The sequence below is a fragment of the Odontesthes bonariensis genome, chromosome 11 (genome assembly GCF_027942865.1).
Source record: "Odontesthes bonariensis isolate fOdoBon6 chromosome 11, fOdoBon6.hap1, whole genome shotgun sequence".
Lineage (NCBI taxonomy): Eukaryota > Metazoa > Chordata > Actinopteri > Atheriniformes > Atherinopsidae > Odontesthes > Odontesthes bonariensis.
The window spans coordinates 4,365,654-4,509,832 of record NC_134516.1 but is presented as its reverse complement, the minus strand read 5'-3'; the positions used below and the strand labels follow the sequence as shown (position 1 = coordinate 4,509,832).

The following is a 144,179-nucleotide window of genomic DNA, read 5'->3' as shown; positions in this document are numbered from 1 at the left end:
GGTTCCAAACGTTTTCATTAAATCCTTCATCAAACAGAATTTAAACCAGGCGCAGATCTTATTAAAAGAAGAAGTAAATTAAACCTGGAAACACGATGCCAAGGAGGAAAGACATCAGCAGCTGTTGCTGCCCATCAACCTGGGAAGGGTTGGAAGGCCGTTTCCAAACTATCTGGAGTCCATCGTTCCACAGAGAGAAAGATTATTCACAGCTGGAAAACATTCAAACATTAGCATGTTAAAGGTTAAAGGTCACCCCAAGGTCAGAAACCCAAGAGCTACATCTCAGACTCTGCAGGCCTCAGTTAGCATGTTAAAGGTTAAAGGTCACCCCAAGGTCAGAAACCCAAGAGCTACATCTCAGACTCTGCAGGCCTCAGTTAGCATGTTAAAGGTTAAAGGTCACCCCAAGGTCAGAAACCCAAGAGCTACATCTCAGACTCTGCAGGCCTCAGTTAGCATGTTAAAGGTTAAAGGTCACCCCAAGGTCAGAAACCCAAGAGCTACATCTCAGACTCTGCAGGCCTCAGTCAGCATGTTAAAGGTTAAAGGTCACCCCAAGGTCAGAAACCCAAGAGCTACATCTCAGACTCTGCAGGCCTCAGTTAGCATGTTAAAGGTTAAAGGTCACCCCAAGGTCAGAAACCCAAGAGCTACATCTCAGACTCTGCAGGCCTCAGTTAGCATGTTAAAGGTTAAAGGTCACCCCAAGGTCAGAAACCCAAGAGCTACATCTCAGACTCTGCAGGCCTCAGTTAGCATGTTAAAGGTTAAAGGTCACCCCAAGGTCAGAAACCCAAGAGCTACATCTCAGACTCTGCAGGCCTCAGTTAGCATGTTAAAGGTTAAAGGTCATGACAGCACAGTTAGAAACAGACTGAACCAGTACGGCTTGTGTGGAAGGGCTGCAGGAGAAAGCCTCTTCAGACCAGACCAAAGTGGAGATGTTTGCTCATAATGCACAGCAGCACGTTTGGAGGAAACCAAACACAGCATATCAGCACAAACACCTCACACCAGCTGTCAAGCACGGTGGTGGAGGGCTGATAATCTGGGCTGGTTCTGCAGCCACAGGACCTGGGCACCTTGCAATCATTGAGTCCACCATGAACTCCTCTGGATACCAAAGCGTTCTAGAGTCAGATGTGAGGCCGTCTGTCCGGGCTGAAATGATGTTGAATTGTCATGTTGCTTGTTTATATTCTCATCTGTGAAGTGTTTCATTCCCGTTATCTTTATGGAGTTGACGTAAGACTGACTCTGTTTGGGATTTCAGCTGAAACTTGTTTCCTCATTGAATCAGTAAGGATAAAAAAACAGATCAATAAGAAGCATCACTAATAGCAATGGTGCCAATAAAATGTCATCGATTTCCATCGCTAGTAAGTAATAAACTGATTTTTATTATTATGTCACAACACAGAAAGAGGGTGTGTTTTTTTTAAGTCTGGTGATATAACAAGATACAGCGAGCAAAGTGCTATTTTCTTTCTGTATAAAACAGAGGCTCATCCGCTAAAGGTGAGTGGTCCTCATTGATTCTGCTCAGGTAGATGGGTAGAGGTGCCAAGGACCCAAAAATAGGTCAATTCCACGTCCTGATCCAGATGAGCAACTGAGATTGCACCAATGCAGAACCCATGGATCTGTTGTGGGACACAAGATTGTGCAAAACTACATGTACGACCAATTAAATGAGATACAAAGCAGTAAAACCAAAGTATAACCAAAGCTTTTAATGAAAAATGGTCCATTTCACCAAATGGAACTCACCGATGGCTAACACACAGCTAGCAGCTAGCTGTAAAAAGCTAGCAGCTATCTGTATGTTAGCCATTTCACCAAATGGAACTCACCGATGGCTAACACACAGCTAGCAGCTAGCTGTAACAAGCTTGCAGCTATCTGTATGTTAGCCATTTCACCAAATGGAACTCACCGATGGCTAACACACAGCTTGCAGCTAGCTGTAACAAGCTAGCAGCTATCTGTATGTTAGCCATTTCACCAAATGGAACTCACCGATGGCTAACATACAGCTAGCAGCTAGCTGTAACAAGCTAGCAGCTAGCTGTATGTTAGCCATTGAGGTGAGCGTCTTTAAGTTGCTCTCGCATTACGCTGCCCCACAAACACAAAGGATCATGGGAACAACTGGGAAGTTGTTAATGAAAGCAGACTCTCATTTAAAAGTGTAAAAGACCAGATGAATGTGTTAAAAAGTCTAACAGTCGAGGGGAAAATGATGACCTCATTGTCTTGCCATACATTTTAAGCAAAATTCAACCCAGAAAACTGTTGAAAACACTTTAATAAAGTAACAATAATTTAAATTTCTCAGCCATTTTCTCTCCTTGTGAGAATCAACAAATTCAAAGATTTTGGTGTCACTTGGAGTTAGTGGATATGTAGCCTTTCATATCCAACCGTATGAGCAGAGATTAATCCTATGGAAGCCAGGTGGAGCTCAGGGATGGATGAAATGTAAAGTCCTTCCTGTAGGTTTGGACAGAAACGTCTCAGGTTGCTGGCTCAGTGGCCTTTGTGTCCTCTGATGGACTCAAACTGGGAACTCTGTCTCCGACACACTTGAATTTACACCCTGAGTCTGATTTAGCACTTATTCGCACTCTGGGAACAGACGGCTCTGTGAAAGTCATCAGTATCAGATGGCAAAGATGGAGAAAAGATTTCTCACGTAATACTTTTAAAAGATACTCAATATTATTATTGCTTCGAGGCAAGATTATCTCCATATGGCAGACCTTCGCTTTTTAACAGTTATGATTTAACTGGTGTTTTATTTTCATTTGGTTTGAGACATTTCATCATTGAGGATTTGAGCTGGCCGACCACACCGATTCAGTCGGTGATCAGGCAGCAGATGGCCATCAGTCCGGCCAAATGTTTAAACAGATGAAGACTTTCACCCACTTTGAGCTTTCAGGAGAAAACGTGATCCGTGGAGACGAAGGGAACTCACGAGGAAACGTGTCAAAGCCGAATATTGGTTTCTAAACAGGAAGAAAGGCAAAATAACTGGAGAAATCCAGTTTGTGGGGTTTAGGTTGATCGTGTTCTGCGTTTATTTGTATTCTTCAGTTCTGGTGCTGAGGTATCGTGGGCCAAATGGGCCCCAGTTCGTCCCCTTTGCCACGTCTGATGCATTTAAAACACCACAAGGTTTTCACTGAATGAGGAAATAAGAAGGACAGACCCTAATATCATGTACTGTGTCCATGTTCTGGGTCCAAAGTGGTTCTGGTTTACTGACTTTATGCAGATGTGGTTCTGTTGGCTTCTTCATGACCTTCACTTCACAGCTGAGTGTGCCGGGATGAAGGTCAGGTCCTCCAGATCTGAGGCCTCAGGGGGAGGAGTCTCTGCCTCAGGGGGAGGAGTCTCTGCTTCAAGGGGAGGAGTCTCTGCCTCAGGGGGAGGAGTCTCTGCAGGCATGAAAATGGGTCAGGGGTTAAAAAGGTGAGAAGAGCGCGCGTGCGGCCCAGGGGGCGGGGTATGACGAGCTTTGTTCACCAACACTGTTTCACTGATCTGCAGGCACCAAACACACACAGACACACACACACACACACCACGTGCATCTTGTGCTGTCCATATTTCATTTAAAAGCGAACAATAATAATTCAAAGTTGATCTCTTTCTGGCAGAGGACACACCTGGCCAGTCCCGGTTTGTTTATTTTCTGGAAAACATCCCCTATGTTGAAGGACACCTCCTGCCCCTTCACGCAAACCTTTCCCTCAAGTTTGACCCAAGCCCATCTCCAGCTGCACTTGATCCCTGAGTCTATCTGCTTCACAGCTGCAGCATCCTCCTCTGTTAATACACTCATCCTGCAAGAATATTTTGTGTTAGTTCAAATGGAACATCAGTATTAACTGTAAACAGGGCTCGAAATTAACTTTTTTCACCACCACCCAAAATGACAAGAAGATATTAATGTTACTAGCCAAACACAAAATGGCTAGTACGTTTTCTTTTCTACCAGCCACACTAAGCTTAAATTTACCACCATTGGGCCAGTGTTAAAAGAAGAGCTGGTTTCTGTAACATGGTTACCCAGATGTCAGAACAGTAATTGGTCGTAAGTAAATGTCACTCTTAATTTAGATTAGTTGTGTGGTGTCATAACACTAGCACTTTTGAGAGCAAATAGAATGGCCAATCACTGTTTCTCACATTTGGGTAGAACTAACCACTGGACTACCAGATATCATTTCACTCTGGTGTTTAATTTAGAGCGAGACGGGCGGTGTTCGCTAATTTTAGGCGGCTTGAAACCATTACATTTCAATGAATAAATAAATAAATAACATTACTGGCGACCAGTGTTTCTGTTACGTAGCGTTAAAAACAAGCTTGACACTAACTGTATTAACAGTGTCGAGCGAACAGGAGCTAATCATTTCTACCGGAGCTTTAGCTAGCTCTCACGGTGTTGTAGCGAACAGTGACTTAACCCATGTCAAGAGAGCTCCTCAGTTGAAAAAAAAACAAAAAACAATCTCGGCTTTCTAACTATCAAAAAACGCCCAAATCAAGTCTGCTGTTTTTAAAACCATCCAGCGTGAACAAGGAATTTCTCCATTCAACACCACTGAGCTTAGTTTCCATATCACTCGTCCTGCAAAAGCAGGCTAGCAGGTAACAACTAGCAGCCGTCATGAGCTAGATAACGTGTTATGCCCTAAACTTGATTTTCAGCACGCATGTTGGAATAACATTTATGTACATGTTTGCCACAGTAAGCGAGTTACCTCAACACGTAACAGCAACACAACCGTGCGACTTTTCCATTTAGCAGCTTTCACCCTAAAACGCATTGTTCAGATCCAGTGTTGCGGATTATTCCATCAGTCAGTTTAGATCCAGCGGGAAATGAGGTTGCCATGTCAATCAATAAAAATGTGACTTTGCTGTCTGAATCAGTGGAATATTCGTAGGCGAGGACTGGCAACCAGGAGTGGGTTGTACCAGCTGATCAGAACACCAATAGAAAAGAAGCGCTAGTTATTATGGCTATTAATCTCGATTGGCTGTAACCATTTGTAGGCTATGCGTCAGTGGATGTACCCCCCCCCCCCCCCAAAAAAAACCCAAAACTCTTCGGATCTACACGATTCACACAAGTCACCTGTTTTGGGACCAAAACGGCAAATTTCGCCGAAAGGTGAGGGATTATCATGCCTGAGTCTCTGCCTCAGAGTGGATGCAGAGGAAACACAGCAGAAGAAACACAGCGGAGGTCGCCCCACTATTCACACGTTGAATCTTGGGATCAAAACATGTTGGTCAAGCAGGTCAAATCTCAGCTCCCATTAATTCAAACAACCCACAACGAGCAGAAAAGTGTGGCTGCAGCTCAGGAGCCTGAAACTCCCCCAGCAGTCAATAGGGAAGTGAGGCTGTAACTCCACCGTTAGTCTTATGCTGCGTGAACAACAAGAGGTCGCTGGAGAAGCTTCGCTTGAGAATTTGCTTTGGTAGCTCGTGACGTCACATTTAGAATGTTCAATTCTTAAAGGCCCCGCGGCTGTGCAGCACCCCCGCGAGAAAAAAACATGAGGAAAGAGAGGGCAGGGACACGAATAAACGTGTTGTTATTTACAATTTGTTATACAAGATATACATCACGTTACAAATTATGTAAAACTACATTAGGTACACCTGAGAAGAGCAGGAATAGCAGAGGCAGCTGTGAAAATAAACTAAATTCGAAATAAAATCCGAAATAAATCCGAAATAAATCCGAAATAAAACGTAATTGCAGTGAGAAAGGTATGCGTGGGGTTACTACACTATTGTATTGAAGCACTCGACACGGCAATTGCAACAGTCTCAGGATTAAACGACTATTGTTTGGATAGGAACCAAAGTTTACACGTTTGTTTCCGCGAACCCTGCGGATTGTCGGACCCCTACAATCTGTGGATTGTCATTGGTTTTCGCCGAAACGCGTCATAGCTCATTACCATAATATTAGCTTGAGTTTAATCGCTGGAATCCGCTCTGGTAGCTCAGGTAGCTCACCCTCCGTAGAGAAATAATGATTTCCGGCGCTCAGGTAGCGTAGGTCGCTCTTGGTGTACACGCAGCATTACAGTTTGAAATAATCAGAAAAATATGGACGAATTCACCAAATCCAGCCTTGTGCCATTGTGGGAACAGGATTTTCTCCAGGCTGCACACAAACTGCATCAATGATTTCCTCATTGGGAGAAAAACACTCCAGCTCATTGGCTGAGGCTGGAGAGCATTATTAGTTCTGTTAGTTAACCTGGTGGTGATGAATAGACGCCACATGGCATTTTGGACAATGGGCAAGGTGAGTGAATTATGACCCTTGTGACATTCTATACATTTCAGTTATTTGTTTCTAATGTTTTAAAGTCATTTTGAAAGAGCAAATCTTGGGAATACATTTAACATTCTTTAATTAATTATTTTTAATGGTAAATTAGACAAACTCTTTTATAGATATTGCACATTTGTACTGTATTGTATCTTTTTTGATGTATGACGGTAACATAGATATCATTCGACTTTCTCTAGGAGCTCCATCTTGTTCAGTCTTAAATTGTGTCAAATAGTTTTTTAAAAAGGGATAACTGTCAATCAGGATGTCTCAGACACCAAGAAATGATCAAACCGAATGATTAGTTCACAGTTAATAGATCAGTGTTAATCAGCAGCTACTGTGACTGCATTATATTCATGAGGCATATTTATACACAACCGGCTCATGAATGAACTACGAAATACTTTAATGTGAATATTTACGTGAAGTTAATGATTTAGTCTAATCTGTAGAGATGGATTTATTTACAGCTGATGTCTTGTATTTACTTAAAAATGGGTTCTTGAAACAGTTGTAATTGTATCGTTTGTCCACCAGATGGCGATATTTCATCTAATCCTGGAACATGGATAAAGTATTCATTTAATTGATTTAATTTTTGTTTTAACAGAACAGTTTCAGTTATTTAACCACAAAATTTCTCATTTTCTGCTCCCACCCCAACAGAAAAACAGACACTGACATGTCGTAGTTCTGTAGGTTGAGATTCTCAGCCAAACTGATAATCCGAAGAGTTTAGATAAGGGCAGCTGGACCACTTCTTCTTATTGGTTCTTATATATGTTTCACCTCTAAAACGCCCTTTATCAAGCTCTTACGACCCGTGTAGTCGTTAGTTAAAAGTTTAAATTCAGGAACTTTTTACACAAGGAAGTATTCACATTTATAGTGACATTTAAGTTTTAAATATGACATGAAACTTTGTTGGTTTGTGTAAAGGAAAAGTCAAAGATCCAAATGTGAGCAAAGGGACTTGGTGGATTATTACTGCTTCCTTCATGGGAACCAGCTGTAATTTACTGCCTTTGTAGTAAAACTTCTCATCATCTCCTTCATCCTGTTCTTTTCTTTAGAGATGTCTCTTAATAATCCAGAAACATCCCATGTACTTTCATTGTTCTGGTTCCATTGGGCCCTGCGTCGGACTGGCGAGCCCTGAAGGATGCGGTCGGATTTTTGGGGTCGGTTTGTTGGGGTCAGTTTGTTGGTCGGATTGTTTGGGTCGGATTTTTGGGGTCGGATTGTTTGGGTCGGTTTGTTGGGTCGGTTTGTTGGGGTTGGTTTGTTGGGTCGGTTTGTTGGGTCGGATTTTTGGGGTCGGTTTGTTGGTCGGATTGTTTGGGTCGGATTTTTGGGGTCGGTTTGTTGGGGTCGGTTTGTTAGGGTCGGTTTGTTGGGGTCGGTTTGTTGGGGTCGGATTGTTGGGGTGGGTTTGTTGGGTCGGTTTGTTGGGTCGGATTGTTGGGTCGGATTGTTAGGGTCGGTTTGTTGGGTCTGATTTTTGGGGTCGGTTTGTTGGGTCGGTTTGTTGGGTCGGATTGTTGGGGTCGGTTAGTTGGGGTCGGATTGTTGGGTCGGATTGTTGGGTCGGTTTGTTGGGTCGGTTTGTTGGGGTCGGTTTGTTGGGTGGGTTTGTTGGGTGGGTTTGTTGGGTGGGTTTGTTGGGTCGGTTTGTTGGGTGGGTTTGTTGGGGTCGGTTTGTTGGGTGGGTTTGTTGGGGTCGGTTTGTTGGGGTCGGTTTGTTGGGGTCGGTTTGTTGGGGTCGGTTTGTTGGGTCGGTTTGTTGGGTCGGTTTGTTGGGGTCGGTTTGTTGGGGTCGGTTTGTTGGGTCGGTTTGTTGGGTCGGTTTGTTGGGGTCGGTTTGTTGGGGTCGGTTTGTTGGGTCGGTTTGTTGGGGTCGGTTTGTTGGGTCGGTTTGTTGGGGTCGGTTTGTTGGGGTCGGTTTGTTGGGTCGGTTTGTTGGGTCGGTTTGTTGGGGTCGGTTTGTTGGGGTCGGTTTGTTGGGTCGGTTTGTTGGGGTCGGTTTGTTGGCGTCGGTTTGTTGGGGTCGGTTTGTTTGGGTTGGATTTTTGGGGTCGGTTTGTTGGGGTCGGTTAGTTGGGGTCGGTTAGTTGGGGTCGGTTAGTTGGGTCAGTTTGTTTGGGTTGGATTGTTGGGCTCGGTTAGTTGGGGTCGGTTAGTTGGGGTCGGTTAGTTGGGTCGGTTTGTTGGGGTCGGTTAGTTGGGGTCGGTTAGTTGGGGTCGGTTAGTTGGGGTCGGTTAGTTGGGTCGGTTTGTTGGGGTTGGTTAGTTGGGGTTGGTTAGTTGGGGTCGGTTAGTTGGGGTCGGTTAGTTGGGGTCGGTTAGTTGGGTCGGTTTGTTGGGTCGGTTTGTTGGGGTTGGTTAGTTGGGGTCGGTTAGTTGGGGTCGGTTTGTTGGGTCGGTTTGTTGGGGTTGGTTAGTTGGGGTCGGTTAGTTGGGGTCGGTTAGTTGGGGTCGGTTAGTTGGGTCGGTTTGTTGGGTCGGTTTGTTGGGGTTGGTTAGTTGGGGTCGGTTTGTTGGGTCGGTTTGTTGGGTCGGTTTGTTGGGGTTGGTTAGTTGGGGTCGGTTTGTTGGGTCGGTTTGTTGGGTCGGTTTGTTGGGTCGGTTTGTTGGGTCGGTTAGTTGGGGTCGGTTTGTTGGGTGGGTTTGTTGGGTGGGTTTGTTGGGTGGGTTTGTTGGGTGGGTTTGTTGGGTGGGTTTGTTGGGTCGGTTTGTTGGGTCGGTTTGTTGGGGTCGGTTAGTTGGGGTCTGATTTTTGGGGTCGGTTTGTTGGGGTCGGTTAGTTGGGTCGGATTGTTTGGGTTGGTTTGTTTGGGTTGGTTTGTTTGGGCGTTTCTTCACCTAACGCTGTGATGGAGGACCGGTTGGTTCCAATCATGCTGTCCACTCAAACTTTTTACTTCTCAGCCTCAAAAGAAACAAGAACCTTTAAATAAAAAACAATCCTGAAGATAAAGATCTTCCATTTGAATCATAAATGGCTGAATTTTCCCTTCTGTTGATTAATATTTAAACAACATTGTTCTTCTGTCTCATGTTGAAAGGGGAAACATTTGTTTCATCCACTCTGGATGAATAAAAAACATTTCTGCTTCACGTCAGAGAATATTGAACCTACTGAGACTTAAGGAAACATATGAAAAGCAAAAAGAATGATTCAAGCGTCCTTTGATGGCGTAAAATCCACGAAAACATTTGATGCTCAGAAAGGTTTATTACTTTAATTTCCATTTCTATGAAGCGATTGTATTAAAGAAGTTAAATTGAATCGTTGTGAGTTTCATGAGATCCAGATAATGACAGAATCCATCTTCCCAGACATTCGGACCAGTCACTAAATCGCAATCAGTCGCTAAATTACAATCAGACTGAGTTATTAAGTGCATGTAGGCACCTTAATCTGACTAAGAACTGGATCGGATGGGATTCAGACCCCGAGATAACTGGGTTGAAAGTCACTCTAAACCTGCTTGTAGACGCTGAAGCTCGTGGTGAATCAGACTTTGCGTTCTGCGCATGCTCCAGATGTTTTCCCGGGGTTGTGACCCGGAAGTCAAAGGAGACGATATTCCTGTTGTTGTCGCCGTCAGAAAGAAACAAACAACGCGATGGAGAATGCTCCGTTGGGCATCGAGTTTGTGCAACAAGCAGCTCATCACAGAGCAAATGTAGAGGGACGTAGCTTCATCTGGCTCTGCGTTCTCCATCTTTCTCCAACGCCTGAGTTTGTTGTTGTTGTTGGTGGTGAAGAGGTCAACAGGAAGTGGCTCTATTAGCAACAGCTGGAATGGGTACAGCGCCACCTATCATACCGGGGTATGAGACGCTTTGTGCCTCTGATCCCATTCATTCACCGCCAGATATCCAAGGAGAATTACCCTTGCTCAGCTCATTCTGACTGTAATTTAGCCAATAATCTAATCCTAAACCAAGCCTGGTTCAGGGGCCTCACAAAGCATCTGAGATACAGCCGAGTTCACCATTACTGCACATTAGGGACACCCACATCCGGCCTGGAGGGCCGTTTCCCTGCAGGTTTTACACGTTTTCCTGCTTTAACGCACCTGGTTCAGATGAAATGGATTGTTCAGTTCTGCAGCCGCCTGCTGATGATGCATTGAGACAGAAATCCTGGCCTCATCAGCACCGACACTCAGAAACTTCCAGGTTCCTTCTCACTAGGGTTGCCAATCGTCCCTTGAAAAACGGAATCATCCCGTATTGAGCTGAAAAGGGACGCACTTTGTCCCATATTACTGTGAGAATCTAAAAATAGTCAGTATCATGCCAATGGAAATTAATAACAGGGCTTTATATGAAAATGTACGGTAAACTTTTTCCCAGTCCTGCTCTGCAACTGACCAATGAGTTGACAGCATATTCACACACGGGAATACGCTCATCCCATTGGTCGAGGAGGTACTGAGAACATATATATATATATATATATAAAATGGCAGTTACGCAGACGCTGACACTACTTTAAGCAGTGGTGGACAAAGTACTCAACTCCAGTACTTGAGTCAAAGTATTGATACTCATGGTCAAATCTTACTCAACTACAAGTAAAAGTTGCTCAAAATTTTACTCAAGTTAAAGTACGGAAGAACTTCCTTTTAAAAGTACAAACTACATTTTCTAATATCAGTACATTGCTGTATTGTTTTCTGAATGCTTTTACAGAACCATGTAACTCTCTGAAACCACTTAATGTAGACTTTTTGCACCACTCTGCTACAAAATAACAACAACACGGCAGCTCTGAGCTAACAGTGCAATAGTACTTTTACTCAAACAGGGGGAAAAACATTTTTTCATTCATTCGTCTTAAAGTATTGGTGAAATAAAGATACAGGTCCAGGTTAAAAAAAAAACGAACTTCTCCTTTAAGAAAGATACTTATTTTATTCAGTTAATTTTGTTATTTTATATTAAAGTGAATTGCTGGATAATAATTAGTTTTCCATGTGTTCATGTCACTCAATTCAGTCTAATTCAATTCAGGTTCGAGTCAAATAGTTAAAACTCACAAAAAAGGGGCTAAAAAATTCACCAGGCCAGGAAGGGGGAAGGCAGTCGGGTCGGCCGGCCCTTCTAATGAGGTGTCCCTTATTTATTTTTCAGGGAGTTGGCAACCCTACTTCTCACCCACCTGAGTCTGCAGAAGGTTTCTCAGTTTTCCACATCCGACCACCAGAGGTCCTCAGTCTCCTGATTTAAACCCTAAACTCACCCTTCCGCCGCCTGTTTCCCTCCTCCTGGGTGTAATTTGACCTCTTCTAAGCTTCTGGCTTCATGTTTTTGGACCAAATTAAGTCTTTGGTTCATCACCTGCCTGTTCGGGGGCCTCGTCTCACATCTCATTCACACTTTGATTTATGAAACCGTTCAGCCATCATCATCTACAACACCTCTCCTCTGGCTGGAAGAGAACTTCAAGCTCAATAGTCTCTCCTAAAAAAACAATAATAAAAAATTAAAAAAACTCTTCATACTGTAGATTTGTATATACTAATGTTTATTCACTATTTTTATTTAATTTTTTTCATTTTATTCTATTCTATTTGCCTGTTTTTACTTTATTTGTGTACATATCTTTTACTGTATGCTGCTGCAACACAACAATTTCCCAAATTGGGATGAATAAAGTACTTATCTATCTATCTATCTATCTATCTATCTATCTATCTATCTATCTATCTATCTATCTATCTATCTATCTATCTATCTATCTATCTATCTATCTATTCCTGAAAACATCAGATTTATGGGGTGACTAACAGATTTTTAAACATCTCTTCTGGAAACATTTGAATGCCTGATTGGCACTTTGAAACGTCCTAGGAAGCCCTAAGACCCTGAAGCTCATGCTGGAGACATTAAGGCTGATCTTCTCCACAGGAAAAGTAAATCTGCAGGTTTTTCCTGTTTTTTCCTGTTTTATTGGAGCCAGAACTCCTCCAAACACACGTGTAGTGCACTGAAACCACCACTAGGTGTCAGGGCTGACTCCCTTCTTCAGCAGAGGGCTGAAAACTGTTAAAACCGTTTAATGAAAAGGTGCGTTCCTGTGAATGCAGCCTTTACGCGGGCTGATTGGAGGGAAATATGTCCTCAGTATTTGGATTTTAATCAGTTTATCATTTATAGAACAACAACAGGAGCAGAAGAAGCTGAAAAAATGAACCATTGCTTCTTAAATAAAGGATTTAAGGACGCATCCTGAGATAAAAACTGTTCTCTAACATGATTAAACTGATGGAAATAAGACAATTAAAGTGTACTTATTTGTTTAAGTATTTATTATTTAAGGTTTAGGAGTTTCACTGCAAATAAAGCAAATTATAGGACATATGAAGCAGATATAAAGTGTCTGATGAAAATAAATGTTTGATTAATCGTTCTGTGTGACAGAAAACTAATGAACCACTGCTTTAAAATGACTGATAATCGATAAGCTGATCATCTTTAGAGCCGGTTTAGGATATGTGGTGATGGACAGGTCTGCGGGGTCCGTCCCATCTGAAACCGGAGAGGAGGAGGGGGGGGACGGGGGGAGGATGGGGGGAGTCAGAGGTGGAGGAGGAGGAGGAGGAGACGAGGGGCGGTGAGAAAACGGCGCATCCTGGAAGCTCCGCAGCATCCCGACACTTTGAAAACAAGAGGAAAAGTTGCTGCTCTCCGCTCCCAAACTTCAGCTCTGATGGAGCCGCCAGCCGCGCGCCACTGAGCCGGGCACAGGAAGCGCGCCCCGGGGCCCGTGCGTCCCCGCTGCGGATGGGATTTCAGGAGTTTGGAGCGTTTCTCCCGCAGTGAGAGAAGAAAGTTTGTCGAGAGTGAAGAAGGAAAAAGGGGAAGGAAGGAAGGAGGCAGCGCGGAGCAGAGGGTGAGTCCCGTCGGCCATGTGCTCTCACGCATCCTTTACCCGCGCAAAGAACACTTTTTACCTCCTCTCTGACTTCTTTAAAGCCTCGTTTCCCCGTCAGGATTTCATTTTTTCTACAGTATTCCTCAGATCTGAAACACTCTGCAGCTTTTAAACACAATTTAACTTGAGAATCTTCCATCCTAAAACGTCCTCTTTGACATTTAGAATTTAATTTCTCCCTGAAACGAACATCTGCGCGCAGCAGAGAGACATTTAAAAAGTGTCCTTCTGGACAGTTTTCAGGTTATTTGAGGTTTGCACAGACGCTGGAATTCCAGGAATTTGCAACCTGATATTTAAGATGCTGTCCAGTAAAAGCGAGTCGCCGTCTTTTCTTTAAAGGATATGTCGTTTTTTAAATTCGATTTAAAGAGTTTTAACGTCAAAGTTTCTTGTTGTGACAGTAAAAAAAAAATAAAAAATTAAATTTCCTGCCTTATAAACTCAGAAATGTAAAAGTTTTAAATGAAGAAAAAGGCCTAAATTTGCTCTATTTGGATTTATTTCTAAGCAAAAAAAAAAAAATGTTTTAAGCATTTTTAATGAAAAATTAGAAGGTGAAGCAGCTAAATGATGCCTGTAAATAATTCTTCTGCTCCGGCGTCGGAGTGGATTTTTTTTTTCTAATTCTGAAAGGCCGGTTGCATTCATTTGCATCAGAAAAAAAGTTTTAGTGCATCTGCTTTTGTGCAGGATGAAGAGTTCCAGCAGTCAGGGCGCAGAGGAGGGGCTGGAAAAGATGTGAGGAAATAATGGGGGCCCTTCACATTATTCAGGGTGACATGGGGGGCTTCCCGAACCTGTGACGGGGATGTCACTTTCATCCTGCCTCGTTGTCATTTCCACACATCTCCGCCCCCGCGGCCCGTCCTCACCCACCGCGCATCAGCCTCTCCGGCGGAGCCGCGGAGGGTTTAATGAGTGGAAGAGGGAAAAGGAAAGTAAAAGAAGAGGGGAAGAAGGGGGGAAGAAAGGCATGGGGTGCGAGAAATGTGAATTGGAAGTGAGTAAAACGCCCCGCTGTGAGGACTCAAAAGTCTCTTATCCCTCAAAACAACAAGTCCACACCAATTGCACCATGTGGCCCCTGGGCAGTTGTTCCTTGTGGGTTTTTGTGGAGAAAAGAAGCATCAGTGGCTTTACACAAGCAAGGGGGAGTAAATCCACCGAGGCCAAAGGGAAAAAAGGCCCCCACTGAAACCTCCAAAACTGCCCCAACACAAGTCTTAAAGCCGCAATAAGTGGAGGCTTCTCTGTCAGAAATAAGGATCAACCGGCAGCCTCCGTCCCTGCCAACGAAACAATAAAGTTCCTCAATCATTCGGGAGCTTTTTAACACGTGCATTAGATTTTATTTCAACAGAAACCTTTAATCCTCTCAGTTTACCTTCATATCTACAAGCAAAAAGTCTTAAGAGCTGCCTGTTTTATGCCACCGAACAGAGCTGAGCGAAAGATAAAAAAGGGGCTCGTCCGGGATCATCAAGATAATTCCTTAAGATAAGATAAGATAAGATAAGATAAGATAAGGAGGTTTGGAAGTGTCACTTCGATCGGACACGTAATTAAGAAGACAATTTGATTGGCAGTTGCTTGTTGAATTGACGAATCCAGAATCCAGAAAATTCAGCGAGAAATCCGACTCGTACGTGCGTTTCCCCATCAGAGCGTAAGTCGATCTGAGGTGTTTTCTTTAACAAGCATCGGAGTCCTTAAAAGGAGGAACGATGGCCGAGCAGAAAGAACAAAAGGTTAAAGGTTAGGAGACATTCAAAATGTGAACCCTGAAGGATTGCCTGATTTAAAATGTCGCCACGCCGCCAAACAACAACTTGTTAAGGATGTTAATGTCCCGCCATCGAGCTGCAGGTCTCTGTTACACCCGGCTGGTTGGGTTCTTTGGTTGGGTTCTTTGGCTGGGTTCTTTGGTTGGGTTCTTTGGTTGGGTTCTTTGGTTGAGTTCTTTGGTTGGGTTCTTTGGTTGGGTTCTTTGGCTGGGTTATTTGGCTGGGTTCTTTGGCTGGTTGGGTTCTTTGGTTGGGTTCCTTGGTTGGGTTCTTTGGTTGGGTTCTTTGGTTGGGTTCTTTGGTTGAGTTCTTTGGTTGGGTTCTTTGGTTGGGTTCTTTGGCTGGGTTATTTGGCTGGGTTCTTTGGCTGGTTGGGTTCTTTGGTTGGGTTCCTTGGTTGGGTTCTTTGGTTGGGTTCTTTGGTTGGGTTCTTTGGCTGGTTGGGTTCTTGGGTTGGGTTCTTTGGTTGGGTTCTTTGGTTGGTTGGGTTCTTTGGTTGGTTCTTTGGTTGGGTTCTTTGGCTGGTTGGGTTCTTTGGTTGGGTTCTTTGGTTGGTTGGGTTCTTTGGTTGGGTTCCTTGGTTGGGTTCTTTGGTTGGGTTCTTTGGTTGGGTTCTTTGGTTGAGTTCTTTGGTTGGGTTCTTTGGTTGGGTTCTTTGGCTGGGTTATTTGGCTGGGTTCTTTGGCTGGTTGGGTTCTTTGGTTGGGTTCCTTGGTTGGGTTCTTTGGTTGGGTTCTTTGGTTGGGTTCTTTGGCTGGTTGGGTTCTTTGGTTGGGTTCTTTGGTTGGTTGGGTTCTTTGGTTGGTTCTTTGGTTGGGTTCTTTGGTTGGGTTCTTTGGTTGGTTGGGTTCTTTGGTTGGGTTCTTTGGCTGGGTTCTTTGGCTGGGTTCTTTGGTTGAGTTCTTTGGCTGGGTTCTTTGGCTGGGTTCTTTGGCTGGGTTCTTTGGCTGGGTTCTTTGGCTGGTTGGGTTCTTTGGTTGGGATCTTTGGTTGGTTCTTTGGTTGGTTCTTTGGTTGGGTTCTTTGGTTGGGTTCTTTGGCTGGGTTCTTTGGCTGGGTTCTTTGGTTGGGTTCTTTGGTTGGGTTCTTTGGCTGGGTTCTTTGGCTGGGTTCTTTGGTTGGGTTCTTTGGCTGGTTGGGTTCTTTGGTTGGGTTCTTTGGCTGGGTTCTTTGGCTGGTTGGATTCTTTGGTTGGGTTCTTTGGCTGGTTGGGTTCTTTGGCTGGTTGGGTTCTTTGGTTGGGTTCTTTGGTTGGTTCTTTGGCTGGGTTCTTTGGTTGGTTTCTTTGGTTGGGTTCTTTGACTGGGTTCTTTGGTTGGGTTCTTTGGTTGGTTCTTTGGCTGGGTTCTTTGGCTGGGTTCTTTGGTTGGGTTCTTTGGTTGGTTCTTTGGTTGGGTTCTTTGGTTGGTTCTTTGGCTGGGTTCTTTGGTTGGTTTCTTTGGTTGGGTTCTTTGACTGGGTTCTTTGGTTGGGTTCTTTGGTTGGGTTCTTTGGTTGGTTCTTTGGCTGGGTTCTTTGGTTGGGTTCTTTGGCTGGGTTCTTTGGTTGGTTTTTTGGCTGGGTTTTTTGGTTGGTTCTTTGGCTGGGTTCTTTGACTGGGTTCTTTGGTTGGGTTCTTTGGTTGGGTTCTTTGGTTGGTTCTTTGGCTGGGTTCTTTGGTTGGGTTCTTTGGTTGGGTTCTTTGGTTGGTTCTTTGGTTGGGTTCTTTGGTTGGGTTCTTTGGCTGGGTTCTTTGGTTGGGTTCTTTGGCTGGGTTTTTTGGTTGGGTTCTTTGTTTGAGTTCTTTGGCTGGTTTTTTGGTTGGGTTCTTTGGTTGAGTTCTTTGGCTGGGTTCTTTGGCTGGGTTCTTTGGCTGGGTTCTTTGGCTGGTTGGGTTCTTTGGTTGGGTTCTTTGGCTGGGTTCTTTGGTTGAGTTCTTTGGTTGGTTCTTTGGCTGGGTTCTTTGGCTGGGTTCTTTGGTTGGGTTCTTTGGCTGGGTTCTTTGGTTGAGTTCTTTGGCTGGGTTCTTTGGCTGGGTTCTTTGGCTGGGTTCTTTGGTTGGGTTCTTTGGCTGGGTTTTTGGTTGGGTTCTTTGGTTGGGTTCTTTGGCTGGGTTCTTTGGCTGGGTTCTTTGGCTGGGTTCTTTGGTTGGTTTCTTTGGTTGGGTTCTTTGGTTGGGTTCTTTGTGTTTCTGCTCTGGTTTAGGGATGTTCTGGTGCTTTGTTTTTTATCTTCGTTCCGCAGGATTCGATTCTGTTGTATTTCCTAAAGTTTGGAGCTTCTTATCGAGTCCTCAGTGTCGTCGCGTCTTTAACTCTGTTTGTACTTGTGCTCGCCTCAGTTTCTGGTTCTCTTCAGTCTTCGCCAGTTCTTGTCATCACACTGAGACGCTCTCGGGTATCTTGGTGTCAGTCCACATCTGTCTCCCGGTGGTTACTCATCACCCCTCCCAGTAGTTATAGCTCTTCGGTCATCCCGGGATCCCTAGGCGTCCTCCCCCCGTGGTTCTACGTCTTCTTCTGGTCCCGTTTTCTCCTGGATGTTGTTTTTTTTTACCTTGTTATCCTGCCTCGGCAGCGCCTTTAGTTTCAGATAAATCATCCTTCATCCTGGTAGTCCTGCGCTGGGGTCCTCCCCCCTCTTTGGTTTAACCATAAATCCTTAAATCCTTAATGTTGACACGTCACATGCAGCTGCTTTTATGTCCACTTCAGGTCTCATATTTTTTCAGAAGAAGAAGAAACTAACTATGTGGTGGTTTATTATAGGACAGTCTGTTATGTTTGCGTCTATAATGACAAGAACTAAAATATCAGCTTCTTCCTCCTCATATTTGTAGGATGTTTGAAGCCACCAACATTTGATGTAGTTTGATTAAAACATTACTTTTATATGATTTAAATATTATGTTCGGAGCCTGACGAGGATTTCCCTTTTTTTGTTAAATGTTAAATATATTTAAGCCCAAACAGAAAAGGTTGAAAGCAAATAAAGTGGATCTTCAGGGTCTGATTGGAGGATTAAGAGTCAGAATAAAAGATTCTGATTCTTAATAGCTTATCGGTTCATCTCCAGTTCTGTTTTACGTCCAACACGTTTGGCTTTTCGTCCTCTCAGAGAAGGAAAGACTCTCCACTCTGTGGAACACAAACATTTGTGCTGCAGTAAAACTCGGGCTGCCGATCTTCACGCCACACTTTCTGCGGTGTGTTTGGACTTCAGCCGCTCTGGTTTTATGTGGAAGTGGATTACACTGTTTGCTTTTCTCACTGACCCCGGCTAATCGCTGGCAAACAGCCTGCGAAGTGAAAACAGGATCGGATTATTTTCACAGAAACTGCTGGAGAAATAAAGAGCTGCGGGAAGCAGAAACTCTCCGGCTCGCTCGGCTCTGTAAACATTTATTTTTAGCGTCGCTCTGAAGATGTTTTTCCACCAGATCCGACAGAGGAAAGCAGCGTTCAGGCGGCAGCAATTAGACACGATGAAAACGGGAGTGTGTTCAGCGCGGGCCGCGAGAAATCAAAGGTCCAGGGGCCACCGGGGGCCCGCGGTTCCTCCTCTGGATCAGCTTTGAAGCGCCTGTTAATTAACTCCTGAAGGGACGGGGCGGACATCATGTGAAGGACGCCCCCCCCGCCGCGAGGAAGAGTCGTCAAAGGTTAGCGTCGCCGCGGTTATCAGCAGATCAGCGATCTGAGCAGCAGTCAGATCAGGAGGGATCTGCCGGCCCCCCCGAGGCCCCCGGCTTCATGTTTCCTCCCCTGGTGACGGGGCCTCAGCGCCGTTAGCTTCCAGGTGAGGCCCAACCTGAGAGCCCGTTCATGTCACCGCGTGTTTGAGGGAAAGAGATCCTTTAACGAAGTTTAACGAAGCAAAAACATCCAATTTACTGAGATAAATCACTGGAGATACGACCCGGGAGTGAGAACCGAGGCCGTATTCTGCTCACATGAGCAGGAAACGAACCGGTTTGTGGATCAAAACGCAGAAAAAGAAAAGAAAAAGAGAGCAAAAAGCAGCAGAAATTTAAAGAAAAACTGCATGAATCCTACAATCTGACTGCAGTGTTTCCTTTGACTTAATCAAACATCTGCAGGAGCAGCTGGAGCGTCCCGCTTTAAAGACGACCCGTGTCTTATTTTTACATATTTAAACTAAGTGTTGAGGCGGATTTACAGTTTCTGCTGTAAAATCTTTGGGAAACAAAGCGGTCGCGCTCGCGGCTGCTCGTGTTGTTCTGTCGTTTCTTTCAGAGAAAGAAAGAAATAAAACGACAGCTGATGGTTAACCCTTTTGTTTTTAAAGAAAAACTCTTTAACAACCAGATTTCTGCTGAATGCTCAGAGATAAAGTTAAAGTGTGAATCTTCCTCAAAGATTTGAACCGAAACTTCTTCTCTTGTTAAATATTTTCATTTAATTTACTCATATAAACACTTCCTGTTAGCTGCGTGAGCTAATTAACAAACACTTCTTGTTAGCTGCATGAGCTAACGACCAAACACTTCCTGTTAGCTGCGTGAGCTAACGCTCAAAAACGTCCTGTTAGCTGCGTGAGCTAACGCTCAAACACTTCCTGTTGGCTGCATAAGCTAACGGCCAAACACTTCCTGTTAGCTGCATAAGCTAACGGCCAAACACTTCCTGTTAGCTGCATGAGCTAACGCTCAAACACTTCCTGTTAGCTGCGTGAGCTAACGCTCAAACACTTCCTGTTAGCTGCGTGAGCTAACGCTCAAACACTTCCTGTTAGCTGCATGAGCTAACGGCCAAACACTTCCTGTTAGCTGCGTGAGCATTTTGAATGTGAAGACACCTGAATTCAGGGGATAATTCAGATAAAACGTCTGTTATCTAATGTAATTTGGGACTTTCAGCCCGTTTTATTCAGGGTTGGGGGGCTTAAAAGGTTTTATCTTCCTGTTGGGAACTGAGTTTTCTTTAAAAATGGAAACCAATCCAGCCTCCAGGCCCCTCCCCCTTCCTCTCTGCTGTGCTCAAGCTCCTCCCCCGCGCAGTCCGGTAACCATGGCAACGATAGAAGTAGCAGTGATCAGATACAGTTTAGATCTATTTGTGATCTCTGACTGTTAAACTTGAATGAATTATGGAAGTTTTTATGCTCTTAAAATAAAATCAGACTGTTTTTGATTCGCATTTAGAAGATTTAAATATTGTACAAATTAATTGTACGTTTACGAATATTTGTTTGAAGAAAGGAAACGACTTGATGAATCTCCTTTGACCTGTTAAAGACTAAAATGACGAACGATAAACTGACCGGATACGATTTAAAAATCCCAGATTTCCACATAGTTCAAAGCAATTCCTGAAGAAGAGCTCCCTCTATTTTCTTCTTCTGGATGTCCACCACAGTTGTTCTTGTTGTTTAATTCCAAATTTAGTTTTTTTCCAGTTTGAACAACTACTTTTTCTACTGAAAAAACATACCGTCACCCTACAGAACCCAGTTTATTCACTTCAAACCGGTCAATGGATTCACTTTCTGAAAAGATGGCTTCAGACAGGGCCGTAACCAGGATGTTGTAATAGGTGAGGTCCATGATGCGTGCGCGCGCCGAAATTTTTACAATAAATATATATATATATATATATATATTTTAAATTATATAGTTTTTAACATATAGCCTACATTTATGTATATGTACAATATATATATTTCTATGTTTTAATGTATTTATTAAATTACAGGTCACACAAGAGTTGTATTGTTTAAATGTCTTTTAATTGTATCAACCAGCATTTATTTTTTTTAAATGTACTGTACTAAATTTACATTTTTTTATAGTACACCACCATGTTTTTAAAGAATATAGGGGGTAACTTTGAACTTGTTGAACTGAATGATGAATGGTAGTGATATTCCAAAATAAAATAATATTCAAGTAGAAATAAATCATTGCAAATTACAGCCCCTAAAAGTACAAATGGCATCACCTAAAATCTCAACAATCAACTTTTTCATCAAATGCATGCTGAATCCTCCTATGACCAGAGGCATCAGTCTATGCTTTTACATGAGCCTATGTGTTCATATTTTATGCAGCTGATGGTGTCAGTCGGTCTTTTTTTTTCTCCACTAACCAAATGACGGCTTCTTAAAAACAGTGACTTATCAAATTGCTTCACAAAGTTGTCAAAGAAGACATCATAGCCTACTCATAACTCATTATGCATAGGCTACTGTTTTAAAACTGTTGGCTTTGTTGCGCCCAAGTGCTGCGCTGCGCAGGCTTAATCACTTCCGATTTCTGCTGAATTGCGTTCTCTTCCACGAGTCGCACCACTCCACTCGCACAGTCTTTTTCACTCACACAGGCAAAAAACGAAATGTTAACCACAATCTGCAAAGCACGTTTCACAGAGGTTTTGAGGTTTTTTATGTTTGATTCAGTTGGGCATTTTTGGCGGTCCAAAAAAAAAAAAAAAAAAACCTCGGATGAAATAAGGGAGGTCCAGACCTCGCTGTCCTCTAATGTCGCTACGGCCATGGCTTCAGATTTGCCTTCCTGATAAATGTAACCTGGGTGTTAGGTTTAGGTTTAGGTTTAGGGTTAGGTTTAGGGTTAGGGTTAGGTTTAGGTTTAGGGTTAGGTTTAGGTTTAGATTTAGGATTAGGGTTAGGGTTAGGGTTAGGTTTAGGGTTAGGATTAGGGTTAGGGTTAGGGTTAGGTTTAGGGTTAGGTTTAGGTTTAGGGTTGCTTTCCGCTTGTCCCTGTCTGTTATAAAATCTGATGCTTTCAAACTCACTCGACAAAGGCTCCCCTTGTTCAAAACAGTTGTTCTTTACTGAGGCCAATAACTCATCTGTAACGACCCAGGAAACCAGCAAACGAGTTTCCTAAACCTAACCAAAGACACGGTTATCTTCCTTTCCCTCCCGGTCCTGACTTATATATAGTTTTATTGTGCGTTCCAGCATTGATTAGAACCTTATCTTTAATACTTTTAAAGGTTAAAAGACATTCCAGTGGTTTGAAATTCACAACATGTTCTACAATGTTGTTAATTTCTCAGTCAGCTCATGTTCGTGAGAGTCTGGAATTCAGGGTAAAGAGTTTGGAGTACATCCAGCCCTTATGGGCACATTAAGGAAACACCTGTCCGGCGTAATGCACTCCTGTAGAGCGTCCTGCTTTACATTTGGGATGCAGTGAAAGCAGCAGGAGGCTTATTCAGGATCTCATTGCAGGCAAACACTTAAAAGATGGAAATTCAAGGTCGTGTTGCAGAAAACAGTTTTAACCCTCCTGTTGTGTTGCGGGTCAAAAGTGACCCACGACCATGTTTAGCTGTAGAAAAAACACCTTAAACTATCTTTTTCCAACTTGAAATGTTATGACTTTTCCTAAAGGGACCCCATCATTAGAAAAAGTCACACTTTATTTGTGTTTATGTTTCCATGTGGGCTGTACACCACCAGGGTACAAAGATTGTCTTATGGGTCATTTTTGACCCGTGAATTATAAAAACATTTAAACACCAGAAAAAAGTTCACTGTTTTTTTCCCTTTCAATATAAGTAATTCAGAAGTAATTACTTCACATTTTTATAATAGCAATAATAAACCTTTATTATGTAAAAGAAAACTGAGAAAACAAGAAAACTGTTGGTCCAACTGACAAAAAAAAAGTGTAATCCTGAAAACTACTGATTGTCTTTTTGTATTGTGTAACAAAAAATAAATGATACAAAATGTATTGAATTGAGTTGAATAGATAAATAACAGGTGGTTTCATCATACTTAATATATTTTAGATTTAAAATTCAATTAAGTTGCTTTATTTTGGGGCTTTGGTAGGGCGGGTCATTTCTGACCCGTAGGACAAAGGGAGTAAACACGATGTTAAGACTGCACAAAGGGTTAAAAAGCAGCTCATGTGTCGAGAATCTGAACATATCTGAACTACAGGCTCAGAGGTCCTTCTGGGTATTAAAGGCAGGTAATGTCCCGGTAATTCAACGAATTTAATACGTTATTTACTGAGCTGTGTGAGAGTTTTTCTTTCCTAAAATAAGACAAACATTTGCTGGATGAGGAAGACTGACCGTTGTAAATGGGAGGGTCCGTCCGGGCGGCGGTGGAGAGGAAGCGAGCGGCCCAAAGCGAGGCCGTAAAACAGCGAGTGGCCGGACCATTTGGCCGAAGGTCGGGGATCAAAGCCGCCGCCCGGCCGATTTCACGCCGCCGTCAGCACGCGGAGCTGCGAAGACAAACACGAGTTCCTGATGAAGGCCGAGGAAGAGGAGCAGGGGTCATACTTCAGGCATTTAACTGACTTTAAACCTGCAACACGTTTAAGTTTAACACGTAAAAAACGGAGAAAGGTTTCTGCATGGATTCAGATAAACTGTTACCACCATTCGATCGTGTCAACAGCGTTTGGACACATTTATATTAGGGCTGGGCGAGTTAACTCGTTATTATCGCGTTAACTCATTAATTATTTGACGACGATAAATATGTTATCGCACATTAACGCAGGTTTTTTATTTATTTATTCAATTTTCTTTTGGGCTTTTGTGTCTTTAATGGATAGGAAAGTTCAGAGAGACAGGAAGCAGGGGGCAGAGAGAGGAGGAACAACATGCAGCACAGGGCCGTCCGATGCGGGACTGGAACCGGGGCCAGCTGCAGCGAGGACTATAGCCTCTGTACATGGGGCGCCTGCTCAGCCCACTACGCCACCGACCGCCCCTGTTTTATTATTTATTTTAATATTGTAAAAGTCTGTTGCTCACAGGCTTTTATTTTGTAAAAGTCTGTTGCTCACAGGCTTTTATTTTGTAAAAGTCTGTTGCTCACAGGCTTTTATTTTGTAAAAGTCTGTTGCTCACAGGCCTTTATTTTGTAAAAGTCTGTTGCTCACAGGCTTTTATTTTGTAAAAGTCTGTTGCTCACAGGCTTTTATTTTGTAAAAGTCTGTTGCTGTCTGCTGTGGAACAGGAAAAGAAAGTAATCGGCGGATCCACCAAACATGGAGAAGGGTACGGAACTTTTACTCGGCCATTTTCATGTTAAAGTTCTTCCAGACGGCGGAGTCGACAGAACCAAAGTCATCTGTAAACACTGCCAAGTTGAATTGTCTTCTCAGCGTAGTAGTTCCAGTCTAAAATATCACTTAAAGGCAAAACACACAACTGATAGCAGCAAGTCATTCAAGAAAACAGACAGTGGAGCGAGGCTTCTACATAAAAACTACAGAAAGATGCTGATGTTAAAAGTGTGTTTGCACAACAAATGTTATGGCACTTTCATTCATATGGCAGCACATTTAAAATAAAGCTAAATGCTAAAAGCTATACACTACTTTTGGATTAATTTTTTGATTTTGCGTACAAATGCGATTAATCGTGATTAATCAGGGAAATCATGTGATTAATTAGATTAAAGATTTTTAATTGTTGCCCAGCCCTAATTTATACCAAAGAAGAAGAAACATGAGATGTTTCCAGCTCCTCTGATTAAGATTCTTTTAAATTTTCGGGCCAATTCCAAACAGTTCCACTCCTGTTCAACAGGTGGCGCCAAAAACCACGACGAGCAGAAGGAGGACAGATGGGCGCTAAACCCGTCTCTGGTGCTGTTTTTCATTTTTAGAACTTCTTTTAAATCTCACAGGAAGCACAGGAGCTGCTCATCACTTAGCGGTGAAAACTCGTGTTTTTCTTTGCTAAACTTGGCCGTTGATGAACCAGCCTGTCGACACGTTACTGCCCCCTACTGGATCTGGATAGTGTTGCATTGTAGGCAGAAGCGGGTGATAGAATGACCCACTTGTTGGCGGTCGAACTCAGGTTATGAGTTATGTGGACGTGGTTTGGCTTCAGTAGAAACGATGAACAGATTAATACAAGAAATGGGAAACACTTGAAAAGGTATCACCCCAGAAAATCCACTGCCTCTGCCCACAAATCTGCACTTTCTCCACCGAATGGACTTTGTGAGTTTGAGCTTGTATTCTGCAGAATTTAGATCGAGTTTATTGACTAGAAATGGACCCAGGTGTGATTTTATGGGTTATTCCAACAGTGTGTACATAAAAAAAAACAGCTCCGAACCACCAAATTACCCAAAAATTCTCAGGATGACGCCAGTTTTCAGAGTTTTACGAGGGTCTGCAGCATAAACCTGCTGGCGTCTCTGAAAAGTAATAAATTAGATAAAGATTGTGCCCAGTTTTGACTTGAGTTAGGTCAGAAACAAACCCAAAAAGGTCTAAATTTGATTGTTTCTTCATGCTTCGTGGTCTCGTATCATTTTATTTGAACCCTAAAACATTCGCTGCTCGAAACATTCAAAATCGTCTCCAAAAATTGTAAAAAATAGAGATTATTACTGCAGATTACTTTAGGAAACCTACAATCCAAAACTAAAATGTAGTAATTTTCTTTTAATTTAGACTAAAATGAAGCAGAAAATAGGTAAATATTCTGATATTTACCTATTTAACCATTAAAAGTTTCTACTTCTGTCATCATAAACCTTTGGAATCAGTTTGAGTCTGAATGGTTACGGTGTGATCAGGGTTTGCTTATTAAATTAGTAATAATTATAATTTATAATTAATTATAATAAGAAAATATATATAAATATATATATTCTATATATTTTTTATATATATATATAATAAAATATAATTATTAAATTATAATTTATAATATAATTATGAATTATATTATAAATAATTAATAATCCTTTAAAGGTTGAAAAGAGCCCCATTTTCCCGAGTAGCCCGGCAACATGTCGGGTTTTCGTTCACGTGAGGACGAAATAGCAGAGATGGGGACTCAAGTCACTGTGACTTGGACTCAAGTCGACTCGAGTTGCTGTTTTGATGACTTGTGACTTGACTTGACAAAAAATAAAAGACTTGAGACTTGACTCTCACTTGGAAGTTAAAGACTCGGCACTTGACTTGACTTGAGACACGACTCGGACTTGAATGACTTGAGTGTTAAGCATCTAGCATAACTTCCAACTTTGTTCGTCATTTAAAGATCCATTCTGACCAGTAAGTGCTCGTCAAATTAGCTAATATTATCCTGTTAGCCTCGTCGGTAGTTAGCTAACGTTAGCTTGATATGACACGGGGTGGACAGGTTGGACACATTGGCCAATGATGTTTACTGACAGTTAGTTATATCTTTGTGTTTTCACTTTATTAAGATCAGATTCTGCAGGTAAAACTGCAATAATAAGGTGACTTGGACTTGGACTTGACTTGCCCAAGAGGAAATTACTTGGGACTTGAAAGCTAAGACTTGAGACTTACTTGAGACTTGAAAGCTAAGACTTGGAACTTACTTGAGACTTGAAAGCTAAGACTTGAGACTTACTTGAGACTTGAAAGCTAAGACTTAGGACTTACTTGAGACTTGAAAGCTAAGACTTGAGACTTACTTGAGACTTGAAAGCTAAGACTTAGGACTTACTTGAGACTTGAAAAGCTAAGACTTGAGACTTACTTGAGACTTGAAAGCTAAGACTTGGGACTTACTTGAGACTTGAAAGCTAAGACTTAGGACTTACTTGAGACTTGAAAGCTAAGACTTGAGACTTACTTGAGACTTGAAAGCTAAGACTTGACACTTACTTGAGACTTGAAAGCTAAGACTTGACACTTACTTGAGACTTGAAAGCTAAGACTTGGGACTTACTTGAGACTTGAAAGCTAAGACTTGAGACTTACTTGAGACTTGAAAGCTAAGACTTGGGACTTACTTGAGACTTGAAAGCTAAGACTTGAGACTTACTTGAGACTTGAAAGCTAAGACGTGAGACTTGAAAGCTAAGACTTGAGACTTACTTGAGACTTGAAAGCTAAGACTTGAGACTTACTTGAGACTTGAAAGCTAAGACTTGGGACTTACTTGAGACTTCAAAGCTAAGACTTGGGACTTACTTGAGACTTGAAAGCTAAGACTTGAGACTTACTTGAGACTTGAAAGCTAAGACTTGACACTTACTTGAGACTTGAAAGCTAAGACTTGAGACTTACTTGAGACTTGAAAGCTAAGACTTAGGACTTACTTGAGACTTGAAAGCTAAGACTTGAGACTTACTTGAGACTTGAAAGCTAAGACTTGGGACTTACTTGAGACTTGAAAGCTAAGACTTGAGACTTACTTGAGACTTGAAAGCTAAGACTTGGGACTTACTTGAGACTTGAAAGCTAAGACTTGGGACGTACTTGAGACTTGAAAGCTAAGACTTGGGACTTACTTGAGACTTGAAAGCTAAGACTTGAGACTTGCACATGTGTGACTTGGTCCCATCTCTGCAGGCATGGAATTCCTTCCTGCCTTGCAGGAAGCGTTAAGCCGCCTCAAAGCGAGGCCCACAGGTGTGAGGCGGCCGCTCGTTTCAGGTCGAGGCGGCGAGCCGAATCCGCCTCTGAACTCGGCCGCCACATCTGTTTGCTGTTGCCGAGGCCGGGAGGAGATCAGCCACAGGATATTGAACATCCATTCTGACGAGTGCGAAGCTTCCCACTCTGAAAGTGGTGAAACTACAGATGCAAACGGGAGCTTTGGCCATGTTCTCGAGTTCCAGTTTCAGCTTTCGGATCGGGGATTTCGGGTCTCGCTGCTTCTCTGGAAGTTAAGAGAAGCCAGTCGGTATAAATTCTGCACTGGAAAAAATCAAAGTCTTACCAAGTATATTTGTCTCATTTCTAGTTTAAATATCTCATTACACTTAATATAAGACACAACTGCCTAACAAGCACCATTTCAGCCAGATATAGGGACTTGTTTTAATACAATACATCTGGAATATCTTGTTAAATGAAAAAGTCTTGATATATGAGTCACATATCATATGAAACAAGCTTTTTTTTTTTACATTTGAAGAAGTTTTTAAGCTAATTTCAAGATCACTTTTAACTCAAAAGTCCTAAATATCACATCTTATTTCAAGAAATCTGGACAAGCTGATTTTCACTAGTTCCATTGCAGATTTTTTTGCTTATTTCAAGCAAAAACGTCTTTTATTTGTTGTTTTTTTTACTTATTTTTGGAGGGGCATTTTTCCCAGTGAGATGTCAGCGTTAGCCTCTATTTGTGCGTTTTGCGCCTCACACAATAAACAACCCCCCTTCAGTCGAGGCTGCGTTCTATTTTAAACTCGCACCGACCTGGGCTCCTTTTTACGGGATGGCTATTATTCAAAGGCAGAATGGGCGTAGGGCCCCAACCATAAATTCCAGCAAGTGGCCCTTCGGAAAAGGGGGTGAATTGACTGCTCGCTCTGTGATTTTACCCTGCTACGCCGTGACCTTTTGAGTTCAGACAGAGTCATTTGTTTGCTCGACAATAGCCGCTCTCATAATTCAGGGGGGCGCTGGCTGCCGGTGACACCCCGTGACGAGCCCGACTGTACCCCCGCACACCTGGACAGCCCAGCCATTTGTTTCCCACCTCTGATTTCTGGAAGTTGTGGCCTTCTTCCTGAGTAATGTGTCACTTGCTGTTTTTGTGTTTCAGAGTTCTGGGTTTCTTTCGTTCGGCGTGTCCTCCGAGGGAAACAAATAAATAAAAAAGAAATGTAAAATAAATCAACGTTTGTCAGATTCATGCAGGAATAAAACAGAAGCAGCAGCTTTCTGCCATGTTGGGGCGTCACATGAGCATGTTAATCAGCAGGTGAGAGCGTTTTAAAGAGGCAGTGGTGTAGTCCAGGGCATGGGCGTCGCACCTGTGGGGGATGGGGGTGTTTTGACACCCCCACTTTTACAGCAAGATGATTTCATCCCCCCACATAATCAAATCAAATCAAACTTTATTTATATAGCACCTTTCATACTAAAAAAGCAGCACAAAGTGCTTTACATAATAAAATCAATAATCAAATCAATTCATGCATAAACTCACACACAACATCACACCAACAACCACACTGCACACATACTACCCCCCCACATCCCCCAACATGAGCAACATCAATATCAACAACAATCAACATTAAAATCAACATTAAAATCTGGCTTGACGCTGAAGTGAGGAAACGGTATCTAGTCCAAAGGTAAACCCGTTTGCCCCACGGATGTATTATATTAACGGTTTGCCCAGATTTGAGCAGTCTAACTAATGTAGTTTCCATACAGGACCTAGTTTAGGGCGATCAAAATGCAAAAATGCAGTGAAATGGCCCTTTATGCCCATCCATTTAATATGCGAATCGGATGCCAACTTCAGCGTGGTGTCTATGGGCTTGATGTGGGGAACACCCCCACATTTAAAATCACTGCTCCACCCCTGGTCCAGGGTATACGCGGGTATACGGCGTATACCTACTTATTTGTCAGTCAGCATTGCGTACCCACTTCTAAATCCCCCCTGGTGCGGCCGGTACTTGCTGCCAGCGCCTTCACTGTTTAAACCGGTTCATTTTAGGCACGAGGACTGGTGAGATAATCAGAAGCAGTGGGGTGAGAGATGCGCTGGCCACTTCTGGAACAAGGTGCCACTCCAGTTGATTGACAGGCATGTCTCTTAGAGAGATGCGAATGAGAAACGCGGCGTCTTTGAAATGCGTGGCAGGCGTAGAGAGTGTGGTGCTGAAGCTACTGTCGGAGTGAACCTACTTTCGTGGAATTCATCATTTTGAGTTAAAGGAGAACTGCGGTATTTTCAACATTAAGTCTCTTTTCTGAGTCGTCTGCAATGTTTTAAAACCCCCCCTCACCGCTTTTTTGATGTTTACTGCTGTCTTCGGTATTTGCCTAATTTTGATTCTTCTCAACCTGCTTCAGAATGGCAAGTCATGCGCATGTACAAAAAGGTCCGTAGAAGCACCATAAACGTCCGTTTTCAAAATCATCAACTCACCGGAGTGGTTACTGGTGTGCACTGGTAATCCATATCACATTTTGTTGCGAAAAGTTGCTTCTGTCGTGTTTTATTTGACATTTTGTACTGGATGTTCGTTGATATTACTCCGCCACCGCGAAGAAAATAGTGCGAGCATGAACGAGCTGCCAAATAAAACACGACAGAAGCAACTTTTCGCCACGAAATTTGATATGGATTACCAGTGCACACCAGTAACCACTCCGGTGAGTTGATGAGTTTGAAAACGGACGTTTATGGTGCTTTTACGGACCTTTTTGGACATGCACATGACTTGCCATTCTGAAGCAGGTTGAGAAGAATCAAAATTAGGCAAATACCGAAGACAGCAGTAACCATCAAAAAAGCGGTGAGGGGGGTTCTAAAACATTGCAGACGACTCAGAAAAGAGACTTAATGTTGAAAATACCGGAGTTCCCCTTTAAGTTTTAATGTGATTTCCAAATGAGTCATTGTTTTTTAAAGACACTGCACATTTAGAGAAGAGATTTTGTTGCCAATTGTTACACTGTATGAGTTGGCTAAAGTTGTGAAAGGCTAACGTCACGTTAGCATGAAGCTATGTAGCACTATGAAGTGGTACCTTGAGTTACGAGTGTCCCGACATACGAGTTTGTTTTAGTTACGAGCCGTTATTCTGTCGATTTCCGTCGCCGCTAGTTGAAAAGTGAATAGTTAGTTTCAATGTTTCGACAGTGCACTTTTGAGTTTATCTGATTGGTTTTGATGTTTGGAAGGGAATGAGTTTTGGTGAAATATGGTGAAATATGAACAAGGATGCATTGTCAACTTCATATTTTAAGTATTTTATTTAAATAAATGCTGAAAAATGACCTGAAACACCATGTTTACCTCATGTTGAATATATTTTACGTTCATGCAGGCTGCTTGTGTGACCAGAAACACCTACAAACTGATCAAGTCATGATAGTTTTGTAATAGTGAGTAAATACTACTGACAGATTTTTGTCAGTGGATCTAAAACGGTTCATTTTTCTGGACTTTTAAAAAAAATTGGGGCAAAATTGAGAGTATAGCCACTTCTCCAGGGACCACTACACCACTGGAAAGAGGGACTCGAGTGAAGGAAAAAGGATGAATCGAAAGAACAAACATTCATTGACTCCAGCACAAAGAGGGGGGGATGGTCACTCTGAAGTTGTTGTTCCCTTAAATAACCTTATTGTAAGGCTCTCTTTGTCAGTTGTTACACTCAAATAAATCATTGTGTCTCTTTGAAAGAAGCCTACAGTCAACAGAGGGAGGTCACGGTTAATTACACCACTGAGTGAACTATTGACTTGCTAACCTGGTTGTTAAATACTCCTACAAGTAAATTCACTGATGTTTCTCTCCTGTGTCTGTGTGTCCACGGCCTCATCTGCAACTTCATGTACTTTACGACTCCACGTGAAACTAAATCACTCGTCTTTCTCAAAGTAAACACAAATTAAAACATGCAAGTTGCTCTAAGCTAGCCTAATTTCTGTTAGCACTGTCTGGTTGTTAAATACTCCTACAAGTGAATTCACTGATGTTTCTGAGGCCGCTCTCCTGTGTTAGTGTGTCCTCATCTGCAACTTCATGTACTTTAAGACTCCACGTGAAACTAAATCACTCGTCTTTCTCAAAGTAAACACAAATTAAAACATGCTAAGCTAGCCTCGTTTCTGCTAGCACTGTTAGCTAGCGTGCTGTCTCTAAGATGACCTAAGCTAACCTGTTCATTCTCAATTTTAGCTGCTTAAAGTACAGCAAATAAATGTTAATTACATTAATATTTACATTTTCATTAACAAACTGGTGACCAGAAGGTAATTATAACTACATTATCTTTATTTCTAGCATGTGTAAGTTCCAAGTTGGGTACAATTTTCATCCTGAAAAAAGATAATTTCTGTGTTTTTTTGGGATTGTTCAGACTAATGTTGTGATACTGGATTTGATATTGAGAGAGAGGAGCATATGTTCCCAGTTTTAAATGAATCCTCATTTGTTTGGGTGAAATTTGACCCATTTCCATCTTGGAAGAAAGCTTTTAATTAACTGTATTTTAAGACAGCAAAACCAAATGTTCAGAGATTAAAAACTTGCTCTTCAAATTCCTTTTAAGGAACACAAGAGATTAGATTCTCGGGACAAACGACCATTAGATCATACGACCCTGGAAACTGTGTATTATCCTGGGAACAGATATAGAATATTGGGAACATAGCAGCCTTCAAACAGAAAATGTGACTTTGGGAAGAGAAAATAGGACCTTGAGACCAAAGTTTCCTTAGAATACAAAACATCTAGTTCATAGTAATATGGGAACAGAAGATTTTTGGCCCCCTTAGAAAATGTGATATTGGGAACACGATCCTCAGAATGAACATCAGATTTTTTGTAGTTTTCGGGAGCAAAGGCCCGTTTTTCATGTTCCTGGGTTCTCTGTTTCTGGGTGGAGGCACAGCGACTTCGACTCAACTTTGACTTGGTAATTTAAGTAAATTGGAGCCGTAAAGAAGCCCAGCTGCTTTAAGAAAACAAACGTTTTGAATCGCTGCGTGATAGCGCAGTTTAAATGTTATTTCCGGCTGTGTGCCAAACACCACTCTGCTAACTGTGGGAGCAGCAAATGTTAAGCCTGACTAATAATGATTTGCGAGGGCAGATCAGAGGATTGCAAGCGTAAAAGAATCCCATTATGTGCCTCATATATCACCTCAGCTAAAGAGGCTTTGTGTGCACGTGGGTGTGCATGTGTGCATGAGTGGTGAGGGGCTTCCCATGAGGCCTGTCCTCTCACACCTGTTAGCTGATTCATCAGCAGCGATAAAGACAACTCCAGGCACAGCTGTCAGTCAGAAACTCGGCTTTGAACCGGATTCTGCTCGCTTACAAACTCTGGAGCTTCATCAAAGTGTGAGACCGGCGGCTGCTGGACTGTCCCTGATATCGCTGCTTCGGGAAGCCGTTAAAGCAAGAAGTTTAACTTCATTTCTAAAAGAATTCTCTTTCAAACATGCATCAAGTTGCATTCTAACCTCCCCAGATGTTTGATTTAAGGCAGGACAGCTGTGCAGATAATCTTTATCATCAGTGATTGTTTCATGTTTTCACTTTAAGAACATGGTGACAAATACTTTCCCTTAATTATAAAAAAGTAGATTTCTTTGCAAACCAAAAGCCTAAACCTAAATATGTTAACTCTATGATGAAATAGGGAAAAAAGCAGCAAAACGTGATATTTAAGAGCCTGAAGTTGTTTAACTCATCTTTATATTAACATTTTGAGCCGTAAATAGAAAATAAGACAAAGTTTCTCTTCATAAATGGTTTAAAAAACCATCTGTGATAAAGTTTTTCCAGTTAAATGATGAAACTGCTCTTTAGAAGCTGTTCAGATGGTCCGAGCTGATCTGATCTGCCAGCTTTGGTAAAGAAGCTGGGAAAGCAGTTTCCCAGATGTTTAGGTTTTCATCCTAAAGAAAAGAAAGCTGGATGAAGAGTCTTCCTTATTTCCATACCGGCTTTGAAGATAAAGCAGTATTGTTCAGACTGTTCAGGCCCCAAAGCCTCTCTGAATGGCGCTGCGGAAAAGGTCAATAGTCAAATAAACTTTGATGACATGCAAGCTAAGGCCTCCACCTCTTTATCCCCCGTGCCCTTTGACCCCTGAACCCCCCGCGCTGACCCCCACATCCCTGCAGATTGAGCCGTGGAAGGCGGGAGTTTGCAGGACCGAATCCTCCGACATGTTTGTGCGGCGCTCTGAGATCAGCTCGCAGATTCCAGCGAGATGAACAAGTGCCGGCAGGCTCGGTGCCAGTCAGGCACCACGTGGAGCCGCTGATTTACACCGAGGTTTAAGGCTGCCGTGCACGCCCGGGTAACACCAGTAAATAAGCCCGGCAGATGTTCACCTTTAACCCCCTGAGAGCAGGAACATCTTTAAGCAGTGATTTATATCCAGCTCCTCAAATACACGCTGGGCTGTTGACATCCAGTCAGGAGAACAAATTGTTTTTACATTAAATACATTCATTTTTATTGTTTTTACTTGTTAATTACATTCATTTTTATTGTTTTTACTTGTTAATTACATTCATTTTTATTGTTTTTACTTGTTAGTTACATTCATTTTTATTGTTTTTACTTGTTAATTACATTCATTTTTATTGTTTTTACTTGTTAATTACATTCATTTTTATTGTTTTTACTTGTTAATTACATTCATTTTTATTGTTTTTACTTGTTAGTTACATTCATTTTTATTGTTTTTACTTGTTAGTTACATTAATATTTATTGTTTTTACTTGTTAGTTACATTCATTTTTATTTTTTTTACTTGTTAATTACATTAATTTTTATTGTTTTTACTTGTTAATTACATTAATTTTTATTGTTTTTACTTGTTAATTACATTCATTTTTATTGTTTTTACTTGTTGATTACATTCATTTTTATTTTTTTTACTTGTTAGTTACATTAATATTTATTGTTTTTACTTGTTAGATACATTAATTTTTATTGTTTTTACTTGTTAGTTACATTCATTTTTATTGTTTTTACTTGTTAATTACATTTATTTTTATTGTTTTTACTTGTTAATTACATTCATTTTTATTGTTTTTACTTGTTAATTACATTCATTTTTATTGTTTTTACTTGTTAATTACATTAATTTTTATTGTTTTTACTTGTTAGTTACATTCATTTTTATTGTTTTTACTTGTTAATTACATTCATTTTTATTGTTTTTACTTGTTAATTACATTCATTTTTATTGTTTTTACTTGTTGATTACATTCATTTTTATTGTTTTTACTTGTTACTTACATTCATTTTTATTGTTTTTACTTGTTAGTTACATTCATTTTTATTGTTTTTACTTGTTAGTTACATTAATATTTATTGTTTTTACTTGTTAATTACATTCATTTTTATTGTTTTTACTTGTTAATTACATTCATTTTTAGTGGAAGAGGAGGGTTAGATCTCAAAATGATGCTGTGAAATGTGGAAGCCAGGAACCTTCCATCAAAGAAATCTGACTTCTGGAGACTTTTTCTATGATCAGAAATCAGAAACTACAATTTCCCAGCAGCCCCTTAAGCAGCTTAAAACCCGTTTAAAGGAGAGCTTGAAAAGTTGAGTAAATGGTCGATAAAAACTATTTTGCATTAAAAGGTTTGAATCCGAGTCCCTGAATGAACAAAACAATCAGCAGGCGGAGGGAGTCTCTAACGTCAATCACCTCTACTTCTATTGTTGTCATGGTTACTCGATCATGCGGGGGTGGGGCTTTGGAGGCAGAGCTTAAGCACAGCAGAGAGGGAGGGGGAGGGGCCTGGAAGCGGTATTTCTTCACATTTTTCTTTGGTTGCTTCTACCACTGCATGTTTTATCTAAATTAAGGTGAATTAATATTCAAAATGTTCCAGTAAACTGATGAATGAAATAAAACGCTGTATCAGTGACTGTCGTTAGCTCATGCAGCTAACAGGAAGTGTTTGGTCGTTAGCTCATGCAGCTAACAGGAAGTGTTTGGCCGTTAGCTCATGCAGCTAACAGGAAGTGTTTGGCCGTTAGCTCATGCAGCTAACAGGAAGTGTTTGGCCATTAGCTCATGCAGCTAACAGGAAGTGTTTGGCCGTTAGCTCATGTAGCTAACAGGAAGTGTTTGGCCGTTAGCTCATGCAGCTAACAGGAAGTGTTTGGCCATTAACTCATGCAGCTAACAGGAAGTGTTTGGCCGTTAGCTCACGCAGCTAAGAGGAAGTGTTTTATTGTTAGCTCATGCAGCTAACAGGAAGTGTTTTATTGTTAGCTCATGCAGCTAACAGGAAGTGTTTTATCGTTAGCTCCTGCAGCTAACAGGAAGTGTTTAGCCGTTAGCTCTTGCAGCTAACAGGAAGTGTTTGGCCATTAGCTCATGCGGCTAACAGGAAGTGTTTAGCTGTTAGCTCACGCAGCTAACAGGAAGTGTTTAGCGGTTAGCTCATGCAGCTAACAGGAAGTGTTTAGCTGTTAGCTCACGAAGCTAACAGGAAGTGTTTGGCCATAAGCTCACGCAGCTAACAGGAAGTGTTTAGCTGTTAGCTCACGCAGCTAACAGGAAGTGTTTAGCTGTTAGCTCATGCAGCTAACAGGAAGTGTTTATATGGAAGATGTCCGGGTGAAATTTAGAGAAACTGAATCAAAAGATGTTTTGGTTCAAATCTTTGATCAGGATCTGATCTAAAGATGTTTCACTGATTCTTCCTGACGTTCATTTCACTGATTTTCTGTTGTTTTTATGTGTATAAAATGAGAGAAAAACATGAAAAAGATCAGAAGTTGGAACAGCTTTGTTCATAGTTGTGTTCATGAGTTCAGAAAAGGATCAAAAAGGAGAAAATAAAAATGTGGAAATGTGTTCGAAATCCAATGTGATGTCATCAGTGATGTCACCAGATGCAAATTAACCACCTTCCTAAACTTTGGTATTTTTCCCCTTTTATTTCTGACCGTTTCTAAGCTGCAGATGTTTGAAAACGGCGCCCAAAGGGTTCATTTAGACATTTTAATAAACCTAAAATCATTTGTCCTTTTAGTCCCAAAACCAGCCTGTAATTATAATGAATAAAACTGTGTTTGAGCTGATACAAAAACAAGATTTTTTGTGTGGCTCCGTCACCAAAGCCAATTATTTCTTTCTTCGTGCCTGTGCTCCAATTTTCCACTAATTAGCAGAACTTTGGCTTTTTAAATTTCTCTATAATCTTTCAAACTTCCCACACCTTAAATGAATAAAAGCATCCAAAGTGTTCCTCTGAGGACCCCGACTTCAGCTTTAACGTCTCCTTTTCTTTTCGCAGAGTTATGGAGACCTCGCCGCCGAGAGCCACGCAGAAAAAGGACAAAATGGACGGCTTCACCGACCTGCCGAAGAAGCCCTCCGAGACCAGAGGTAACGCGCTTTTTTCAAACTTTCCGCAGAGCCCGAGCCCGACCCTGAACCCGGCGTCCGGTGGCCTCTCGGGCCCAGAGTGAGCCGGGGTCTCAGGTGCTCGGCCGGGGGGCCAAAAGGGGCACGAACCAGAGCCATGAAATCTACATTCCAAAGATGAAGCGCCATCTTGGGAGCTGGTGCTGGTGGCTCTCCTCGGGCCGGCTGAGGGGCCCCCAGCAGTCAGAGGTGACTTACAGTAGGCGTCTGACAGGAATCCTAAGCAGGGCCGGACCTAGAAACAGCATCATTAATGCATCTCGGTATGGAGGCTCGCCGCAGGATCGAGGAGTGTGGCGCCGTTTGAGCCTGTAAACGAGTAGAAAACATGACACGAGAGGCGAGGTGTCGGGGGGGTCGGCGCAGGTGAGGACGAGTGTTTGTGTTGTTGAACTAAATGAAGAGTAGCAGCGACGCTCTCTGAGCCGGGCAGAAAGAGAGAATCCATGTTTTAAAGATGTCAGAGGACGTGTGATGAAAGCCGGGCGTAATGAGCCTGAAAGACCTTGTTCTTACCTCCAGAGATTTAAAAAAAAAAAGAGAGCCGGTGGAGGCCGGGATGACACGGCTGCCGATTGACAAAGATGCGAGCCGATGGGCCGCCTTTGAAATGCAAATTAAACGTGTGATTTAGTGACATTTTTACTCATTCATGAAGGGCTTGGTGGCCTGCCATTAAAAAGAAACACTCATTAATTGATAAAGAAGAGACAAAGCTGGAAACGGAGCCCAAAAGGACGCGCTGTGCCAGATCACTGCGGACCTTTATAGTTTGGTACAACTTGGGTTGTACGCTGTCAGGTTTTATTGGACGAAGCGTCAGCGAGTCGAGCGTCCTCTAAGTAGGACGAATCCCGTCCCTACCCAGCCATGAGCAAATGTTTCATCTGCACACATGAAGCACATCACCAACCATTGGGTTAAAGAGCTAACTCAAAGATGCATTCTTTCTGGGAACCATTTTTACCACTTTTATAGATTCAGAAATGATAAACGCTTTAGGAAAGACCCTTTTTTTAACTTATTTATTGGCTGAATTGATGTCAAACTTTAACATTTGGCTCATGGACTGAAGATCTAGGACAGTGATGCTCACTATTTTTCTCACAAGAGCCACATTGGCAGCAAAATCAAGGGAAGAGCCACTTTTACCACAACATACTAAAGTCCCCTTTTGCAAATATGCATTTCTACATATAAAACATCCCAAAAAAAAGAAACAACACAGCCAATACATTTTCAATTCAGACCACATTTACCTTAATACTGGGCTGAGTGGAAGCTGGCGTGCATGTCCTCGACTTTCTTCATGTTGTATTTGTAGTTTGTTGTTGTAATCATAGTGAGACATTCAGGATGAGCATGGTTTTTGTGCTGGTTTTTGCCCTTTTTTAATTAAAAACCGATCCATGTTGCCTGCATCTCGCGCTGGCTAAAGGAGCTAGCGTGCTGTAAGCGGGCTGCGTTGCCAGGTTTAACAGAGCCCCCTTTAGGAAACACCATTAAGCCTTAATTAATACTTAATAAAAATACTTAATACTACAAAAACGCAAACTTAATAAAAATACTTAATACTGTGCAGTATTCTCTGTATGTTATTTGAAAAATGTATTGTTATTATTAGCATATTGTTATAAGCTACTATGCGAGTGCGAGCCGCCAATTAAAGCTTGAGGAGCCGCGCAATGAGTATCTCTGATCTAAGGGATTAGTGATTCTGTAGCTGAGGAAATCAGTTCTGGGAAAGTGAGTCGTAGCGTGGAGGCATCTTTAAGGCAACTTTAGCCTCAGTTACACTTCAGTTTGAGCTGGGAAAGAACTGGGGGGTCAAAGCTGGGGTCCACCCATTCTTCGGTTTTGGTCCCGACCCGTTCCAGGCCAAGCGTTGCCGACGGGAAGTTCCCTCCGACTCCATCTGTGAGCTACACAGGAACCTGGATGGTGAACGAACACCAGTGGTACGATGAGCAGCAAACATCGCTTTGTTCGGTCTTTGTGGTGCATTGAAGCGCTCTTCGTTTCGTCGGGTTGGTGACGATCTGAGGAGGCCCAACAGGGGCCTTTTCCTCTCATTTTCCTTATATATCCCATATGTGTCGGGCAGTGTGGGGCCAAATTTGATTGGATGTGGAGTCATTGGATTGGTGGGAAAGTCCGTAATTACCTGAATCTTTACAATGTATCTTTGCCACTGTTCAGTGACAAATATCCTTGGTCTGCCCCCTAGTGGATCCCTTTGGTAAAAGGTGTAGTCGGCTGGAAGTAAGTGAACCGAACAATTACACCCAGGGTTAAAGTTCATTATGAGGCCGTGTGATTAAAAAACAAGTATATTCCCGACCTGAACCGCAGATAAACTGGATTTACTCATTAGGCTCATTCAAACCACCGTGTTTGGAGTAAATAAACTGCCGTAATAACCAGACTAGCGGTCGCTAACTGACAATAAAGATGAGAGGATCAGCTGGTGTGATCGGCCATGTAATCAACTTCAGGTCAGAACCGGTTCACTAAAGCCTCTTTCTTCCCCTAATTCACATCAACTTTACAGAAAAAAGGCCTGAAGTTAGCATCAAAAAGAGGTTTTTCGTCATTATTTTTTCCATCTACATTTATCTGATGTCCCAACAACGCAAGCATAAAATAAAAGGGAAAATACACCAAAAGGAAGCTTTTTTCCTGAAAGTCGTTTTTTAACGAGCGTAAAAAGCATGTGCTCTAATTTTAGTATAAATTTAAAGTTAAGCGAATAGCTGCCCAAAACATTGTGTAGTTCAAATTCGTAGCTTCTCAAGCACAGACTAAGGTGCTGTTTACACATACCCGGGTATTTTGATAAATGAAGACCTTTCCCTTCGTTTGTGCCTTTCGTTTATACACAAACGGAGTTTTTTCCTCCGAAAACGAAGCTAAAAAAAAACTCCGGCAAAAGTGGAGATTTTTTAAAAACTCCGTTTAGCGTTTGTGTGTAAACTGGTTGAAAGAGATAAAAACGGAGTTTTGGGAATGGAATGAGGAGTTGTCGTCATAGTACAGAGCCCCGCCCCTATCCGCCATGTTGGCAGGATGCTAGCGTGAAAACGCCATTCTCTCCGTCCATTGTTTATCTGGCAAGCATGGAGGTACTAGCAGCATTTCTGTTGTTGAGAGCTATACTCGCTTGTGTGATTTTGAAAATTACAGTCATACAATGTATTGAACAACAAAGACATTTTTCACGGCTTTAGCAGTTTTATAGTCCAGCGCAACGTGTAAAAGTACCTCAGTCTTGCTATCAGTCCACACACATGAGCCTGGCGCCATATTTTCTTCTTGAAAAGGATCCGGAAGTTCTTCCTGTCAGCGGTTCTCTATTAGGCTTCTGATTGGCTTGTGTGGAATTCTCATTGTTCTAACACTGCCACCGTCAGGCTTGGCGTAATTTAACAGCTCTTGATAGCGTATTTATGCGGATCAATGTAGAAGTGTTTTTTTTTTAAAACGGGGCTGTGTGCACCTGTTTTTTTTTTTTAAACGGGGCTGTGTGCACCTAGTTTTTTTTTTTAAACGGGGCTGTGTGCACCTAGTTTTTTTTTGCAAACGAAGGTTAGAAAATATGCGTTTATCAAAATACCCGGGTATGTGTAAACAGCACCTAAAGATAAAGAAAGTCTGTAGTCGTGCTGTTTTGGACGTGAAGCTGATGCTGAAATTCTTCGGGATGCAGTACCACCGATGACCACTAGATGCTAGCCGAGATATAATACCATCGATGACCACTAGATGCTAGCCGAGACATAATTCCATCGATGACCACTAGATGCTAGCCGAGATATAATTCCATCGATGACCACTAGATGCTAGCCGAGACATAATTCCATCGATGACCACTAGATGCTAGCCGAGATATAATTCCATCGATGACCACTAGATGCTAGCCGAGATATAATTCCACCGATGACCACTAGATGCTAGCCGAGATATAATTCCATCGATGACCACTAGATGCTAGCCGAGATATAATTCCACCGATGACCACTAGATGCAAGCCGGGATGTAATACCATCAATGACCACTAGATGCTAGCCGAGATATAATTCCATCGATGACCACTAGATGCTAGCCGAGATATAATTCCACCGATGACCACTAGATGCTAGCCGAGATATAATTCCACCGATGACCACTAGATGCTAGCCGAGATATAATTCCATCGATGACCACTAGATACTGGCCGGGATATAATACCACCGATGACCACTAGATGCAAGCCGGGATGTAATACCACCGATGACCACTAGATGCAAGCTGGGATGTAATACCATCGATGACCACTAGATGCTAGCCGAGATATAATTCCACCGATGACCACTAGATACTGGCCGGGATATAATACCACCGATGACCACTAGATGCTAGCCGAGATATAATACCACCGATGACCACTAGATACTGGCCGTGATATAATACCAACGATGACCACTAGATGCTAGCCGGGATGTAATACCACCGATGACCACTAGATGCTAGCCGAGATATAATACCACCGATGACCACTAGATGCTGGCTCCACTGTGTCTCTGGCTGCCATTCAAGCCAAGCATCAACTTCTCTGATGAAATACATTCAAAACACAACTCTCGTAGGTCATTAAGTAGATTCACTCCAATCGATCATTATTCTACAGATATTCATCCACATGGATTTATGTACGTTCGCGTTTCAAGCCTCACTTTCCAAATATTTTGGCTTCAGGAGGCTGTGAGTGGGGATGGGTTTTGCTTAGTTTTTCCTTGTTTGCTCTCGGTTTTAGTTCAGTATGAGTTGATTTCACAGAACTCATTCCAGGAAGACTATTTTAAAAAAGGCCCGTTGAGATAAACGAGGCTCGGAGAACTGATCTGTTCACTGAAACTACATTTTATTCTCCTGTTTGAGACCCATGTGAGGCAGTGGCCGTCCACCCAATGCAGGTGGAGCTGAGGCAGAAAAGAGACGTACAGTTATACTTTAAAAATATACAGCACAGCTAGGACATGTTGATGAGTTTTAAATAAGTTTTAACTTTTGCTGCCGTTTTTACATTTTAAAACTCCTAATTTCACATATTTTTCATACAATCTTCTCCAAACGTGGTACGAACACAGCTATTATTTCTGACATCCTTGATAAACTATTTAAAGAAATGTAAACGTCTTGATCGTTTTTGCTAATTGCAACCAAATTTTGGCTCGAGTTTACAGAGTGTAAGCCTAAATATGACAGCTGAACTTTAGGTGTTTAGCTACAGTGAAGAAACAGCAATTGTTGCACTCTATTTAAAAAAGGCCCGTTGAGATAAACGAGGCTCGGAGGACTGAGCGTCTGATCTGTTCACTGAAACTCTACATTTTATTGTCCTGTTTGACACCCACACTGGAAAAAATCTAAATCTTACCAAGTATATTCGTCTCATTGAGTATCTCAATATAACATATTACACATTACACTTAATATAAGACGCAATTGCCTAACAAGTACCATTTCAGCCAGATATAGGGACTTGTTTGAAGACAATACATCTTGAATATCTTGTTAAGTGAAAAAGTCTTGAAAACAAATTGTTTTGAGTCACATTTCACATGAAACAAGCTTTTTTTTTTCATTTGAGGAGGTTTTTAAGCTAATTTCAAGATCACTTTTAACTCAAAAGTCCTAAATATCACATCTTATTTCAAGAAATCTTGACAAGCCGATTTTCACTAGTTCCATTGGCAGATTTTTTGCTTATTTCAAGCAAAAACGTTTGTATTTGTTGTTTGTTTTACTTATTTTTGGAGGGGCATTTTTTCCAGTGCATGTGAGGCAGTGGCCTTATGAGCGACCTGCTGAGGTGTTTCTGAGGCAGAAAAGAGACGGTGTGGGTTTTAAAGATGTCAGCGAGCGTGTGATGAAAGCTGGCTTTAATGAGGTTAAAAGACCTCGCTCTTACCTCCACGGTGTAAAAGGGATGAGTTACTGGAAGGAAAGCGGCGGCAGAAATGTAAATAGAGGCAGCGCTTCGGTGACGTTCCTCCTTTTAATGACGGACTTGGTGGCGTGCCACGATGAAGAAACGGAGCATTAATTGTTCATGAGAGAACATCAATGCGGGCTGGCGTGCACGGCGCTCTGCTTCTTGACGTGGTCGTCCTGAATATTTGAACAAAGCCACGAGCTAACTTTTTCCCTCTGCCGGATCATAGAAACAGCTCCCAGAGCGCCGCGGTGGTCAGATGGCGCTGACTGATTGTGTTGTTTCCATACGTCCCAGCTGATTAACTGCCCCCTCCATCACCCCTGGGTTATCTGTAAAACAATATTTAAGGCATGAAGAATGAAAGTTGAGGCTACTGTGACCTTTTACAGATGGATGCCGGGGGGGGGGGGGGGTGCTCCAAATAAAGAGCACGTCTGGTACCAGTTTGACTAAGAACTGCCTTTCTGTGGCGTTTATTTAGGGCAGTTTCACATTTAAATGTAGATTTAAAGAGTCTGGAGCTGCTGCTGTCTGAGTCTGAGGAGCTTTTATAAGAACAAGCCTGAATTAAAGGGTTAAAACAGGGTTTCTACGATGATCTGAGGACATTATTCACACACTGCAGGACTTCTGAAGCAGGAACCTTTCAGCGAGTCTCCTGATCAGATCCTTATTTTACAAAGAAAAGGCATTCGGTTCAACCTCTTTATTGGTTGTTCGGACATGTTTGGACCAAATACCAGAACTGAACCAATTAAATTAATCTCTGAGACTTTAACCCGACCCTTTACAGATGTTTTACAATCCAAATGAAAAGAAGCACAAAGCGAGATGACCAGAGGTGGGTAGAGCAGCCAAAAATTGTACTCAAGTAAAAGTACTGTTACTTCAGAATAATATGACTCAAGTAAAAGTAAAAAGTAATCATCCAAAAAATTACTTGAGTAAGAGTAAAAAAGTGCTCGGTGAAAAAACTACTCAAGTACTGAGTAACTGTTGAGTAACGTCTGATTTATTTGTTAACACAAGCATTCAATCAGACAGACAAAAATACTAAATAATCATCTTTAGGCAAATTAGAGTTCATCCAGTTGATAAAATAAATTAAAATTAATTGATTAATTACAAAATAGCTTAAATTAAAAATAATCCAGGTAAATTTAAGTACTTCAAAATAAATAAAAAAAATAAAAGAGACTTAGGAAATGTTTAAAACATATGTAAACCATATGTAACCTAAAAAACAAACATTCACCTATCCATGGGGGGAAAAACGAGTTTAGGAAACTTAGCGCTACATGTTTCCTCAAGTTAGATGTTGAGTTTCTGCTGAAATGTGCGTTTGTTTTGGTTGCCACAGAAGACACATAATGTAGCTGCTGTTTCTCACTCTTTGTAAGGTAAACATGCTTTCAGTATGAGGCCTCGTCTGCGTCTTCATTTCCCACCGTTGGTTCTGACATTTTTCATCTGTTTCTCTGTTTGTTTGCTACGACTGCTAATGCTAAAGCTAACCCGTCCCGCCGCTGAGATCGAGTACGGTCACGTGACCAGACTGCACGGCTGCGTCTGATTGGTGGAACACAGTCAGGTGGTAGAGCCTTTGGCGGAAGTCTCTCTCTCTGTCAGAATAAATGTAGCGGAGTAAGAGGACAGTTTCTGCTGCACACATCTACTCAAGTAAAAGTAAAAAGTATAGAGATTTAAAACTACTCCTAGAAGTAGAATGTTTTCAAAAACTTACTCAAGTAAATGTGACTCGTTACTACCCACCTCTGTTCGTGGGCCAAGCTGACAGAAGGCTGGCACACTGACTCCGGTCGCTCTACAAACGAGGGAAAGAACTAGCTAGCAGTTAGCTACTGTCATAACTCCCTTTCGTGCATCTTTTGTCACTTATCGAACATTTCCAGTTCCAAGCTTTTCCCCGATAATCTGTCTTTAAAGGGACAGTTCGCCTCTTCTGACATGAAGCTGTGTAACATCCCATATCAGCAACATCATTTCTGAACATCTTCTTACCCCCTGCTGCGTCCTGTGAGCAGAGTTCCAGCCTCGTTTTGGTGTTGATGAAGGTAGTCCGGCTAGTTGGCTGGGGTTTAAAAAATAAAGCGTTTTGCTTCTCAGAACAATATGCGTTCAACAGAGTAATACATTTGCATCACAAAATGGTTCTCCAGGAAAAAGTCAGAGCTCACAATCTCTTGGCCCTATTTTCTCTCCCTGCGTATCACTGCCTGCTGCCGCCTGCCGACAGCCGCGCCTGTTACGCTGTTTGCTGCTCGGTCTGCACAGCAGGCAGTGATACGAAGGGAGAGAAAATAGGGCCAAGAGATTGTGAGGTCTGACTTTTTACTGGAGAACCATTTTGTGATGCAAATGTATTACTCTGTTGAACGCATATTGTGTCGAGAAGCCAAACGCTTTATTTTTTAAACCCCAGCCAACTAGCCGGACTACCTTCATCAACACCAAAACGAGGCTGGAACTCTGCTCACAGGACGCAGCAGGGGGTAAGAAGATGTTCAGAAATGATGCTGCTGATATGGGATGTTACACAGCTTCATGTCAGAAGAGGCGAACTATCCCTTTAAAGTTCCACTTCTCTGTATTCTTTACATGTTTTGTCGAACTCAGTGTTTAAAGCTGCGGTCGGCAACTTTTTTTTAGTCATATTAGCTTGAACTGTCATGGGATTCTGGAAGTAGAATATTAAATAGACTGTTTAGGAAAAATAACGAAATCTGTAGCTCCCTCTGAAGCCTGTAATCATGCTTGCAAAAACCGAGCGCTCCCGGCTGTTTTTAACCAATCAAGTTACGGTGCGTTCACACCAGACGCGGTGCGAGTGATCGCCCCGCGTTACTCGCACGAGTGTTGCCGCGGGTGTAAATTGAATTCACTCGCCTCTTTCGCGCTAGTAAAAAACGAGTGAATAGCTCAAGGGGCTATCCATGGCTGATATAAGTACCATCGCATCCTTGTACCTGCTGTGGCAGTCCGAGATTCGTCTGAAACGCACACGCCGTCGTGTCTGGGTCAGTGACATCATCCGGTGGTGCGTTCAGCTCGGCTAATTTCACCGCCTTCTCCAGGAGTTGCGTCTAATTTTTTTATTTTATTTATTTTATTTAGTCAGGGACCATGTGCAAAGTACATTAATTACAGAGTAAAGAGATGACCTGCACCAGATTGTAGCTTAGAAGCTAATTTCCATGTGCAGTCCCATCTGCATGTCACAGACAGCGCCTGTCCATCTGTCTCCACGTCACTGTCGTCCAGAATCTCAACGCTGATAGGCTGTCTGACGCGAATATTTCGCCAAAGTTGGATTTTTTTGAACTCGCGCGGATCGCATATTTTCACTTGGGCGGCGGCAATCGCCTCACCGCGCCGCCGGCTCGAATCCGCGTCTAATCGCGTCTTTGCATTGACTTTGTATGTAATCGCGTCGCCCGACCGCGTCTGGTGTGAACGCACCGTGAGGGGGGAGGAATCCTACCTGTCAATCACAGCTTGTGCGCACGCTGCTGAGCGTGAGTCTGCCCCCAGCTTGTGTGCGCGCACACTGGTGTGAACTCACGTGCACAACCTCGTCCACAGAGGGGGAGGGACCTGAAAGTTGTATCAGTTTGAATTTTCCGACTTTAGACTCACAATTTTGAAAACCTGCCGACGGCAGCTTTAAGTCAGACCTGATCATCCCACAGACGGTGTTCATTAGGGGGGAACACTTTGAAACCTTTAAAATGATCCACCTCTGACGCTGAATGAAGCTTTTTCTTCCATGACTGGAAGCAACCCTTTTGGGGAACCCTTTTAGGCGGAAGAAAAGCTCCATTTTTCATCGTGTTTAAACCACGAACGTGCACGAAAACGCTCCGTTTTTGCGTGACTGCCGCTGCTTCCGACCCTCAGCACGACCTCACTTTACCCGCCGAGTTTTTTAATCTTCTCATGAGGAAAGTAAAGAGTCTCCCCATAACTCTTCCTCTCTATCAGCTTCCTGTAAAAATGCTCGTGTTTTAATCTAAAACAAACAGCCGCCGTCCGTCCCCCACCCATCAGATACCGGCCGAGCGCCGGGTTAGCCTCGGCGTCCGTCTCTGCACCCAGACAGAGCAATTACTTACGCCGGTAATACGCATTATTATTCCTGTTGCCAGCTGCTGATAAGTCAATATGTAGCAGGAGAGGGACGCAGATGAGACAAGGTCCTTGAACCTGAGAGCTTATTCCAGGGAAAAGTGCAAAGCGGTAATATACTGCCGCCGCTCCGGGCCTCTTTTATTGTCAGGCCGTGGTTTACTGTTGGCTGCAGAATTCCTGTCACCTAAGTCATGCCCACCTCTGAGCCCCCGACGGCGGCCGTATAACAGCCCGCCCTGTTTTATATTCCCATCCTGCATTATTTATTTAGAACAATTTCCTCTCTATCAGAGGACACGGCTAATGCCGAGTTTTAATATGTTATTTACACATAAAAACAAGCTATTTACAGCGGCGTACGTGTGCAGAAGGGAGGGAAATGAATGGGCCCCCGCACCCTTTCTCCGATCTGTTATATCACAGTTTAACAATCTGGATTGCTAATAGAACCATTTATCATGGCGCGGTCATTTGTTTTACGCGAGCGGCCCGGGTCCCGTTCCCAGAGGCCTTATGGAAATGGGGGTGCGCGTATAATGAAGCTCAAGTGAGAGTCACTTTGTTTTAAAAAGTGGAGACGTGGCGCTCTGAATCAATTAGGATGGACCCAGGTGCTGCTATCTGCTCCTTTCTGACGACCCTCCCATCGTCCTCCAGCCCCCAGAAACCCCGGCGTCCTGGGTGGAGGAAACCCAACCCTGGCACCGTGACTCCTGGACACCAGTTTGGTGTCATTTAGCCAGAATCGGCCCCGATGGCAGCAGCAGTCCCGGCTCTAATAGATTCAAATGAGCACATGTATTTCCTCTGACAGCCTGCATCTGTCTGCTCACGCCACAGCGGGCTGATTTACGCCATCACCGGGACCGTTATGATTCCATAATAACCCGGGGTATTTAGGGGGGAAAGGATTATTGAGGAAAAAGCAGGAAAATGACAAAGAATCCACCAAACTTTATTGATGTGAGCGTCAGCTCCTAGATGCGGTGCCTTTGGAGAATTAAAGGCCTAAAGATTTCCCTCTGTTTATACACATTTCATGAGGGCTCGGTTCAAATCCGATTTACCTTCAATTGGTTAAATGTGGAGTTATTGCCTTTTCAAAGGAGCCTTCCTTTGTTCAAGTCATCCTGGAAACGCGTCGCAGGTGATGCTTAAAGGCTTAAAAACTGCACTTTTCTTTTTGGATATTTTGGTTTTTCACATTTTGGGAAAGAATAAACTGATGTAGGAATCTGTAATTAGTCATATTTATTTGACTAATACGTGCTGAAATAGGAGGAAGAGCCTCACTGAAGGAGCTTTAATGTTATAAAAGGAGGTTATTTTCTTTCTCGGTAACCAAAAGACCACGATTCGAGTGCCATCGTTTTGAGTCGACATATTTTATCCGATCTTCACCCCCTCTTGATCGCTGATAACAACCAGATTCGGCTGATGTGTGCAGACTGAACGCTTGAATGAGTCAAGTTTCAAGTTCTAGTTTTTCTGCTTCGTAATATTAAATAAAAAAACACTAAGTTGTTTGGTGAAAACTCAGATCAGACGTACAGTTATACTTTTAAAATATCCAGCACAGCTCAGCTATGTTGATGAGTTTTAACCAAGTTTTAATTAAGTTTTAACTTTTCCCGCCGTTTTTACATTTTAAAACATTTTAAAACATGGAACACAGCTATTATTTCTGACATCTATGACCGACTACTTAAAGAAATGTAAACTTCTTGATCGTTTTTTTGCTAATTGTAACCAAATTTTGGCTCGAGTTTACAGAGTGTAAGCCTAAATAAGACAGCTGAACTTTAGGTGTTTAGCTACAGTGAAGAAACAGAAATTGTTACACTCAAATCAGATCAGATCAGACCCATTTAAGCTTTTAAAATGCCAAGCATGACTAGAATTTTTCAGCTTCTAAAATGCTAAAGATACTTACCATCTTTTAACTTTTCCCGCCAAGTTTTTTATTTTTTTATTTTTTATACATTTCGTACAATCTTCCCCAAAATTGCTACATACCATAATTGGATGAAAAACAGCTGTGATGCTCGATTTAAAAAACTCTGTCATGTTAGTCCACAGCCAGCTGACAAACTGTTGGGGGTAAATCAAATCAGGTCAGATTCAAAGCTCTGCTTTTAAATATCCAACAAATCCAGGTCGGCCTTTCAGAAGCTCGCTGATCCCGCTTAAATGTTCCCGCCGTTTTTACATTTTAAAACTCCTAATTTCACATATTTTTCATAAAATCTCCTCCAAACGTGGTACAAACATAGAACACAGCTATTATTTCTGACCGACTATTTAAAGAAATGTAAATGTCTTGATCGTTTTTGCTAATTGTAACCAAATTTTGGCTCGAGTTTACAGAGTGTAAGCCTGAACTTTATGACAGCTGAACTTTAGGTGTTTAGTTACAGTGAAGAAACATTCAAATCAGACCCATTTAAGCTTTTAAAATGCCAAGCATGACTAGAATTTTTCAGCTTCTAAAAAGCTAAAGATAATTTTTATCTTTAAACTTTTCCCTCCAGGTCGGCCTTGAAGAAGCTTGCTGATCCCGCTTAAATTTTCCCGCCATTTTTCCCACGATCGCGTGAAATCAGTTAAAAGAAACGATGTGGAAACATGCAAGTGTTTTAAGTTCAGTTTTAAGTAAACTGTGATCATTTCAGTGTTTTAAATGGATAATTCTGCCCATGAGGTCCATGACGTTGCTGCTCTGGAGCTTCAACTCAAGATGCTTTTCAACACTTTAACGACTCAGAAAAACGCAGCTATTTACACAAAGAAACTCAGACTCCAGCTTTATTGAGCACATCTTGGCACTTTTAAACGGCCTCATTAACGGCCCTCATCAGTTTTCATGCCGTCTTTTACGGGCTCAAAAACCAACTCTGAACATCTTAATCCAGCATGAGAGAGAAATGCTGTAGGTAGCCGCAGAAAAAGCTTCCCGGTGAGCGTTAGAATAAAGTTGATCTTTTCCTGAGCCGGCGGTGATCTCTAACCAGAATTACGGCGCATGAAAACCATGTGACCTTTAATCTGTCACTGATGCAGATGATCTGGCAGCGAATGTTTTACAGGAAGCCGTTTTTTCCGCGGCTTTCGGCCGGCTCCTGCTGCACACTTTCCCTCCTCTCCGTCTGTGTCGGTAAACTAGGCCAGAAGAGGCGACTGTTTGCTGCTAATGATTTGATTAACTGGCTTTGGTGGCTTGTGACATACATCTTGCCGAGAATGAGTTTGTCATCCGAGAGGGAGATTGATGTGCGTTGCTTTCCGACTCCCTCCCCCGGTTCCCCCCCCCATCCCTCCCTGCAGCCTCACCGGCTTTCACCGGCTTTCTGCTGAGTCTGGCTGAGTCCGGAGGGGAGGACCGGGGGTACTTAGCACCTCCCAGGCTGCCCCAGGGCGCACTGGGTGGTGGGGTTCAGGGGGTGACGGACCGAAAACACACTTATTATTCCCTCCTATGTCAACGGAAGACACATCTGGTCCGAGAGAGGAAGAAAAACGCTGCTCTGAATCAAACTGAAACCAGCTGGATGAACTATTCCTTTCAATTGATTAAGATTATCATAAAACCAAGGAGGTTTAAAAGACCACGATTCGAGCTTCCTAGTTCTGAGTCGACATATTTTATCCGATCTTCACCCCCTCTTGATCGCTGATAACAACCAGATTCGGCTGATGTGTGCAGACTGAAAGCTTGAATGAGTCAAGTTTCAAGTTCTAGTTTTTCTGCTTCGTAATATTAAATAAAAAAAACACTAATTTGTTTGGTGAAAACTCAGATCAGACGTACAGTTATACTTTTAAAATATCCAGCACAGCTCGGCCATGTTAATGAGTTTTAAATAAGTTTTAACTTTTCCCGCCGTTTTTACATTTTAAAACATTTTAAAACATGGAACACAGCTATTATTTCTGACATCTATGACCGACTACTTAAAGAAATGTAAACTTCTTGATCGTTTTTTTGCTAATTGTAACCAAATTTTGGCTCGAGTTTACAGAGTGTAAGCCTAAATAAGACAGCTGAACTTTAGGTGTTTAGCTACAGTGAAGAAACAGAAATTGTTACACTCAAATCAGATCAGATCAGACCCATTTAAGCTTTTAAAATGCCAAGCATGACTAGAATTTTTCAGCTTCTAAAAAGCTAAAGATAATTACCATCTTTTAACTTTTCCCGCCAAGTTTTTTATTTTTTTTATTTTTTATACATTTCGTACTATCTTCCCCAAAATTGCTACATACCATAATTGGATGAAAAACAGCTGTGATGCTCGATTTAAAAAACTCTGTCGTGTTAGTCCACAGCCAGCTGACAAACTGTTGGGGGTAAATCAAATCAGGTCAGATTCAAAGCTCTGCTTTTAAATATCCAACAAATCCAGGTCGGCCTTTCAGAAGCTCGCTGATCCCGCTTAAATGTTCCCGCCGTTTTTACATTTTAAAACTCCTAATTTCACATATTTTTCATAAAATCTCCTCCAAACGTGGTACAAACATAGAACACAGCTATTATTTCTGATATCCATGACCGACTACTTAAAGAAATGTAAACTTCTTGATCGTTTTTTTGCTAATTGCAACCAAATTTTGTCTCGAGTTTACAGAGTGTAAGCCTAAATATGACAGCTGAACTTTAGGTGTTTAGCTACAGTGAAGAAAAGCAATCACCCTCTCGGATGACAAACTCATTCTCGGCAAGATGTATGTCACAAGATGCTTAAGGACGCTGCTCTGAATCAAACTGAAACCAACTGGATGTACAATTCGTTTTAATTGATTAAGATTATCATAAAACCAGGTTCCAGCTGCAAGTTCAAACTGTCACCTTGGTTTATTAGAACTAACCTGCTGTGTGGTGTTACCTTTTTTAAGGGGATTAAATCCTGTAATCCTCTGTAACAGCATAAAGTGGTCAATAAGATGCTTTAAGACGGACTAAAACAAATAATTCCATCTGCCTCAGGCCTCATCTGGAAGTCTGGAACTGTGGGATTAACTGGGAAACTCAGGACAAAAGCCCAGAGATGGGGGGCCCGGCTGTGTAAATGGTGTTTTAAATGGAGGTGGGTTTGTGATAAGGACAGATTTCTTTATCGTGCAGGTGGACAGTGAATAATTGATGGTGGCTGGATGCACAGGGAGCACTCAGGGGGTCAGACCCGCTGGCAGAGAAAAATGCGACCGCAAAAAAAGGCTTCGGCGTCCGCCTCCTACTCCAAAAGGATGGCCACTAATCTTCCTGAGAAGAAGAGGACGGAGAGGCAGAAGACGAAGAGGGGGCGGCGGCTCTTTTCTCTTTCCCTGCCTCTAAATGAGGCCCGGGGAGCCCTCCCAGAGGCAGCAGGAGGAAAGTAGCCCCCCGACGCTCCAAGACTTTTACCCCCAAAATACCCTTTTTTTATTCACATTTTTTATTCAACAAGAAGATGTTACGATAAAAAAAAGATGCTTTTCATGCCATATTAAAGTGCCAGTTGTTTCTGTAAAACTCAAGATTTCATATCAAAACAAAAAGTCCAGTCTGCTCTGATTGGTCTGATTAAGCCCCACCCACCAAACTCCATCAGCTCTGTTTAATTGGACGGAAAATTAGTACACGCCCCCCAGTGCAGGATGAGTCATTGAGGTTTTAGAATCGTTTCCCAGGAAACTCAAATCCCTCAAATATCTTCAGAAAATACTTAATTTTTTTCTTTTTTAAAAGGTTGAAAACTGACAAAACCGATCATTTTAAAACACTTAAATCAGATTTTTTTTTATTAAATCAGAAGTCAAAACTACTCGTTTACAGAAGAAAAGCCAACCAAAGATCAGCAGGAGGGTCTCAAGAATAAAAGAAAACAAAGAAATAAAGGAATAAATAAATGTGCCCAAAAGCAAAATGGCAACAAAAATAAGCAGCAATACATGAACAGATAAATGAGCTAAATGATGCGAGAATTAAACATTTATTCAACCTTTTCTTCTTCGGGAGGTGGTTTCACAGTCAGGAAAAACTCAATTATTTAGAATTAGATGCAAAATAAATGTTTCTTTTCATCTACAGAAAGAGTACAGCAGAAATTAATCTTTTTTTTCTGCTGGAACTGATCAAAATTCCCACAAATCTTCCTGATTTTCTTTGTTAAAAGTGAGGACCTGAGCCTGTAATCTGCCGCCCTCGGCCTCTGGGTACGCCGCAGTTTCCAGTAATCACAGCGACTCTGCATGGCGGTTTCCACATGATGAGAAACCACATGTGAGCCAGTCATCTGGCCTAATGGGCTTTCTGCACACACACATTTCTCTGTGGCTCTTTGTAAACATTTAGCTTGATGGCTTTCCAAGATGCCCTGGTCCCGTTTTATCTGAAGTTTCACTCGGAGCGGCCTGCAGATTAGCTGCTCCCAGTTACAGCTGAAAAATGCTCCGATTCTCTCTATTTATAGGCGGGAGACGCTTCTGCTTTGTTAGTTGTTTTCAAGCTGGAGTCATTAAGGAAGATGGTAAGAACCTGGCCTACATATTTGGGATGAAGCACAGGAACGTGTGCAGGGATCCCGGACCTCATGCAGCCACGCTTTCAGCCTGCAGAGGCGTCCCTCAGCGGTCCTACAGAGGTTAAATGAGCAGAAAAATCAGGTTTCCCTGCGGCCCAGCGCTGAAATGTGCAGCCACAGGCTTCGGGGGTCGTCTGGAGGCACGAATCTCTCAGAACTGTTCAGGTTTGCTTGTGCCGAGTCCAAAAACAACAGGCCACATTCCTGGAGATTCACAACTGTGGGGAGTGAGCGCTGGGGAGCGATATATGGATGTTTTAGGGGATTAGGCCAAAAAACTCCCCCACCTCCTCCGCCTCTTCCTTCTTTCTTTTTTTTTTCCCTGCGCGGTATCCCTCCCTTCCCGGTCAGCCAGACTGCAAATTAGTCCTCCGCCCCCTGAGAGGTGGCCTCTGAGGTTTGGGGGGGCAGCTCCCAGGTTTGTCTGGGAGCGGCACACAGACGCTAACCGCAGAAAAAAGGTTTGATTCCACAGCCGAGCGCCCATGTTGGCCTCACAGCGCCCGGATCCTGCAGGGAACACGTGCACCAGAGATTATTACCTCTTTAACTCCTCAGTTTGTGGACCACAAAGCTGAACATCTCCAAACTGAAACCCCGAATATGTGAAAGAGTCTGGATGAACCCCGGCTGAAAGTTCACCGTCTGACGGATCCTCCAGCATAACAAACACAGAGGGGGCGGGGGGGCGGCCCGGCTTACATAAACAGATCTGATGAAGACCGCTCAGACCGACGCAACCGGCTCTTCTTTCTGTGGAGTCCGGCTAACCCGTTAGCCGCAGAGCTAACAGGGTGTTTCAGGTCTTAGCTTTAAAGTCTCAAGTAAGTCCCAAGTCATTTTTTTTGGGCAAGTCAAAGTTAAGTCACCTTATTATTGCAATTTTACCAGCAGAATCTGATCTTAATAAAGTGAAAATACAAGATATAAGTAACTGTCAGTAAACATCATTGGCCAATGTGTCCAACCTGTCCACCCCGTATCATATCAAGCTAACGTTAGCTAACTACAGACTAGGCTAACAGGATAATATTAGCTAATTTGACGAGCACTTACTGGTCAGAATGGATCTTTAAATGACGAACAAAGTTGGAAGTTATGCTAGATGCTTAACACTCAGGTCATTCAAGTCATCGTGTCTCAAGTCAAGTGCCGAGTCTTTAACTTCCAAGTCCGAGTCGAGTCTCAAGTCTTTTGTTTTTTGTCAAGTCACAAGTCATCAAAACAGCAACTCGAGTCGACTTGAGTCCAAGTCACAGTGACTTCAGTCCCTATCTCTGGCTCAACCCCACCCTTTGGTTGAGGTCACCCCCCCCCCCCCCCCCCGTTGGCCACCAATCAGCTGTTCCAGGGAGCAGCTTGAGGAAACCGTGGAATGATTTCGAGTCTCGGAGTTAAAAAGCTGCCAGGGTTCAAACTGGACTAATTTCCATTTTATTTCCAAAGCACGTTTAAAAAACAACAAGATTGACCAAAGAGCTTCACAAGTTCATTTAAAAACACAGAAACATCAATTAATGAAGCCGAAAAGCAAACAAATACGATAAAAAATAAGACACGACAACGTAAAAAAAGACCTGATGGGAGTCAAACTGAACTGGAATTAAAAGCTAAAGTAAAAAAGTGAGATTTGAAACACTAACAAACAGACATAATGAAGATGTTCCTCCAGTTCTACATACAGATACAGATACAGATAGTTTCTCTGTTGATCCCAGAGGGAAACAGTTTAGCAGGTTAGCTGTAAGCTAGCAGCAGATGCTAGCAAACAATGCTTTCTCATCAACAGTGATGGAAGTTGTTAAAACTGTCAGTGGGTCCATATGATAAGATTAATTGGATTATATTAGTTGGAATGGGATCAGAGGCACAAAGCGTGTCATACCCCGGTATGATAGGTGGCGCTGTACCCATTCCAGCTGTTGCTAATAGAGCCACTTCCTGTTGACCTCTTCACCACCAACAACAACAACAAACTCAGGCATTGGAGAAAGATGGAGAACGCAGAGCCAGATGAAGCTACGTCCCTCTACATTTGGTCTGTGATGAGCTGCTTGTTGCACAAACTCGATGCCCAACGGAGCATTCTCCATCGCGTTGTTTGTTTCTTTCTGACGGCGACAACAACAGGAATATCGTCTCCTTTGACTTCCGGGTCACGACCCCGGGAAAACATCTGGAGCATGCGCAGAACGCAAAGTCTGATTCACCACGTGCTTCAGCGTCTACAAGCAGGTTTAGAGTGACTTTCAGCCCAGTTATCTCGGGGTCTGAATCCGATCCGATCCAATTCTTAGTCAGATTAAGGTGTCTACATGCACTTAATAACTCAGTCTGATTGTAATTTAGCCAATAATCCGATCCTTTCAGTGCCATGTGACCCCACTGACTGCTACAGCTGAGCTTTAAATTCACTGCACCTCCAAGTGTTTCACTCAGATTACCACAGAAATGTTCACAGGAACTTCTTTTTCTTTGTTGAAATACCACCTCAGAAACATGGAAATGCCCAAATTCTCCTCCAAAACCAACAAAAATTAAGTCCTTTTAGCATCTTTTTCTGATTGCAACCAGCATGACCACAGAGGGGAGGGTGACCTCCGGCAGTTTCACAGGAATGCAGGGCTGTGGAAATACTCGGAAACTGTTGGAAAGCAAAGTTTTCGGGGACTGAAGCTTCCCCGTCTCCTGTCTGTTGATGGAAATCCCCGATGTAAGGGCCTCCAAAACAAATAACCACAGAAAGTAAAAATCAGCCCGTCAGGATACAAATGATGCGTCTCTGTGACAGGCTGCTGGGAACAAAGTGCCTAAAGATCCAGTTTAAAACGGCTTCTTTGCTCAGTTGGACACAACACTGGTTCATCCCTTGAGTTAGGAGCCTTTTTCCTGCCTGAAGGGTTCATAGCTCAGAGTTAAGTGGCTTAACAAAGAAAAACTGGACTGAAGATGAGTAAAAAGGCAGAAAATGTCCAAAGAAAAACGTTGTAAGGGCTTCAGAAAGTGTTGAAACTATTGCTGAAGATCACTTAAGCTGCTTGGATGCAAATTATAAAGAAATAAGAGGCGTCTCATGACCAAAATGCTTCAAAAACCACATAAAATACTTAATATGGCTGTCAAAATCATACAAATGTAGTTGGAAATTAATTGTTATACAAGAAATTATAATTAAATGTCTGTTTCTGGTTATTTTTGACCACTATTTGAGTAAATGAATGTAAAAAAAATACAATATTTTTTTCTTGCTCGTCTGACTCTAAATCTGAGGGAATTTTATTCCTGTTTCGTGATATAAATATTAGAATTATTATTATTATTAATAATAATAATCAATAATAAATATATTTATATAAAATATAAATATATTTTTCAGGCTGCTGGGAACAAAGTGCCTAAAGATCCAGTTTAAAACGGCTTCTTTGCTAAGTTGGACACAACACTGGTTCATCCCTTGAGTTAGGAGCCTTTTTCCTGCCTGAATGCTTCACAGCTCAGAGTTAAGTGGCTTAACAAAGAAAAAACACATTCCTCTGAAGATGCTCAGGTACAAGGACTGGACTGAAGATGAGGGAAGAAGCAGAAAATGTCCAAAGAGAAACTCTGAGGGAGCTTCAGGAAGCTGCAGGACTGCTGATCAGGACTTTATTAACTGTTTGATTAAAATTAAAGCAAAATAGGATGTAAAATGCGTCAAAATCAGCTTTAGAAATAAATCATAAATGTGATATTTTAGGTGAGGCTCTGATATACTGATCAAAAATAAATAATATATCTTTTAACAGAAGTTAAAAGAATTCGAAGTTCCCAGGAGGTAAAATCAGAGACGTAGCTGAACTTCTCAAAGAGGAAGTGGGCCAAGGATGGAACCCTGTGGTGCTCCTCCTCGACTTTCCGAAACACGTTTCCACGTTGAGTTTAATGAAGACAGTTTTGTTTAATTCTTAAAGGTTTCCTTTGTTTTTCCTCAGTTAAACGTCTGATTCTGTTGTGAAAATGCAACACGAAGCGTTTGGTTTTGTTTTTGTGAAGTGACCCAAATAAATCGGGCACTAAAAGTGTGCACCAGGTCTATTTTTGGGGATAACTAAACATCTGAGCCTCTTTTGGACTGCAGATCAGGACACCTTAAAGGTCACAGACAAATGAGTGTTTATCATGTGGAAAATATTTCATAACAATTATGCAACAAGTGAGTTAAATCATCTCCAATCAGGCAAAAAGAGACGCGATGAAGTCTCCAGATCAGATTAAATGAGCTGTTTGGAAGGCTGAGTCATGCTGTGTGGGGTTATACCAACAATGTGTTACTCCTACTTCCTCTCAACCCACTGCTTTCCCTCTGCGTCATAACGAGATTTGCTTTAGATTTAAGGGTTTCATGATGCTTTTTACGGCTCAGAGGTAATTTATGTTGTTTCTGTTGGGGCTGCACACTTAGAGCCCTCCTTATTCCTGAGGTTACAAGCACAATTTCTCTCCTCATCGATACCTCATATGGAATAATAAGGACATTTTATTTGAGAAGAAAACTTTATTTTTGGATACCTGGTTTAATCATAACATTATTCAGGTTGATCAACTGTTTAACAGCGTTGGCACGTTGCTGAGGAATTTCTCTCTAAATTTAATATTCCCATTTCTTCTGGAGAATACGCAAAAGTTTTTAGCGCTATTTCTACAAAGATTTGCATGTTATTCAAACAGAGGACAAGACTCAGTTATCAGTCTCCAATTCTTACTCCCATACATTCTCCTGTTGGAAAAATATGTTTTAACCCTCTTCTTGGTAACAATAATAAGTCAGTTCGATCCCTGTTTCAGAAGGAGGCGACTTCTGCTCCTGCTGTCGGGCCTTTTTGGAATCGCTTTCGGATTAATCTATCTTGGAAATCTACCTGGTTGCTCCCAAATCACTTTCTTCTCACTAACAAAGTAAAGGAAGTGTCCTTTAAACTCATTCACAGGATCTACCCTGCTAAAGACCACCTAAAGAAGTTCAGCTCTAACATTAATGCAAACTGTACCTTTTGTGACCTTTGCCCTGAGCCCATTACTCATTTGTTCTGGATGTGTCCTCATTGTAAAGATTTCTGGCAACATTTTTGTAATTTTGTTGACTTAAAAATATCAGCAAGCTTCCAGTTGTACTGGGAACATGTCCTGTTTGGGTTTCAACTAAGTGGCAAAATGAATCCGAAGGTTTTCTTTATTAAGTTATTAATTATCAAAGCTAAATTTCACACACACAAATGCACATTTTTGAAAAGAAAAACAAATTTCTATGTTTTTTTGATTGAATTAAAGCAATACTTTCTTACAATTAAACCTTCAACTAATCATAAAGCAAAAACAACAATATGGGCTTGTACCCAACTTGGGATTTTGGACGAACTGTTGTCCTAAATCTTTGTTTTATTTATTTTATTTTTTTACACGAGACTCCTTGGCGCATATGTCAGTTTGTCCAATAGTTTTCTTTTTCTTTCAAAAATATTTTTATTGAATTTTCCATATCAACAGCAATGTGAGGGCACATCCAGCATAAAGAGTAGAAGTAATAATAAATAAATAAAATAAAGTAAAAACAAAACAAACACCTTGGGTATATAGAAAGTAAATTAAAAATAAAAACACCTTGGGTATTCAAAAAGTAAAATTAAGTATTACAAAAACAAACACTTTGGGTATGTAGAAAGTAAAATACAACAAAACATCAATAGTTTTCTTTTTGCAAGAGTTTTGTGACTGTCATTCTCTTATTATTATTCTTATCCTTGGCTGGCTTTTTTTGACGTCATGTACACATTTATATGTCGTTATTCTGCTTTGTTGCAAGTAAAGTTCTTTAAAAATAAAAATAAATAAATAAATAATAATAATAATAAATAAATAAATATAAATAAATAAATAAATATATTCCTGAGGTTGACCCAGCGAGGCGGCAACAGGCCTGCAGCCGCAGCCTCCGCGCCCTCCTTACAGAGTTACACTGAAATGAGAACAGGGATGCTAATTGCCTTGTAAGTGTTGCAGAAAGCAGCTGGAGATTAGCAATAAGGGCTAATTAGCTGGGCCGAGGTGGAAATCAAAGCTGGCGCATGAGGACAAACGCACAGTCTGGTGTTTGTCTGCCGACTGTAAATCTTTACGAAGCACCAGGTTGTCACATTCACGAACTTTAACAGCTCCGGTCTGAGAGCCGGCGAGGCGTGTTGTGTTTCAGAAAGCTGCAAACTTTCCCCCCCGACACGGCCAGCGAGCGCCGGCCAGCGAGCGCCACCGGCCCACGCCGGCCGTTAAAACCCTTAAAACCCTTAAAACCTGCAACACATGACTGCGCTCTTATTCCCCAACACTGTGGCGCGCTGAGGAATATTTTCCCTCGTAAACACGCAGCAGTAAGTGTTTCCCCATCAGCCGGCCTCATGCTCGACACTCTGAGAGCCCGTGAAAGTGATTAGAGCCCCATTAAAGGCCCTTTTGTTGGAGTCGGAAACCAGTCCTGACACTTCCCTATCACACAGGAACAGCCCTGATGGACAAACTCGGTTCATTCATTGTCAAATGAACAGGAGGACATTAAGTTATTATCAGAGATGGGACCAAGTCACACATGTGCAAGTCCCAAGTAATTTCTTCTTGGTCAAAGTCAAAGTCACCTTATTATTGCAGTTTTACCTGCAGAATCTGATCTTAATAAAGTGAAAACACAAAGATATAAGTAACTGTCAGTAAACATCATTGGCCAATGTGTCCAACCTGTCCACCCCGTATCATATCAAGCTAACGTTAGCTAACTACCGACTAGGCTAACAGGATAATATTAGCTAATTTGACGAGCACTTACTGGTCAGAATGGATCTTTAAATGACGAACAAAGTTCGAAGTTATGCTAGATGCTTAACACTCAAGTCATTCAAGTCATCGTGTCTCTAGTCAAGTGCCGAGTCTTTAACTTCCAAGTCCGAGTCGAGTCTCAAGTCTTTTATTTTTTTTCAAGTCAAGTCACAAGTCATCAAAACAGCAACTCGAGTCCCCATCTCTGGTTATTATGTTACTTTTTTAGGGCTGGGCAACGATTAAAATGTTTAATCTAATTAATCACATGATTTCCCTGATTAATCACGATTAATCTCATTTGTACGCAGAATCCAAAAATGAATCCAAAAGTAGCGTATAGCTTTTAGCATTTAGCTTTATTTTAAATGTGCTGCCATATGAATGAAAGTGCCATAACATTTGTTGTGCAAACACACTTTTAACATCAGCATCTTTCTGTAGTTTTTATGTAGAAGCCTCGCTCCACTGTCTGTTTCCTTGAATGACTTGCTGCTATTAATAGCTTTTAAATGAACAATCTTGAATATTTAGAGAAATACTGTTGAACCAAAGAGACTGAAGACAGTTCAGAGGTAAATATGATGATTTCAGATGATTAAAAGTGACACAGAGGGTCTGATCCATACTGAATCTGAGGATATTTTCTCTGGACTGCGAATAAAAGATAAATGAAAAATAAGCTTTTCTAAAATCCTTCTCAGGCATCTTCTGCTTTTAACTGCAGATGCAGTTGCTGCTGGTGCGGTTATTGTGATGTACAGCATCCCAGGTGAAAACCTGAGGGGTCCTGAGCCCCGCCCACCTTTGTTGAGGAGGACCCAACATTGAACCCTGCGGAACTCCAGAATTCGATTAATAGCTTTTAAATGAACAATCGTGAATATTTAGAGAAATACTGTTGAACCAAAGAGACTGAAGACAGTTCAGAGGTAAATCTGATGATTTCAGGTGAAAACCTGAGGGGTCCTGAGCAGTGTTGGGAGTATTTTTAAGTATAACGGCGTTACTATCGGCGTTATTTTCCCAGTAATGGAGTAATCTAATGAATTACTTTTCCCATCGTTACAACGCCGTTATCGTTACTGAGAATATAAAGTGGCGCATTACTACACTTTGGTTGTAGGCTTTAGGCTACACATCAGCCCAAATGCAGCTAGCGTGAGCCCCAGCGAAGGAGGCGGAGCCACTCGAAAACAAACAACACTCCATTTTTCTGGTCAGAAACAGGTGACCACCATCACCATTTTATATTCAATATTTATGTTTTTATTTCTTTGCATCATATGGCAGGCTGCAATCTATTGAGTTCAAATAAATACCGAATGTTCTAAATGACTGTATATAGTGTTTTTATTCTTCAATCAGTTAATATAAACATATTTGATGTTAAAGATGCTATAGAACGTAACAGCGTTATAGAATATAAAAAATAACGCCACAGTTACTTTGCTGAGTAACTAATGACTTTTACAATGTGGTAACTGAGTTACTAACTCAATTACTTTTTGGGAGCAGTAACTAGTAACTGATTACTTTTAAAAAGTAACTTGACCATCACTGGTCCTGAGCCCCGCCCACCTTCAGTTTGAGGCGCTCGCGGACACGATGATGCCTTCTGTAAAGTGTCTGCAGCCGGAGCAGGTGAAGCACCGATGGTCTGAAGGGGTGAACAGAGCAGACGGAGCCTCGGTTTACAGAGGCTTCACAAACAGCCCCGTTTCACTGTGGTTTTAATAAAGTTGTCGGCTTTGAAGTTAAAGCGCAGAAGCACTCTCTGATTGAGAAGTCGATCCGTCTCCACCTACGGCTCCCGGAGCGTCGGGAAGCAGCAGGAGGCTGCAGGAGGCTGCAGGAGGCTGCAGGATGATGTATGGAAACCGTCAGCACGTGGGTGTACCGACACATTTCTCAGCGACGGGGAAGCTCGATCACAGCTGACAGCCGTCTGCTGGGCCTCCCTCTGAACACTCACCCAGCGGTAACACGAGCCGAGGCCACGGCGAGGGTGGACACGAGTCCTCGGCAGGCGGCCTCCTGCCCCCGCCCGCCCCGGCCGGGCGGACGGAGGAAGGAGGCCTCCCTTCTTTCAACGACCCCCTCGGGCCGAGCTCTCGGCTCCTAATCAAGGGCTTCCCCTCCGACTCTCAGGTTGCACAAAGAAGCGTCCCGGAGTCCCCGAGCTTTGCTGCGCAGACGGGATCAATGAGGGCGATGGAGTGAGTGATGAAGGGACCTAATAACGTGGCCTCAGCAGCTTACGCAGACGCTGCACTGGAAAAAATCTAAATCTTACCAAGTATATTTGTCTCATTGAGTATCTCATTACACTTAATATAAGACACAACTGGCTAACAAGTTCTGTTTCAGCCAGATATAGGGACTCGTTTTAATACAATACATCTGGAATATCTTGTTAAATGAAAAAGTCTTGAAAACAAATTGTTTTGAGTCACATATCATATGAAACAAGCTTTTTATATATATTTGAAGAGGTTTTTAAGCTAATTTCAAGCTAATTTTTAACTCAAAAGTCCTAAATATCACATCTTATTTCAAGAAATCTTGACAAGCCGATTTTCACTAGTTCCATTGGCAGATTTTTTGGCTTATTTCAAGCAAAAACATCTTGTACTTGTTGTTTTTTTACTTATTTTTGGAGGGGCATTTTTTCCAGTGTGGGTTTGGTTTGCAAACATCTGCCCCGGTGTTTCACTTCAGAGACTTCTCACTGCAGCACTTACTTTTCCTTTAATTTACGAGCAGGATTCTCCGAGCTTAGAGGATCCTGCTCCCATTTTCTCTCAGAAGCTGGAAGTTTGTTCTCCCACAAAGGGAAAAAAAACACGTGTTTGTCTGTTTTTCAGCACAAACACAAACACGGATTTCTTTGCTTCTGCACAGCCTCTGATGTGGGCAGGAAGCTAACTGCTCTCTCAGACTAATTGTTGTCCTGATGTGCTTTGTCTTCTGGCCATTGGTGGTGTTTGCTCGAGCTAATTAGCCACCAAAGCAGGCCAAGCAAAGCCTGGAATAAGGTCAGGGAATGTGTAGATCTGCGCTGCTCTCGTTTACAGCATCTCTCTGCTAATAAGTCACAGGAAACTCATCAGACGGGACATTAAGATGAATCACAGACAAGTGGGACAACTTTTCGTTTGAAGTACTTGATCCCACCGCAGCTGGAAGCTGGAATAATAACCGTTCCTCCTCTGCAGATCTGCTGAGACGGGTCAAGATGAGGTGCGAGTCAGCGTTTGATTGTTGGCTGTGCTCTCATTGTGCTCTGAGCACTTTATCAGGACGCACTGCGCCGCTTTCTGGGCTTTGTGGGGCTCGCCGTGCCCATTCAGAGGCTGAACGGTGCGGGTCAGAGGGGGTTCGCTGGGGAGGAGTCGCAGGACGAGTGAAGAGGAGGAGGATGATGCAACATCTGACTCATGAGAAGCAGAGTTAGTTCAGTTCTGAGCAGCTTTAAAGTGAATATCTGCAGATGTTTCCATGGTAACAGCTGCAGAGATTCACTGAAACATGTTCCAACATGAACATAAACCCAGAATCTGAGGCAGAACCAGAGTTAGTTCAGTTCTGAGCAGCTTTAAAGTGAATATCTGCAGATGTTTCCATGGTAACAGCTGCAGAGATTCACTGAAACATGTTCCAACATGAACATAAACCCAGAATCTGAGGCAGAACCAGAGTTAGTTCAGTTCTGAGCAGCTTTAAAGTGAATATCTGCAGATGTTTCCATGGTAACAGCTGCAGAGATTCACTGAAACATGTTCCAACATGAACATAAACCCAGAATCTGAGACAGAACCAGAGTTAGTTCAGTTCTGAGCAGCTTTAAAGTGAATATCTGCAGATGTTTCCATGGTAACAGCTGCAGAGACTCACTGAAACATGTTCCAACATGAACATAAACCCAGAATCTGAGGCAGAACCAGAGTTAGTTCAGTTCTGAGCAGCTTTAAAGTGAATATCTGCAGATGTTTCCATGGTAACAGCTGCAGAGATCCACTGAAACGTGTTCCAACATGAACATAAACCCAGAATCTGAGGCAGAACCAGAGTTAGTTCAGTTCTGAGCAGCTTTAAAGTGAATATGTGCAGATGTTTCCATGGTAACAGCTGCAGATATTCACTGAAACATGTTCCAACATGAACATAAACCCAGAATCTGAGGCAGAACCAGAGTTAGTTCAGCTCTGAGCAGCTTTAAAGTGAATATCTGCAGATGTTTCCATGGTAACAGCTGCAGTGATTCACTGAAACATGTTCCAACATGAACATAAACCCAGAATCTGAGGCAGAACCAGAGTTAGTTCAGTTCTGAGCAGCTTTAAAGTGAATATCTGTAGATGTTTCCATGGTAACAGCTGCAGAGATTCACTGAAACGTGTTCCAACATGAACATAAACCCAGAATCTGAGGCAGAACCAGAGTTAGTTCAGTTCTGAGCAGCTTTAAAGTGAATATCTGCAGATGTTTCCATGGTAACAGCTGCAGAGATTCACTGAAACATGTTCCAACATGAACATAAACCCAGAATCTGAGGCAGAACCAGAGTTAGTTCAGTTCTGAGCAGCTTTAAAGTGAATATCTGCAGATGTTTCCATGGTAACAGCTGCAGAGATTCACTGAAACATGTTCCAACATGAACATAAACCCAGAATCTGAGGCAGAACCAGAGTTAGTTCAGCTCTGAGCAGCTTTAAAGTGAATATCTGCAGATGTTTCCATGGTAACAGCTGCAGAGATTCACTGAAACATGTTCCAACATGAACATAAACCCAGAATCTGAGGCAGAACCAGAGTTAGTTCAGTTCTGAGCAGCTTTAAAGTGAATATCTGCAGATGTTTCCATGGTAACAGCTGCAGTGATTCACTGAAACATGTTCCAACATGAACATAAACCCAGAATCTGAGGCAGAACCAGAGTTAGTTCAGTTCTGAGCAGCTTTAAAGTGAATATCTGCAGATGTTTCCATGGTAACAGCTGCAGAGATTCACTGAAACATGTTCCAACATGAACATAAACCCAGAATCTGAGGCAGAACCAGAGTTAGTTCAGTTCTGAGCAGCTTTAAAGTGAATATCTGCAGATGTTTCCATGGTAACAGCTGCAGAGATTCACTGAAACATGTTCCAACATGAACATAAACCCAGAATCTGAGGCAGAACCAGAGTTAGTTCAGTTCTGAGCAGCTTTAAAGTGAATATCTGCAGATGTTTCCATGGTAACAGCTGCAGAGATTCACTGAAACATGTTCCAACATGAACATAAACCCAGAATCTGAGGCAGAAGCAGAGTTAGTTCAGCTCTGAGCAGCTTTAAAGTGAATATCTGCAGATGTTTCCATGGTAACAGCTGCAGAGATTCACTGAAACATGTTCCAACATGAACATAAACCCAGAATCTGAGGCAGAACCAGAGTTAGTTCAGTTCTGAGCAGCTTTAAAGTGAATATCTGCTCTGAGCTCCTTTCTCCTCCAGCACAGCCTGAACCCTCTCAGACAGCTTTCTGTCCTTTCTTTAAGGAGTCTGCAGGAATAGTTCTGATTTTCTTTTCTCACAGAACATTTCAGTATAGTTTTAGCAGCGACAAAGGGCCGTAAAACATCCAGTCTGAAGGCATTTTTCTCACACCTCTCTGCGTCGCATGTTGTATGTTGTACAGGGAGAAAAATGAATCAATTCTGCTGTAAATCTGCTCTGAACTTTGTCATCAGGTCAAAGAGAAAAGCACGGTGGTGGCAGCAGACGCATTCCCACCGAAAACAAACTCCTTAAAGTCAACAGATCCACCCGAAGAGGTTCGGTCGGGTTCGTTAAACTCTTAGTTTCACGCTGCTGTGCGACGATACGAGCTAAAGTAAAGAGATAATCCAGAAAAGAGAAAGAAATATGAAACAAGGACCAAAGAATGGAAAGGTTTCGTCCTGTAAATGCATCCTTCTTTCAAAGATATTCATGTATCAGGTAGTTTTTCTGATTCCTTTCCCCGTTGTTGTGATTTACGAAAGAAAATCAAAGGTTATCTGCATGATGGAGGCTGGAGTTTCCAGACCAGAGGCTGAAAACTGCAGCAGGAGAAGGAAAAAGCTAAAAAAAAAAAGGAAAATGTAAAAAAAAAATTATTAAAAAAACTGAAAAATTAAGTGAAAAATACAGAAAAGTCCCTGAAATGAATAAATAATAAAAACAGAGAGAAAAGTGCTGTTAACAAACAGAAAATATTTCTTATTCAGAAAAATAAGAAATATTTTAAAAAGAAGCAGGAAGAAAAACTAAATTAAGAAAATAACAAAAATAAAAAGATTCAAAAAATTAAGAATATAAACGATGAAAAGAAAGTTTTTTTTACAGATAAAATATTAAATACATGAAGAAAAATAAGGTTTCAATTAAAGAAAAACTGTAGAAATATGGGTTTATAAGAATAAAAAAGTGAATATATTTATGGAAAAAGAATAATTTACATATGAAACACTATAGAGGAACAAAATAGTGATTTTTCATGCAAAAAGATAGAAATAGTGATAAAGTAAGTGATGAAAAACGCCATCTATCTTCTGAGTTTAAATTTTGTTCCCTCTCTTCTTATCGTCTCTCAGATGTTTTCCTTCTCTTCGTCTCCATAAATTATACGGCGACTGTAAAGCAAAAACAAAGAGGTTTGTTTACGGGAAGGTTCGCGTAACTTGTCATCGCCGCTGGGCGGAGTCGTCGGCGATGACGGACGCCAAAACAAATCCACACCCTGTAATTTCAGCCCTTCTGTTCTCTACCTCCCTTAAAGCCGTCCGTGGGGTCGGTGAACACCTAAAGAGAGTATTTAGGAAGTGTCGACGTGGTCCACATCACTGCGTGTTCATCAGGATTAGAAAGTGGGCTTCCCTCTTCCTCCCTCCCTCCTTCAGTTTTCATGGCTGCTGGTAGAGAATCTTTTTCTTTTTGAGATCAAGAAGTAGGGGCTCGTCTAGATGTCTCAATGCTCTTGAAAGCCCTTAAAGGGGTTATACGACCATTCTTCCATCCAAAAGAAAAGGGATTGTTCGATTGTTCACGCAGAGACCAACTGCGTTGGTTCCAACCGTGATGTCTTTAACCAGGTGAACCCAACCAGGATGTGTTTGGTTGACGTTGACCAGCTAAATGGATCCATTAAAGGGACAGTGGCAGAGTAAAAAGAATGTATTTCACCCTAATCTCACCCAGGAAGTGTTTGGTTGACATTGACCAGCTAAATGGATCCATTAAAGGGACAGTGGCAGAGTAAAAAGAATGTATTTCACCCTAATCCCAACCAGGAAGTGACAACAGGGTGTGAATGAACCTAGAACCTAAAAAGCAGTTGTCTAATCTGACCTTGGAACTCATTGTTGTTGTTGTTGTGCTGCATATAATCCCGCCCTGTGTTACATGTTTAGCAGGTCATTGTGGCTCGTTAAAGGAAACCTTTGGCAGCGATCGCTGGGCTGTTGTGGGTCATGTATGAACGGATGGCTGCACTGCAGACAGACACAGATCTATTTCAGAGTCAGAAGTCTGAAAAGTCAGAAGAAATGAGTGTAACAGGCCGTTTTCAGGCGGTACTTTATTCAGCTCGTCTTTGCTGTGAGACCACGACTGCAGACCTGAAAACTCTGTAATGATCCACTTAGCGTTCCTCTCAGGAGGAAAATGACTGCGTGTTTCCTGTGACTTCACAGACTGTAAATAACTGCGGCAGCAACCGGAGAAGCTTTTAGTTTGCTCACGTAAGATAAACACGTGAGAAAAGCTGAGCTGATGTTGATCCTGCAGCAGCTGCTGGCTGATGTTTATTAAAGACGAATCAGGCAACCTTCCGTGCGTCCGTCCCCGTCGCCTCAGGTTTGCAGCCATTTATTCGACCTGCATCTTGACAGGAAGTCGTGTGGGGCCCTGCTCTCCGTCACGCCCGGCAGCTCAATGTCAGCGGCGAGCCTGGGGAGCAGCCGGGTCAAAACGCGGAGGCCGTCGCGCTCCGGCGGCTCGGCTGAGCAGCCGGGCGACACGGGAGGCGAGCCGAGTGCTGACGCGACAGGACGGAGCCCCCATCTATTTCTGGGAGATCCAAGAGGAGGTCTGACACGGAGAGGAAGCGGCGCATCGCTCAGAACGCTCCCCTATGTTCCCTCCTCCACCTGCAGAGGCCTCCGCCTCATTAGGACGGCGTACACAGCTAATGTGCAGCCCTGACTCGCCGGCTCGGGCGTTATTCTTAGCTCTTCCCCTCCTTCCTCCTGTTGGAGCAGAACTGGGTCTTTGTTTAATTTACAGATGGACTCGCTTCCCGTTGAGCTGCCGCACCGGTCCGAGGCGAGCCGTAATCCCAGGCGCCCTCCTAGCAAGGGTGCCGGCGGGGTAATATGGATGTTAGCCGTGAGCGCGCTGACAGCCCCAGAAGCGACTGTTTAATTCATTGCATCTTAATTATCGCTCCGTCTCCGCTGCTCTCGACAGCGAGCCTTTATCACCGGCCCGTCCATGAAGATAATAAACTTTTTGCTTTCAGGTAATTACTTAATCTGGACAAACCTGTGTGTTAAGCAGTGCTATTAAGTGAGGGGGCGATAAATCAGGCGAGCGTTGGAGGTGGGTGATTACTCCACAGAGCAATCAGTCTGAGCCCGCGCAGTCTTAAGTAGCTAAATTACACAAACAGCATGCTAACGACGCGCTGCCTGGAAGGCGGCGAGCAGGAGGCCGTCAGCGCCGCTCCGCCTGCGCTCACCTCCAGCCCGCTGATGCATGGGGGTTATTAGCACGTGGCCCGAGCCCAGCTGTCGGAGGCTGATAAGCCGCCTCTTTGCCACCTCGCTGCAGCACTCTGCAGGCAGCAAGCTGACCAGAAAGAGTGGAAAAAACTTCTACCAAACAAATTTCTCTCCTCCAAACACCAGCTCCTGCAGTAACAGGGGAAGACGACACAAACAGCAGTTTCATGTGATAAAAGATCATCTAACACGTGTCCTGGGCTGATTTATTCAAACATTAAGCTGTTTTTCTTTAGTTTCCCTTCCTTAAATCAGGTGGAAACATAGTCAGAACGCAACATCTGACCTCTTAGGCCACATTCAGAGGTGCTTTCTTTGCATTCACTCTCAATCTGAACGCGTTTTTACACCCACTTTATATCCAGTTCAGGGTCGGATGGAGTCTAACTGAGAGCTTAAAGATGGGTTCTGCTCTCCATCCTTCACCAGTAAACCCTTAAACTTGTGTTAATGCAACATGGCGTCATCTGACTCAGCCTAAAAAAGAAGGAACATCATCAGCGAATCGTTTGTGCTCTGAACTCGCACTCGGTTTGTTTGTGCTGTGCCATAATCTGAGCTTCTGTAACTGGAAGTGACGCCTCTCGCACTTCTTGTTTGCGTCACCCTGTGACGACATCACGATCGATCCCGCAGAAGTGTGAGGGCTGCAGGACTCCAGCCAGCTGTTTCTGCTGCAATTTCCTGCCACGATCTCCAGATTCCCGCTTCACGGTGTGAGTAAGAGCGAAAAGATTTGGCTCCAGTGCTCTGCCAAGACGTGGGAGTTCAAGTAAATCTCTTTTAGGACCGATGACCTGCTGTCCTGTCAGGGCTCAGCATCATCAAGGAGGAGGAGAGGCGGGCCGACTCTGGCCAGGTTTCAGACAAACAGCAAGTTTGTTCTGCTCAAAGACTCTTGTGCAACCTTTAATAATTTCACGGTATCTTCCTGTAACGTCCCTTAAACGGCACATTTTAATGGACGAGACGCCCTAAAACACAAACATGTGAACCCCTTGACGCCTGAATTTATATAGCTGTATATAAAAAAAATGTTTTTTGTGTGTTTTAGCCTTTAAGTAGATGGTAAATAATGCTGAGATTATTCATTTCACTTTTGCACAAAAAATAAATAGAAATTTTGGTAGGCATCCTGGTCAATTTGGTATGTTTGGTATGTTGCTTATTTGCAACACCAGGCATAATGGTCAATAATAAGATAACAACAACACAGTAATATAACAGTGAAAAAACAATGTTTTTTATTCACCCTTTTTTTTTTTTACATATTTATTTATATAAAGTGAATATGGACTAACCGGCATTGGGGGAATAAAGATGCTATCTCAGCTGGTTGATTGAGTCAAACGCTTTGTAGCATATATGCGACAATAGACGTTGAGGGGTTAAAGAACTTCTCCGATGCAACCCGAAGCTCCTTTAAAGAAAGCCCGTTTTAACGGATGCTCTTATTGAAACAACATGAGATGAGGCGCGTTGCTGCTGCTGACTGTGAGTAACTGCGCTGCAGCGCTGAAGCAAATGTTACCGAGCAGAGACTAATAGATGGCCGGAGCCTCGGCGGCGTGCGCCCCGGGGAGGAGGGGGGGATCGGAGGCCCCGTGAATCAGGTGAAAGCGGCTCTTGAACTCTCATGAGCGCTCGCCTTTTGTTCTTCCCGTGGCGGCAGAACAATGGAGCTGTCCCGGTGATGGAATAAGGCGGCGTGGACGCCAGGACCGGCCCGGGTCCGGGACCGCAGAGGGAACCTCGGCCTGGCTGGCTGAGGAATATGAGCTAAAACACACAAAATAACTTCCTCTGCTTGGCTTTAAAAAGCACTCTGTAGTGACTCAGACAGTTTCCAGTAGAGTCAGCTTTACGCACCTTCGCCTTTTCTCCAGCGTCTTCCTCTCTGCAGGGTGACTGACCGTCAGGGGCGATTTTAGGATCTGCTCTTTAGGGGTGCCCAGCCCCCAGTGCTCACAGAGGCACATTATTTCTCACTAATTAATAGATAGATAGATAGATAGATAGATAGATAGATAGATAGATAGATAGATACTTTATTCATCCCAATTTGGGAAATTGTTTTGTTGCAGCAGCATAGAGTAAAAGATATGAAAACAATTAAAGTAAAAACAAGCAAATAGAATAGAATAAAATAAAATAAAAATAGTGAATAAACATTCGCTATATACAAATTGAGGCGAACTAGTACATTTATAAATTTTGGAGCCGTATTAGTTTTGCTTTGAGTAGTGTTTTCCCCTACAACATTCAATTTTGACCTCTTCATTTCAAAAGACTGTGGGCTTGAAAGGGGTAACAGAGAGCCTGAGACAAATATTGAAGATAACTCAACATTTATTTTGGGAGTAAAGAGTTAAAACAAAAACAAATGCTAGAAAATAAATAAAACGGTCACTAAAATAATGCATCCTTGAGCAAAAAAAGAAAAGAAAAACACACTTTGTAATCACCCAAGGCTAATAATATCAAAGTATTGCGCAGGGGCAGAGCAAGTTTTTTGCATAGTATAATATTTTAAAAATGTGCTGAGCCAGGGGGTGCCGAGCTATCGCACGGTGGGGCCTTGGCACCACTACAAATACCCTAGCCTCGCCCCTGCTGACCGTCATGTCTCGTTGACCCAGATTTACCACAATGAGCTGCTCTTTGTTTCCTCCCCTCGTCCTCCTCTTATAATTCACCCCCCAACTGTTATGAATGGCGCATTAACTCGAGCCGCTCCATCAATGGAGCCCTTTGGCTCTCACATTCTCACAGATATAGGCTCAGCCCGGCCTGTGTGGAGTCCGTCAGAGGGTAATTACAGCAGACTGAGCCACATTACAACAGTTCATCGGGGAAGGTCGGAGAAGGGGGGGGGCTGGGTCACAGAGGAGGGAGGAAGCAAATAAGGCAGAAAGAAGGGCGGCTGGAGAAGCACAAGAAGCTACCAAGAGGTGGAAAGATGGAAAGCAGACCAAAAAGACCAAATAATCAAGACGTAGAAGTGCTTCAGATGCTGATAAATAATTTAGATGGATATCGACTTACTGAAGAAGTTAAAGATGGAAACTCTCACAGAAATAAGAAAGCAAATAAAAAGAGCTAAAACAACGGAAAGAGAGATAAAAACAAGACGTACTGATTGATCTTAGTGGTGCAAACAGAGCTGGAGAGACAATCAACATGATTCATAATTTATCGTGTTTTAAAGATTAAAATTTCAGCAACAGCTTCATTTAGACAGTAAAACATTTACCAGGAACAAGGACTTATTCTGGGGTCCCTGCCCTCCTCAGGGGGCACCCTAACCCATTTACCAGGAACAAGGACTTATTCTGGGGTCCCTGCCCTCCTCAGGGGCACCCTAACCCTAACCCATTTACCAGGAACAAGGACTTATTCTGGGGTCCCTGCCCTCCTCAGGGGGCACCCTAACCCTAACCCATTTACCAGGAACAAGGACTCATTCTGGGGTCCCTGCCCTCCTCGGGGGGCACCCTAACCCTAACCCATTTACCAGGAACAAGGACTCATTCTGGGGTCCCTGCCCTCCTCAGGGGGCACCCTAACCCATTTACCAGGAACATGGACTTATTCTGGGGTCCCTGCCCTCCTCAGGGGCACCCTAACCCATTTACCAGGAACATGGACTTATTCTGGGGTCCCTGCCCTCCTCAGGGGGCACCCTAACCCTAACCCATTTACCAGGAACAAGGACTCATTCTGGGGTCCCTGCCCTCCTCAGGGGCACCCTAACCCTAACCCATTTACCAGGAACAAGGACTCATTCTGGGGTCCCTGCCCTCCTCAGGGGGCACCCTAACCCTAACCCATTTACCAGGAACAAGGACTTATTCTGGGGTCCCTGCCCTCCTCGGGGGGCACCCTAACCCATTTACCAGGAACAAGGACTTATTCTGGGGTCCCTGCCCTCCTCAGGGGGCACCCTAACCCTAACCCATTTACCAGGAACAAGGACTTATTCTGGGGTCCCTGCCCTCCTCTGGGGGCACCCTAACCCTAACCCATTTACCAGGAACAAGGACTTATTCTGGGGTCCCTGCCCTCCTCGGGGGGCACCCTAACCCATTTACCAGGAATAAGGACTTATTCTGGGGTCCCTGCCCTCCTCAGGGGGCACCCTAACCCTAACCCATTTACCAGGAACAAGGACTTATTCTGGGGTCCCTGCCCTCCTCAGGGGGCACCCTAACCCATTTACCAGGAACATGGACTTATTCTGGGGTCCCTGCCCTCCTCTGGGGGCACCCTAACCCTATCCATTTACCAGGAACAAGGACTTATTCTGGGGTCCCTGCCCTCCTCAGGGGGCACCCTAACCCATTTACCAGGAACAAGGACTTATTCTGGGGTCCCTGCCCTCCTCAGGGGGCACCCTAACCCTAACCCATTTACCAGGAACAAGGACTTATTCTGGGGTCCCTGCCCTCCTCAGGGGGCACCCTAACCCATTTACCAGGAACAAGGACTCATTCTGGGGTCCCTGCCCTCCTCAGGGGCACCCTAACCCTAACCCATTTACCAGGAACAAGGACTTATTCTGGGGTCCCTGCCCTCCTCAGGGGCACCCTAACCCTAACCCATTTACCAGGAACAAGGACTCATTCTGGGGTCCCTGCCCTCCTCAGGGGGCACCCTAACCCTAACCCATTTACCAGGATCAAGGACTTATTCTGGGGTCCCTGCCCTCCTCAGGGGGCACCCTAACCCTAACCCATTTACCAGGAACAAGGACTTATTCTGGGGTCCCTGCCCTCCTCGGGGGGCACCCTAACCCATTTACCAGGAACAAGGACTTATTCTGGGGTCCCTGCCCTCCTCAGGGGGCACCCTAACCCTAACCCATTTACCAGGAATAAGGACTTATTCTGGGGTCCCTGCCCTCCTCGGGGTTACCCTAACCCTAACCCATTTACCAGGAACAAGGACTCATTCTGGGGTCCCTGCCCTCCTCGGGGGGCACCCTAACCCTAACCCATTTACCAGGAACAAGGACTTATTCTGGGGTCCCTGCCCTCCTCAGGGGGCACCCTAACCCTAACCCATTTACCAGGAACAAGGACTTATTCTGGGGTCCCTGCCCTCCTCAGGGGCACCCTAACCCTAACCCATTTACCAGGAACAAGGACTTATTCTGGGGTCCCTGCCCTCCTCGGGGGCACCCTAACCCTAACCCATTTACCAGGAACAAGGACTTATTCTGGGGTCCCTGCCCTCCTCGGGGGCACCCTAACCCTAACCCATTTACCAGGAACAAGGACTCATTCTGGGGTCCCTGCCCTCCTCGGGGGGCACCCTAACCCTAACCCATTTACCAGGAACAAGGACTTATTCTGGGGTCCCTGCCCTCCTCAGGGGCACCCTAACCCTAACCCATTTACCAGGAACAAGGACTTATTCTGGGGTCCCTGCCCTCCTCAGGGGCACCCTAACCCTAACCCATTTACCAGGAACAAGGACTTATTCTGGGGTCCCTGCCCTCCTCAGGGGCACCCTAACCCTAACCCATTTACCAGGAACAAGGACTTATTCTGGGGTCCCTGCCCTCCTCAGGGGCACCCTAACCCTAACCCATTTACCAGGAACATGGACTTATTCTGGGGTCCCTGCCCTCCTCAGGGGCACCCTAACCCTAACCCATTTACAAGGAACAAGGACTTATTCTGGGGTCCCTGCCCTCCTCAGGGGCACCCTAACCCTAACCCATTTACCAGGAACAAGGACTCATTCTGGGGTCCCTGCCCTCCTCGGGGGCACCCTAACCCTAACCCATTTACCAGGAACAAGGACTCATTCTGGGGTCCCTGCCCTCCTCGGGGGCACCCTAACCCTAACCCATTTACCAGGAACATGGACTTATTCTGGGGTCCCTGCCCATTTACTAGTTGAAGTAAGTAGTAGTAGTAGTAGTTCCAGTCTAAAATATCACTTAAAGGCAAAACACACAACTGATAGCAGCAAGTCATTCAAGGAAACAGACAGTGGAGCGAGGCTTCTACATAAAAACTACAGAAAGATGCTGATGTTAAAAGTGTGTTTGCACAACAAATGTTATGGCACTTTCATTCATATGGCAGCACATTTAAAATAAAGCTAAATGCTAAAAGCTATACGCTACTTTTGGATTCATTTTTGGATTCTGAGTACAAATGCGATTAATCGTGATTAATTAGATTAAACATTTTTAATCATTGCCCAGCCCTACACAATGCATATAAACTGATTTAAGGTTTGAAGTTGGACATTACTGGTCCTCCATCAGATCGCTTCTCCACACAACAGCTCCTAACTGCCTGGAAAGCAGCGGTCCAGGACCTGTTTGCCTTCCCGTGCGCTGCAGAGAAAGTTCAGCTTTCTGAAAGACGTTCAAAGCGCAGCAGGAGAAAGATGAAGACAGACGAGGGATACGAGCAGAAGCAGCAATAATGATACAGATCAGACGGGTACATCCAGAGACTGATAGTTCCCACGGCGGCGCTGCTCGACACGCTCGCAGCTGCTCAGCATTACGGCTGCTCCCGTCTGACTGTTGAATGTCAGGTGTGGCGTCTTTATTACAGCCCTTCGCTTCGGCTTAAGCACACAACCTCCAGGCTTTTTCCACGACAAACACTTTGGAGGAGAAGCAGCAGCTTGAGTCGGTCTGGACGCAAACACACGAATGAACACTATGAGTTTGGAGCTGAAAGCTGCTGCTTTAACGAGCAGCAGTTTGTATTAAAGGATCAGTCGATGAATTGGTCTAACAAACATATAACAGACTCTTTTAGCAACTTTCTGCTTTGACAGGCTCGGTATCGGTGTGAATATTTCTGTTTTTAAACTAGGGCTGGGCGAGTTAACTCGTTATTATCGCGTTAACTCGCTAATTATTTAACAACGATAAATATTTTATCGCACATTAACGCAGGTTTTATTTATTTATTTATCTAAAATAATTTTAAAAAGTCTGTTGCTCACAGGCTTTTATTCTGTAAAAGTCTGTTGCTCACAGGCTTTTATTCTGTAAAAGTCTGTTGCTCACAGGCTTTTATTATTGTAAAAGTCTGCTGCTCACAGGCTTTTATTTTGTAAAAGTCTGTTGCTCACAGGCTTTTATTTTGTAAAAGTGTGTTGCTCACAGGCTTTTATTTTGTAAAAGTCTGTTGCTCACAGGCTTTTATTCTGTAAAAGTCTGTTGCTCACAGGCTTTTATTCTGTAAAAGTCTGTTGCTCACAGGCTTTTATTTTGTAAAAGTCTGTTTCTCACAGGCTTTTATTTTGTAAAAGTCTGCTGCTGTCTGCTGTGGAACAGGAAAAGAAAGTAATCGGCGGATCCACCAAACATGGAGAAGGGTACGGAACTTTTACTCGGCCATTTTCATTTTAAAGTTCTTCCAGACGGCGGAGTCGACAGAACCAAAGTCATCTGTAAACACTGCCAAGTTGAATTGTCTTCTCAGCGTAGTAGTTCCAGTCTAAAATATCACTTAAAGGCAAAACACACAACTGATAGCAGCAAGTCATTCAAGGAAACAGACAGTGGAGCGAGGCTTCTACATAAAAACTACAGAAAGATGCTGATGTTAAAAGTGTGTTTGCACAGCAAATGTTATGGCACTTTCATTCATATGGCAGCACATTTAAAATAAAGCTAAATGCTAAAAGCTATACGCTACTTTTGGATTCATTTTTGGATTCTGCGTACAAATGCGATTAATCGTGATTAATCAGGGAAATCATGTGATTAATTAGATTAAACACTTTATTCGTTGCCCAGCCCTAGACATTTCACTTTAGAGTAAAGACTTCTCACATCAAACCGTGTTTTAATGAGTTTAAATGGTTTTTGGGGAAGTCTGGACCTGTTCTAACGTGATAAAATATCCTCAAAAAGCCTGAAATGCTTTTTGTTGGCAAATTTTTCATTTTTCCAGCAAATGTTGTGTTCAATAAGTGATCAAAATTCAAGCGGGACAAACGGAGCTCATCACAGAGCTGGAAAATTAAAGCTAAGACTGATTTTAAACCTGAAAATGGTACTTTTCAGTGACACTTTGCAAACTTTGTGAATATTTTGCCCTATTTTAAACACGTTTATTAAAAAATTAGCTGATTAATGATTCAAATCAACCATTAGTTGCACCGATATCTGCTGGGAAATCCTCTCAGATATTACAGATTCACGTTGGGTTGAGACGTTGAGTTTCCAGAACTTTGTCCAGTAATTAGTCAGCGTTTCTCTAAGACCCTGAGCGGTCGCTGCACCTTCACAGGAATGAATCTCGTCTTCTGTCGGACTAAACGCGGCTCAGAAAACGTTGGTGGGGTGGAGGGGAAGCCGGTGGCCTGAAGGAACCCGGCGCGGTCCCAGCGGGCTGAAAACGAAGCGATGCGAGGCTATTTCTGCCGGCGCCGGGGGACCCGGCCTGTCCGTCACACTGTCAGGGTGCAGAGTGAGAGGAATGGACCCGGACTGCTGACTCATTCAGGTATGAGGCCCCCCGGAGACCCCCGAGACCCGGCCATCCACTCCCGCCGCTCGGTGGAGAGCAGATAATGATCCGTGGCCCTGACCCCTCCGCTCCCCAATCCCAGGTCATCCTGTGAGATTCCCATAAGTGTGTGTGAAACACTGGAGGAATTTTAATGCGATCCAGAGACCAGCTGGCTCTCCTCCTCCTCATCTTTTTCCCTCTTTGTCTTCCACCATCACGCAGCTCGGAGACCAGACACACCAGGTTACAATTAAAAGGATCTGAGGACCGTACGGGGATGACGGCTACGCCCTCGTGGAGCATTTCCAGGTTTAAAACCTGAGAAAAATGTTAACAAGAAACAAAACTCCATAAAGTCTGTTAAAGGGCCCCGAAAGGCTCCGTTTATGTGACGGTAAAACAAAGGCAGGACATCTTCTGCGGTTTTTGAGCTGTGGCGATCCTTAATCAGCTCTGATGTTTTGGGAAAACTTCCCAGATCCGATCAGGATCCCCGACAGGAAAACAGGGCTGCAATGAAAACTAAGAAAAAGGCCGTTAAATGCATGCACGGAGTAACGTGCACAGCTGGTTAGAGCAGGTTGGGCCCGGGCTCCGTCTACACGCTCCACATGTTCGCCTCAAAGTGGACAAAACGCCTTTGTCACCAAATAAAACCAATTCTTATAAAACCGTTGGTGAGCCGAGCTGAAAGGTAGAGCCACAATGAGCCTCCTGTTCTCTCAGGGAAGCCGAACCGATCCGTATTCAGAAAGGTTTTCATCTCGCGGGACAGAAATCTGGATCCAGGAGAAATTCAGCTTCTTTTGCTTTACTGCGAAGCAGAATTAGAAGATTAGAATAAAGACTGGAAGCAGGGGGAAACAGCTGTAACTGGGAGGGTCACGTGTGGAGATGCGCACCCATTACACGCCAAGTCCAAAAAGGTTTCGGTCACTTCTTTACGTTCATCTGTGGGAGGCGGGGAAAGTTGGCAGTTTGTCTTATGGAGGTTTACAGTAGCAGGTAATGAACAAAGAGGAAAGAATAAGAAGTAAATCAGATAAACTATTGACGGGGTGATGCGTGACCAAGGCTCAGTGATGCACCTGGTACTGATTCTAAGGTTGCCGAAGCCCCAACTGTTGGGCTGAATGACCCAATGACCACTCAAAGAAAAGGGACACCGAACCGTAACTCTGCAAAACGGAGGTGTGAGGCGCAGTTATGGACCAATGGGATTGTACCTTAGTCTCCCCCAGAGAATAGGCTTTACCTACAAAGAGCAGGTGCCTGCTTCCCTAACTGTTCATTCAGACCAAATCAAATCAAATTTATTTGTAGCGCATTTCATGTACAAACAATTAAAAGTGCTTTACATAAAAATAAAAGCATCGCAGCAGGGAGTGGAAGAAGCATTAAAAAAATAATTAAAAAAATATTTAAAAAATAAACAAATAAATAAATAAAAAAATACATAAAAGAATATAAAGTGAAACAAATAAAATCATTCAAATGAATTTAAAAACCAGCAACAGTCCAGATAAGTTCAAAGATATCGTGCAGATTTCATGCATAGACACATGAGAACAGAAATGTTTTTAACCTGGATTTAAAAATGTCTCCATTTGGTGAAAGTTTAATCTCCACTGGCAGTTTGTTCCACTTGTTTGCAGCATAACAGCTAAATGCTGCTTCTCCATGTTTAGTCTGGACTCTGGACTGGACCAGCTGACCTGAGTCCTTGGATCTCAGAGCTCTGCTGGCTTTATATTCTCTGAACAGATCACAGATTGTAAACCATCAGCAGGCTTTTAAAATCTATTCTGTGACTGACTGGAAGCCAGAGTAAAGATTTTAAAGCTGCTGTGATGTGTTCAGATCTCTTAGTCCGGGTTAAAACTCCAGCAGCAGCGTTCTGGATGAGCTGCAGATGTTTAATGCTCTTTGTGGGAAGTCCAGTTAAAACAAACCAATCAGATCGGACCGTTCAGGCTGTGGGATCTTAGGGCGAACTGTAAGAACTGTAAAGCTTTTAGACCTTTAAAAGGACGTTAGGAACCTGAGAATGAGCACAGCGAGGCCTCGATGTAAAGCGACGATACGTCCCATGGCCGCTCGTCGACACACTAATTCAAGCATGTGTGAGATTATGGGAAAGGTGGGATCTATTGATTTAGCCTCATGTTTGGGGCCTAAAAATATCCTTCCAGGTCACCTGAGTTCCAGTTGAGGTCCGAGTCATTTTTACAGCCTCAAAGACAGATGAAATGTCCACTTCACCTTGATGCGAAAGCATGAAAACAACCAAACATCCAGACAGCAAACACAGGCATTCTGTCAGCATCCATTGTTCAGTTGTTGCAGGCTTCTCTCTGTGGGTCTCGTGGGTCTGGCTGTGCTGTTTGCAGCTCCCGATGAGACTCGGCCTGTTTGTATGGAACAGCAGTAGAAAGCTTTTCCCGGCGCTGTCAGTCCCGGTTTGAGTCGGAGCTGCAGCCTCCCTTCACACGCTCCATCATCCCGTCTAGTTCAAAGCTCTTCTAGCTGCAGGTCTTTGTCAAAAGCTTGGTTGGATATCTTTTATGTTCAAGATGTAGGATTTCTTAAGATGACTTTGATTATTTATTTATTCCACTTCTCTTGTGTGATAGTGCCAATATTTTACACGAAAGTGCTCAGCTTGCTCTGAAATTCATGTTGCTTTATTGTAGCCCTTTTGCCTTTGAAATTTCAGTTTTTTTGAAGTCTCCTCTCCCCCTTCCCATCCTCATCTCTTCTTCTTCTTTTGCTTCTCTGTGCTTGCAGCCCCCCAACACCTCTTCCCCACCTTCCACACTCCGATCCCGATTGACATGCGCCATCACGAGGGTCGGTACCACTACGAGCCCCACGCTCTGCACGCCATGCACAGGTAAACCGCTTTTCCTTTCAGATAAAACTACACATTCAGGTTGATGCCGTCTAAAGTCGTCAGAGCTTTTTGATGCAAATCTGCGTTTCACAGCAAGTTTCAGCGCAGGGCTTGTTTTGCTGTTTTAACTCCGGAGAGCGTGTTAGCAGACGCTGATGAGAGATGAGCGTTTGCCAACTTCAGTATCAAAAGCAGATGACAACACGCTGACTTCCAAAGTGAATAACCAATGCTGGTTCTACATTTCTCCTCTGCAGCCCTTGTTTCCGATACAGTTTGATTATGTGGGCAAGCTTTGCTCTTTTTGGCTCCAACCGTCTGGGGATGAAAAACTCTGAAGCTTTGAGGAGTCTGAAGTTTGGCTGCAGGGATCCAAATCTCAGCGAGAGAAGTGATGAATCTCTTCTTTCTGTAATCGAGGTGCCACTGAGCAAGCTTTTAAGCAGTTTGAGGAAGGATCTCGACCCTTCACTGAAGCTGACTTGTGAAAATTATTACTGCGCTGATAGTTTGGCCAGAGTTGAGGATTCATTAAGCTTAGATGTCTTTTGTGTAGTTTTTAAAGTCCGAAACTTTCGTCTTAACTAATGTTTCCAAGACTGTACCTGCTGGAAGTATTTACTGAGATATTTATATTTAACATTCCAGGGTATGTGTTGGTGCTCGAGCTGCCTCAACAAGTTTTATTTTGGACCTTTATTCTAATTTCAAAGCTCACTGGATACCTATCAAAGAGGACTAATTCAAACAGTTCAGCTCGGTCTCAAAAATGTGCATTATAACATGGAACCAATGAATGCTGTTGAACCGAAAACAAAGCTCCGACAGAAAACAAAGCTAAACTCAGACAGAAAACAAAGCTAAACTCCGACAGAAAACAAAGCTAAACTCAGACAGAAAACAAAGATGAAAACAAAGCTGAACTCCAAGAGAAAACAAAGCTAAACTCAGACAGAAAACAAAGTTAAACACCCACAGAAAACAAAGATGAAAACAAAGCTAAACTCCAAGAGAAAACAAAGCTAAACTCCAAGAGAAAACAAAGCTAAACTCCAAGAGAAAACAAAGCTAAACTCAGACAGAAAACAAAGTTAAACACCCACAGAAAACAAAGATGAAAACAAAGCTAAACTCCAAGAGAAAACAAAGCTAAACTCCAAGAGAAAACAAAACTAAACTCCGACAGAAAACAAAGATGAAAACAAAGCTAAACTCCGACAGAAAACAAAGATGAAAACAAAGCTAAACTCAGACAGAAAACAAAGCTAAACTCCGACAGAAAACAAAGCTAAACTCCAAGAGAAAACAAAGCTAAACTCCAAGAGAAAACTAAACTAAACTCCAACAGAAAACAAAGATGAAAACAAAGCTAAACTCCGACAGAAAACAAAGATGAAAACAAAGCTAAACTCAGACAGAAAACAAAGCTAAACTCAGAGAGAAAACAAAACTAAACTCAGACAGAAAACAAAGCTAAACTCCGACAGAAAACAAAGCTAAACTCCGACAGAAAACAAAGCTAAACTCCAAGATAAAACAAAGCTAAACTCCAAGAGAAAACAAAGCTAAACTCCAAGAGAAAACAAAGCTAAACTCCGAGAGAAAACAAAGCTAAACTCCAAGAGAAAACAAAGCTAAACTCCAACAGGAAACAAAGCTAAACTCCAAGAGAAAACAAAGCTAAACTCCGACAGTAAACAAAGCTAAACTCCGACAGACAACAAAGCTAAACTCCAAGAGAAAACAAAGCTAAACTCCGACAGAAAACAAAGCTAAACTCCAACAGAAAACAAAGCTAAACTCCGACAGACAACAAAGCTAAACTCCAAGAGAAAACAAAACTAAACTCAGACAGAAAACAAAGCTAAACTCCAACAGAAAACAAAGCTAAACTCCAACAGAAAACAAAGCTAAACTCCAACAGAAAACAAAGCTAAACTCCAACAGAAAACAAAGCTAAACTTCGACAGGACAAAGCTAAACTCCAAGAGAAAACAAAGCTAAACTCAGAAAGAAAACAAAGCTAAACTCCAACAGAAAACAAAGCTAAACTTCGACAGGAAACAAAGCTAAACTCCAAGAGAAAACAAAGCTAAACTCAGACAGAAAACAAAACTAAACTCAGACAGAAAACAAAGCTAAACTCCGACAGAAAACAAAGCTAAACTTCGACAGAAAACAAAGCTAAACTCAGACAGAAAACAAAGCTAAACTCCAAGAGAAAACAAAGCTAAACTTCGACAGGAAACAAAGCTAAACTCCAACAGAAAACAAAGCTAAACTTCGACAGGAAACAAAGCTAAACTCCAAGAGAAAACAAAGCTAGACTCCGACAGAAAACAAAGATGAAAACAAAGCTAAACTCCAAGAGAAAACAAAGCTAAACTCCAAGAGAAAACAAAACTAAACTCCAAGAGAAAACAAAGCTAAACTCCGAGAGAAAACAAAGCTAAACTCCGACAGAAAACAAAGCTAAACTCCAACAGAAAACAAAGCTAAACTCCGAGAGAAAACAAAGCTAAACTCCAACAGAAAACAAAGCTAAACTCCGACAGACAACAAAGCTAAACTCCGACAGACAACAAAGCTAAACTCCAAGAGAAAACAAAGCTAAACTCCGACAGAAAACAAAGCTAAACTCCAACAGAAAACAAAGCTAAACTCCGACAGACAACAAAGCTAAAGTCCAAGAGAAAACAAAGCTAAACTCCGAGAGAAAACAAAGCTAAACTCCGAGAGAAAACAAAGCTAAACTCCGAGAGAAAACAAAGCTAAACTCCGACAGACAACAAAGCTAAACTCCGAGAGAAAACAAAGCTAAACTCCAAGAGAAAACAAAGCTAAACTCCGACAGACAACAAAGCTAAACTCCAAGAGAAAACAAAGCTAAACTCCGAGAGAAAACAAAGCTAAACTCCAACAGAAAAAAAGCTAAACTCCGAGAGAAAACAAAGCTAAACTCCGACAGAAAACAAAGCTAAACTCTGAGAGAAAACAAAGCTAAACTCAGACAGAAAACAAAGCTAAACTTCGACAGAAAAAAAAGCTAAACTCCAAGAGAAAACAAAGCTAAACTCCAAGAGAAAACAAAGCTAAACTCCGACAGAAAATAAAGCTAAACACCCACAGAAAACAAAGCTGAAAACAAAGCTAAACTCCAAGAGAAAACAAAGCTAAACTCCGACAGAAAATAAAGCTAAACACCCACAGAAAACAAAGCTGAAAACAAAGCTAAACTCCAAGAGAAAACAAAGCTAAACTCCAAGAGAAAACAAAGCTAAACTCAGACAGAAAATAAAGCTAAACTCCAAGAGAAAACAAAGCTAAACTCCAACAGAAAACAAAGCTAAACTCCGAGAGAAAATAAAGCTAAACTCCGACAGAAAATAAAGCTAAACACCCACAGAAAACAAAGCTGAAAACAAAGCTAAACTCCAAGAGAAAACAAAGCTAAACTCCGACAGAAAATAAAGCTAAACACCCACAGAAAACAAAGCTGAAAACAAAGCTAAACTCCAAGAGAAAACAAAGCTAAACTCCAAGAGAAAACAAAGCTAAACTCAGACAGAAAATAAAGCTAAACTCCAAGAGAAAACAAAGCTAAACTCCAACAGAAAACAAAGCTAAACTCCGAGAGAAAACAAAGCTAAACTCCGAGAGAAAACAAAGCTAAACTCCGACAGAAAACAAAGCTAAACTCAGACAGAAAACAAAGCTAAACTCCAACAGAAAACAAAGCTAAACTCCGACAGAAAACAAAGCTAAACTCCAACAGAAAATAAAAGCTGAAAATGGAACGAAGTCTTAAAAAGTACCAGTTACATAATGGTACCAGACCAGACATGAACCACAGTCTCTTGTGTTAAAACATCATCAAATCCCCCATCTCTTAAAAGCTTAATATCTGCTGGAATATCACACTGACAAAAATGTATTGCTGTCGCTTTTTATGCACTCGAGTTTTAACGTTGAGTCACTGTTATTGTATCAGGCTTATTCATAACACTAAAGCATGACTCGACTATTTGTATTATTCAAAGTTCTTCCAATCCATGTACGAACTTTATCGATCCAATGGGTGGCAGTCATGTCAGTTAAAGGGACTTTTCAGTCACAGAAAGCCAGTCAAGAGTTTACACAGGACTCTATTCACACAGGTCTGTAGTAAGGAAAGGCTTTTATGATGTGTTCTCATCTTTATATCTTTTCAGAAGTCTTTTAAGTCTGTTTTTTTAATATTTTCAGTTCTCTTAACGTAGGTTACTTACAAACTAAAACACATAAAACTGCACCTATGTTGAGAAAAACTAGCGATATTTGAATCTATTTTCAGCTCATTAAGGCTCTGATAAGCCCTTCTTTTACCTAAACATGGAGCCCAAGTAAAAATCTATTATTTGGTTTTATTTGAACTGTAACTACAGATAGCAAACGCACACTGTCAGAAAAACTGTGTTAAAGAGCTGCGGAGGGTCAATAAATACATTAATCAACCTACAGCTCGGCCCGATGGCGGCGATGGGCATCCATCGCTGATGACACAATGCAGCCAGCACCTTTTTATATTCATTAACGGCTTGTTGTGGAGCTAATCTGTGGTGTGCAGGCTGTGTTGCCCCCGGGCTCGGACCATAATTAAACTCCCAGGGTGGAGAGGTTGCAACTCAGGCTGCATGTGCTGCCGGTGGGGAGTCCAGGCTGCCGGGTTCGATTTCGTGTGATTTACCGAGGAACGTTTCTAAAGCCAAAGCACGGTCAAGAGTGTATAAATCGATGGAAATCTGCTCATTTTCTTAGTTTTGTTTACTACTTAAGAGCTGTTTAAGCCCTAAAAAAAGGTTGTAAAACCTAAAACTTGGTTTGGTTGGTGGTCTTCACAGTGAAAAGATGAAAAAATATGATCTTTAAAAAGGTAGAGCTGGGCGAGTTAACTCGTTATCATCGTGTTAAATCGTTAATTATTTAAAGCGATACAAAGTAACTTCTCAAAAAGCCCACTATGGAGCTCCCCCTACAGGCTTGGAGGTAATGTACGGTTACACTGTCGTAAATACAACACCCTTTCACTTTCACTTTTCACGTTTGTTGACGAACCGGCGAGGAGTTAGAAGGTGCAAGCTATGCGACCAAGAAGGTAAGAGTAATCAAATGTACCTGGGAGCGTGAGAGGGGTTTATTTGTTTTTGCGGTAGGTGTGCCAGAAAGCAAGTCGAAGTACTTCCGCTCAGCTTCCGGACCGCTCCAGCAAAGTTACATAGCGCAGTTTTTCCAACTCAGACCCCCGAAGAGCATAGGAGACAGGCCGATCGTAATATCAAAACTCATTCTAGCCACACAAATTTTTTCAAGCTGTTATTTTAAGGTAGAAATGTTACATAGTATGCTTTAACGCCGATAAATGTTTTATCGCGCATTAACGCAGTTTTTTTTATTTTTTTATTACAAAAATTTTTTTGGGGGACTTTTGTGCCTTTAATGGATAGGAAAGTTCAGAGACAGGAAGCAGGGGGCAGAGAGAGGGGGAACGACATGCAGCGAGGACTATAGCCTCTGTACATGGGGCGCCTGCTCAACCCAATACGCCACAAACCAACCCTGTTTTATTATTTATTTTATTATTGTAAAAGTCTGTTAATCACAGGCTTTTATTTTGTAAAAGTCTGTTTCTCACAGGCTTTTATTCTGTAAAAGTCTGTTGCTCACAGGCTTTTATTTTGTAAAAGTCTGCTGCTCACAGGCTTTTATTCTGTAAAAGTCTGTTTCTCACAGGCTTTTATTCTGTAAAAGTCTGTTGCTCACAGGCTTTTATTTTGTAAAAGTCTGCTGCTGTCTGCTGTGGAACAGGAAAAGAAAGTAATCGGCGGATCCACCAAACATGGAGAAGGGTACGGAACTTTTACTCGGCCATTTTCATGTTAAAGTTCTTCCAGACGGCGGAGTCGACAGAACCAAAGTCATCTGTAAACACTGCCAAGTTGAATTGTCTTCTCAGCGTAGTAGTTCCAGTCTAAAATATCACTTAAAGGCAAAACACACAACTGATAGCAGCAAGTCATTCAAGGAAACAGACAGTGGAGCGAGGCTTCTACATAAAAACTACAGAAAGATGCTGATGTTAAAAGTGTGTTTGCACAACAAATGTTATGGCACTTTCATTCATATGGCAGCACATTTAAAATAAAGCTAAATGCTAAAAGCTATACGCTACTTTTGGATTCATTTTGGGATTCTGCGTACAAATGCGATTAATCGTGATTAATCAGGGAAATCATGCGATTAATTAGATTAAACATTTTAATCGTTGCCCAGCCCTAATAAAAGGATAATCTTGCAGCTTTTGGAACTTTAATTCAGTCAGAAATTGAAGCTTGACAAAGCTTTCAGACTTTCACTGTTTGGAAAAACTTCCCCGGAACAACAAAAGCCCCCTCTGGGTCACGTCCAGCTGAGCTCGTGGCACACTTCTGAGAGCAAGCTTCGAGTTTAAAGTTACTTTATCACAAAAAGGAAAAACCGAGACCAAAAAAAAGTCGATAGAGTTCTGCTCTTCCATTTAAATTCACAGATTTGATGGTGATGCATACTTGGCGCCCGGTGGAAGCAGGGCTATTCATCACGGCGGCCGGGAAACGGAGGGCGGGGGGGGGGGCTGTCCGCACACTCGGCCACCTTGATTAATGTGATTTGATCTTGACAGTGGACCCCTAATTCATCAACACCTTGATCTAGCTGTCGCTCCCCCGTGCCTGAGCCAAATTCACCTAATTACAGGAACATTGCCGAGCAAATTAAGTGCGGTGTCATTTGTGGCCTGGTGCGGTGCTTTATTACGCAGCCGTGGCGGCGTGTCAGAGGTGCCCTCCGTGATTGTCTAACATGACACCGCGGCGCCGTCCCCTTCATCACTGTTTGCATATACTGTAATGAGAGAGCAGGCCTGTCATAGAGAGAGACCGGCTGAGGAAGAACGCCTCCTCCTCTGCGCTGGCATCTGTGGGCGAGGGTGATCTGAACTCCAGCCGTCTCAAAGTGATTTGCATCACTGATCCTGAAGGAAGTCGATGTTTTCCACCTGCTGATGACCCAGCAAAGAGCCGAGTCCCTGATAACTGAGCTGTGGAAGTCCGGCAGCTCTGGTCCAATCCAGCAAAACATTCACACAGGCTGTGTTCAAAACCGCCTACTATATACTGCATACTGCATACTTCCATACTACATACTGCATACTACATACTACATACTGCATACTTCCATACTACATACTGCATACTGCATACTGCATACTGCATACTTCCATACTACATACTGCATACTGCATACTGCATACTTCCATACTACATACTGCATACTACATACTACATACTACATACTGCATACTGCATACTTCCATACTACATACTGCATACTACATACTGCATACTGCATACTGCATACTGCATACTACATACTGCATACTTCCATACTACATACTGCATACTACATACTACATACTACATACTGCATACTGCATACTTCCATACTACATACTGCATACTACATACTGCATACTGCATACTACATACTGCATACTACATACTTCCATACTACATACTGCATACTACATACTGCATACTGCATACTACATACTGCATACTGCATACTACATACTACATACTACATACTGCATACTGCATACTTCCATACTACATACTGCATACTACATACTACATACTACATACTGCATACTGCATACTACATACTACATACTACATACTACATACTGTATACTGCATACTTCCATACTACATACTACACACTACATACTACATACTACACACTACATACTGCATACTTCCATACTACATACTGCATACTACATACTACAAACTGCATACTGCATACTACAAACTGCATACTGCATACTACATACTACATACTGCATACTGCATACTACATACTGCATACTACATACTACATACTACATACTACATACTGCATACTGCATACTTCCATACTACATACTGCATACTACATACTACATACTACATACTGCATACTGCATACTTCCATACTACATACTGCATACTACATACTGCATACTTCCATACTACATACTACACACTACATACTACATACTACACACTACATACTGCATACTTCCATACTGCATACTACATACTACAAACTGCATACTGCATACTACATACTACATACTACATACTGCATACTGCATACTTCCATACTACATACTGCATACTACATACTACATACTACATACTGCATACTGCATACTTCCATACTACATACTGCATACTACATACTGCATACTACATACTGCATATTACATACTACATACTACATACAGCATACTACATTCTGCATACTATATACTGCATACTGCATACTACATACTGCATACTGCATACTACATACTGCATACTACATTCTGCATACTATATACTGCATACTGCATACTTCCATACTACATACTACATACTAAATTCTGCATACTACATACTGTATACTTCCATACTACATACAGCATACTATATACTGCATACTGCATTCTGCATACTACATACTGTATACTGCATACTACATACTACATACTTCCATACTACATACAGCATACTACATACTACATACTGCATACTACATACTGCATACTACATACTGCATACTACATACTACATACTTCCATACTACATACTACATACAGCATACTACATTCTGCATACTATATACTGCATACTGCATACTACATACTGCATACTACATACTACATACTGCATACTATATACTACATACTGCATACTACATACTACATACTGCATAGTACATTCTGCATACTATATACTGCATACTGCATACTTCCATACTACATACTGCATACTACATTCTGCATACTACATTCTGCATACTATATACTGCATACTACATACTAAATTCTGCATACTACATACTGTTTACTACCATACTACATACTACATACAGCATACTATATACTGCATACTGCATTCTGCATACTACACACTACATTCTGCATACTACATACTAAATTCTGCATACTATATACTACATACTTCCATACTTCCATACTACATACTGCATACTCATCGATCAGACAGTATGCAGAGTGTTTACCCACAATGCATTTCGCTCCTGCCTGAGCTGAAATCAGCCGGCCTGAAGCTGATTTCTCTTAAGCTCTAAACTCTGTAAACTTTAGCAACATTTGAAACATTTTCAGGAGAGAAAGTAGTCGTTTAGATCCCCAACGTGTTGAAAACCTGACAAAATACCGGCTGTTTACAATTTTGTTCCCACGAATTCGGCGCTGCTAAAGCTAGCCGCAGTGAGCTAACGCACTTCCTGTTATTTTCACAAAATAAAATACCCGTTGCCTTTTATCATAGGGAAAGCCATTACCATACAATTGGTGCTTTTGTTTTGAAAACAGGAAGTGAACCTACCCTCGTTGTAGCTAACTTGAAACTGCCGTTTTGACAGGAAATGACGTTCGGCGACGTCACGTTACGTTGCATCTTGGGTAGTTTGAGTACGAGTAGTAACCTCATGATGCATACCCAACATTTCAGAGAATCTAGTATGCATCCGGGAACTTCTCGCTTACTCAAACTCGCTTATTCACTCAGAAAGTTAGTAGGAGTAGTAGGAGAAGTATGCGGTTTGGAACACATTCTCAGTGATCAGTGACGTAAAGGCCTCTGAACCTCCCGAGCCCTAGGGTGAACACTAAATGCTAATTTCAGGGTGGTTTTTAGGCCTGTTTTTCAATTATTCCTCAACTTTTCTTTCATGGACATCTCATGCACTTCAGCCGCAGAACATTTTCAGTGAAAACGGGTTCTTAGAGAGCAGATTCTGCGGCTAAGCTAACGTGCTAATGACACATTTTCTACAGGTTTGAGACAGAATAAAGAAGGTGAAGCCAGTTGTTTTGCTTGGGTTTAAAAAAGTACTTTGATGCAGCGGGGACGGCTGGAGCCGAAGGATGAATTCTCTTTCTGCAGAGGACATGATTTGCAGCTTTGTGCTCCTGTTTGTTTGTATCTGGGTCATTTCTCCCGCTGCAGGAGCAGCTTTCTGAGGCCTGTTAAAGTTTGAGAGGTCCGCTTCACGCTGCAGACTCATAAACCTACAGTGGAAGTTTATTCAGCCGCACGCTGGTCCGGGTGATTTATCTAAATCAGAGAGCTTCCTGAGCCCGACACCAGAGACGAGAGTCACTGTCAGGCTGTAATTCATCTCCGGTGTCACCGGGAGGAGCGTAGCTCACATAAATATAGGCTCAGACGCCGGCAGGCTCTGCACAAACAAACAGAAACAGGGGAACGCTTCTGAGGTGCAACTCTCTCTGAAGGAGCCCTTTTTAAGGTTTCAAATATATTATAAACCAAACTACGCACAGCTCGCTTTATCTGCTGAGGCTTTCAGACTTTCAGAGTCCGTCACAAAACTGGCCGAAGTGTCTTCATGGATGGGAAGAAGCTGATTGTTCTGGGGGAGAAACTGTGGGTGAAAGTCATGAATTAGAGTTTCTGCTCATGGAAACACCATCACTGGTGTTATTTAGATTCAGGTCAGTGCTTGTAATATCGCTGTGCACACACGTTTAATCTCTGCGCACGCACATTTAGCCGCTGCGCACGCACATTTAGCCGCTGCATGCACATTTAGCCGCTGCATGTACATTTAGCCGCTATGCGCGCACATTTAGCCTCTGTGCGCGCACATTTAGCCTCTGTGCGCACACATTTAGCCTCTGTGTGCGCACATTTAGCCTCTGCGCGCACACATTTAGCCGCTGTGCACGCACATTTAGCCGCTCCATGTACATTTAGCCGCTGTGCGCGCATATTTAGCCTCTGCGCGCACACATTTAGCCGCTGTGCACGCACATTTAGCCGCTCCATGTACATTTAGCCGCTGTGCGCGCATATTTAGCCTCTGTGCACGCACATTTAGCCGCTGTGCGCGCACATTTAGCTGCGTGGACGCACATTTAGCCGCTGTGCGCGCACATTTAGCTGCGTGGACGCACATTTACCCGCTGTGCGCGCACATTTAGCTGCGTGGACGCACATTTAGTCGCTGCGTACGCACATTTAGCCGCTGCGCACGCACATTTAGCCGCTGCGCACGCACATTTAGCCGCTGCGCACGCACATTTAGCCGCTGCGCACGCACATTTAGCCTCTGCGTACGCACATTTAGCCGCTGCGCACGCACATTTAGCCTCTGCGCACGCACATATAGCCTCTGTGCACGCACATTTAGCCGCTGTGCACGCACATTTAGCCTCTGTGCACTCACATTTAGCCGCTGTGCACGCACATTTAGCCACTGTGTGGTGGTCATGGTTGGTTGATAATAAACATTTGTTAGCGCCAGTTTTCAATCCAGCAAAAGACTCGTGTTCAGATCACATCACCAAAGAGTGACGTGCAGGTAATGAGCCGATTTCCTCATCTGAAGTAAACTGTGAAAGTGCCCGGCGCTGAGAATGTGCACTTGAGCCTGGACTCCTTCTGCTGTAAAGTCAAACACCTCATTAATGGCACTGATATCCTGTGCTGAGCCATTAAAAACACCAACGCTCAGCAGTCAGAGGTAGCGTCTGGCATGACGTGAGAGCGGCGTCAGGCCTGATTTAAACCGTTTAATGTGCTCCGTACCGTCGGGTTACTTCAGGCCTGCAGCCTGTTTCACATCAACCCAACTCCAACACTCATGGAGTTTCCAGGAGACATTAGGAAAGCTGTAGAAAGTTAGAGGACTTACATTTTAAAGTTTGGTTCACTGTTTTCTTCAGTCTTTAGCTTCTCATTTGGCAGCAAATTAAATAACAATTCCATTAAAACCAAAGCAAAGCATGTCAACTATTCAACAATCTGATGAATCAGTCTTAGACACATTTTCTGAGCTCTGATTCAAAAACCAATTCAAAACCAATTTCAAAACCAATTCAAAAACAGTTTCAAAACCATTTCAAAAACCATTTCAAAAACCATTTCTAAACCATTTCAAAACAATTAAAAAAACATTTCAAAAACCGTTTCAAAAACCAATTCAAAACCATTCAAAAACCATTTAAAAAACCAATTCAAAACCAATTCAAAAACCAATTCAAAACCAATTCAAACCAATTCAAAACCAATTCAAAACCATTCAAAAACCATTTAAAAAACCAATTCAAAACCAATTCAAAAACCAATTCAAAACCAATTCAAACCAATTCAAAACCAATTCAAAACCATTTAAAAAAAAACAATTCAAAACCATTTCAAAACTATTTCAAAACAATTAAAAAACCAATTCAAATCCTTTATCCTGTGTGAATTACAACATTCAACGGCTTTAACCGAATCCCTCAGCAGTGATAAAATCAACCCAAACCAAATTCAAAGTCAGTACCAGAACCAAACCCGGATATCAGTCCAAAACTTGGCAAGAACTGAAACCAAGAGCATGCTGGGACAGAACAAATGCGGCAGGTTCTCCAGCCCACTTTAAAACCAGGTCAGAACCAAAAACCAGCCTTAACCAAGTCCAGAACCAGGAGCCATTAAAGGGTCCAGATGTCAGCATGAGACACCCAGAACTTTCTGCAGATACAGTGTAATCTGTAATCTGGATAACCTGCAGACCCGACCCAGATCTCACCCCTTCCTCTGACTTAGATCAGAAGCCCGATGGAGGACCCGTCAGGCCGGTTCAGGTTCAGGCCTGACGGGTCCCTCAGGACTGAATGCAGCTAAAGGCTGAGCTCGTCGGTGTGAAGCTAACCGTCACGTTTGTGCTTTTCTTTTCCAGCTCGACGGGTCTGACCGGCAGCCCCGTCATCTCCGACATCTCCCTGATCCGCCTGTCTCCTGGAGCCGTGGCCACCGGCGACTCCCCCTTCAGCCCGCCTCACCCCTACGTTAACCCTCACATGGAGCACTACCTGCGCTCCGTGCACGGCAGCCCCACGCTGTCCATGATCTCCGCCGCCAGAGGACTCAGTCCGGCGGACCGTAAGTTCCACAGACTCTGCACCAGGTGCACCGAGAGGACATCTTTACACCCAGAAGTGAAGCAGAAAGAGTTCAGATTTCTGTGTTTTTAGATGGAAAAATGAGCTGAAGGGAAAACCTAAACCTTAAAACCTTAAAACATAACCCTTTTAACCTCAACACAAACCTAAACCTTAAAACCTTAAAACCTTAAAACCTAAACCTTAAAACCTTAAAACATAACCCTTTTAACCTCAACACAAACCTAAACCTTAAAACCTAAAGCTAAACCTTAAAACCGTGAAACCTAAACCTTAAAACCTTAAAACCTAAACCTTAAAACCTTAAAACCTAAACCTTAAAACCTAAACCTTAAAACCTTAAAACCTAAACCTTAAAACCTAAACCATAAAACCTTAAAACCTAAACCTTAAAACCTTAAAACCTAAACCTTAAAACCTAAACCATAAAACCTTAAAACCTAAACCTTAAAACCTTAAAACCTAAACCTTAAAACCTAAACTTAAACCTTAAAACCGTAAAACCTAAACCGTAAAACCTTAAAACCTAAACCATAAAACCATAAAACCTTAAAACCGTGAAACCTAAACCATAAAACCTAAACCTTAAAACCTTAAAACCGTAAAACTAAACCTTAAAACCTAAACTTAAACCTTAAAACCGTAAAACCGTAAAACCTAAACCTTAAAACCTTAAAACCTAAACCTTAAAACCTAAACTTAAACCTTAAAACCGTGAAACCTAAACCATAAAACCTTAAAACCGTAAAACCTAAACCGTAAAACCTAAACCTTAAAACCTAAACCTTAAAACCTTAAAACCGTAAAACCTAAACCTTAAAACCTAAACTTAAACCTTAAAACCGTAAAACCTAAACCTTAAAACCTAAACCTTAAAACCTTAAAACCTAAACCTTAAAACCTTAAAACCTAAACCTTAAAACCTTAAAACCTAAACCTTAAAACCTAAACTTAAACCTTAAAACCGTAAAACCTAAACCTTAAAACCTAAACCTTAAAACCTTAAAACTTAAACCTTAAAACCTAAACCTTAAAACCTAAACCTTAAAACCTAAACTTAAACCTTAAAACCGTAAAACCTAAACCTTAAAACCTAAACTTTAACCTTAAAACCGTAAAACCTAAACCTTAACCTTAACCTTAACCTTAACCTTAACCTAAACCTTAAAACCTTATCCTTAAAACCTTAAAACCTAAAACCTAAAACTTAAAACCTAAACCTTAAAACCTAAACCTTAAAACCTAAACCTTAAAATCTAAACCTTAAAACCTAAACCTTCAAACCTTAAAACCTAAACCTTAAAACCGTAAAACCTTAAAACCTAAACCTTAAAACCTAAACCTAAACCTAAACCTAAACCTTAAAACCTAAACCAAAACCGTAAAACCTAAACCTTAAAACCTAAACCTTAAAACCTAAACCTTAAAACTGTAAAACCTAAACCTTAAAACATAAACCTTAAAACCTAAACCTAAACCTAAACCTTAAAACCTTATCCTTAAAACCTTAAAACATTAACCTTAAAACCTAAACCTTAAAACCTAAACCTTAAAACCTTAACCTTAAAACCTAAACCTAAACCTTAACCTTAAAACCTTAAAACCTAAACCTTAAAACCTTAACCTTAAAACCTAAACCTAAACCTTAACCTTAAAACCTAAACCTTAAAACCTAAACCTAAACAACCTTTAAACCTAAACCTTAAAACCTTAACCTTAAAACCTAAACCTAAACCTTAACCTTAACCTTAAAACCTAAAGCTAAAACTAAACCTTAAAACCTGAACCTTAAAACCTAAACCTAAACCTTAACCTTAAAACCTTAACCTTAAAACCTAAACCTTAACCTTAAAACCTAAACCTTAACCTTAAAACCTAAACCTTAACCTTAAAACCTAAACCTTAAAACCTAAACCTTAAAACCTTAACCTTAAAACCTAAACCTTAACCTTAAAACCTAAACCTTAACCTTAAAACCTAAACCTAAACCTTAAAACCTAAACCTGATCCTAAACCTAAACCTTAAAACCTGAACCTAAACCTTAACCTTAAAACCTTAAAACCTAAACCTTAAAACCTAAACCTTAAAACCTAAACCTTAACCTTAAAACCATGACCTTTAAACCTAAACCTTAACCTTAACCTTAAAACCTAAACCTAAACCTTAAAACCTAAACCTTAACCTTAAAACCATGACCTTTAAACCTAAACCTTAACCTTAACCTTAAAACCTAAACCTAAACCTAAACCTAAAACCTAAACCTAAACCTAAACCTTAACCTTAACCTTAAAACCTAAACCTTAAAACCTAAACCTTAAAACCTAAACCTTAAAATCCTAAACCTTAACCTAAACCTAAACCTTAAAACCTAAACCTTAAAACCTAAACCTTAACCTTAAAACCTAAACCTTAAAACCTAAACCTTAAAACCTAAACCTTAAAACCTAAACCTTAACCTTAAAACCTTAACCTTAAAACCTAAACCTTAAAACCTAAACCTTAACCTTAACCTTAAAACCTAAACCATTAAACCTAAACCTTAAAACCTAAACCTTAACCTTAAAACCTAAACCTTAACCTTAACCTTAAAACCTTAACCTTAAAACCTAAACCTTAAAACCTAAACCTTAACCTTAACCTTAAAACCTAAACCTTAAAACCTAAACCTTAAAACCTAAACCTTAACCTTAACCTTAAAACCTTAACCTTAAAACCTTAACCTTAAAACCTAAACCTTAAAACCTAAACCTTAACCTTAAAACCTAAACCATAAAACCTAAACCATAAAACCTAAACCTTAACCTTAACCTTAACCTTAACCTTAACCTTAAAACCTTAACCTTAAAACCTAAACCTTAAAACCTAAACCTAAACCTTAAAACCTAAACCTTAAAACCTAAACCTAAACTTTAACCTTAACCTTAAAACCTTAACCTTAAAACCTAAACCTTAAAACCTAAACCTTAAAACCTAAACCTTAACCTTAAAACCTAAACCTTAACCTAAACCTAAACCTTAAAACCTAAACCTTAAAACCTTAAAACCTTAACCTTAAGCTTAAAACCTAAACCTAAACCGTAAAACCTAAACCTTAAAACCTAAACCTAAACCTAAACCTTAAAACCTAAACCTTAAAACCTAAACCTAAACCTTAAAACCTAAACCTTAACCTTAAAACCTAAACCTAAACCTAAACCTTAAAACCTTAAAACCTAAACCTTAAAACCTAAACCTAAACCTTAAAACCTAAACCTTAAAACCTATACCTAAACCTAAACCTTAAAACCTTAAAACCTAAACCTTAAAACCTAACCCTTAACCTTAAAACCTAAACCTTAACCTCAAGCTTAAAACCTAAACCTGATCCTAAACCTAAACCTTAAAACCTAAACCTGATCCTAAACCTAAACCTTAAAACCTAAACCTAAACCTTAACCTTAAAACCTTAAAACCTAAACCTTAAAACCTAAACCTTAAAACCTAAACCTTAAAACCTAAACCTTAACCTTAAAACCTTAACCTTAAAACCTAAACCTTAAAACCTAAACCTTAACCTTAACCTTAAAACCTAAACCTTAAAACCTAAACCTTAACCTTAACCTTAAAACCTAAACCTTAAAACCTAAACCTTAAAACCTAAACCTTAACCTTAACCTTAAAACCTTAACCTTAAAACCTTAACCTTAAAACCTAAACCTTAAAACCTAAACCATAAAACCTAAACCTTAACCTTAAAACCTTAACCTTAAAACCTTAACCTTAAAACCTAAACCTTAAAACCTAAACCTAAACCTTAAAACCTAAACCTTAAAACCTAAACCTAAACCTTAAAACCTAAACCTTAAAACCTAAACCTTAAAACCTAAACCTTAAAACCTAAACCTAAACCTTAACCTTAAAACCTTAACCTTAAAACCTAAACCTTAAAACCTAAACCTTAAAACCTAAACCTTAAAACCTAAACCTTAACCTTAAAACCTAAACCTTAACCTAAACCTAAACCTTAAAACCTAAACCTTAAAACCTTAACCTTAAAACCTAAACCTAAACCTAAACCTAAACCTTAACCTTAACCTTAAAACCTTAAAACCTAAACCTTAAAACCTAAACCTTAAAACCTAACCCTTAACCTTAAAACCTTAAAACCTTAACCTTAAAACCTAAACCTAAACCTTAAAACCTAAACCTTAACCTTAAAACCTAAACCTAAACCTTAAAACCTAAACCTAAACCTTAAAACCTAAACCTTAACCTTAAAACCTATACCTAAACCTAAACCTAAACCTTAACCTTAACCTTAAAACCTTAAAACCTAAACCTTAAAACCTAACCCTTAACCTTAAAACCTAAACCTAAACCTTAACCTAAACCTTAAAACCTAAACCTTAAAATCCTAAACCTAAACCTAAACCTAAACCTTAAAACCTTAAAACCTAAACCTTAAAATCCTAAACCTAAACCTAAACCTAAACCCGGGCTGCAGGTTATGATGAGCTGATCCTTTCAGGAGGACGGTGTGGGGATGGATACGGGACTGACGGTGCCGGTAAGCACTTCTCCACCCCCACCAAACGTCTTCCTTCAGCTCTGGATTACAACAACAGGCCTGAGCGCCGCGGTGGGGCGGGGCATAAATCCTCTTTTACAGTCTGTCAGCTGACATGTGGCGACGCGTTCGAAGCCGAACAAGCGTCCGCTCCAGAGATCGGGCAGCAGAAAGGACGGCGTTCAGCTCTTTAACGCGTCTGCGTCTCTAACCCCGTTCCTTCCTCAGCTCAGATCGGATTAGGAAGGTGGAAACGTGACCCTGCGGGGTGCTATGAAGCCAGCACGAGCACCACGCCTGCTGCCGTTTAACCTCCGGAGCCCTAATGTGGTCTGAAGGAGGGTCCCTGAAACCAGGAGGGACGTTTGGTTTATGGGCCGGCGCGCGGGGGGGAGACGGAAGGCAAATTCATGTCCAAGTCTTATTGGCGCTGACACTTTTAAAGGTGCTTTAGTGGGTTCAGATGTGGACACCAGCGCTGGTGTTTCAGGCCCGTTCCTCGAGTTTAAATCTCCTGAAAAGAGAAGAGAAGCCGACGTTTAGGCTGAAAACAGAGAAGTTCCAGCCTCATTAAGCACGTTTTAATGTTTACCAGGTATAAATCCAGCTTCATTCAGTTACATGTTTCCAGGGAAACTGATTTAACCTTTTTTTAGACATGGACATAAACCCAGAATCTGAGGCAGATCCAGAGTTAGTTCAGTTCTGAGCAGCTTTAAAGTGAATATCTGCAGATGTTTCCATGGTAACAGCTGCAGAGATTCACTGAAACATGTTCCAACATGAACATAAACCCAGAATCTGAGGCAGAACCAGAGTTAGTTCAGTTCTGAGCAGCTTTAAAGTGAATATCTGCAGATGTTTCCATGGTAACAGCTGCAGAGATTCACTGAAACATGTTCCAACATGAACATAAACCCAGAATCTGAGGCAGAACCAGAGTTAGTTCAGTTCTGAGCAGCTTTAAAGTGAATATCTGCAGATGTTTCCATGGTAACAGCTGCAGAGATTCACTGAAACATGTTCCAACATGAACATAAACCCAGAATCTGAGGCAGAACCAGAGTTAGTTCAGTTCTGAGCAGCTTTAAAGTGAATATCTGCAGATGTTTCCATGGTAACAGCTGCAGAGATTCACTGAAACATGTTCCAACATGAACATAAACCCAGAATCTGAGGCAGAACCAGAGTTAGTTCAGTTCTGAGCAGCTTTAAAGTGAATATCTGCAGATGTTTCCATGGTAACAGCTGCAGAGATTCACTGAAACATGTTCCAACATGAACATAAACCCAGAATCTGAGGCAGAACCAGAGTTAGTTCAGTTCTGAGCAGCTTTAAAGTGAATATCTGCAGATGTTTCCATGGTAACAGCTGCAGAGATTCACTGAAACATGTTCCAACATGAACATAAACCCAGAATCTGAGGCAGAACCAGAGTTAGTTCAGTTCTGAGCAGCTTTAAAGTGAATATCTGCAGATGTTTCCATGGTAACAGCTGCAGAGATTCACTGAAACATGTTCCAACATGAACATAAACCCAGACTGTGTTCGAAACCGCATACTTCTCCTACTTCTGCTACTACTCTTACTAACTTTCTGAGTTAGTATGCAAGTTTGAGTAAGCGAGAAGTTCCCGGATGCATACTAGATTCTCCTAAATGTTGGGTATGCATCATGAGGTTACTACTCATACTCAAACTACCCAAGATGCAACGTAACGTGAGGTCGCCGATCGTCATTTCCTGTCAAAACGGCAGTTTCAAGCTAGCTACAACCAGGGTCGGTTGTATGTAGTAGTATGCAGTATGTAGTATGTAGTATGCAGTATGTAGTATATAGTATGTAGTATGCAGTATGTAGTATGCAGTATGTAGTATGCAGTATGTAGTATGTAGTATGCAGTATGTAGTATTTGGTATGCAGTATGTAGTATGTAGTATGTAGTATATAGTATGTAGTATGCAGTATGTAGTATGTAGTATGCAGTATGTAGTATGCAGTATGTAGTATGTAGTATGCAAGTATGCAGTATGTAGTATGCAGTATGCAGTATGCAGTATGTAGTATGTAGTATGTAGTATGCAGTATGTAGTATGCAGTATGTAGTATGCAGTATGCAGTATGCAGTATGCAGTATGTAGTATGGAGTATGCAGTATGTAGTATGTAGTATGCAGTATGTAGTATGCAGTATGTAGTATGCAGTATGCAGTATGTAGTATGCAGTATGTAGTATGGAGTATGCAGTATGTAGTATGTAGTATGCAGTATGTAGTATGCAGTATGTAGTATGCAGTATGCAGTATGTAGTATGCAGTATGTAGTATGGAGTATGCAGTATGTAGTATGCAGTATGCAGTATGCAGTATGTAGTATGTAGTATGTAGTATGTAGTATGCAGTATGTAGTATGGAGTATGCAGTATGCAGTATGCAGTATGCAGTATGCAGTATGTAGTATGCAGTATGTAGTATGTAGTATGCGGTTTCGAACACAGCCAAAGACTCGTAAACTGCCGTGTTCAACAATAAAGTTTCCCACCGAGTGGCGGAATTAATACTTCCCTGCGTTTACCCACAATGCATTTCGCTCCTGCCCGAGCCGAAATCAGCCGGCCTGAAGCTGATTTCTCTTAAGCTCTAAACTCTGTAAACTTTAGCAACATTTGAAACATTTTCAGGAGAGAAAGTAGTCGTTTAGATCCCCAACGTGTTGAAAACCTGACAAAATACCGGCTGTTTACAATTTTGTTCCCACGAATTCGGCGCTACTAAAGCTAGCCGCAGTGAGCTAACGCACTTCCTGTTATTTTCACAAAATAAAATACCCGTTGCCTTTTATCATAGGGAAAGCCATTACCATACAATTGGTGCTTTTGTTTTGAAAACAGGAAGTGAACCTACCCTCGTTGTAGCTAGCTTGAAACTGCCGTTTTGACAGGAAATGACGATCGGTGACGTCACGTTACGTTGCATCTTGGGTAGTTTGAGTATGAGTAGTAACCTCATGATGCATACCCAACATTTCAGAGAATCTAGTATGCATCTTACTCAAACTCGCATACTAACTCAGAAAGTTAGTAGGAGAAGTATGCGGTTTGGAACACAACCAGTGTGCATCGTTGTGTTAGAACTGAACTGCCGAGTGTTTTCTTTAAGAGGCAGCGCTGGGATTCAGGGTGGGATCCAGGGTGGGATCCAGGGTGGGATCCAGGGTGGGATCCAGGGTGGGATCACCTCTCCGGGTCGTTGCACACCAGTGAATCGGCCCCTCACTTCATTGAACCCCCCCCCACCTCCTTTCTCCCACAGTGGCCCACGAGCATCTGAAGGAGCGTGGGCTGTTCGGCCTTCCTCCCCCCCCTCCTCCTCCTGGGGCCGGCCCGGCTGAGTATTACCACCTGATGGCGAGCCACCGGAGCCCCTACAGCGAGCTGCTGATGCAGGGGGCCGGGGCCTCGGGGGCCCACCTGTCCGACTACATCACTCCCATTGATGGTGAGTAACAGCAAACACTTTTTATTCTCTGGCCCAGAACCACTCAGGATGTGTTTCTGATCACATAAAACCACCTGAAGCGCGGGGCAGTTACTCTCTCAGCGAGCACGTTTCCATAAACCTGGAGGAGTTATGGGGCATCTTAGCGGGGGCAGCAGGTATATTTAACCTGATGGTTTAAGCTTTGATGCGCCGCTCAGCTCGCCACCTTAAAAGGGTCTGACAGGAGAGGGATGCTGATGAACACCAGACGGTCCAGAACACGGTCCAGAACCAGAGTCAGAACCAGAACCAGAGCCAGAACCAGAGCCAGAACCAGAGCCAGAACCAGAGGCAGAACCAGAGCCAGAACCAGAGGGAGAACCAGAACCAGAGCCAGAGGCAGAACCAGAGGCAGAACCAGAACCAGAGCCAGAACCAGAGCCAGAACCAGAGGCAGAACCAGAGGCAGAACCAGAGTCAGAACCAGAGCCAGAACCAGAGGCAGAACCAGAGCCAGAACCAGAGCCAGAACCAGAACCAGAACCAGAGGCAGAACCAGAGCCAGAACCAGAGCCAGAACCAGAGCCAGAACCAGAGGCAGAACCAGAGCCAGAACCAGAGGGAGAACCAGAACCAGAGCCAGAGGCAGAACCAGAGGCAGAACCAGAACCAGAGCCAGAACCAGAGCCAGAACCAGAGGCAGAACCAGAGGCAGAACCAGAGTCAGAACCAGAGCCAGAACCAGAGGCAGAACCAGAGCCAGAACCAGAGCCAGAACCAGAACCAGAACCAGAGGCAGAACCAGAGTCAGAACCAGAGCCAGAACCAGAGCCAGAACCAGAGGCAGAACCAGAGCCAGAACCAGAGGCAGAACCAGAGCCAGAACCAGAGGCAGAACCAGAGCCAAAACCAGAGCCAGAACCAGAGGCAGAACCAGAGGCAGAACCAGAGCCAGAACCAGAGTCAGAACCAGAGCCAGAACCAGAGCCAGAACCAGAGGCAGAACCAGAGGCAGAACCAGAGGCAGAACCAGAGCCAGAACCAGAGCCAGAACCAGAGGCAGAACCAGAGCCAGAACCAGAGTCAGAGCCAGAGCCAGAGCCAGAGCCAGAACCAGAACCAGAGGCAGAGGCAGAACCAGAGCCAGAACCAGAGCCAGAACCAGAGCCAGAACCAGAACCAGAACCAGAGGCAGAACCAGAGTCAGAACCAGAGCCAGAACCAGAGCCAGAACCAGAGGCAGAACCAGAGCCAGAACCAGAGGCAGAACCAGAGCCAGAACCAGAGGCAGAACCAGAGCCAAAACCAGAGCCAGAACCAGAGGCAGAACCAGAGGCAGAACCAGAGCCAGAACCAGAGTCAGAACCAGAGCCAGAACCAGAGCCAGAACCAGAGGCAGAACCAGAGTCAGAACCAGAGCCAGAACCAGAGGCAGAACCAGAGTCAGAACCAGAGCCAGAACCAGAGGCAGAACCAGAGTCAGAACCAGAGTCAGAACCAGAGCCAGAACCAGAGGCAGAACCAGAGGCAGAACCAGAGCCAGAGCCAGAACCAGAGTCAGAACCAGAGCCAGAACCAGAGGCAGAACCAGAGGCAGAACCAGAGCCAGAACTAGAGTCAGAACCAGAGGCAGAACCAGAACCAGAACCAGAGTCAGAACCAGAGGCAGAACCAGAGTCAGAACCAGAGCCAGAACCAGAGTCAGAACCAGAGTCAGAACCAGAGGCAGAACCAGAACCAGAACCAGAGTCAGAAGCAGAGTCAGAAGCAGAGGCAGAACCAGAGTCAGAACCAGAGCCAGAACCAGAGGCAGAACCAGAGGCAGAACCAGAGGCAGAACCAGAACCAGAACCAGAGTCAGAAGCAGAGTCAGAAGCAGAACCAGAACCAGAGTCAGAAGCAGAGTCAGAACCAGAGGCAGAACCAGAGCCAGAACCAGAGCCAGAACCAGAACCAGAACCAGAGTCAGAACCAGAGGCAGAACCAGAGTCAGAACCAGAGCCAGAACCAGAGCCAGAGCCAGAACCAGAACCAGAGTCAGAAGCAGAGTCAGAACCAGAGCCAGAACCAGAGCCAGAACCAGAGCCAGAACCAGAACCAGAACCAGAACCAGAGTCAGAACCAGAGTCAGAACCAGAGGCAGAACCAGAGGCAGAACAAGAGCCAGAACCAGAGCCAGAACCAGAACCAGAACCAGAACCAGAACCAGAGTCAGAACCAGAGCCAGAACCAGAGGCAGAACCAGAGCCAGAACCAGAGTCAGAACCAGAGCCAGAACCAGAGCCAGAACCAGAGGCAGAACCAGAACCAGAGCCAGAACCAGAGCCAGAACCAGAGGCAGAACCAGAGGCAGAACCAGAGTCAGAACCAGAGGCAGAACCAGAGCCAGAGCCAGAACCAGAACCAGAACCAGAACCAGAACCAGAACCAGAGTCAGAACCAGAGCCAGAACCAGAGGCAGAACCAGAGCCAGAACCAGAACCAGAGCCAGAACCAGAGTCAGAACCAGAGCCAGAACCAGAGCCAGAACCAGAGGCAGAACCAGAGCCAGAACCAGAACCAGAGCCAGAACCAGAGCCAGAACCAGAGGCAGAACCAGAGGCAGAACCAGAGCCAGAACCAGAGTCAGAACCAGAGCCAGAACCAGAGCCAGAACCAGAGGCAGAACCAGAGGCAGAACCAGAGTAAAACTGGCCTTTAGCTGATTGGGAGTGGGAAAACCTCAGAGGCTGACCACACCGTCGGCCCGACCCGAGTCGAACCCGACCCGTCCCGTCCCCGCAGGCTCGGCATGTCGGAGCTGTGAATGAGGCCGCTGTGCTGAGCTGCCGGCGGGCTGCCAGCTTTGCTCACTAAAGCTGTCAGAACTCGGCCTCCAGCCGCCCGGGACGCTGTGCAGGCGCTCGGGCCAAAACAAACAGAAAGCAGCACGTTTGGCTCCGTCTCGCCAAAATGTCATCGCGGAGTTATTCAGTGAGAGTGGCGGCGGGTTCCTCTGCCTGCCAAGAACTCTGAGCTGTGAGAAGTGAAGCTCAAACACCTGGAAAGTCCAGAGAAGACGGCAGAAAGCTGCTGGTACCGGCTCCTCTGGAGGCTCGGACCCAACATGGCTGCTAAATCTGCCTAAAATATATAATTATGGTCCAGTTCGATACTTTTTTTTTTAAACTTTTTAATATTTTGGGCCTTGAAATGATTATTTTTTTTAGCATTAAAGCTTTAAATCTGCCTAAAATATATAATTATGGTCCAGTACAATACTTTTTTAAAACTTTTTAATATTTTGGGCCTTGAAATGGTTCATTTTTTTTAGCAATAAAGCTGTAAATCTGCCTAAAATATATAATTATGGTCCAGTTCAATACTTTTTTAAAACTTTTTAATACTTTGGGCCTTGAAATGATTATTTTTTTTAGCATTAAAGCTGTAAATCTGCCTAAAATATATAATTATGGTCCTTTTTTAAAACTTTTTAATATTTTGGGCCTTGAAACGATTACATTTTTAGACATTTTTTAGCATTAAAGTTGTAAATCTGCCTAAAATATTGCCAGAATAAGTTAAGAAGGGTTCTTTAAACCAACATACTCCTCAGATCACTTCGCGCACGCCTCCCCTCTCCATCCCGCCCTCCCCGTGGCGTCCGCTGATATAAATCACAATGGAGGACGGGGGAGGAGGAGGATGGCGGGCGCGAGCGGAGCCGGCCTTTTCCATTGGTCCATTTATCAGTGGAAGTGGCACATTAATAAACACATCTCCCCAGAGGTGAGGGGAAGTAACAGAGATGAATACGGCTGCCAGCGCTGAACGGCGTCGCCTGGGCCGCCGCCATCACCGATAACACAGAAAACACACCTGATCCTCCACACCTGCCCCCCCCCGGCGCCATCAAACCGAGCCGCGGCTCAACTTCAGCTGCTTAAATGTCCAAATTACCGTCCCACGGCACCAGCCCCCCAATACGGTAATGTCTGTGGTTAGAAACCTCCCCGGAGGAGCGTCTGTTAATGTTTTCCTCTTCTGTAGATTGGTTACATCATCATTTAAATTCCATATGTCCCTGGATGAAGATGTTCCTCCTCCTGGGTCTCCAGGCACCGCTCTCTAAACAGATAACACATGTTGGAGATTTGTAAGGGAAGACGTACCTCTGAGCGGCCGTCATTAAGGACGGCGGCGGGAGTAAACAAAGCAGGATTAATGGGTCGGGGAGATGATCGGAATCATCTCAACGCCAGTCTGGTTGGTTTTTAGAGACACTGCGACAGGAAGTGAAGGTTTGATGGGCTCCAGATGTGGTTTCCACATGGAGGTCCCCTCAAACTGCAGGGACAGATTGTTCTCCTTTCCTTTTGATAAGCAACTACCTACTTCTGGGAATCTGCCAACTTAACAAGCAACAGTTGATGTCTTCAAACTAGGGCCGGGCAACGATTAACATGTTTAATCTAATTAATCACATGATTTCCCTGATTAATCACGATTAATCACATTTGTACGCAGAATCCAAAAATGAATCCAAAAGTAGTGTATAGCTTTTAGCATTTAGCTTTATTTTAAATGTGCTGCCATATGAATGAAAGTGCCATAACATTTGTTGTGCAAACACACTTTTAACATCAGCATCTTTCTGTAGTTTTTATGTAGAAGCCTCGCTCCACTGTCTGTTTCCTTGAATGACTTGCTGCTATCAGTTGTGTGTTTTGCCTTTAAGTGATATTTTAGACTGGAACTACTACGCTGAGAAGACAATTCAACTTGGCAGTGTTTACAGATGACTTTGGTTCTGTCGACTCCGCCGTCTGGAAGAACTTTAAAATGAAAATGGCCGAGTAAAAGTTCCGTACCCTTCTCCATGTTTGGTGGATCCGCCGATTACTTTCTTTTCCTGTTCCACAGCAGACAGCAGCAGACTTTTACAAAATAAAAGCCTGTGAGCAAAAGACTTTTACAAAATAAAAGCCTGTGAGCAACAGACTTTTACAAAATAAAAGCCTGTGAGCAGCAGACTTTTACAAAATAAAAACCTGTGAGCAGCAGACTTTTACAAAATAAAAGCCTGTGAGCAACAGACTTTTACAAAATAAAAGCATGTGAGCAACAGACTTTTACAGAATAAAAGCCTGTGAGCAACAGACTTTTACAAAATAAAAGCCTGTGAGCGACAGACTTTTACAAAATAAAAGCCTGTGAGCAATAGACTTTTACAGAATAAAAGCCTGTGAGCGACAGACTTTTACAAAATAAAAGCCTGTGAGCGACAGACTTTTACAGAATAAAAGTCTGTGAGCAACAGACTTTTACAAAATAAAAGTCTGTGAGCAACAGACTTTTACAGAATAAAAGTCTGTGAGCAACAGACTTTTACAAAATAAAAGCCTGTGAGCAACAGACTTTTACAGAATAAAAGAATAAAAGCCAAAACAAAAATCCGGTTCGAGTCCCGCATTGGACGGCCCTGTGCTGCGTGTCGTTCCCCCTCTCTCTGCCAAATTATTATTATTTTAATTAAAAAAATAATAATAATTAAAATTGTTTAAAAAATAAATAAATAAAACCTGCGTTAATGCTCCATAAAATATTTATCGGTGTTAAACAATTAACGAGTTAACGCCATAATAACGAGTTAACTCGCCCAGCCCTACTTCAAATGAAAAACCAATGAAAGAGATGAGACTCTGAAAGTCGTTTTCTTGTTTTACACCTCACAGATCGACTTAGAAGGAAATAAACGATCATCACGGTCCGTTGGTCACTTTGCATTTTATTTCAAGTCCTGAATTTACTTCTCACAGTTAAGATCGATCGGATCGCTCTGCATACACTTTCCCTGCAGTTGAAATCAATTCTCAGTTAATTGCCCTCATTTAACATGGCGAGGAACAACCCAGACTGTGTGATGTTTATCTGGAGTGATTACGGGGAATTATTGTGGGGAGATTGATTAGTTATGTCTGAATGTTAATGAGGTCACCACATGTGGGCAGATGTTTCTGGAGTTAACTTAGACTGTGGACTGCGGTGAATCTAATAGGAAGCTTGTCAGGGAGTTTAGGTTCATGTCTTGCTGAAAGAATCAGAATCTCCCTTACATACATAGATGTTTCTACCGTTCATGGCATCCTCTTTTCAACGTAAAGAAACTTTTTGATCAGTTCATTTTCTAAACCCTGCTGCACTTTACGGAATTATTTCAACCAACAATGGTGTGGAGATGAATGTCACCTTCCCATCACTACGATAAAAATCAACCAGATAGCTCAGAAAAGGGACCCGATGAGGCTATAGCAGGCTAGCAGCCGCTTAGCATAGCTTAGCTTAGCATAAACACCGAAAAGAGACATTTTCCCGGAAATGTGATGGTGTTGTACACTGGAAAAAATGCCCCTCCAAAAATAAGTTAAAAAAACAACAAATAAAAGACGTTTTTGCTTGAAATAAGCAAAAAAATTAAAAGTGAAAATCGGCTTGTCAAGATTTCTTGGAATAAAATGTGATATTTAGGACTTTTGAGATAAAAGTGATCTTGAAATTAGCTTAAAAACCTCTTTAAATGTCAAAAAAAGCTTGTTTCATATGATATGTGACTCAAAACAATTTGTTTTCAAGAATTTTTCATTTAACAAGATATTCCAGATGTATTGTATTAAAACAAGTCCCTATATCTGGCTGAAATGGTGCCTGTTAGGCAGTTGTGTCTTATATTAAGTGTAATGAGATATTTTGACTAGAAATTAGACAAATATACTTGGTAAGACTTTAATTCTTTCCAGTGTAGGATTAGAAGTGATAATTTCTCACAACCCAGTGAGACAGTGTGTTTTATTTAGTCTAAGTTTAGATGGAGCCTGCCCATCTCCTCATGCTTCTAATTCCCATGCTACGCTAAGCTAAGCTAGCAAGCAACCGGAATTAGCTTCATATGTCTGCAGAGTGGATGAGAAGCAATAGTCCAAATATTAAGTAAAAATAACAACTAAAGAAACAAGCTACATAGCTTTCTGTAGACATAATAACCCTCTACACCCCTTAACCTCCTGAAAGGTTTGATCTTTTTAAATGATACGATTTACCCCAAACAAAGTGTAAAAACGGAAAGAAAATCATTAGATTTCATTTATCTGAATCTCAACTTAATTTGTTGGGAAAATAAAATTGAAAGTCAGAACTTTGGTATTTCTTCGAGCTGACTTAATCCCACGTTTCATTTAAAAAAGAAGCTACCAAAAATCTAAAGCATACTTTAAAAGATGCCGTCAGAAACCAAAACGATCTGCTTCCCGTCACCCCAGCGAAGCCATGATTGCATCTGCTAAAGCAAAGAGTCCCAAAGCAAAAGCTGAGCAAATGTTTAGCAGAAAGGAAAGTTGCATTTGTACAAAGTGGGGGAACAACAACAGATACTGAGAGGAAAATTAAACATATTTAAGTAAGAACAAGAAATGAAGCGTAGCTCAAAACCTTGTTAGAAGATACACAACTTAGATTATAAGCTGGAGCCAAACAGACACAAACTCCAACCAGATATATTTTAAGAAAGTTTTAGATTCTTTACAGCTTTGTGTGATCAAACAACACCTGAACACCTCGTTCCTGCTGCTTAAATTTGTGTCAGTGGGCCAGTTTCATCCAGATGTAGGTCGCTTCCTCACCACAAAGCCGCGCCTCCATGAGAACGAGTTTATTCTCTAATATCCTCTGCCAGGCTCACTTTCCATCACCGTGGACAAATTGCCGACTGCATTAGTTGTGAGTCAGTCTCCGGCTCTTATTGATAGGGCTTTTGTGTGTCTGTGGGGTTTTGAGTGTCGCGGGGAGGCTGCAGCAGCATCAATCTTCCTCCCCACAGCGGTAATGCCTTCATCCGAGAATAGCACGAATCCAGAGGTGCGGGCCGATCCGAAGGAGGCGGCGTGGTGTGGAGATCGGTGACTCGTCGGATTTCAGGAGTCATTCTTTTAGATTGAGAGTGTTTGAGGGCTCAGGGGTGAGCCGAGTGTTTGTCTGGATCAGGATGGAGCATTTATCACCAGCTGTGGAGACCTTTGTAGCTCCACAGCTTACACCATTCCTCAACATGGCATCTAAGTTTTAGGGATGGTTTGGTCTTCTTGGAGTCTACGTACAAAAAGCTTCGACTGCTATTAGATCGGCTGCCGTGAAATTTGGTCTCGACTTTAATCAACTCTACTAATTTTAGTGGGTAAAAAAATTCACATTCAAATAAATAGTTGATTTTTGTTCTGCTGTTTTCGAACAGTTTAGTCTAAACCTTTGAAATTGGGCACACTGATTGGGGAAGACCGCTTTATTCTTTTCACCAAGTTTTATGTCTAGCGCCACCAGTGGGACCAAGTTGGAATACTCCAAGATCCTTGTTTTATTTACCACCACAATGACTTTTATAAACACATATTTCCCATGATGCATTCGTCTTCTAACCTTCATCAACTGGTACAGATGATCCTTTAAGATTCACAAATCTTCTCATCCATCAAAATCATTTTAAATCGGGAGGGAATCTGGGACTGGGAAGTTTGATTGCTAAAAAGAAAAAACAAAGTTTCCATGTCTGAGCCAATGCACAAACCATCCGGAAAGTCTTCCATAGGCATGGTTTACAACAGTTTAAACTAACCCTAACCCCAACAGTACATGAAGCATCTTTATGTCGCCGTCACAAGCCAGCTTAAGGCTCTATAACCCCTTCCAGAACTTAGAAGCTTAGGATACAGATTGGTCTGAAACGTAGATAGTTTGGAGCCAGACAACATGAATTATCCCAGAGAATCCATCTGCCTCACAAGGTGATATCTTTGGACCATAGGGTTGAATCGCCGTTCTGAGATCCTTTTCTTGACTTTGTTTAGAAAACATAATGAAGCAAAGGAAAGATGAGAATGTTGGAGGTACTTCTGAGGACTTAGAGGGGAAAAAAACAACAAATGTTCCAAAAATATTCTTCAAAAACTCAGGGAAATGGGATCATATCTGTTCAGTTGTGTCATGTGCCGACACCAAGCTTTGTATCTCGACTTCATTCAGAAATCATCCAAAGACCAAAGAAAGGGACGTTACTTGAGCATCGGGGGCACTTTAATAAACTAACTTTGTCAACTCATGACAATTGTTCATTGCCTTCATTCACACTTCCATAAGGGAAGGAAATTTGAAGTTTCCTAACCAATCACGAGAGACTACGTTAAATAAGCCGTGACACCGTGCAGCCATGCCAGATACCCGTTTTACTGGACATTTACAGGAAGAATGAGACGAGGCTGAAACAGTTTGGCTAGTTCTTTGAGCAGCCATGCCAAGGCAAGTCCAAGGCACCGTTAGGCCAACCATTGGATGAGGTACGGCATGTTCAGATACCGTGATCCACGCATTACGTCCATACTGTTAAAATGTTACTCCGTCATCATGTATGTAGCAAGATGAAATACCACGAAAGATCTCTTAGTTTGTCCAAAACAGTTGGAAAAGAGTTGGACCCCAGTTATAAGCCAAATGCTTCACGTTTCCAACTCTCCGGAGTAAGTTTGCCGTGACACGGCGCAACGGTAGCATCGGTGGCATCAACACTGATTTGTGGTTCCGGTTGGTTTTCGCTCTGTCCAATAATGAATAATAAGAAGGGCCCGGCCCACCCACCTGTGTTTTCCACAGTGTCGCGGTTCTCCAGCCCCAGACTGACCCCCAGGCTCAGCAGGAAGCGGGCGCTGTCCATCTCGCCATTGTCCGACGCCAGCATCGACCTGCAGACGATGATCCGGACTTCGCCCAACTCGCTGGTGGCGTACATCAACAACTCGCGCACCAGCTCGCCCGCCAGCAGTTCCTACGGACACCTGTCTGTCGGAGGCCTCAGGTAGGCCAACTCACCTGAGAGAGGAGACACAAACACAACAATGGAGTCTGTGAAAGTGAAAGTCTTCCCTGTTCCACCTGGTTTCCTTATCTTTCTATCTGCCACAAACCTGTTTTCCATTTGTTAGATTTAAAGTTTTACCTCTTTACACTGGAAAAAATCTAAATCTTACCAAGTATATTTGTCTCATTGAGTATCTCATTACACTTAATATCAGACACAACTGCCTAACAAGCACCATTTCAGCCAGATATAGGGACTTGTTTGAAGACAATACATCTGGAATATCTTGTTAAGCTAAAAAGTCTTAAAAACATCTTGTTTTGAGTCACATTTCACATGAAACAAGCTTTTTTTTCATTTGAAGAGACTTTTAAGCTAATTTCAAGATCACTTTTATCTCAAAAGTCCTAAATATCACATCTTATTTCAAGCAAAACCGTCTTTTATTTGTGTTTTTTTTCCCTTTTTTTGGAGGGGCATTTTTTCCAGTGTAACTACCATGGTTTCCTTTATCTTTCTCTCCATTTGTTAGATTTAAAGTTTTACCTCTTTACACTGGAAAGAATCTAAATCTTACCAAGTATATTTGTCTCATTTCCAGTCAAAATATCTCATTACACTTAATATCAGACACAGCTGCCTAACAAGCACCATTTCAGCCAGATATAGGGACTTGTTTTAATACAATACATCTGGAATATCTTGTTAAGCTAAAAAGTCTTGAAAACAAATTGTTTTGAGTCACATATCATATGAAACAAGCTTTTTTTTTTACATTTGAAGAGGTTTTTAAGCTAATTTCAAGATCACTTTTATCTCAAAAGTCCTAAATATCACATCTTATTTCAAGAAATCTGGACAAGCCGATTTTCACTAGTTTAAAAGGAGTCACTACTTTTATTTGCATTTTACTGTCCCTGCTTTTGATCTTAATATTCGTCTTTTAGCACTTTGAGATTTTGTTGTAAATGTGAAGTGCGTAATAAATAAAATTTATTATTATTATTATTATTAGTTCCATTGGCAGATTTCTTTGCTTATTTCAAGCAAAAACGTCTTGTATTTGCTGTTTTTTTACTTATTTTTGGAGGGGCATTTTTTCCAGTGCATCCACACATTTAGTCTGATTACCAACAAGAAGAAGAGTAATATTTCTGTTCTCCAGCTAACGTTGGGATCATTTTGCCGCCTGATGAATTAACCCGATGTTTGTTTGCCACCCCAGCCCCTCTTTCCCCTTCCCCCACCCCATCAACCCCATGGCCTACCAGCAGCTCCTGTCCCAGCAGCGGGGGCTCAGCGCCTTCGGCCACACCCCACCCCTCATCCAGGCTCCGCCCACCTTCGCCAGCCGCCAGTCGGGCCTCACCCTCTCCTCGCTGCCCACCTCCACCCACAACAGTGACCTGACATCCAAGGTGAGGCAAAAAGCACCCGTTCTTTGCTTCGTTGGGGCCTTTTTTCAGCTTGATGAGTTTGACAGGGTTTCATTTGGCCCTTATCCTGATTAAAGACGCCTAAAACAACTTTAGGATGATTGGCGTTTGTGTGCAGCGAGCTCTCATAATGACTCGGCCTTCTCGCTGCTGTTTAAATCATCACTCTCCGGTTGGGGCCGAAGGAAATCCCCCCCTTTGCTTTCCAGGTATTTGACTCCTAAAACAACTGTTTAGCCAGACCTTGAATTCTGCAGCTCCAGTTTCCATCTGTTTGTTCTCGCTGTGGATTTTGTTTGCCGTCGTCTCCTTTGATGTTGGCACCGCGGGCAATTTTTCACCAGGTCACGGTGTTATGACCCATCATTTCCCTCAGCGCACGCCGTATAATCTGCGACTCAGTGGCTGTGTTCGAAACCGCCTACTACATACTACATACTACATACTGCATACTGCATACTACATACTACATACTACATACTACATACTGCATACTACATACTACATACTGCATACTACATACTGCATACTGCATACTACATACTGCATACTGCATACTGCATACTACATACTACATACTGCATACTGCATACTACATACTACATACTACATACTGCATACTACATACTACATACTACATACTGCATACTACATACTACATACTGCATACTACATACTGCATACTGCATACTACATACTACATACTGCATACTACATACTACATACTGCATACTGCATACTACATACTACATACTGCATACTACATACTGCATACTGCATACTACATACTGCATACTGCATACTGCATACTGCATACTACATACTACATACTGCATACTGCATACTACATACTACATACTACATACTGCATACTACATACTGCATACTGCATACTACATACTACATACTGCATACTGCATACTACATACTACATACTGCATACTACATACTGCATACTGCATACTACATACTACATACTGCATACTACATACTGCATACTGCATACTACATACTACATACTGCATACTGCATACTACATACTACATATTACATACTGCATACTACATACTGCATACTGCATACTACATACTACATACTGCATACTGCATACTGCATACTACATACTACATACTGCATACTACATACTGCATACTGCATACTACATACTACATACTGCATACTGCATACTACATACTGCATACTACATACTGCATACTACATACTGCATACTACATACTACATACTGCATACTGCATACTACATACTGCATACTGCATACTACATACTGCATACTACATACTACATACTACATACTGCATACTACATACTGCATACTGCATACTACATACTACATACTGCATACTGCATACTACATACTACATACTGCTTACTGCATACTACATACTGCATACTACATACTGCATACTGCATACTGCATACTACATACTACATACTGCATACTGCATACTACATACTACATACTGCATACTACATACTACATACTGCATACTGCATACTACATACTGCATACTGCATACTACATACTACATACTACATACTGCATACTGCATACTACATACTACATACTGCTTACTGCATACTACATACTGCATACTACATACTGCATACTGCATACTGCATACTACATACTACATACTGCATACTGCATACTGCATACTACATACTACATACTGCATACTACATACTGCATACTGCATACTACATACTACATACTGCATACTGCATACTACATACTACATACTACATACTGCATACTGCATACTACATACTACATACTGCATACTACATACTGCATACTGCATACTACATACTACATACTGCATACTGCATACTGCATACTGCATACTGCATACTACATACTGCATACTACATACTGCATACTGCATACTACATACTACATACTGCATACTACATACTACATACTACATACTGCATACTGCATACTACATACTACATACTGCATACTACATACTGCATACTGCATACTACATACTACATACTACATACTGCATACTACATACTACATACTGCATACTGCATACTACATACTACATACTGCATACTACATACTGCATACTGCATACTACATACTACATACTGCATACTGCATACTACATACTACATACTACATACTGCATACTGCATACTACATACTACATACTACATACTGCATACTACATACTGCATACTGCATACTACATACTACATACTGCATACTGCATACTACATACTACATACTACATACTGCATACTGCATACTACATACTACATACTGCATACTACATACTGCATACTGCATACTACATACTACATACTGCATACTGCATACTGCATACTGCATACTGCATACTACATACTGCATACTACATACTGCATACTGCATACTACATACTACATACTGCATACTACATACTACATACTACATACTGCATACTGCATACTACATACTACATACTGCATACTACATACTGCATACTGCATACTACATACTACATACTACATACTGCATACTACATACTACATACTGCATACTGCATACTACATACTACATACTGCATACTACATACTGCATACTGCATACTACATACTACATACTGCATACTGCATACTACATACTACATACTACATACTGCATACTGCATACTACATACTACATACTACATACTGCATACTACATACTGCATACTGCATACTACATACTACATACTGCATACTGCATACTACATACTACATACTGCATACTGCATACTGCATACTACATACTACATACTGCATACTACATACTGCATACTGCATACTACATACTACGTACTGCATACTACATACTACATATTACATACTGCATACTACATACTGCATACTGCATACTACATACTACATACTGCATACTGCATACTGCATACTACATACTGCATACTACATACTGCATACTGCATACTACATACTACATACTGCATACTGCATACTACATACTGCATACTACATACTACATACTACATACTGCATACTACATACTACATACTGCATACTGCATACTGCATACTGCATACTACATACTGCATACTACATACTACATACTACATACTGCATACTACATACTGCATACTGCATACTACATACTACATACTGCATACTGCATACTCCATACTACATACTACATACTGCATACTGCATACTACATACTGCATACTACATACTGCATACTGCATACTACATACTACATACTACATACTACATACTGCATACTACATACTGCATACTACATACTGCATACTGCATACTACATACTACATACTACATACTGCATACTGCATACTGCATACTGCATACTGCATACTACATACTACATACTACATACTGCTTACTGCATACTACATACTGCATACTACATACTGCATACTGCATACTGCATACTGCATACTGCATACTACATACTACATACTACATACTACATACTGCATACAGCATACTCATCGATCAGACAGTATGCAGAGCGTTTACCCACAATGCATTTTGCTCCTGCCCGAGCCAAAATCAGCCGGCCTGAAGCTGATTTCTCTTAAGCTCTAAAGCCATTACCATACAATTGGTGCTTTTGTTTTGAAAAAGGGAAGTGAACCTACCCTCGTTGTAGCTAGCTTGAAACTGCCGTTTTGACAGGAAATGACGATCGGCGACGTCACGTTACGTTGCATCTTGTGTAATTTGAGTATGAGTAGTAACCTCATGATGCATACCCAACATTTCGGGGAATCTAGTATGCATCCGGGAACTTAAAAAAAGTTAAAGTTAGTAGGCAAAGTAGGCGGTTTCGAACACAGAAAGTGTGAACGTACAGAATCTTTGTGAGAGGGCAGCGAAGCGACACGGCGTCATTTTGGTTTAAAAATGATAAATATTTCAAAACAAAAAGAGCTTTTTTAAAAAAAAAAGAAAAGTAGATAAATAAATAATGATTGGTTGGTCATTTGGAGGCGTAACCATACGAGGTTTTAGTGGGTTTTTATCAGAGATGGGAACTCGAGTCACAGTGACTTGGATTCAAGTCGACTCGAGTTGCTGTTTTGATGACTTGTGACTTGACTCGACAAAAAATAAAAGACTTGAGACACGACTCGGACTTGGAAGTTAAAGACTCGGCACTTGACTTGAGACACGATGACTGGAATGACTTGAGTGTTAAGCATCTAGCATAACTTCCAACTTTGTTCGTCATTTGAAGATCCATTCTGACCAGTAAGTGCTCGTCAAATTAGCTAATATTATCCTGTTAGCCTAGCCGGTAGTTAGCTAACGTTAGCTTGATATGATACGGGGTGGACAGGTTGGACACATTGGCCAATGATGTTTACTGACAGTTACTTATATCTTTGTGTTTTCACTTTATTAAGATCAGATTCTGCAGGTAAATTTGCAATAATAAGGTAACTTGACTTTGACTTGACTTGCCCAAGAAAAAATTACTTGAGACTTGCACATGTGTGACTTGGTCCCATCTCTGGTTTTTAGTTATGATGCAGCCATTTTTATTCTTTCTTTGGGTCCCAAATGCTGCAACAATCCAAAACTTAACAAAAGAAGCAACAGGGGGGGCATTATTTAAGTTTAGGACATCATATGAGATGAAGACGATTCAAATGTTTTAGTGTTGCAGAGCAGAAAGACAAATGTTTGGTTCTCCAGGAGAATATTGGCAGCCGCGGCCTTCCGTACTCCAGCCAACAAATGTGGGATTTAAACGACTGGTCGCACACGTCTGAACCAATGTGGCTTTATTTCCCTTCCTGTCCTCAGAACCACGGGGGCGACCCGGCCGTCAGCAGCACCGTCGACCCGTCCACCAACAAGCGCTCGAAGGTGAAGGCGGAGGCGGAGGGACTGAGGCCATCTTCGCCCTGTTCTCCGGTACAGTGGTTTACGGCGTCTTTTCCTTTCAGGGAACGACTTCGATGTTTCCGTGAGCATCAGCCGGAGAACTTACATTCCGAGGCTGTGAAACATCTGGAAGAGGCTTCATAATGAACGACCCAAAGCTCGTCCAACAGTTGGTGTAAAGATGAGCAGCGTTTGGAAATGTCAACATGTGGAAAGGACATTTTCAGGAGGAAAAAAAGGGACATTTCAGGGATTCCAGGACATTTTTAGGAGGGACATTTTAGGGATTGCAGGACATTTCCCGTCTCTGCTGGATGTTGGGGGGAAGGAGCCTGTTGGACAGCGATCACATGACCACCGGTGCATCTGTTTTCCCTCTCAGAGCTCCGGGGCCCCCGGGGGCCTCCTGTGACCCCCTTGTAAAGCTCATGTGGGAGCAGGAAAAACTCCACATGATAAGAGCTTTGCATCCATTCATTCGCTGCCCCCCCTCCCCCCGGCTACTGTAAACTGTGCCACAACACTTCATTTTCATGAAATATTGGCCGGGCTTTATTGTCATCTGCGGAGCTTTTTTTTCTTCTTCTCTTGACAAATCTGCGGCTCCTCTCCGGTACGAGGCAGCTTTGGTGGTGATGCATGAGGACGGCGCCGCACGCCGGCGTCTTGGGGCCACCAGAATTGATGAAGACAGCGTGCGTGGGGCAGAGACAAACACGCCGCAGTCAGCACGTTGTGTGTGCGAGTGTGTAGCTGCACGCCGCCGCCGGCGTACAGCAAGCCGAGAGGGACAAGCCGGGGTCGCCCTGACCGGCCGACCTCTGAGACGATTTAGACAGTTTTCCACTCAGGATCAATCAGGAGGAACCGGTTTCTCACATCTAAACCAAACATGTTTGATATCATTTTAAGTCGTTAAAGGGACAGTTCGCCTCTTTTGACATGAAGCTGTGTAACATCCCATATCAGCAACATCATTTATGAACATCTTCTTACCCCCTGCTGCGTCCTGTGAGCAGAGTTCCAGCCTCGTTTTGCTGTTGATGAAGGTAGTCCGGCTAGTTGGCTGGGGTTTAAAAAATAAAGCGTTTTTTTTTTTAAATAATTTTTTTAATAAATAAAAAGTAATTTAAAAATAAATAAATAAAGTGTTTTGCTTCTCAAAACAATATGCGTTCAACAGAGTAATACATTTGCATCACAAAATCGTTTTCCAGGAAAAAGTCAGACCTCACAATCTCTTGGCCCTATTTTCTCTCCCTTCGTATCACTGCCTGCTGTGCAGACCAGTGGTTCCCAAACTATGTGCCGCGGGATTTTGTGACAACCATACGTTATTATTGCAATATACAACTACACAAAAATAATTATATTTTAATTTACCATATCAGTACTTTGTATGTACTCATTTCATAATACAAAGGAAAACTCTATTCCTAAAAACAATTATTTAAAAAAAGAAATCCCCAGAGAACCCATATTTCGCTGTTAACGCAGTTGCGCAGATGGGAATTATGAGACAGGCAAAATGGGAATATGGAGCGCTTTCTGGTGCGGAGCAAACCACCAACCACCAGAGCAGAGGCTGCCGACAACCCACTACCGAAAGAGAAGAGGAAAAAAAACTGTCAGCTGACAGCATCATGAAAGTTACCGTCTTATGGCTTCAGTTGGACCGGGGGTGTCAACAATCCTCAGCCCGAGTGCGTCCTGTCGGGAGAAGTTAGCTAATGCTAACTTAAATGCTGGTTAGCTAATGCTAACTTAACTGCTAGTTAACCAATGCTAACTTAACTACTGGTTAGCTAATGCTAACTTAACTGCTAGTTAACCAATGCTAACTTAACTGCTAGTTAACTAATGTTAACTTAACTGCTGGTTAGCTAATGATAACTTAACTGCTAGTTAACCAATGCTAACTTAACCGCTGGTTAACTAATGCTAACTTAACTGCTGGTTAGCTAATGCTAACTTAACTGCTAGTTAACTAATGCTAACTTAACTGCTAGTTAACCAATGCTAACTTAACTACTGGTTAGCTAATGCTAACTTAACTGCTAGTTAACTAATGATAACTTAACTGCTGGTTAGCTAATGATAACTTAACTGCTAGTTAACCAATGCTAACTTAACTGCTAGTTAACTAATGTTAACTTAACTGCTGGTTAGCTAATGATAACTTAACTGCTGGTTAACTAATGCTAACTTAACTGCTGGTTAGCTAATGCTAACTTAACTGCTAGTTAACTAATGCTAACTGAACTGCTGGTTAACTAATGCTAACTTAACTGCTGGTTAGCTAATGCTAACTTAACTGCTAGTTAATTAATGCTAACTTAACTGCTGGTTAGCTAATGCTAACTTAACTAATAGTTAACTAATGCTAACTTAACTGCTAGTTAACTAATGCTAACTTAACTGCTAGTTCGCTAATGCTTCTACATCGTAGTACCAAAGCATCTCCCAATATTTCACGAGTAATATGGTTGTCTTTGTCACATTGTATTTGGCATTAGTAAATAATTATGCTCACTTACAGATATTTTACATGATATGAGTGATAACACGTGTTATAAGGCTTTATGCACAATATGTGTTGCCTTGAGATTTTTACTTGTTACTTTGGTGTAGGGGAGCGAGATCTGACGATATAAAATCGTGACTGGCGAGGAAGAGTGGAGAATCGCAGGCGATCTACCAAATTAGAGAAACCGTATAGATCGCCTTTGCCAATCAGCGCAATGATTTTTTTTTTTTTTTTTAATGCTGGTGTATGGTGTGTGTCCCCGTTAAAAGACACGGATACAGATGTCCAGTTTGTGGTGGATTTATTTGGCTGTGGTTCTTCTGGCATTTACACACAATAAACCCAGGGTGTACAGGCTAATGTTAGGTGAAAACAGCAAAGGGAAAATTACAAGCTGCTCACTGCTGCATCGGGAGGGGAAACGAAACTTTACAGCGACATCGTCTCACGCACAGGTGCGGTACATTCAGGAACATCGGAACGTCTATGGTGCGTTCACGAACGTTGGACGTATGAAAACTCACCGTAAAACACAATATAAACTAGAAATGCACTCAGAGAGTGCAGACCTCCGCCAGGTCGCGCCACCTTGTGGCAGGTCGCAAGATCGCAGCACGAACAGACGAACATCCAGACAGACAACCAACAGACTCGGGCGATCACATAACCTCCTTGGCGGAGGTAATTAATGTATTTAACTGAAAATAACCAAACAACATGGGCTTTCTAACAGGTGGAGTCAAGTCGTCATCAGTGGTTCGTTTTTCTATTTCCGGTTGCTTCACTCTCACTATGTCAGATGTCATTAATTAGATCATTATTTTTCATCTTGAATTGGCTTACAGTTGAATTACAATGTGTTGATTGCCAAATTCTTTCTTTTACTCCTTAGCTCTTCTGTGGTTCAGCATGTCGACTCAACTCTACTGTAATTGGTCTTTCTTTTTTTTTTTTTTTTGGATGGAAGATCGTGATAAAAAAATCGAAATCGTGATTTTATGCAAAAAAATCGTGATACAACATTTCGCCCACCCCTACTTTGGTGTGCCTTGGGCACAAAAAGTTTGGGAACCACTGCTGCAGACCGAAGTGCAGACCGAGCAGCAAACAGCGTAACAGGCGCGGCTGTCGGCAGCAGGCAGTGATACGAAGGGAGAGAAAATAGGGCCAAGTGATTGTGAGCTCTGACTTTTTCCTGGAGAACCATTTTGTGATGCAAATGTATTACTCTGTTGAACGCATATTGTTCTGAGAAGCAAAAGGCTTTATTTTTTAAGCCCCAGCCAACTAGCCGGACTACCTTCATCAACACCAAAACGAGGCTGGAAATCTGCTCACAGGACGCAGCAGGGGGTAAGAAGATGTTCAGAAATGATGTTGCTGATATGGGATGTCATACAGCTTCATGTCAGAAGAGGCGAACTGTCCCTTTAAAGCAAGTTAATCTACAGGGAAAGCTCCAGCTCTGAGCAAACTGTCCACATGAAAGGATGCCAGCTGCTCAGTTTGGACCAGCAGAGGATCTATGGATAGCAGGTGGTTCTGATGAGGTTTCACCCCGATAAGGACCGCTCTGATCCGTTCATCCTCTTTGATCAGGAATGATTTCGTCCTCTCTTCAGTCCCGTTGGCTGCAGGGACGACGGAACGATGGGAAATAATGTGAGAAAGAGCCGCCTGTGGAGTCTGAACCTTTGGAACTCAGTGAGCTCGTCTTTACGTGTTTGTCTGAAGAACAACATGACGCCTGATAAAAAGATGGAGGCTCAGGACTTTAAAGTGGGACATTTTGGGACACGATTGGACCCTTTTTTCATACTTGCTGACCAGTTTTAACTGAGTAAGAAGACCAGTTTAGTGCTGAAAGGGTTAAACCCTGAAGACTTGGACTGTTTGGGTGCAGTTTTCTACTCCCAGCTGGGAAAATGTCTTTGAGCTTTGGTTTGACCTTTGGTCGGTTTACGTTTGCGCCGCTGAATTAAAAAGGCGCCGTGGCTCGTAAACACGGGTCAGGTGCGTGTTTGTTTAAGTTAAAGGTTGTCAAAACACATCAGACATCAACATCAACAGATGCGATACCAGACGAGCTAACAGACGAGCTAAAATGAGCTAACAGACGAGCTAAAATGAGCTAACAGACGAGCTAACAGACGAGCTAACAGATGAGCTAACAGACGAGCTAAAAGACGAGCTAACAGACGAGCTAAAATGAGCTAACAGACGAGCTTACAGACGAGCTAAAATGAGCTAACAGATGAGCTTACAGACGAGCTAAAATGAGCTAACAGATTAGCTAAAATGAGCTTACAAACGAGCTAACAGATGAGCTAACAGACGAGCTAACAGATGAGCTAACAGACGAGCTAACAGATGAGCCAACAGATGACCTAACAGATGAGCTAACAGATGACCTAACAGATGAGCTAAAAGATGACCTAATAGACGAGCTAACAGACGAGCTAACAGACGAACTAACAGACAAGCTAACAGACGAACTAACAGACGAGCTAATAGATGAGCTAACAGACGAGCTAACAGACGAGCTAACAGATGAGCTAACAGACGAGCTAACATACGAGTTAACAGACGAGCTAATAGATGAGCTAATAGACGAGCTAACAGACAAGCTAAAATTAGCTAACAGACGAGCTAACAGACGAACTAACAGACGAGCTAATAGATGAGCTAATAGACGAGCTAACAGACAAGCTAAAATTAGCTAACAGATGAGCTAACAGACGAGCTAACAGACGAGTTAACAGACGAGCTAATAGATGAGCTAATAGACGAGCTAACAGACAAGCTAAAATTAGCTAACAGACGAGCTAACAGACGAACTAACAGACGAGCTAATAGATGAGCTAATAGACGAGCTAACAGACAAGCTAAAATTAGCTAACAGACGAGCTAACAGACGAGCTAACAGATGAGCTAAAAGATGAGCTAACAGACAAGCTAACAGATGCTGCTGGACTGTTCCACTCGTATTCCGGGGGTATCTGTAACACGTGTTTGACCCGTGCAGAACCACCGCAGCGGCCCGCTGGACCTGAAGGACGAGGCGGACCGAGACGAGTGCAAGCAGGAGCCCGAGGCGGTCTACGAGACCAACTGCCACTGGGAGGGCTGCAGCAAGGAGTACGACACGCAGGAGCAGCTGGTGCACGTAAGTGTGAGAGTTCAAAGGTCAACGCGCAGCTTTCAGAGCGTCCGCCGGGTCCCGGCTGAAAGGCCCTGAAACATTCCTCCCCTCCGCTGAAGCAAAGAGAGAAAGGAGGCAGCAGAGTGGGGGGGATTAGGGGGGTACCGTGGGGGGGCTCGGCTTCTCCTCGGGTCCAAAGTTGCTCCCAGAAAGCAGCTCCGTGGCTCCGGGCCCGGAGGCTTTGATGTGCGTCCTGTAAACAAACGCTCCTGTGGTGAAGTCGTTTTGTTTTCTACAAATAAAGAGCTCATTTTCTCTGGATTAAAGGGCAAACATGCAGCCAGCCATTATCCTTCAGTCTCAGTCCTGGTAAAACCCCAGAAACACACCCTGAGGCGCGTTTTCAGTACTCTGAAGGATCTCCATCAAATCAAATTAGATGGTCAGAAGATCCGTTGTGTCTTACACATCAACAATAAAGCTTCTAAAGAGTTTAATATCTGTATTAATGAATAAGGCTGTGTGAGAATATTAAAGGTAGGGTAGGAGATCCTGGATTTGGAGTCCAGCGAAGCTGCATTTTGAAAATACACCGGTAAAAAGTCCCAACCCTTTTCTTCACTTTCCCCCCGAAGGCACGCCTCTAGAGTACATGAACGCGCATGAGCACGAAGGTGCACGAGCGCTGTTCTGACAGCAAGCATCGATCGTTGCCGTATTTAGTATTTAGTATTTAGTTTATGCTAACTATACGTTTAATAATGCTAGGTGCTAGCCAAGCTGGCTCTAGTTTAGCTTCCTGCCAAGCTTCTGGACGCGTAATCCGTTCACGGAGCAGGGTACGCGCACAGGGGGAAGGAGGGGGGGGGGGGGGGGGGGGGCGAGAGCAGATTGCAGTTTGATAGACGGCATCAGAATCCCATCATTGTGAACGGTCCGTTCACAATGATGGGATTCACATTGGATACTGTTTTTCCTAGATTGTACGTTCTAGAGGCCACTAAAACTTTTCATATTTGTGTCAAAACTTTTAATTAATTGGTTGCAATTGGGGTGTGAAGAGTATTTCAAGCAATATGTAAAAAAATGTTCCAGAAAAAGATCCCCTACCCTGCCTTTAATGTTAAAGCCTCACTGGATGCTACATTACATTATATCCCCAAATTAAAGGTGCACTCACAATCAAAAAGGAAGTGAATGAAGTAAAATGCTGTATCAGTGACGCCGTTAGCTCATGCAGCTAACAGGAAGTGTTTGGCCGTTAGCTCACGCAGCTAACAGGAAGTGTTTGGTCGTTAGCTCACGCAGCTAACAGGGAGTGTTTGGCCGTTAGTTCACGCAGCTAACAGGAAGTGTTTGGCCGTTAGCTCACACAGCTAACAGGAAGTGTTTGGCCGTTAGTTAACGCAGCTAACAGGAAGTGTTTGGCCGTTAGCTCACGCAGCTAACAGGAAGTGTTTGGCCGTTAGTTCACGCAGCTAACAGGAAATGTTTGGCAGTTAGCTCATGCAGCTAACAGGAAGTGTTTGGCCGTTAGCTCATGCAGCTAAAAGGAAGTGTTTGGCCGTTAGTTAACGCAGCTAACAGGAAGTGTTTGGCCGTTAGCTCACGCAGCTAACAGGAAGTGTTTGGCAGTTAGCTCACGCAGCTAACAGGAAGTGTTTGGCAGTTAGCTCACGCAGCTAACAGGAAGTGTTTGGCCGTTAGCTCATGCAGCTAAAAGGAAGTGTTTGGTCGTTAACTTACGCAGCTAACAGGAAGTGTTTGGCTGTTAGCATACGCAGCTAACAGGAAGTATTTGGCTGTTAGCTCACGCAGCTAACAGGAAGTGTTTGGCCGTTAGTTAACGCAGCTAACAGGAAGTGTTTGGCCGTTAGCTCACGCAGCTAACAGGAAGTGTTTGGCCGTTAGTTAACGCAGCTAACAGGAAGTGTTTGGCCGTTAGCTCACGCAGCTAATAGGAAGTGTTTGGCCGTTAGTTAACGCAGCTAACAGGAAGTGTTTGGCCGTTAGCTCACGCAGCTAACAGGAAGTGTTTGGCCGTTAGCTCACGCAGCTAACAGGAAGTGTTTGGCCGTTAGCTCATGCAGCTAACAGGAAGTGTTTATATGGAAGATATCCAGGCGAAATTTAGAGAAAATTAATGAAAATATTTAACGAGAGAAGATTCAGAGGTTGACGGATGGGAGGATAGCGAGGGTCGACGAGGTCGTGATGACGGGTACGAACAGAGATGAACGCCGGTTCTTTTCCACTCAAACACTGAAGCCAGAATCAGGATCTGATGGAAAGACGTTTTACTGATTCTTACTGACGTTCATTTTACTGATTTTCTGTTGTTTTCATGTGGATAAAATGACAGAAAAACATGAAAAAGATCAGAAGTTGGAACAGCTTTGTTCACATTTGTTTTCATGAGTTCAGTAAAGGATCAAAAAGGGAAAAAAAGAAAAGAAAAACATGGAAATGAGTTCAGAATCCTGTGATGTCATCAGTGATGTCACCACATGCAAATTAGGTGAATTAATTAACTACCTTCATAAACTTTGGGTCCCACTCTGTATTTTTCCCAGTTACAGTTTCCTTTTATCTCCGACTGTTTTTAAGATGCAGCCTGTTGAAATCTGGTTGTTAATTATGTAAAACAGTGGGCGTGGCCTAATCAGGCCACTCAGTCTGACCAATCAGAGCAGGCTGGGCTTTTCTGAAGCCAACTCTGCTCAGCTAAATATCTCAGTCACAGAAAGGGAGTAAATACACATTTCACACTAATATTAACAATTTATCCAAAAGCCAGTGGGGTTCTGGACATAGCTGTGAACAGAAGGAATTTTAAGTTTTATTCCTCTAATTTATCCCCAATCCCCAATAACCAGACTTAAAAACAATCATCCTGCTGTTGATGTCACACAGTTTTAATTAATCATCATTTCCTAGTTTAAAAAGAAGAAGAAAAGTTTCTGCGTCGAATTAAAAAGGAGCTCTTCTACAATAAAGACCCCATATTTACTCCTTTACGGGTTCACAGTTTTACATGTTTAATAACCTGAAATAACCCGTTTTACGCACAATTTAAAGGGAATTTTTACTTTTTTAACCAGAAAATTAAGAGGCAATACGCTGGTAAATAGGCATCTTTAGGAAGAATAAAGAAATTAGAATCGCTTCACGGATCTGGCCTATATCTTGTGTAGATTAACCACATTTTGGCTTTTTAGCTTAATACAAAATCAAAATGCGCTCAAATTGCCACAAATAAAATGCCGAAATATAAAATGTCTTCATGGTGTCGCCACAACAAACCCTTTAATGGAAATGTTCCTTTAAAGAGTCCATTTTATCCTCATTTTTAGGTTCATTGTGTTATTTTGTGGGTCAACAGAAATTATTTATTTTGATATTTTAATTTGCTTTAATACCAACACACCATGGCTGTGTTCGAAACCGCATACTGCATACTACATATTACATACTACATACTGCATACTGCATACTGCATACTACATATTACATACTACATACTACATACTGCATACTGCATACTACATACTGCATACTACATACTACATACTGCATACTGCATACTAAATACAGCATACTGCATACTACATACTAAATACCGCATACTGCATACTACATACTGCATACTACATACTACATACTGCATACTGCATACTAAATACAGCATACTACATACTAAATACCGCATACTGCATACTGCATACTGCATACTCATCGATCAGACAGTATGCAGAGTGTTTACCCACAATGCATTTCGCTCCTGCCCGAGCCGAAATCAGCCGGCCTGAAGCTGATTTCTCTTAAGCTCTAAACTCTGTAAACTTTAGCAACATTTGAAACATTTTCAGGTGAGAAAGTAGTCGTTTAGATCCCCAACGTGTTGAAAACCTGACAAAATACCGGCTATTTACTATTTTGTTCCCACAAATTCGGCGCTGCTAAAGCTAGCCGCAGTGAGCAACGCACTTCCTGTTATTTTCACAAAATAAAATACCCGTTGCCTTTTATCATAGGGAAAGCCATTACCATACAATTGGTGCTTTTGTTTTGAAAACAGGAAGTGAACCTACCCTCGTTGTAGCTAGCTTGAAACTGCCGTTTTGACAGGAAATGACGATCGTCGACGTCACGTTACGTTGCATCTTGGGTAGTTTGAGTATGAGTAGTAACCTCATGATGCATACCCAACATTTCGGAGAATCTAGTATGCATCCGGGAACTTAAAAAAAGTTAAAGTTTGTAGGAGTAGTGGGAGTAGTAGGCGGTTTGGAACACAGCCATTATTATCTTCAACGCTTCATTTGAGCTCCTGTCCCTTTAAGGCCCCGCCTCCTGCTCTGATTGGTCGAAATATGCGAATTTTGATTCAAACCGTGTTCTTCATTTAAGACAAATTATCCAGTCAGCATGCAGTTGGGGTTCATTGTGATGTCATCAAGTAAAGGAAGTAGAGGCATTTTAAGCTTCTTTATCCAACAGCCTGAGACGGTAAATGAGATTTTTAGAAAAATGTAAAAACTAAGCACGCAGGCAGATTGTGTCAGCGACTTATTTTAGGAAAATTAGACTTCCAGGACTGAAATTCCAGAGAATGAAACAGAATGTGAGCGTTTGTAATTAGCAGCACTGTAACATGTTGCTGTGGCCTTCCTCTGGGATTTCTTCTGATAAGACGGATCTGTGCAGAAACATCCAGCCGAGAGCAACACCAGAGCCTCTTAGTGGACAGAAAAGCCTCATTTCTTTCCTCCTGCGTGTCCCACAGCACATCAATAATGACCACATCCACGGAGAGAAGAAGGAGTTCGTGTGCCGCTGGGAGGACTGTTCGCGGGAGCAGAAGCCCTTCAAAGCTCAGTACATGCTGGTGGTTCACATGCGCCGGCACACCGGGGAGAAGCCACACAAGTGCACGGTGGGTAACGGATGGGCTCGCCGCCCCCACGGGCCCCCCGACGGGCCCCTGGAGGCCGGCAGCTCGCACTCTCTAAACACTGGCAACTACAGATGTGCACGTGGTTTTATCACTGATGAAGAGGCTGTAACACGCTTTCTCTGGGGCAGCAGGACCGGAGGTATGGAAGTTTTTCTGTGCCATCAGAGTTTGAATACGAATTTCTAATATTGAATTTTTACAGCATCAAAATCAGACTTTGAATTTGAAAAACCAACAGTGTAAAAAAAAAAAAAAATCAATTTCTAAAAACAAAAATCTGTGGAAAAACATTCAACTTAAAAAAATTGGACAGATCAGCTCAATAGATATTAGTAATATCTATTAGTAAAACATCTATTACTCAATTTTACTAACACAAATGGCAAATAAAGTAAACTCGCTCACCGAAGCACCATCACCCGCGTTGGTGGACATGGCTGATCAGGGATCCATTGCTTCTCCCTCTTTACCCGGATGTTGAGTCTTTCTTTCTTGGTTCTTTTTCCACTGAATTTTTTCCAATGAAATTTTTTCCATTGAATTTTTTTCCATAAATTGTTTTTCCATTGATTATTTTTAATTGATTTTTTTTATATTTAATTTTTTGAAGTTGAACTTTTTTTCCATTGAATTTTTTTAATTTAATTTTTTCTATTGATTTTTTTAAGTTGAATTTTTTTTCCACTGAATTTTTTTAATTTAATTTTTTTCTATTGAATTTTCTTAAGTTGAATTTTTTTTCCATTGAATTTTTAGAAATTGATTTTTTTTACACTGTTGGTTTTTCAAATTCAAAGTCGGATTTTGATGCTGTAAAAATTAAATATTAGAAATTCGTATTCAAACTCTGATGGCACAGAAAAACTTCCATACGGAGGTTTCCTTCTCTCCTCGACTCACCGCAGATCATTTTAGAGTCTGCGAAGATTAAGATGTTTTATCTCTTAAGGCTGAGCGAGCTGAATGTTCGGGGAGTTCTTCCTCATTTCTTTTAACCTGTGAAGAAATTTAAGCTCCTTGAAATAAGTCGGCGCCAGGGCTGGGCAACGATTAAAATGTTTAATCTAATTAATCACATGATTTCTCTGATTAATCACGATTAATCGCATTTGTACCCAGAATCCAAAAATGAATCCAAAAGTAGTGTATAGCTTTTAGCATTTAGTTTTATTTTAAATGTGCTGCCATATGAATGAAAGTGCCATAACATTTGTTGTGCAAACACACTTTTAACATCAGCATCTTTCTGTAGTTTTTATGTAGAAGCCTCGCTCCACTGTCTGTTTCCTTGAATGACTTGCTGCTATCAGTTGTGTGTTTTGCCTTTAAGTGATATTTTAGACTGGAACTACTACGCTGAGAAGACAATTCAACTTGGTTGTAAATGCAGGAGTTTTTAAAAAATATATATATTTTGAAATCCGTGCTTTTATGTTGAAACAAGTAAAACAGGAAGTAGCGCCGGTTAGCTCCGTTAGCTTCACACCTGTAGCTGTGATGTTACCTCCTAGTTTATCTTTATTTTATTACTACATGCTTCGTGGTGTTTGCTGTAACTGTGTGAATGTGATGCATTCAACAGACTTAACAAGTTAACGCGCACAGCCCTAGTCGGCGCCAAATATTACAACTCAGCTGAGTCGTGACCCTAAAATAAAGAAGTTTGTGCAGCTTAATACGAGACACATTTGGCAACGCTGGAGACACTTAAGCACATGTGTAACTAAATATTTCTGTTGCTTAGATTTGACAAAACAGACAACATCTGCTGCGTCCTGTGAGCAGAGTTCCAGCCTCGTTTTGGTGTTGATGAAGGCAGTCCGGCTAGTTGGCTGGGGTTTAAAAAATAAAGCGTTTTGCTTCTCAAAACAATATGCGTTCAACAGAGTAATACATTTGCATCACAAAATGGTTCTCCAGGAAAAAGTCAGACCTCACAATCTTTTGGCCCTATTTTCTCTCCCTTCGTATCACTGCCTGCTGCCGCCTGCCGACAGCCGCGCCTGTTACGGTGTTTGCTGCTCGCTCTGCACAGCAGGCAGTGATACGAAGGGAGAGAAAATAGGGCCAAGAGATTGTGAGGTCTGACTTTTTCCTGGAGAACGATTTTGTGATGCAAATGTATTACTCTGTTGAACACAGATTGTTCTGAGAAGCAAGACGCTTTATTTTTTAAGCCCCAGCCAACTAGCTGGACTACCTTCATCAACACCAAAACGAGGCTGGAACTCTGCTCACAGGACGCAGCAGGGGGTAAGAAGATGTTCATAAATGATGTTGCTGATATGGGATGTTATACAGCTTCATGTCAAAAGAGTCAAACTGTCCCTTTAAGATCAGCGCCTCAGAGCAGCGTGGAAGCCTGATTCAGGCCTTTCAGGAAAATGAGTGTCATAGTTGGGTTGTCTCTGATGACTTAAACTTTCTCTTTTCTGCTCCTCTGCAGTTCGAGGGCTGCTCGAAGGCGTACTCTCGTCTGGAGAATCTTAAAACTCACCTGCGTTCGCACACCGGAGAGAAGCCCTACGTCTGTGAGCACGAAGGATGCAACAAAGCCTTCTCCAACGCCTCGGACCGGGCCAAGCACCAGAACCGGACGCACTCCAACGAGGTACAAAAGACCTTCTGAAGCTTCACACAGACTGCGTTATGCAGCTCCATCAGATATTCTCTCAGAGAGGCAGAATGCGAGCTGATTGAAGTAGATGAGAGGCTGCTGGGAGTGACAGGGAATAATCTGTCATGACCCGTGGCTCACAGCTGGGCCAAAGTTGGGCCAAAGCTGGGCCAAAGCTGGGCCAAAGCTGGGCCAAAGCTGGGCCAAAGCTGGGCTCAGAGCTGGGCTCACAGCTGGGCTCACAGCTGGGCCAAAGCTGGGCCAAAGCTGGGCTCAAAGCTGGGCTCAGAGCTGGGCTCAGAGCTGGGCCAAAGCTGGGCCAAAGCTGGGCCAAAGCTGGGCCAAAGCTGGGCCAAAGCTGGGCCAAAGCTGGGCCAAAGCTGGGCCAAAGCTGGGCTCAGAGCTGGGCTCAGAGCTGGGCTCAGAGCTGGGCCAAAGCTGGGCCAAAGCTGGGCCAAAGCTGGGCTCAAAGCTGGGCTCAAAGCTGGGCTCAGAGCTGGGCTCACAGCTGGGCTCAGAGCTGGGCTCACAGCTGGGCCAAAGCTGGGCCAAAGCTGGGCCAAAGCTGGGCTCAAAGCTGGGCTCAAAGCTGGGCCAAAGCTGGGCCAAAGCTGGGCTCAGAGCTGGGCTCACAGCTGGGCTCAGAGCTGGGCTCAAAGCTGGGCTCAAAGCCGGGCCAAAGCTGGGCCAAAGCTGGGCCAAAGCTGGGCTCAAAGCTGGGCTCAAAGCTGGGCCAAAGGTGGGCCAAAGCTGGGCTCAAAGCTGGGCTCAAAGCTGGGCTCAAAGCTGTGCCAAAGCTGAGTTCAAAGCTGGGCTCAAAGCTGGGCTCAAAGCTGGGCTCAAAGCTGGGCTCAAAGCCGGGCCAAAGCTGGGCCAAAGCTGGGCTCAAAGCTGGGCTCAAAGCTGGGCCAAAGGTGGGCCAAAGCTGGGCTCAAAGCTGGGCTCAAAGCTGGGCTCAAAGCTGGGCTCAAAGCTGGGCTCAAAGCTGGGCTCAAAGCTGGGCCAAAGCTGGGCCAAAGCTGGGCCAAAGCTGGGCTCAAAGCTGGGCCAAAGCTGGGCTCAAAGCTGGGCTCAAAGCTGGGCTCAAAGCTGGGCTCACAGCTGGGCCAAAGCTGGGCTCAAAGCTGGGCCAAAGCTGGGCTTCAGAGCGCCGTCCGCCCCCTTTAACAGGTGTTGCCTCGGTCCCACTGTGCATGTCTGCAGATGTTTGTGCGTAAATAACAGAAAACGCTGTAAAACTTCTACGTGTTACAGCAAAGGTCACGTTAAAGGACGTACTAAACATGCTAAATGTCCTTGTTCCAACTCAAACTGCTAACACCACAGGTGTTTGTAACGTCTGTAACTCGAGCTGCTAACACCACAGGTGTTTGTAACATCTGTAACTCGAGCTGCTAACACCACAGGTGTTTGTAACATCTGTAACTCCAGCTGCTAACACCACAGGTGTTTGTAACATCTGTAACTCAAGCTGCTAACACCACAGGTGTTTGTAACGTCTGTAACTCCAGCTGCTAACACCACAGGTGTTTGTAACGTCTGTAACTCCAGCTGCTAACACCACAGGTGTTTGTAACGTCTCTAACTCGAGCTGCTAACACCACAGGTGTTTGTAACGTCTGTAACTCGAGCTGCTAACACCACAGGTGTTTGTAACGTCTCTAACTCGAGCTGCTAACACCACAGGTGTTTGTAACGTCTGTAACTCGAGCTGCTAACACCACAGGTGTTTGTAACGTCTGTAACTCGAGCTGCTAACACCACAGGTGTTTGTAACGTCTGTAACTCAAGCTGCTAACACCACAGGTGTTTGTAACGTCTCTAACTCGAGCTGCTAACACCACAGGTGTTTGTAACGTCTCTAACTCGAGCTGCTAACACCACAGGTGTTTGTAACGTCTGTAACTCCAGCTGCTAACACCACAGGTGTTTGTAACATCTGTAACTCGAGCTGCTAACACCACAGGTGTTTGTAACGTCTGTAACTCGAGCTGCTAACACCACAGGTGTTTGTAACGTCTGTAACTCAAGCTGCTAACACCACAGGTGTTTGTAACGTCTGTAACTCGAGCTGCTAACACCACAGGTGTTTGTAACGTCTCTAACTCTTCTGCAGAAACCGTACGTCTGTAAGATCCCCGGCTGCACCAAGCGCTACACGGATCCCAGCTCCCTCAGGAAGCACGTAAAGACCGTCCACGGCCCCGAGGCCCACGTCACCAAGAAGCAGCGCAGCGACCTGCCGCCGCGGCCTCCCGGGCCCCGGGAGAACGGCGAGAACGAAACGGGCGGCAGGGAGAGGCTCCAGAGGGAGGACAAGATGTCGGACAACAGCTCCCCCGGAGGCATGGAGGACTACCTGCATGTCAAGTCCATCAAGACGGAGAACTCTGTGGTAAGAACGTTCCCCAGTTTGAGTTCTTTTGGCTCGGCTTACTCACAGAATGACCAATAAATGGGACAAATTAGTCAGAATTAAAGAAACTGTAGAATCAACTGAACCCAAAAGCTTTATGTCCTTTACCTGCTGCTTGACTTTTTCCATTTCTTCCTCTTTTCTAACTTTCCTGCTGACAGACTTTACTAAGGTGAGCTCTCCGATGTCTTCTTCCTTTCACCTTTTACATTATCTTTCATCTTTCACACCACCTTTTACACCACCTTTCTCTCATTAAGTTACTTCTTTCAGCGTCTTTACACGAAGGTTTTGAGATGTTTAGCTGTTGAGTCCTGTACAGCTGATCCGTTTAAGTGGCTCATAGTTTTTGTCCTGTACCTTAAAAAGAAGAAGATTTTAGGCTCCTTCGGGCGAACCTCTTCATTCATTTTCTTTAAACGCAGCTGGCGTTTGTTCTCTAACAGCAGCTATTTTGGGAGGTGGAGACAGAAAAAAAGGCAAAAATCCAAGAGGGACAAAAGAAAACCCTCATTTTTCTGCGGGACGTTGAAAAAATAAGAAAATTAACAAAGAAATATTTTTTTGTGGAGGATGTGATGTATTCTTTTTCTTCATCTTCGACCTCCTTCAGCCTATAACAGCCCACTTATATGTCAAATAATAAATCAACAAGCAAAATGTAGTGATTCCAGAAATAAATCCATGAATATTTTTACAAACGTATTCTTTTTGTGGCACTCGTGGCATTCCGTACCTCGTGGCATTCCGCACTCATTGTTTTTTTTTAAAAATGTTGTAAATAAGAATAATGAGAATTCAGCAGCGACCTGAGTCGATCTTTCATACTCTGAACCTCCATCGGTTTCGAGGATAAAAGGATAAAAGATAAAGATGCGTAACTAATCTGTGGCGCACCCCCACCTCTCCACCCCCGCTACCCACTAAAAAAACAAAACACTCATTATTTACAATTAGGCTGCGGGAGGATAAAAGGCCGAGTCGGTCGCTGTCCTGAATGCCGTGCTAACCACTGCTCCAGTGAAACAAACCGTTCATCTCCGTCCACTCTTCTTCCACCCCCGTCTGCAGATGTATCAGTCCAGCCCTGGCGGTCAGTCATCATGTAGCAGCGAACCATCGCCACTTGGCACCAACAATGACAGTGGAGTAGAAACGGCGGCGCACAGCGGGGGGAGCCTGGGGGACCTCAGCACCCTGGGGGACCTCAGCACCCTGGGGGACTTCAGCACCCTGGACGACCTGCCGTTCGTGGAGTCCCTGGGCTTTGAGGATTCCTCCGGTGGGGTCGTGGCGGTGGGCCTCCACCACAGAAAGCAGCTCGGCACCAGCCAGCGCCTGGAGCACCTGAAGAAGGAGAAGCTGAAGACGGTGAGGGACTCCTGTCGGTGGGCCAGTTACCCAACACCCCCGGTCCTCGGCACCCAGCTACCACCCATACCGACCAGCGGTAAGTTGGGCTTTCCAGGACTCTACGTTTGGCTAAATTAAGATGGCTGCACCCTTTTAAAGAGGCCGTGTAATGCTTTGAGGTTTCCTGCCGTTCTTCTGTGTGTTTTACATAATCTTTCACTTTATACACCACCTTTCACACCATATTTCAGATTTTACACCACCTTTACACCACCTTTAACACCATATTTCACATTTTACACCACCTTTCACACCACCTTTTGCACCATATTTCACATTTTACACCACCTTTAACACCATATTTCACATTTTACACCACCTTTACGCCACCTTTCACACCATATTTCACATTTTACACCACCTTTCACACCATATTTCACATTTTACACCACCTTTACACCACCTTTCACACCATATTTCACATTTTACACCACCTTTACACCACCTTTCACACCATATTTCACCATTTACACCACCTTTCTCATTTTACACCACGTTTCACCTTTTTACACCACCTTTCTCATTTTACTCCATCTTTCACCTTTTACACCATCTTTCTCATTTTACACCACCTTTCACATCATATTTAACCTTTTACACCACCTTTCACCTTTCACTCCATCTTTGTCCTTTTACTCCACCTTTCCATTTCCTTATTTAGCTTTTTATGCAAATAATAAAACCGAACCGAAGGGAATTCTGTCACAAAGATCACCCTGAATCACCTTCTTCCACTTAGTGACATCATCACATAACAAAGGTACATCATCCCGACATGGCGCCAACTTTAAAACACCCCAAACAGAGAATGATCTCTGCCAATCTGAATTGGTCAGCTGACCAATCAGAGCGAGCTGGGGCTGTTTGGGGGCGGGGCCTTTAAAGAGACAGGAACCAAAACTGAGCTGCAGCAACGACCAGGACAAAAGCTTCTTCGGTCAATGATCACCGGACCGTTTTATGCTGAGTAATAAGGGGACTTCGTCTTGAATCTCTGCCGTCTTATCCACCGAACAGTCCGGTGAAGTTCGGTCTGAACAGGTCGAGCAGAAGCAGCCAGCTTCCAGCCTGAAGGGCTCACAGTACATTAACCGATACAAACAGACAGAATACGGATAGTTGATTCAGTATTTTTGGGGTTTTTTATGCCTTTAATTTTAGGACAGTTCGAAAGAGACAGGAAGCAGAGAGAGGGGAAAGACATGCAGCAAAGGGCCGCTCTGTGCGGGAGTCGAACCGGGGCCAGCTGCAGCGAGGACTGTAGCCTCTGTACCTGGGGCGGCTCCTTAACCCACTACGCCACCGACCGTCCCTGTTTTCACACTTTTTAAAAAGGTTCAGAGCTATGAAACTAACGGTCTATGGAAAACTGTAGTATCCAGGAAATACCTTGATATCGTTTATGACAGAAAACCTTTGTAAAGGATTCAATACACTCGTTATGGAGCCTCATAGCATAGAAATTAGGTCTTCGGATTAGGGTCAGGGTTAGGGTAACAGCTGAAGGAGTTTATTGGGTTCATCAGGGCTTGACTGCTTAAAAGTAAAGAGATGTGTGTCTTCACCCGAAAAATATCCAACATTTTCACTTGTTCATTCACAGGGTCCCTCCTGGAGAGTCCAGGTATGGGTGGTGGTCCAGCGTCCTTCCCTGGTTCCGGCCTGGGTGAACTGAGCTCCGGTAAAGTGACTCTGCTGGGAAACCTTTACGAGCGACGTGACAGCACTTCCAGCACCTTGAGCTCGGTCTACACCCTCAGCCGCCGCTCCTCAGGCATCTCCCCATGTTTCTCCAGTCGTCGCTCAAGTCAGACCTCTCAGTTCGGTGCCAACCGCCCCAGCAACAACAGCTCGGCCGACTCCTACGACCCCATCTCGGCTGACATCTCGCGGCGCTCCAGTCAAGCCAGTCAGTGTGGGGGGAGCAGTGGATCGGCGGGGTACAGAGCAGGGGGAGGCCTTCCCAACCCCCTCAGCCTCACCCCAGCCCAGCACTACCACCTCAAGGCCAAATATGCTGCTGCCACTGGGGGTGCACCACCGACACCTCTTCCATATATTGACCAAATGTGTCTGAAGTCCCACACCGCCCTAAATGGAGACTTCAACGCCAACTTCAACGCCAACAAAAGCCTGTCATCCAGGCAGTACAGCACGGGACGGAGTTTGATGCCCCATGAAGTCCCATCGCACATCCCCCGTCGAGCCAGTGACCCTGTGAGACAGTTCGATCCTTTCAGCCAGCCGCACATGCAGCGCTACAGCAGCGTGGGTACACTGAGCGGAGGCCAGGCGATGCAGCCTCACCCGCCCCCTGCAGCAGATCGCAGGCGTTCCTTCCAGCAAGGCTGCCCTCCGTCCAACGGTGGTCTCCATCGCTATTCCTACACCCTGCAACCTCCAAGCATTTCAGAGAGCGTCGCCATTGAGACAAGAGTGAAAGACAATGGAGACGCAATTAATCCGCATGATTTTCCAGGAGCTCCGAACGTCCCGCAGCAGGTGTACTACCAGAGAAGCATGGCCGCCGTGACCCTGGCGCCTGCAGGCCAGAGTCCAGGGCAGCGCCAGCCCATGAGTCCATCCTCACCACAAGACAGCGCGACAGGTGTGCAGTGGAACCGAGCTACCTCGAACCCAACTGATGCCACCCATCAGTACTCCAAAGTTCAGGGACGAGGGAACTTGGCTGTCCTCCAACAAAACCAGAACTTTGGACCCATGAACTCCAACCAGCAGATGGTTCAAAGACTCACCAACACAGCGCAGCACAGGTGCTCACAGCCGAGCTCTGAACCAAGGGCAAACCGCCTACAACCGCTGTCCAGTCAGTGTGAAGCCGTCAATCAGTACAGGTTCAACGGCTCTTACGATCAGAACGGTAACAGCAGCTACCCGCTGTGTGGCGGCGGCGCTGCAGGGAGCGTCCTCGGCTGCAAGCAGGAGCCGCCAGACGTGGGCTTTGCTGCCCACCAGCCAGTGCAGATAAAAATTGAGGAATGCGATGCATCAATTATGAAAATAAATCAGCAGAACTGTAACGTGACCTCCCAGAACAGCCTGCCAACTGAAAACCAGAACCAGCTCCAACCAAGGCCGCCAACAGAGCCGATCTGTGTCAACATCTCAAGCCCAACGCTGATGCAGCAAACGGATGCTTCCAAGTTATCCACGAATGGAGTCCTAGGACTTCATGACAACGCTCTGCTCTACGCAGGGCAGATTCAAGTGTTTGAGCCCAACGGGAACTTGGGCTGCCGCGTCACGAGCGCATCTCCCAGCTCACGAGCGCCGGCGCTGGAGCGCGCTCAGATAGACTTCGACAGCATGCTGGATGACGGGGATCAGTCCAGCCTCATGTCGGGAACCCTGAGTCCCGGTCTGCTCCAGAGCTTGTCCCAGAGTTCTTCCCGCCTCACGACGCCCAGCATCTCCGTCACGTTGCCCTCCGTGCCGGCGGGGACGGGGAACATGGCCATCGGGGACATGACCTCGCTGCTGACTGCTCTGGCAGAGGAAAGCAAGTACCTGAACTTGATGTCTTAGCTACAGCTACATCCTCTGACGGATCCGCGGGACTCTACGGCTCCTTTTTCTTGTACAGATCTCTGAGTTAATTATTTAAAAATGGCAATTTAAAAGAAAACCCATTCTTTTTTTTTCTGCCTCTTGGGTGATAAATATGATGTAATCAGCAGAAGTCAGTTGTCGAACAGGTCTGAAGTAATTCATTTTACTAAGTGCCTGCAATGATTACATTGAAAATGTGCAGATTCAAGCGGGCAGAAGGAAACCGACTGTACCAGCGGCTGCTTTGACACTGTAAATGTTTGTTCCAGGAGAAAACTGACCCATCACCACCTTCTTCTTTCCTCCATCAGTTAGACTTTAACTCTCAGAGACTTGATCTGTGACTGGAATCATGAATTAAGTCGTGCTCTGTAGACTTGGTGGCTCTGAATACTGAACACTTGAGTAGAGTCGAGCTTTTTCCTTTTTGTACATTGTTGCACCAGTTTGTTCAACTGGTTTCCATGTAAATATCATTTGTACATTTCTAACAAATACAATATTGACTGATCTTTTTTTACAAACTGTTGGTGTTTTCCTTTAAGCTGAAGCTGCGGGGCTGTCCTGTGCTGATTTCTGACATATAAAGGGGTTTAAAATGGGAAACAGTAGGAACCATTTATATTTTCTATCAGTTCCAAACAGGACTGGGTTCAAATGTGGGCTGAATGTGTTGAACTGTTTCCATCTTCAGACTACCTACAACCCTGTGAACATACCAAACCTTCTTAATCAGCGTGTTTGGGTCGGTTCTGGACGCCCAGAAACTCTCCACAGATTCAGGCTGAACGCCTCTCCTCTGTAATCCAGTCAGCTTCCTGGTGTTGGAGGTGTTTAAGAGCTGGTTATCTGGCACCAAACCGTTATCAGGACATGTTAAAGGTGCTTTTGCAGGTGTTAGGTGTAGAGGTAATGGTGGGGGGGGTCCACCCTGAGATAGGATGGTGTTCACGAACAGCAGCCGGGAGTAGCTCCACCGCTGCTCTGGATGGGTCAGCCGCAGCATTAAAGTGTCCAACAGCGGACGGCCTGTAAGCCGCCCTGGCCTTCCTGATGTCCGTCTTCAGGCTGTCCCATTGGAGCTGCTGGGTTCCAGATGTTAGGGAACCGAAGCCCACATGTTTACAGAACTGCTGTGTTTGCAGTCACATGTGGGCCAGTGGACTCCATGATAAAGTCAAATCAAGACAGAAATGAGTCGGGAAGACGTGCATCACACAGTTCCTGCTCACGATGAGCTGGATCTCCAACCAGAACCAGAAGCTGCTGCAGGAAATGGGCTCAGTATCCATCAGATCTCCAACTCCATCCAGCTCCTTCCATCCATCCAGCTCCTTCCATCCAGCTCCTTCCATATAGCCTAGCTCCTTCCATATAGCCTAGCTCCTTCCATATAGTCTAGCTCCTTCCATCTAGCTCCTTCCATATAGCCTAGCTCCTTCCATATAGTCTAGCTCCTTCCATATAGCTCCTTCCATCTAGCCTAGCTCCTTCCATCCAGCTCCTTCCATATAGCCTAACTCCTTCCATATAGCCTAGCTCCTTCCATATAGCCTAGCTCCTTCCATATAGCCTAGCTCCTTCCATATAGTCTAGCTCCTTCCATCTAGCCTAGCTCCTTCCATATAGCCTAGCTCCTTCCATATAGTCTAGCTCCTTCCATATAGCTCCTTCCATATAGCCTAGCTCCTTCCATCTAGCTCCTTCCATCTAGCTCCTTCCATATAGCCTAGCTCCTTCCATCTAGCTCCGTCCATATAGCTCCTTCCATATAGCTCCTTCCATCTAGCTCCTTCCATATAGCTCCTTCCATCTAGCCTAGGTCCTTCCATCTAGCTCCTTCCATATATCCTAGCTCCTTCCATCTAGCTCCTTCCATCTAGCCTAGCTCCTTCCATCTAGCTCCTTCCATATAGCCTAGCTCCTTCCATCTAGCTCCTTCCATATAGCCTAGCTCCTTCCATCTAGCTCCTTCCATATAGCCTAGCTCCTTCCATCTAGCTCCTTCCATATAGCCTAGCTCCTTCCATATAGCTCCTTCCATCTGGCTCCTTCCATATAGCCTAGCTCCTTCCATATAGCTCCTTCCATCAAGCCTAGCTCCTTCCATCTAGCTTAGCTCCTTCCATATAGCTCCTTCCATATAGCATAGCTCCTTCCATATAGCTCCTTCCATCTAGCTCCTTCCATATAGCCTAGCTCCTTCCATATAGCTCCTTCCATATAGCTCCTTCCATCCAGCTCCTTCCATCTAGCCTAGCTCCTTCCATCTAGCTACTTCCATCCAGCTCCTTCCATATAGCCTAGCTCCTTCCATCTAGCCTAGCTCCTTCCATATAGCCTAGCTCCTTCCATATAGCTCCTTCCATATAGCCTAGCTCCTTCCATATAGCTCCTTCCATCTAGCCTAGCTCCTTCCATCTAGCTCCTTCCATATAGCCTAGCTCCTTCCATATAGCTCCTTCCATCTAGCTCCTTCCATCCAGCCTAGCTCCTTCCATATAGCTCCTTCCATATAGCCTAGCTCCTTCCATATAGCTCCTTCCATCTAGCCTAGCTCCTTCCATCTAGCTCCTTCCATATAGCCTAGCTCCTTCCATATAGCTCCTTCCATCTAGCTCCTTCCATCCAGCCTAGCTCCTTCCATATAGCCTAGCTCCTTCCATATAGCTCCTTCCATATAGCTCCTTCCATCTAGCCTACCTCCTTCCATCCAGCCTAGCTCCTTCCATATAGCTCCTTCCATCTAGCCTAGCTCCTTCCATCCAGCCTAGCTCCTTCCATCTAGCTCCTTCCATCTAGCCTAGCTCCTTCCATATAGCTCCTTCCATATAGCCTAGCTCCTTCCATATAGCCTAGCTCCTTCCATATAGCTCCTTCCATCTAGCCTAGCTCCTTCCATCCAGCCTAGCTCCTTCCATCTAGCTCCTTCCATCTAGCCTAGCTCCTTCCATATAGCTCCTTCCATCCAGCCTAGCTCCTTCCATATAGCCTAGCTCCTTCCATATAGCTCCTTCCATATAGCTCCTTCCATCTAGCCTACCTCCTTCCATCCAGCCTAGCTCCTTCCATATAGCTCCTTCCATCTAGCCTAGCTCCTTCCATCTAGCTCCTTCCATCTAGCCTAGCTCCTTCCATATAGCTCCTTCCATATAGCCTAGCTCCTTCCATCTAGCCTAGCTCCTTCCATATAGCTCCTTCCATATAGCTCCTTCCATCTAGCCTAGCTCCTTCCATCCAGCCTAGCTCCTTCCATCTAGCTCCTTCCATCTAGCCTAGCTCCTTCCATATAGCTCCTTCCATTTAGCCTAGCTCCTTCCATATAGCTCCTTCCATCTAGCCTAGCTCCTTCCATCTAGCCTAGCTCCTTCCATCCAGCCTAGCTCCTTCCATATAGCTCCTTCCATCTAGCCTAGCTCCTTCCATCTATCCTAGCTCCTTCCATCCAGCCTAGCTCCTTCCATCCAGCCTAGCTCCTTCCATATAGCTCCTTCCATCCAGCTCCAGGACTGCTTTGTTCAATAAACACAAACTCAGTGACTCGCAGCTGCTGAGACGGACGAACCAGCGACTGAGATGTAATCTGGAGGTTTCAGAGCCTTTCCCATGAAGCGTTAGCTCTCTGCGCTGTGAACGATGCGGGCCGGCTGGTCTTCATGTTGGTAAAGCCTGAGCTGACGGTTTGGTGGTCTTTGACCCTACCAGCCTGAGAAGGAGCTGAGTGGGATCCAGACTGGATCTAAAGGAAGAACCACTCTGACGTGGTGTCAGTCACACGCAGAGCTGGTAAATATTATCCTCCGTCAGGCCGTCCCTTGATGGTTTCCTGCAGAGGGGAGAGTGTTGACGGCTTCAATAATTCACCAACAAAACTTTAGTCTTTGAAGCCGGGACCCTGCGCCCCGTGCCGACGGCGCACTTTTCTTTCTCCTTTCTTGTTCCACGTCAGTCTGAGCCGCCGCACGACCTCTTTGCTTTGAAATAGCTTCCCCTGACCTCGTCTCACCTCGCCTGGAAGAGCGAGCCTGACACCGCGCAGATCCTCCCTGGTAGGCTGATGAAAAAGGACGCTAACAGGAGGGGAAAAGGCGAGACGCTGGCAGCCCGTGTGTTCTCCAATATGAGCTCTGACAGAGCGGCCCAGAGGACGCAGCTGCTGAAACCACATAAAACAAACCGGCTGAGGGGTTCCTGAGAGGAACAAATGATTTTAGGCTGTCAGGGAATTCAGCCGAGGATACGTTTCATCTGCGCGTCGTGATTGCTTCTGCCACCGGAATTCCTTATTCTCTCAGAGATGTGAAGAGGGAGAGAAAACAGCCCCGGGGCCGAGAAACCCAGGCAACGAGAAGCAGTGGAGGGCTGGCAGGGATCAGGCGTTAACGGCGTCTTCATTTACTGACGGAGATAACCGAGGGAGAAGGATGAAAGGCAGGTTTCCTGCCCCGCCGAGGTGGTTGTAAAGCAGGGCTTCATCCTGGAGATCGAGCCCCAGCAGCATTCTGCAGATCCAACTCCGTTCAGGCGGACAAGCTTTGCTTTGGGAAGCGTCGACCCCTAACATCCCACCACCAGTCTGTAACGGGCCATGGGTGGGAGGCTTTTTAGGCGCCATGTTCTGGTCCAGCTGAATTCAATTCAATTCATTTTTATTTATATAGCGCCAAATACAACAAATGTCATCTCATGGCACTTAAATAAAAAGTCCAATTCAAGCCAATTGGAATTCAATTAATTATAATCATAATTATTTACAAAATAATCCAATTCATTCATATGGAGCCAATTCAAAGCTGAAAAGACTGAAGTGTCCGCAACCTGCTTTTTTACTGCCAGCAGGGGGCGACACCTCTGATTTTTGTTGAGGTCGGAGGGAAAATAATTAGGGCTGGGCGAATTAACTCGTTATTGTCGCGTTAATTCACTAATTATTTAACGCCAATAAATATTTTATCGCACATTAACGCAGGTTTTATTTAAAAATTAAAAAATTATAAAAAATGTAAAACAATTTTTTAAAATTTTTTTAAAAATTTAAAAATAAATTTAAAAATTTAAAAAAATTTAAAAATAAATTTAAAAATTTAAAAAAATTTAAAAATTAACTTTGAAAAAAAAAAACATGACTAACATGACACCACCAGTCTTTAACGGGCCGTGGGTGGGAGGCTCTTTAGGCGCCATGTTCTGGTCCAGCTGAATTCAATTCAATTCATTTTTATTTATATTTATATAGCGCTTTATATTTATAAAATAATCCAATTCATTCATATAGAGCCCATTCAAAGCTGAAAAGATTGAAGTGGCCTCAGCCTGCTTTTTACCGCCAGCAGGGGGCGACACCTCTGATTTGTGTTGAGGTCAGAGGGAAAATAACCTCTTGCTTGAGTTTATGACCTTAAATCTCTAGTTTTAGGTCTGATTTAACACATCGTGATGTTCAGTACGTAAAATAAATTAAAAAGCAGGGCTATGATACGGTTCAGTGTTATTTAGTTAGCATGTTAAAGGTTAAAGGTCACCCCAAGGTCAGAAACCCAAGAGCTACATCTCAGACTCTGCAGGCCTCAGTTAGCATGTTAAAGCTGCAGTCGGCAG

At 43.0% G+C, this 144,179-nt stretch overlaps 1 protein-coding gene across 1 annotated transcript; it reads left to right on the top strand.

Annotated features, from left to right (window-relative positions):
• The first annotated feature begins 36,819 nt into the window (after window positions 1-36,819).
• On the top strand, window positions 36,820-138,666 carry LOC142391306 (zinc finger protein GLI2-like). The gene is made up of 13 exons (XM_075477074.1): window positions 36,820-36,907; window positions 80,560-80,665; window positions 93,482-93,684; window positions 101,563-101,748; window positions 111,403-111,604; window positions 112,833-113,025; window positions 117,859-117,969; window positions 123,492-123,632; window positions 128,395-128,544; window positions 131,012-131,176; window positions 133,299-133,577; window positions 134,670-135,048; window positions 136,615-138,666. The coding sequence occupies exons 1-13, from the start codon at window positions 36,820-36,822 to the stop codon at window positions 138,555-138,557; spliced, it is 4,146 nt and encodes a 1,381-aa protein (XP_075333189.1). The 3' UTR covers window positions 138,558-138,666.
• Window positions 138,667-144,179: the final 5,513 nt, after the last annotated feature.

Bases quoted from the DNA above. Each gene is read 5' to 3' on its own strand.
- LOC142391306 (XM_075477074.1), top strand. From the start codon at position 36,820: ATGGAGACCTCGCCGCCGAGAGCCACGCAGAAAAAGGACAAAATGGAC. The intron at 93,685-101,562 runs GTAAGTTCCACA...TTTCTCCCACAG, and splicing joins AGGACTCAGTCCGGCGGACC to TGGCCCACGAGCATCTGAAG. The intron at 128,545-131,011 runs GTGGGTAACGGA...GCTCCTCTGCAG, and splicing joins AGAAGCCACACAAGTGCACG to TTCGAGGGCTGCTCGAAGGC.